General features: G+C 35.2%; 8 protein-coding genes across 12 annotated transcripts; 1 reads left to right on the top strand and 7 right to left on the bottom strand.

The window, feature by feature from the left end:
* Positions 1-26,332: 26,332 nt before the first annotated feature.
* On the bottom strand, positions 26,333-35,328 carry LOC108994417. Its single transcript, XM_018969625.1, has 4 exons — positions 33,703-35,328; positions 27,689-27,835; positions 27,234-27,350; positions 26,333-27,123 (listed from the first exon to the last, which is right to left on the bottom strand). The coding sequence occupies exons 1-4, from the start codon at positions 35,197-35,199 to the stop codon at positions 26,512-26,514; spliced, it is 2,373 nt and encodes a 790-aa protein (XP_018825170.1). The 5' UTR covers positions 35,200-35,328; the 3' UTR covers positions 26,333-26,511.
* Positions 35,329-57,207: 21,879 nt separating this feature from the next.
* Positions 57,208-58,415, bottom strand: LOC108994301 (ethylene-responsive transcription factor ERF038-like). Its single transcript, XM_018969441.2, has one exon. It carries the CDS (start codon positions 58,323-58,325, stop codon positions 57,576-57,578), a length of 750 nt encoding a protein of 249 aa, XP_018824986.1. The 5' UTR covers positions 58,326-58,415; the 3' UTR covers positions 57,208-57,575.
* A 5,220-nt stretch (positions 58,416-63,635) lies between these two features.
* LOC108994365 (peroxisomal acyl-coenzyme A oxidase 1) lies at positions 63,636-73,200 on the bottom strand. The gene is made up of 14 exons (XM_018969530.2): positions 72,788-73,200; positions 72,441-72,549; positions 72,220-72,281; positions 71,819-72,028; positions 71,453-71,540; positions 71,211-71,373; positions 69,033-69,231; positions 68,428-68,625; positions 67,404-67,535; positions 65,866-65,986; positions 65,285-65,395; positions 64,920-64,989; positions 64,303-64,486; positions 63,636-64,198 (listed from the first exon to the last, which is right to left on the bottom strand). Exons 1-14 carry the CDS (start codon positions 72,923-72,925, stop codon positions 63,989-63,991), a joined length of 1,995 nt encoding a protein of 664 aa, XP_018825075.1. The 5' UTR covers positions 72,926-73,200; the 3' UTR covers positions 63,636-63,988.
* A 3,210-nt stretch (positions 73,201-76,410) lies between these two features.
* On the bottom strand, positions 76,411-80,426 carry LOC108994398 (transcription factor KUA1-like). Of its 2 annotated transcripts, none has more exons than XM_018969593.2 (3): positions 79,931-80,426; positions 77,663-77,871; positions 76,411-77,129 (listed from the first exon to the last, which is right to left on the bottom strand). In XM_018969593.2, the coding sequence occupies exons 1-3, from the start codon at positions 80,217-80,219 to the stop codon at positions 76,620-76,622; spliced, it is 1,008 nt and encodes a 335-aa protein (XP_018825138.1). In that variant the 5' UTR covers positions 80,220-80,426; the 3' UTR covers positions 76,411-76,619. The 2 variants fall into 2 exon arrangements, with proteins under 2 accessions (XP_018825138.1, XP_018825139.1); XM_018969594.2 differs by having other exon boundaries at positions 76,411-77,075.
* Positions 80,427-83,540: 3,114 nt separating this feature from the next.
* On the bottom strand, positions 83,541-89,041 carry LOC108994351 (2-oxoglutarate-Fe(II) type oxidoreductase hxnY-like). The gene is made up of 11 exons (XM_018969505.2): positions 88,818-89,041; positions 88,298-88,490; positions 86,367-86,447; positions 86,175-86,226; positions 85,900-86,021; positions 85,667-85,767; positions 85,519-85,577; positions 85,263-85,319; positions 85,064-85,109; positions 84,227-84,306; positions 83,541-83,734 (listed from the first exon to the last, which is right to left on the bottom strand). Exons 1-11 carry the CDS (start codon positions 88,893-88,895, stop codon positions 83,671-83,673), a joined length of 933 nt encoding a protein of 310 aa, XP_018825050.1. The 5' UTR covers positions 88,896-89,041; the 3' UTR covers positions 83,541-83,670.
* A 2,565-nt stretch (positions 89,042-91,606) lies between these two features.
* On the bottom strand, positions 91,607-94,650 carry LOC108994314. Of its 2 annotated transcripts, XM_035694148.1 has the most exons (5): positions 94,595-94,650; positions 94,319-94,440; positions 93,799-93,882; positions 93,589-93,692; positions 93,366-93,433 (listed from the first exon to the last, which is right to left on the bottom strand). In XM_035694148.1, exons 1-4 carry the CDS (start codon positions 94,618-94,620, stop codon positions 93,622-93,624), a joined length of 303 nt encoding a protein of 100 aa, XP_035550041.1. In that variant the 5' UTR covers positions 94,621-94,650; the 3' UTR covers positions 93,366-93,433; positions 93,589-93,621. The 2 variants fall into 2 exon arrangements, 1 of the variants encoding a protein (XP_035550041.1); XR_004802427.1 differs by lacking the exons at positions 93,589-93,692; positions 93,799-93,882; positions 94,319-94,440; positions 94,595-94,650 and adding exons at positions 91,607-91,707; positions 91,803-91,929; positions 92,284-92,363 and having other exon boundaries at positions 93,377-93,426.
* A 563-nt stretch (positions 94,651-95,213) lies between these two features.
* LOC108994350 (E3 ubiquitin-protein ligase HOS1-like) lies at positions 95,214-104,954 on the bottom strand. Its single transcript, XM_018969503.2, has 10 exons — positions 104,641-104,954; positions 103,307-103,697; positions 102,896-103,030; positions 102,602-102,777; positions 101,734-102,138; positions 101,478-101,636; positions 98,521-99,024; positions 97,494-97,631; positions 95,958-96,658; positions 95,214-95,810 (listed from the first exon to the last, which is right to left on the bottom strand). The coding sequence occupies exons 1-10, from the start codon at positions 104,731-104,733 to the stop codon at positions 95,636-95,638; spliced, it is 2,877 nt and encodes a 958-aa protein (XP_018825048.1). The 5' UTR covers positions 104,734-104,954; the 3' UTR covers positions 95,214-95,635.
* A 5,996-nt stretch (positions 104,955-110,950) lies between these two features.
* On the top strand, positions 110,951-113,142 carry LOC108994431. Of its 3 annotated transcripts, XM_018969648.2 has the most exons (4): positions 110,951-111,965; positions 112,086-112,157; positions 112,317-112,362; positions 112,712-113,140. In XM_018969648.2, the coding sequence occupies exons 1-3, from the start codon at positions 111,279-111,281 to the stop codon at positions 112,320-112,322; spliced, it is 765 nt and encodes a 254-aa protein (XP_018825193.1). In that variant the 5' UTR covers positions 110,951-111,278; the 3' UTR covers positions 112,323-112,362; positions 112,712-113,140. The 3 variants fall into 3 exon arrangements, with proteins under 3 accessions (XP_018825193.1, XP_035550040.1, XP_018825194.1); XM_035694147.1 differs by lacking the exon at positions 112,317-112,362 and having other exon boundaries at positions 110,952-111,965; positions 112,712-113,142; XM_018969649.2 differs by lacking the exons at positions 112,317-112,362; positions 112,712-113,140 and adding an exon at positions 112,236-112,278 and having other exon boundaries at positions 110,953-111,965.
* Positions 113,143-144,179: the final 31,037 nt, after the last annotated feature.

Raw genomic sequence — 144,179 nt, 5'->3', positions numbered from 1 at the left:
ACCGTCTCTATTTGACATGTACGAGCCTAATCAATTTTTTTTTTAAATTTTTTAAATTTACAATAATATTTTTTTTAAAATAGTATTTTTTTTTATTTAATAAAAGATTTGTACATGCAGTCTTTATTTGAAGACTGTTAATAAAATTTCTCTTAATATTATACATTTCGTATAATTTGGATGGACATGAGCTCTATATCCCAAGGCTTGAGACCAAACTCAAAATAGTTTAATGTTGATATAAAGTTGGTTTACAAGTTTGATGATGTCAAGATTTTATGTACAATTGGACTTTTTACTCCTTATAGATGTAAGATTGCAATCAAAAGACTGAAACAATATTTTTATTTACCAACGACTTCGTAATCATTATTTTCTCACCATCCTTTATATCATATTAGATTATAGGATAACAAGTAACTGATGATAAATAATAATCATTTGACGCCAATGCCGAAGGATGGGACGATGATAGATAAAAAAAAAAAGTGATGAATACCACTTCTCTTAAAACAATACAATATTGTAAAACAAAAATCTTCATATTAAATACAAACTAAAATCATGCACAACTTTCTTGTACATATCAATCAATAGAGTAGAGTTTTTTCATTGACATTGGTAAAATAGACATGGGCACCTATTATCTTAGGAGACTTTTAACTTGTAGGGGGCTTGAGCAACCACCTTAACTGCCTCTCCTTTCAAGGCGCTGTGTCGAGTAATGCTATTCATCATATCAATTTTTATCATTCTCTCATTATTCTATAATGTATTATTAAATGATTAAAAATTATTTATTATATTTCACTTATGAACCTATCATCTAATCTAATGTCATGAAATGATGAGAGGATGATGAAAAAATAAAAGATAAATATATTTTTTTCTTTTGAAAAATAAGCTTTTCTCCAAATTAGATTAGAGAATGTTTCCTTCGATGCATTTATAAATATCATAAATGTCCATTAAACATCTCATCAGCATATTATAAAAAATTAATTTAAAAAGTTGACACGTGTCTATTCATAAAAAATAAATAGAAATATTACAGCTACAAAGTGATTATACCAAAATAATTAAACAAATTGATGTAGCCTAATGTAATTTATCAAATTGTAAAGTTACTTTTATTATAAAACATATTTAACAGATCACATGAAGCCATGTGATATGTTGTTTTTTTGCTATTGTTGACTTAAAAAGAAATATTCAAAATAGAGAAATGATATTTGTAATCGTGGAGTACGTTAACGACGCACAATCCTTTAAAAAAAGTGAATAAATACGAGACCCACATGAAAAGAACTAAACTTTTTAAAAGTAGACCTATTTTTTTCAAAAAGATTGGAGGGAGCTTGTGTACTCTATAATTGTATCTAATATTACTCTTGTTACTATGCTAGAGAAGTGATAAATCACCTTTTTTATTTTACTATATAGTGTCTATATAATTAAGAGTAATGCTAGATACAATTATGAGTTATATAAATGTTATAATTTTTTTTTTAAAAAAGAGTAGGATCTATTATTAAAAATTAATTTTTTCATATAAAACAAATATCTACCAATTTTTTTAAAAATAATGCACGACTGACGTATTAATTGCAAATATCATTTCTATAATATAAAAAGTGGGAGGATCATCATGAATACCGTTCGCTACAAAAATCATATATATATTTTCTCTGTTCTTTGGACAGAATCATGGCTTATCCCAACAAAAAATCTACTCAACCTCTTACTATTCATACAACCTCCACACTCCACATTATTTTTTTTTTTTATTTTTTTTTCTTTTATTAAATATTTATTATATAAATAATGAATAAATAATTTAAAATAATTTAAAAAGAATAAACTCAAAAAAAAATTTAAAAAAAAATATTAAAAATTTAAAAAAGTGTGGAGTGTGGAGTGTGGTGGAGGTTGTGTAGCAAAGCTCTATCCCAGATCACTCACTAAATGGGGAAAAAGTGCACAAGCTTTGTGGCCAAAAGCAAGCAAGCAAACGAGGTGGTGGAAAAGGAGCATTTGGCATTTGCAATCTACGCTTTTCGTTCATCAGTGCTGCTGGTTCCTGTTTGGGTTTTGGGTTCCCACCAGATCCGTTGATTTTTAAAATGGAAAAATATTTGCATCAGCCCCACACCAGCACACACTCAACCTATTGAGTGTAAAAAAAAAAAAAGTGATGTGAAGTGTGTGCTGGTGTGGGGCTGATGCATAGCATTTCCCTTTTAAAATACCACTTCCCTCTCTACCACTACGAGACAAATAGAGGTAAAAACACACAATTGGGCTGCATGTGACTCACGTTTAATTGAAGTGTAATCCTACTTACTATCATAGAATGTCCAAGTCTCGTCTATCCATTTAAAAAAAATAGAATTTATTATTAAAAATTAATTTTTTTTGTATAAATTCTATATTTACCTATTTTTTAAAGAAAATATGTGAGACTTACACATTTTAAGACTATAAATATTATTTCTCAACAATCAATAAATCACTATACAAACCATTTATTGAGATCTATATGTTAAGAGTTAGGAAAATTCTATATACCACACAATTATCTCATTTTCTTCACATTATATAAGATGATACATATTTATTATCATTTGATGATTCTTTGTTAGATAATTCTTTATCATCTAATAATGATAAATGTGATACATTTTATATAGTAAAATAAAAATAAGATGATACTATAGTATATATCATTACTTTAATCTCGTCATCTATTACGAGTCATCTTTATGGTAAGATATCAATAGAGGGGAGCTGGCTACAAGGGTATATAGGACATTAGCAGTTGTCCTAGGCACCTAAAGAGCAAGGCCCTAAAGATATAAATGCCTTGATATATTTTGAAAATAAAATATACATGGCATAAATCTTCTACAACAATTGATGATAGATAGTATTGGTGAAGAATGGAAAATGGATATTCAATCAATTCATGCGCTTAATAAAATAGAAATTATGGGAGTGTCACTTACCTACTCCGTAGCTTGAGATATAAATTGTAATTTGTCGTCGTGTTTCGCACGCCTTTGAATCAGACTTCGACAACTTAGATTTTCATAAAAGGGCTTGCAAAAGATATGGAGGGAGACAACTAGGAGAGTGCGACCTTGGGATCGGGGAGTCTCCGATGTTCAAGTTAGTAAATTTACTTGGAAGTTTATAAATAAATGAAAGAGTCTAGAGATCAGAGAGCTTTCTCATACCTAGGGCTTTCTATTTATGTCATGGGTCTGGGGAGGCGAAGATCGTGTTTGTCTCCACGGAGTTCTTACGGATGATGAGAAAATAAATTATGAATAAATTTTTTCTTTTGAAAAATAAGTTTTCCTCCAAATTAGATTAGAGAAGGTTTCCGTCGATGCATTTATAAATATCATTAACGTCCATTAAACATATCATAAGCACATTAAAAAAAATTAATTTAAAAAGTTGACACGTGTCTATTCATAAAAAATAAAAATAAATACTCTAACCATAAAGTGATTACACAAAATTAATTAGACAAATTGATGTAACTTAATGTAGTTTGTCAGATTATAAAATTACTTTTATTATAAAGCAGATCTAACGGATCATATGAAACTATGTGATATATTATGTTTTTGCTATTGTTGACTTAAAAAGAAATATTCAATATAAAGAAATGATATTTACAGTCGTAAAGTGTGCAAGCGCTACGCAATACTTTTGAAAAAAGTAAATAAATAGGGATCCGCATAAAAGAACTAACATTTTAATAGTATCACTCTTTTTTAAAAAGATTGTACGAAATTTTCATACTCCACGACTACATCTAATATTACTCTTCAAAATAATAATCTAGAGCGAACTTGTTAGGAAAAAAAAAGTAATGAAAACAACAGTTAGAAAGTTGCAAGGCAATTTGTTACTGTGCTGGAGAAGTGATAAATCACCTTTTTTATTTTCATTTTTCTTTTACTATATAGTGTCCATACAATTAAGAATAATATTAGATATAATTTTTCTTTTTTATTTTCATTTTTCTTTTAAAAAAGAGTAGGATTCATTATTAAAAATTAATTTTTTTACATAGATCAAATATCTACTAATTTTTTTAAAAATAATGCGCGACAGACGTATTCATTGCAAATATCATTTCTATAATATAAAAAGTGGGAGGATCATCATGAATACCGTTCGATACAAAAATCATATATATCTTTTCTCTGCTCTTTGGGCAGAATCATGGCTTATCCCAGATCACTCACTAAATGGGGAAAAAGCGCACAAGCTTTGCGGCCAAAAGCAAGCAAGCAAGCGAGGTGGTGGAAAAGGAGCATTTGGCATTTGCAATCTACGCTTTTCGTTCATTAGTGCTGCTGGTTCCTGTTTGGATTTTGGGTTCCCACCAGATCCTTTGATTTTTAAAAGAAAAAATTTATATAATTTTTTACTATTTATATAATCTCCACACATCACACTTTTTTTAATTTTTATTATTTTTTTCTTTTATCAAAAATTTAATATATGAATAATGAATAGAAGAATTAAATTAGTTTAAAAAGAATAAACTCAAAAAAAAAAAAATAAAAAAATATGATGTGTAGAAATTGAAGAGATTGAAAGCATTGCTCACTTACGCTTAATTGAAGTGTAATACTACGTAGTACAATCATAGTATGTCCAAGTCTAATCAATTCATTTAAAAAAAATAGAATTTATTATTAAAAATTAATTAATTTTTATGTAAATTCTATATTTACCTATTTTTTAAAGAAAATATGTGAGATTTATACATTCTAAGACTACAAATATTATTTCTCAACGATCAATAAATCACTATACACACCATTTATTGAGATCTATATGTTAAGAGTTAGGAAAATTCTATATACCACGCTACCATCTCATTTTCTTCATACTATATAAGATGATACATATTTATTATCATTTGATGATTCTTTGTTAGATGATTCTTTATCATCCAATAGTAATAAATGTGAGACATCTTATATAGTAAAATAAAAATAAGATTATAGTGTGGTCTGGGTCAAACAAGTAATACTTGGATCAAGGCTCGGGCAGGAAGTCTGGATCAGGCCATACTGACGAGATAGAAGATATAGGCAAAACTTGAGAATGAAGGAACACGGCATACATCACCAGAAGGAAGGGACCCGGGACAGAAACCATGTCGCATTTAATGCAGCCCAAAGCAGAAACCATGCAAGAGTAGAAACCATGTTGCATTTAATGCGGCCCAGAGCAGAAGGTGTGCCGCATTCAATGCGACCCACGGCTCGAGCAACGCATAGCAAGCCTGGGCTCTTCACGGCTCGGCAAGGTGACGACGCAAGAGCAGCTTGGTGAATCAACAGTGTAAACGTATTATCCCCTGCTATACAACACCCCACTATGGTGGGGACCTAGTCGGTAACTATAAATAGGATACTACCAGCAGCGGACAAGGTAATCATCTTTAATCAGTCAATCTATCGCTATCATCATCATCACTATTTTATCTTCTTTTTCACCATACTGACTTAAGCATCGTAGGATTAACAGATGTCGAGGTCCCTCCCCCCGTAGCAGTTACTGTGCAGGTGATCGCTCGTATACCGGAGGTGTGAAGTTGCCCAGGCCCGTGAAACACAACATCAACAGTTGTGCCGTCTGTGGGATAGCTGCCCTGGGTCGTTTCATTGCAAAATCAACCGACCGGTGCCATCCTTTCTTCAAGATCCTGCGACAGGTACAAGAATGGAATGAAGATTGCGGAAGGGCCTTTAGCGAGCTAAAAGAATAATTGGCTCATCCACCTTTCCTCAGCCAAACCACGCCAGGAGAAGACCTGACTGTCTACCTGGCCTTATCGCCCAATGCGGTGTCCTCTGTGTTGACCTGAGTAAAAGAAGGAGTTCAACGCTCGGTTTATTATGTAAGCAGAGCCTTCTGAGGGGCAGAAGCTAGATACCCCCGAACGAAAATGTTAGCATTCGCATTAATGATTACTGCCAGACGGTTAAGTCCCTACTTTCAAGCTCACCAAATAAAAGTCCAAACTGATATTCCCTTGGGAAAATTATTGCAGAAACTGGATACTTCTGGTCAGATGACTAACTCGGCAATCGAGCTAAGCGAATTTGAGATCGAGTATTTTCCACACACCGCAATAAAGGGGCAAGTGTTAGCAGATTTTGTAGCTGAGTTCTCGAATTTTCCAGAGGAATTGGCCCTTACTCCTCATGGCAAGCAGTGGCAAGTCTATGTCGACGGCTCATCCTGTAGGTCCGGGGGAGGAGTAGGCGTCGATATAATAACAGACTCAGGAGAAAAACTTGATTACGCACTCAAGCTTGGATTCAAAGTCACCAATAATGAAGCCGAGTATGAAGCACTCTTGTCAGGTCTAACAATTGCCAGATCTTTGGATGCAACTAAAGTTAAAGTAAAAGCTGACTCTTAGATAATGGTGGAATAGGTAACTGAAAAATTCCTCACGAAATGAGAAAATCTAAAAAAATATCTCCAATGGGTAGGAGAGGAGCAGGATCTCTTATAATACTCCACCATCCATTAGATTCCAAGAGTAGAGAACCAATAAGCAGATCGACTAACCAAGACTACCTCAGGGCAAGAAGAATTCCCACTCCGAGATCACGTTGTAATTCGAACTATTGATGTGGCAGCAGTAGGAATTCGGGTGTCAACTATTGAAGTCCTATAACCCCCAGAATGGGCCACGGACATCTTAAAATTTTTGCAAGGGGAATCCTTTCGGATGACCGGGAAAAGGCCCAAAAAATTAAGAACCGAGCAGCTCGATTCACTTTGGTAGAGGGAGTTCTATACAAAAGATGCTATGCCGAGCCCCTATTAAGATGTATTTCCTCCGAACAAGCTCAGTACGTGCTAGCAGAAATACATGAAGGAATTTGTGGGAATCATGCGAGTGGAAGGGCATTAGCAGCGCGAACCACTCGGGCAGGATACTATTGGCCTAACGCTCACATGGATGCAGACGAATTTGCCCGAAAATGTCTCAAATGCCAAGAGAACGCCCCTATTCCTCATTGCCCACCCCTGGGCGCCGAAAAAATCACTTCTGTCACCGGCCTGTGGTCCTTTGCGCAATGGGGATTGGATCTTATCGGCCCCCTCCCTGCAGGCAAAGGAGGAGTGAAATTTGTCATGGTGGCAGTAGACTATTTCACGAAATGGGTGGAAGCACAGGCTCTAGCAACAATTACGGCACGGACAATAATAAATTTCCTCTGGAAATCTATAGTTTGCCGCTTCGGAATCCCTCAGAGCTCATTTCGGACAATGGAAGACAATTCGACTGTTCTCATTATCGAGAGTGGTGCTCGGAGCTCAAAATCAAGACTAAGTACTTTTCACTAGGACATCCTCAAGCCAACGGGCAAGAGGAAGCGACTAACAAAACATTACTTAACATTCTAAAGAAGAAACTGGGAGGCCATAAGGGGGAATGTGCTAAAGAACTTCTTAGTACATTGTGGGCATACCAAACCTCAGTAAGAACCCCAACAGGGGAAACACCCTTCTCCCTTGTCTATGGAATGGAAGCCATGATCCCGGCTGAAGTGGCCATACCCACATACCTAGTGCAACATTATGATCCAGATCGTAGCGACGAACTATTGAAAAAGAGCTTGGGCTTTTTGGAAGAAATGAGGGAGGAAGCCGTGAGCCGAGCGGCAGCCAACAAGCTGAGAGTTCAGCAGCATTTTAACAAATGGGTTCGGCCTCGCAATTTCAAAGTAGGGGATGTGATTTTCAAACAAACCGGGGTTACTACTCAGGATGAAGGCAAACTAGGGTCCAAGTTGGAAGGACCGTATCTGGTAACAACAAGAGGAAGACCTGGTTCGTACCGACTTAAAGACCACAAAGGATACGAGTTGCTGCACCCCTGGAAAGCCGAACACCTAAGGAAGTACTTTGTATGAAAAATCCAACCCAGACTTGCTAACAGCTAAGAGTACTCGGACAATGTAAGGGTATGATTAATTGAAATTTTATGGACTAATTTCGAGTGTTGCATTATTTTGTCTCCTGTCAAACAGCCTAAATCAAATAAAACCCAGTCTCTAGATTGGCCACGAAGTATAAAGCACGAGAATCGAGCCACGAGCTCTGACCTGCTAACAACTATTCTCAAAGCAGTCTAAATGACTTACCGAGCTTCATGCAAAATGTGAAATGTGTTGGTGAGGGAGCAGGGCTCTCGGGCTTTGCCAACCTATAAGTGTCAATCCACGAAGTATAAAGCACAAGACCCGAGCCACGAGCTCTGACCTGCTAACAACTATTCTCAATGTAGTCTAAATAACTTGTCGAGTTTCATGCAAAATGTGAAATGCATTGGTGAGGGAGCAAGGCCCTCGGGCTTTACTAACCTATAAGTGTCAATCCACGAAGTATAAAGGACAGGAACCGAGCCACAAGCTCTGACCTGCTAACAGCTATTCTCAACGCAATCTAAATGATTTGCCGAGCTTCGTGCAAAATGTGAAATGCGTTGGTGAGGCAGCAAGGCCCTCGGGCTCTGCCAACCTATAAGTGCCAATCCACGAAGTATAAAGCACAAGAACCGAGCCACAAGCTTTGACCTACTAACAGCTATTCTCAAAGCAGTTTAAATGACTTGTCGAGATTCATGCAAAATGTGAAATGCGTCGGTGAGGGAGCAGGGCCCTCGGGCTCTGCCAACCTATAAGTGCCAATCCACGAAGTATAAAGCATAGGAACTGAGCCATGAGTTCTGACCTGCTAGCAGCTATTTTCAACGTAGTCTAAATGACTTGCCGAGCTTCGTGCAAGGATGCAGAAGCAAACAAAAAAGGTACACAAAATTATTTTATATAGAAACCAGGCCTTCATAGGATGCAAGTTCGGTCACCCAATTAAACGAAGCAAGAGTTAAACGACAGCTCGGAAGAAACTTCACATCGGCAGGGCGACAAGAAGAATATCGCGTCAACAAAAGCGGAATAAAAGCCAAAGGTCATGCAAACAGATGTACAAAAACAACAAAGTCCTTTTATTTCCTGAACAGGGTTACAAACAGGGCGACAAGAAGAATATCACGTCAACAAAAGCAGAGCCAAAGGTCGTGCAAACAGATGTACAAAAACAACAAAGTCCTTTTATTTCTCGAACAGGGTTACAAACAGGGCGACAAGAAGAATATCGCATCAACAAAAGCGGAATAAAAGCCAAAGGTCGGGCAAACAGATGTACAAAAACAACAAAATCCTTTTATTTCCCAAATAGGATAACAAACAGAGGTACATGAAGAATATTATATTGGCAAAAGCTACAAAAAATGAAAAGTAAATCTCATCCGGATAAGAATAAGGTGATCGGCAGTACAATATCTCCATCAAAGAAGAAGCCATCCAGTAGAATCCCGCTCTGACCAGACAAGGTGAAGAGCTCAGCAGTAACACCATGGCCAGACGGAATAGGGAGATTGGCAGAGTGACTTCCCCCCCAAGAAGACGAATGCCTTGTCGGTCCGGGTTCGTCTAAGCAGAACTAAAATGCTCAACAGCAAAGTTGCATCTCCCCTAAAGGGACGCTTATCTTTCTTTCTCGGGGGAAGGGAATCCAGCGGCACCCTACCCAGGATCTCCAAAAGGCGAATTGGGATTCAAGGCTGGGCAGGGGGAAGGGGCATCCTTACAAACAAAGGGTCAGTAGGGAGAAAGAGAAATCAACTCTAAAGATTTTATTGCCCCTTTGAACCATCTGTTCCTGCCCTCCTCAACCGTGGCTGCCGCACCACCGCCTTGATCGAGCACCGTACATAACTCGTAGGACGCAAGTTCTGATGCATTGCTTACGGAAGTTGACCCCTATAAACAAGGGGGCAAGAACAAGCGATGTGTCATAAGCAAAAGGGCAAGGACAAGACATATGTAAAACTTGTTTCTTCTTCGAAACTCAAACTGCCATAACCAGCGACGGCCTGAGCACCAAAGAAGAAAGCATCGCCCCTCGTAAAACACGAGAGAAAAGAAGCGAGCCATAGAAGGTTGCCAAGCTTGGGAGGAAGAAAAGAGATACGAGGTGGGGTGAGTTTCCCAGGAAAAGGGAAGGGACCCTTTTATAGGTGAGAGTGACGCTTAATGTCCCCGAGGTACAACAACTCCTGGGACCTCCTTGGGCAACCATGTGTCCCTAAAGCCTCCCGGGTCGCCCACGTGTCCCCCATGGGAAAGCGTAGGCCCTTGAGATTCAAGAATACGGGAAATCCCAACCGGCGCATTACGCAGAGTTAAGAGAGCAGTTAATGAAAAGATTAATTACGGGAAATCCCAACCGCCGTATTGCGCAGAGTTCGAAGAGCAATTAATGAGGAGATTAGTTATGAAAAACCCCAATTGGCGCATTACGCAGAGTTCAGAGAGCAGTTAATGAGGAGATTAATTACAGGAAATCCCAACTGGCGCATTACGCAGAGTTCGGAAAGCAGTTAGTGAGGATATTAATTACAGGAAATCTCAACTGGCACATTACGTAGAGTTTGGAGAGCATTTAATGAGAAGATTAATTACGGAAAATCCCAATTGGCGCATTACATGAAGTTCATAGAGCAGTTAATAAGAAGGCTAAATGCGAAGCTTCAACCAACGTGTTGCGCAAGGCACGTGGTGAAATTAAAAGCTGGCACGGCTGTGCCAACAGGAGTGGAACAACATTCGAATCTAACAAGAAACGAATAGACGTCAGTAAAAGTAGCATCAGGATAAACATGAATGTAACAGTAGCGCCGTCTCAACAGTAAGTTAAGACGCCCACATCCGTAAAAGTGGCACCGCATGGTAAACGCCTAAACACAGGCTCGACAAGTAAGAGAACTACATAATACAATAGGTCCAAGAATGAAGAAAGTAGAACGCGAATTGTCATTATGCATCTGCACGTGCATGAAAACTCAACAAGAATTTAGTCTGATTTGTAGAATTTCCATTCGCCGAGCACCACAACACGAGAATCTGCTATGTACCAACAAAGATAACTATGTGTTAGATGCCCTAACAAAGGCTCAGCAAGTAAAAGACTACGGGATACAGCGAGCGAGAAAGAGGAAAAATCAAAAGTTTCAAATCAACCGAGCCCAGACAAAACCTGAGGTATATTATTTTGTGCGAATTATCAAAATTTCATCAAAAGCTAAATACAGGTCTGCGCGGACATGAGGACTTGGCAGGAATTCGGATTGGTGCGGAGAATAGCCACTTGGCAAGCACCCCTACAAAGAACCTGCTCGGTACACGACAAAGATTGCTGCACGGTGAACGCCTAAGCACAGGCTCGACAAGTAAAGGACTACAGAATACAACAACAACAAAATGAGGAAAAATCAAAGGCCTAGAAACAGTCCAATCCAGACAAACCAGAGGTATATTACTTTGTCTAAGTTATCAAAGTTATGAAACCCCATGCAGGCTTAGAAATAGCAATGGTAGCGCACAAGCTGCTGGCATACATCCATACGAATATAAAGACTCTACCAGGGACTGGGTCGGTAAGAGAGGCCGCCACGCGACATTCACTCTTACCAAGGTACCCGCTCGGTACCCATCTACAGGAAAGGGGCCTCGCACGCCACTCTTCTAGCATTGAATCTCCATCAACGATGAATGAAGTTAAACAGTTAAATAAAGAAGAAAGGCTAGCAAATACAATAGGCTATACATAAACAAACAGAAGATATATGTCAAGTCAAAGTGGATCATTTTCATGGCTATTGTCAATATTACAAAGAAAAAGAAGACCAACAAATAGATGCAAGCGACATCAAGAGAAACTGGGAACTAAGAGGGGTGCCACGGAAGGCTAAGGGCCTGTCCTCTACTCCCCACATAAGCATTTTCTCATAAGTATTCATATTCGGTGAGATCTTTCGAAGATTCAGAGTATGAAGATTGGTCTTGGGGTTCTGAAGAAGAATTTCTTGAAGACGCTCGAGACCTTCTTTATACCCATTAATCAAGGCTTTGTCGCGAAGGCCGGGAGCCTTTCGGATTTGGGACTCTTGCAGGTTTGCGCGGTCTTGAGCTGCCTTCAAAGAAGACTCCATGTGGGAGACTGAGGTGTGGGCTAGACCCTTCGTTATGTCTCCCTATTTGGCTATTCCCATGTACCTATGGAACATACGAACTCAAATCTGGGTAACGCGCTTATTCTCGCTCGCCAGTGCCTCGATTGTTTCCTCATTTTGCCTTAGCACTTCATGAGCAAACTACAGCTTGCGCTCTAGCTCGGCTAAACGTTCTTTCACATTTGCCAATGCTCCAACGATTTCTTCACTCTACTTCAGCGCTTGCCGAGCGAACTCAAGTTCGCGCTCAATTCTCAGAGCCTCAGAGCAGACATTGTCTAGCTTGGCAAAAAGGGAGATTATGCTTGAAGAGCATCAAGGTCTCTCTGTGCAGATACAAAATCATCAGCTATTACAGACATCTTAGTTTGGAGTATGTCTATCTCCACGTCCTTCAGTTGGAGTTCCTTATCCTTAACCCCTAGCTCCATGGCCACTGCCTTCAGCAACTTTTCTGTCTTCTTAGCCTCTTTCCACTAGTCACGAATCTTCTGGTGGCAGAGCGCGTTATACCCTATCAAGCACTCATTCTCCACCTCAAGAGCGCGCATATCACGCATCAACTTCTCCCTTTGAAGGTTCAGCAACTTGTTTAACGCCCTCCCAGCTCTGAAATCTTCTTCAAGAGCCTCTTGCTCTTGAGAAACCAAATCGGCTAGCTGGTCTGCAGCGTGTGAAATCAACAGCAACCAAGGTCATTAGCAAAGTATCAAAAACCGAAATGGCAATGTAGGAAGGGTACTGATGTTGGTGAAAATAGGCCTGAACCTCTAAGCATGGGCTTTGAAAGATTCCACCCGGGCCTTCCTATAGCCCGACCCGGGACCCTGTGAACTCCTTGGCCCAGAAGGTGGAGGTGGCTCGGCAAGCACCAACAGCAGAACAACCTCAACGTGTATGAGAGGTGGACTAGTTTCTTCCTCATGCAGAGAAGAAACTTCAACAGGAGGATGAATTGGGAACCTGGCAGCCCCTCAGCTTGGGCCGAACTCCGGCCTTGAGCAACTCCAGAGCAGGCAGCCATTAGGGGGGGAGGGTTGTAGGCAGGGGAAGAATCGTCCTCCGTCTCCACTATCACAAAGTCTTCTTGAGGAAGAGGAGGAGACTCAGCCTGAAGGACATGGCTTTCCTAAGACAAATAATTGTCTCGGCATAAGGAAAAATAACGAATGATGAATATAGGAAGAAAAACAAAGAAGAACAGATACCTGAGCAACGCCCACCGAAGGGGAAGATTCTGGGATTGTTGAGGGACCTGGCTAGACGGCCTGTCCCAACACTGGTGAGAACACTGGAACTTCAGGGGGAATGGGTTCCGCAACCCCTCGAGATGTGGCTCCATAGTCTCCATCAGATTGGCAACCCCCATGGAGCGCGGCCCCACAGTCTCAGAAAAGTTTAACCCCTCGCCCGACAAAAGGTACCTCTGTCTCTAAAGGTAGGACGACAGGAATGGGGATTGAAAGACCACCAGGGTGAGCTAGGCCATAGGGCTCCGAGGGTTGAACAAGGGAGTTGGTGAAACACTCCTCAAAGGATGCCTCAAACTCGGCAAGCATTTCTTCAAAGCGAGGTGGTCGCCTGTGTAGGGGGGACTTCCTCCTCAAGGAGAGCCTCCTCGAAGGAAGGAAAGCACCTGTCGCCTACCCCAGACCCCGAGACATTGGGTCTTCAAAGGCCGAAGCAAAAAGAAAGACAACGACATCTTCTGTTCCTTCTTCCCTTGCAAGGCCTACAAAACAAGGCTCAACGCCATCATCCTCTACTCAAATGAGTTTAACAAAGGGAATGAGCTTAGAAGTCTCAAAGAGTTACCTCCAGGAAGGTTGATATCTGGAACGATTAGGTGGGAACTCTTTACAGCTCAGTGAGTATTGCCCTCCGATGGGGCTCCCTGGGAGCTATCCTTGGAGCGACTCGGTGGGAGCTACTCTTCGGAGCAGCTCGGTGGAAGACACCCTCTGGAGCCACTTGGTGAGAGCCACTCTCTGGAGCGACTCGACCAGAACCGCCCTCAGAGGCGACTTGTTGAGAGTCCCTCTTCTTCTTACAAGGGGCGTCTGGCTTGGCGGGACACGGCAAAGTGGCTGGAATCTCTTTGGTAGGAATTGACTGGGTGGGAGCATATGTCCCTTCCTCTGTGAGGGACCGCTTGGTGCGGTTACCTTTGAGAAGGGAAGCTGCGCGGCGTTTCTCTCTTTTTGGAGAGAGTGGACCCGATAAGAAGTCACCACCTAACATGTGATTGCGGTGCGGGAGAACTAGATAGTGACGAATGTAGTCGTCATTTAATAACGCAATTGTTTCGGCTAGGTCGGGGTGAGCCATCACCCATGATATTCCATAGGCAACTCTAAATTCCTCCCTCTTTGATAACGTAATTGCAAGGGATTTAGTGGTTGGAACCTTACCCCAAACGGATCGAACTGGGAACTCATTGTATTCGATCTCCCCCTCAGGGCATTCCTAGCTAGAGCCTCTCACTAAAAAGAATCGCCGGCGCCATTCCTTTATCGAAGAATAACGTCTCTCCAAATTAGTGAAGCACCTTTCGGTAGAATAGGACTGGAAGCCACAACAGTTCCCATCAAGCCGATTGATTCGGTACACACTCAAAAATTCCCGAGCAGTTAGGTCTGGGTAATCCTCTGACCTGCTCAAAACGATTCGAAAGGCCACACAACTTGCTAGAACCAAATGCCAAGCGTTTGGGTTGAGTTGCGCAGAAGCAAGTTTCAAGAAGTCCAAGATGTCGCTCACTGGACGGCAGAATGGCAAGCGCAACCCAATAGAAAACATGTGAGTATAGAGGGCCACCTTCGTTGACAGACCCTGCTCATCCACCATTGTGACACGAGGTTGGGGAATTTCTAGGGCAATCTCAGCAGGATTGAAAAACTCTCGACAAAACGATCGGAGTTCGTTGTTAGTCATGGATGACGTCCAGTGTGATCCATCATAATAGTTGAAATGGGCTTCGCTCGCTTTTTGCTTAGTCATGGTGAGAGTAGATGAGAGAATGGGGAAAACTCTTAAGGCTTCAGAAAGATGAAAGAAGAAGTGCAATATGAAGACGAAAGGGAAGAAAGAGGAGAAGGAATGAGAAAGAAGAAATAAATAGGGACAATATAACGAAACGACGACATGAAATTTGAAGAGACACCTCGGCTGCAGGCATATGGCGTGACGTTTGCCTACCGCACGTGTGTGCTGAACAAACCAACCCCCGGCGAGATTGGCACGTCATAAAGCAACATTAATTAATAAGACTGGCATAAATGATTAAGGAGAGATCGGTTAGCCTCAACAATGGCATAAAACACGAAATGAAAGAAGTAGAATCTTGGAATTTCCAGCTCACAAGTGTGCTAAAAATTAACGGGGTACTATGAAGGGATAAAATCCCTTATGTTGGGCCCAAATAATGGGCCCAGGTCACGATCAAGATATATGGTCTGGGTTGGATTGGGCTGGAGGCAAGGCCCAGCCATATCACCTGGTCTGGATCAAACAGTAATACCTAGATCAAGGCTCAGGCAGGAAGTTCGGGTTGAGCCATACTGAGGTGACAAAAGATGTAAACAAAACTTGAGAATGAAGAAACACGGCATACATCACCAGATAGAAGGGACTCGGGACAGAAACCATGCCGTATTTAATATGGTCTAGAGTAGAAACCATGCCGCATTCAATGCGGCCCAGAGAAGAAACTTTGCTGCATTCAATGCGGCCCAGAGCAGAAGATGTGCCGCATTCAATGCGACCTAGGGCTCGAGCAACGCACAACAAGCCTAGGCTCTTTATGACTCGGCAAGGTGACAACGCAAGAGCAGCTCGGTGAATCAACAATGTAAACGTATTATCCCCTGCTATGTAACACCCCACTATGGTGGGGACCTGGTCGGTAACTATAAATAGGATACTACCAGCAGCGGACAAGGTAATCATCTTTAATCAGTCAATCTATCGATATCATCTTCATTATTGTTTTATCATCTTCTTCACCATACTGACTTAAGCATCGGAGGATCAACGAACGCCGATGTCCCTCCTCCCGTAGTAATTACTGTGCAGGTGATCGCTCGTATACCGGGAGTGTGAAGTTGCCCAGACCCACAAAACACAACATCAACAATATCCATCCACAAAGGATTATTCAAAATGGTACCAAATCGCAGCTAAAAGTATTGGAGTCAAATCAAGGTAAAGATGATGATCCTCGATCGCATGAATTCGTGAATGTTAGTTAGGCATGCATTCTGTCTCTCCGGCGCTAATTCTCAGCTTTTCTCTTAGCTTCCATTGCTGTGGCTGATCACCATTATAAAAACATGGAAAACTCTGTTAAGCAGCCTGTCTTAGTTTCCTACGCCGCACACCTAATGTAATAAATCTGGTCTAAAACTATGTCACAGTTCGAAGGTCAATTTCCTTTCCTTTCTTTTTTGCTGATGCTTCTTTCTGTCTCTCTCAATTTCAAAACCCCATCTCATCCAATGCTCTCTCTCTCTTTTCCGTTGTAAAGAAGTTGAAAAAGTAATATTAGATATAATCATAGAATACGTAAGCGTCGCACACTCATTTTTAAAAAAAAAACTAAAATCAACTATTAATATGAGTAGGGTGTAAAGGTTTTATAAACCATCGTAACTAATCTGGGTGGTGATCCTTTGTATTTATAATAGTGTTTTGATATACACGTTGCAAGATTAAAATCAAATACAAATTAGTCTAATATTCTATATACATCTGTTGCCTATAATCGAAGGATTCTATCTTGATCTTCTTTGGGGTAAATCTTTCCATCTTCATCTTGATCTTGATCTTGAGAGGATATGGGAGATCTTTCTGTAACCGTAACATAGGGGATCTTAATCTAGTACATAATCTGATAACTAAATATCAAGAAATTCAAAGAAAATGGTAAAAATCTAATTGGGGGAATAGTTGAGTTGACGCTCGTACGGTACAAAAAGACTTGTAGGGCTGCACGCACATCCAAATGAAATCACATGCATACCCTTTAGTTACGACAAGGAATCGGAGATGGTCCAGATGACTATTAGATGCATCCAAATTTGAAATATGGTTTGTAATGTATGCATTACGACCTTTAGTTAGAGGTTTCCAATATATTTAATGCGCCTTGCTTTGATTCTTTCGAGAATCGCACCAAACAAAGATTTTGTGTTTTCCTTTAAAAACAATGTCGCCGCAGCTTACGCCTGTAACCCATTCATTCAATTAATAATGGCTAAAACGTGCACTTGGAGGCATTCAGCCCAGCCGGAAACAATTGTATATTTTAAGACATACTATTCATCGTACCATTTGTTTTTTCTAATCACGTTTTAAGTAATTATACTCCTATACAATTATTTAAAATATATCACATAACAGTCCAAAAAAATATGTATATATATATATATCACAAAAGATTCTGAACAAAAAAATCTACAATAAAAAATAACTTTGCTCATAGGTATCAATGTCAACTAATTAACAACTAACCCGTGACCTCGCATTAAAAAGAAACACTTAGGATGCGTTCGGTTGTTAGTTGAATTCGGTTTAAATTTAGATATATTCTAACATCTAAACACTCAACTCTCAAATTATTAAACTCATCTGAATTTAAAACATCTTTACATGTGGAACCCACAACCTTTTTAAACTTTCTATAAATATATCTAAACTCATTTTAACATCCAAACACATATAAACTCATTTTAGGTGGGCCACATATAACTCACTCTATCATCTCAACTCACTATTATTTATAGAGAACTCAACTCAACTCAACTTAGTTCAATATCCAAACGCAGCCTTAATTGCAACTTTCTTGAAATTAGGTGTGAAAGACATTGGCACCGATCACGCAAATAGACAGCTCATTGACAATGCACAAGTAACTTTGAAAAGTTAGAAGTTATGGTACCAACCTGGAACCAGCAATGGGCATAGTTCAGTGTCCCTTTGTTTAAGACATTGGAAGCTTATGGGAGGGGCAGAAGAACCATTTCTACTGAACAACATAAACTGATAATATATTGGAGATGATATTTAGGCCCCTGGGCATCAAGCCCATCTCTAAAGGCCAAGCCTATCCATACATTCCAAAAGGCATGTCGAAGGCCTTCATCAAAGGTTCCCTCAGACAAAAGTCCCGCAGCTCAAGGAGAGACATCTCTGGTTCTGCAGGGATAAGATCCTCGAGTGGATCCTAGTGTAATGAGAGACATCTTTTCCGGTTAATAGGGGATAATGAGAGACAAGCAGAAGAGGCCATGGACCAAGGTGAATGATCCTCAGACCACATTCTTCTATAAATAGATCAATAAAGGTAACGAACAAAGGTAGACTCTTATCACACACTTTGACATTTATATTGTTACCGACTTAAGCATTGGAGTTTATGCAGGGCACAGAGCACTTCCTATTCTGTGACCATAGGACCTTCGTATGGTCGGTGGAGTAAAACACGTCCTCATTAGTGGCTCCGTCTGTGGGATCCTTATAGACTTCAACGTGATTTTCATGTGCCAATTGTCACACGATCACAAGCCAACCAAGATCCAGGACAGAGCATGACAAAAGCAAAAGAAAGGTTAGCAAAAGCAGAGGAAAGACTGAGACAAGTCATGGCCATTGTGGAACAATTGCAGAAAGATAACGAGGAACTAAGAAGACAAAAGGACAACCCCTCAACCCAAAACAGACAGCCTGAAGGTGATGCACATAGCACAGAGAAGTCAGTGGCGGAGAGGTAGAGAAGAAAAAGATGCACGACGAAGTACGCAGTTTGGTAGAAAAGGAAATGGCGAAGAGGATGGGCGGCACCTTTTTAGTGGAGCAACTCCTTACCCGCACAGACCTCCCTTACAGTGCAGAGGTCATGGCGGTCCCCCTACCAGATCGATTCAAGGTGCTGCAGATTGATCTATACGATGGGTCTAAAGATCCCGTTGATCACTTGGAGAACTTCAAGGCACACATGACCCTCCACTGCTTTTCAGGGGCGATAGCTTGTCATGCTTTCCCGCTAACGCTGAAGGGAATAATGCAGGAATGGTTCGAGACACTTCGCCCCGGGTCAATCAGTAGCTTTGAAGAGCTTGCTAAGCAATTTTTTATGCAATTTATGGCAAGCAGGAGACGCCAATGGCAAGTGGCGGATGTGTGTAGACTTCACTGACCTTAACAAAGCCTGTCCCAAAGATAGTTTTCCACTTCCCCGAATTGACATCATTGTAGACACCACAACCGGACACAAATTTTTGAACTTTATAAATGCTTACTCCAGATACAACCAAATCAGGATGAACAAGACAGACGAGGAAAATATGACATTCATAACAGACAGGGGACTTTACTACTATCGGGTGATGCCTTTCGAATTAAAGAACGCCAGGACAACATACCAAAGGTTAGTTAACTGGATGTTTAAGCACCAGATTCGGAAAACTATGGAAGTTTATGTAGACAACTTATTGGTAGAAAGTAAAGAGGCTGATCAGCACTGACAGACCTTGAGGAGACTTTTCCGATATTACGAAAGTACAAGATGAAGCTGAACCCAGGTAAGTGCATGTCCAAGGTGAGCTCAGGTAAGTTCTTGGGATTCATAGTCTCACAAAGGGGGATAGAGGCCAACACTGAAAAAATAGAAGCCATTTTGAGGATGGCGCCGCCTCGAACCATCAACGACACTCAGCGTCTAGCAGGAAGAGTAGCGGCCTTGAGTAGGTTCGTATCGCGATCAACAGATAGGTGCCTTCCATTTTTTCAAGTTTCAAAGTAAGTGCACCCTTAGAATGAGGAGTGCGACCGAGCGTTTGAAGCATTGAAAAAATAATTGGCTAGCCCTCCCCTGCTAAAACAGCCCAACCAAGGAGATATTATGTACATATATTTGGTAGTATCCCCCCAAGCAGTGTCAGCCGCCTTAGTGAAAGAGGAAGAAAGGACTCAGGCACCTGTGTACTACATGAGCCGCGCTTTGCAGGGCGCCAAAGTTAGATACCTGCAAATAGAGATGCTAGCATTCGCATTAATAGTAGCCGCCAGAAAACTGCAACCGTACTTCCAAACCACCCCATAAAAGTTTTAACAGAAAACCCTCTTCGAAGGGTATTACAGAAGCAAGACTCATCCAAGAGCCTTGTTGCAGGTCAATTGAACTCAGTGAATTCGAAATCAGCTATGTGCCCCGGAACGCAATTAAAGGTCAAGCCCTCGCAGATTTCGTCGCTAAATTCAACGGCTTCCTTGTAGAAATCGTGGCACTCTGTCTAGGTAAACCTTGGACTGCCTTTGTCGATGGGTCGGCATGTCGAATAGGGGGTGGTATAGGAGTACACATCATCACGAAAGAAAAACAGGAACATTATTATATGGCAACGCTCACCTTCAAGACTACCAATAATGAGGCAAAATACGATGCCTTAATAGCGGGGTTATCTGCCACCAAGGCATTAGGCACCAAACAGGTAGAAGTGAAAGCAGACTCCCAGATAGTGGTGAACCAGGTCACGGGGGCCTATGCCACTCAAAGAGAAAAACTCAAGAAATACCATGAGCAGGTACTGGCACTTGCACTTCACAACTAGTTCGAATATTTCTCTATAATGCAGATTCTAAAGGCGAACAATGTAGTGGCAAATAAGCTAGCAAAGGCAGCGTCGACCAATGATGAGGTAGAGTTGCCCTGGGAAGTTCAGAGGAGGCTAATCGAAATACCAGCCATTGGGGTCGAAGTAGCAAAGATAGGGTCCGGAACACCAAAGTGAGCCGTTGAAGTAGAAGATTACCTGGAGACGGGAAAGCTTTCCCAAGGAAAAGAGGCAGCAAGAAAGGTAAACAGGGAGGCGACAAGATTTGTCAAGATCAACGAGGTCCTATACAAAAAGGGATTCGTAACGCCCTTATTAAGGTGCATCTCACCTAAAGAAGCACGATATGTACTTGCAAAAATACATGAAGGTGTTTGTGGTAATCAATCCAGCGGGAAAGCATTAGTGAAGAAGGCTCTGAGGATTGGGTATTACTAGTCCAACGCCCTTAGGGATACCAAATAGTTTGCCAAGAGATGCACCCAGTGCCAAGCATATGCCCCAGTTCCGTATGGCCCACCAGAAAGATTATCTTTTGTCGTCTCCCCATTGGGCGACTTCTCCCCATGGCCCTTTACCCAATGGGGAGCCGACTTGGTCGGACCATTCCCACCTGAGAAGGGCAGAGTAAAACACATGAAAGTAGCAGTTGATTACTTTACAAAGTGGGCAGAAGCAGAAGCCCTAGCTACCATAACGGCTAAAGTCGGGACAAGGATTTTGTGGAAGAACATCATGTGCAGATTCGGAATTTCGAGCGCTTAGACAACGGGAAGCAGTTCGAGTCCGAGCATTATAGAGCGTGGTGTCAGGAGCTCAGGATAGAGGTAAAGTATTCATCACCAGGCCACCCACATGCAAACAGACAAAAATAATCGACAAACAAATCTATACTCAGGATCTTAAAGAAGAAATTAGGAAACCAGAAGGGCGATTGGGCAGAAGAGTTAACAGGAGTTTTGTGGGCTTACAAAACCTCGGTGAAAACCCCTACGGGAGAAATGCCTTTCGCTCTGGCATACGGAAGCGAAATGGTCGCACCAGCTGAAATCAGTTTGCCAACTTACCAGGCCAACCACCTCGATCAAGCAAAGAACGACCGGGCTCTTACCGAACAGTTAGACCTCCTTGAAGAAGTTAGAGAAGAAGCAAATATCCAAAACATCCTCAGTAAAAGAAAAGTTAAACAATACTTCAATAAACGAATCAAGCCGAGGTCATTCAAAGTCGGCGACCTGGTCTTAAGAGAGGCGGGGGTCACTATCCAAGATGAATGGAAGTTCGGTCCACGGTGGGAAAGGCCCTACATAGTGACCACCACCGGCCGCCTAGGGTCATATGGACTAAAAGACAGCGAGGGAAGAGAATTGCAACACCCCTATAACGCCGAGCATCTGAAAAGGTTCTATCCTTAAGAAACTCCATTTCTTTATGCATTACTTACTTGTATCAGAAATTGCTTCTTCCTTTTATGAGTATTGTTGAGATTCAAGAAAATAGAAGTGGATACACATTCTCCAAAATTAGCCACAAAAGGGCTTCAACGGGCACCGAGGTCAAAAGACCCGCAACCCCACTCCAAAATTAGCCACAAAAGGGCTTCAACGCGCGTCGACGTTAAAAGACCCGCGACCCCTCTCCAAAATTAGCCACAAAGGGTTTCAACAAGCACCAAGGTCAAAAGACCCGCGACCCCTCTCCAAAATTAGCTACAAAGGGCTTCAATGGACGTCGAGGTCAAAAGACTCGTGACCCCTTTCCAAATTAGCCCCAAAGAGCTTCAACGGGGGCCGAGGTCAAAAGACCCACGACCCCTCTCCAAAATTAGCCATTAAAGGTTTCAACGGGCACTGAGGTCAAAAGACTCGCGACCCCTCTCCAAATTAGCCATAAAAGGCTTCAACGGGCGCAGAGGTCGAAAGACTCGCGACCCCTCTCTAAATTAGCCACCATAAGCAAGTCACACACTCGCAGGGCAACTCAACGAGCGTAGAGGTCACAAGGCTCACGACCCCGCGTAGTACAACCATAAAGCCTCAGTTCACAAGTTTACCCGTGAATAAAGATAGGCCCATGGACGTGAGAGATTAAATAATGGAAAACTCCACAAAAGAAAAAAAGCCAAAAACATAAACAGGAATAAGGCAGCATGAACCAATAGATCAAAATGTTCGAAGAAGGTACATAATGTACACATGCCCAAAAACAGGGGACTGACAATTAAACATTTAATAAATATAAAAATACAATTGTCACTATTGAGGTGGAGGACGAGGAAAGACATCCGACATTACGTCTCGACCCATAGAATCTGCATACTGGCAAGCGGCGGCATCAGGCAAGAAGTTCCCGAAGTTTATACTCCTCAAGTCGATCTAAGGGTTGGCCAGCAGGTGAATCTTTCAGGTGCGCCAGCCCTACGCCGTATCCATACCCAAAAGCTCTATCTCGGACAACTCAAGCAGTGGCTAGCTGAGGATGCAGTCATACAATTTCATTGTTAACAACAGTCAGCTAGGACTCCAACCTGGCACAGAGCTCCCACAGCTCACTTAACTCTCTAGCCAACCTGGCCATAGTGTCAACTTGGCGGTCTTGATGGGCATCAAGCTCTGCGCGATCCTTTTTGTACTGGTCAAAAGCCGCCTCCGCCTGAACCAATGTACCTTGCAGCTTGTTGATCTTGATATCTTTCTCATGGCACTCCTTCTAGAACACCGACTTCTTTTGGGCCAAAGCAACGGCTACCTCCTGCGACTTCCTCACAACATCAACCCAGGAGCGCTCAGAGGAGTCCAACGCCTCCTGAAGGAGCCGGACCTCAGCCTGAGTTGCAGCCCTCTCCAGCTCAGCCGCATGCAGAGCAAAGCTGTCCCGGGCGTGGAGACCTTCAACATGGAGAAGTTCGAATCGAAGGCTAGACAACTCATTGCGGAGAGAGTCAAGTTCAGCCTCCAAGGATTAGACTTGACCATCAACCTGCTCTAGGCAACATCGTAAGTGGTCTCTCTCACCCTTAAGTAGGCTATTTTCTTACTTGGCAAAAAAGGAAAACTTCTGTCTCTCGAAGACTTCCTCCTCCAAGTTGGTCCTCTCCTCCACAGTCCAAGATGCTAAGGCTCCTGTGTTCTGCACAAGCACGATGAAGTTAGGATCCAATACATGCCAAAGAAAGCAAACACAAAAAAAAAGGGAAAAAGAGCCCTACTGGAGCCAACAGCCTTCTCGGGCGCCCGATCATCTCTACAATAGCTTCTGAAGGAGGCAAAGAAGTTTGAGGGCCTGCATCCTCCTCCCGGACAACATCTTCCATTAAACTAGCCTCAACCTGTGCTGGGCACCACAAAATAAGGTCTGAAGCGGCCGCCACCTCTAGCATAGGCGCAGGCATGTCACTTTCAGCACAAGCGCCAAGTGTCTCACTAACGAGCTCGTCTTGGAGTGGGTTTGCTCGCCCGCCAACACAATCTCCACCTGCGTCCCTGCCTCAACAACCCCCACTTGATCTACGAACGGAGCCTCGTCACCTAAGTTAAGGACATGCAGGGAAGGGGGGGACAAATCTTAGCCTAGCAATGCCACCTTCAGCTTCGGGCACGGCGTTATCAACCAAAGGGGGAGGGGTATCAAGTGCTTCTTCCCTAGACACTCCCAAGGAGGCAACGTACATGTCATTCAAGTCACTCCCGCCACCAGACGCGGGATCAACAACAGGGACTGAGGGGAACTCAAAAGATACGCCCACAGAATCATTTACCCGAGGGGAGCTCGTGATCATAGACCAGTGAAAGGTCCTCAAGGGTTTGTTTCATCAGAGAGCCCAGGTCATCAAGACCCGGGCTTACTAACGGGGAAGTCTTGGCGAGGGACGTCACCTGCGCGGCCTAACCAGAAACGACAACGCAATTTCTTCAGGGAGTCAGTAATTTTTCTAGGTGTCGCCCCCTCAGTGCAAGAGCGCTTCCTTTTTGGTCCCCTAGTCTAGGGAGCACTCTACTTCATCGGAGGAGAAACAGGATTAAGCTTCGCGCCCCTCAAGTGGGCGCGATTGGGCATTGTCAAAAACCTTTCGATACTGAGATCAGAAAGGTCTTTTGACCACAGGCTGTCACAGTTGTGGTCCTTCGCCCATTCGCGAACAAGGTTCACGCAATCTTGTTGACTGCTAGTTAGCACCAGTGACAGATGCTTATCCTCCAGGACACGCTCTCAATTAGTAGTAATGCGCTAATCCTTTATTAGCATCTCATTAACAGGATATTTCCAACCATTACCAGAAATTAAGAAACACTTACTCGTCCACTATTTGGCATTGGAATAGCGTCCTTCAAAGGCCGCCAGGCATTGCCCGCACACATGAAAGTTGCAAATATTCCCCAGCAATGACACCATCCCGTAGAAAGAAAGTAATTCCTTCGCTGTGAGGTCTGGGTACCTCTCTCCAAGGGGCTGTAAAGTGCGGCAGAAGACAACGCAGGCGCACATTAGCATGCGCTAGGCTTTACTGTGAAACTGGGCAGGAGCAAGCTTCAGAAAATGAAGGACATCACGCACTGAGCGGATGAAGGGAAAACTGGGCCCATTGGTTAGGTCGTCTACATTTAGGACCGAACGCCATGAATACCCATTGAAGGAAGTGGGTTCACAGGAGAGAGAAGATTCAGGCTTTTGACTAGAGGGTATTTTGACAAAATCACGACTAACCATGGAGAAATACTTTGGAAAAAGAAACAGGGAAAAACAAAGGGAAATGGAGCAGAGTAAAGGGAAATCCAAAGAAGGAGAAGAAACAGAGAATGGAGAGGAAGAGGAAAATGCGAAAAGGTAGAAGAAAGATGGAAGGGCAAAGGAAAGTAACCAAAGAAGTTACGAGAAACAAATGGCGCATGAAGCATGCGAGACAGGAAATCATGAGGGTCTTTGGGAATCCAAAGGGTTGGCTGCGCCGGCAATTACACTTCTTTTTGAAAATCATAAAATTAGCGAGAACAGTTATATTTGACGTCACTTGGCTTAAACTACGGCCAAAAGAGGAAAAGGCACGTGTAAACTCTTACAAACTAGCAAGGCAAGCAATAAATATTTTTGAATGATTAATTTCCCATGAGGTGCCTCAAAGCGAATTAGCAGAGTAACTGGACGTGATATTTAGGCCTTTGGGCTTCAAGCCCATCTTTAAAGGCCAAGCCCATCCATACGTTCTAGAAGGCTTGTCGAAGGCCTTCATCAAAGGTTCCCTCAGACAAAAGGCCTGCAACTCGAGGAGAGACATCCCTGTTTCTGCGGGGATAAAATCCTTGAGTGGATCCCAGTGTTACGGGAGACATCTTTTCCGATTAATAGGGGATAATGGGAGAGACAAGCAGAAGAGGCCATGGACCAAGGTGAATGGCCAAGGCACAGAACGCTGCCTATTATGTGACCACAAGACCTCCTTACGGTCGGTGGTGTGAAACACATTCTCAACATATATGATCTACACTAATGACCGCACAATAGAAAGAAAATTAACAGCAGCATCAGAAAGAAAAATAATAATAATAAAGGAATATAAGTTCAGAAATAAAAGCAAGGCATTGAAGGTAGTTACTGTAGGCCAAGAACACATAGAACATAGCCTGTAGATTTTTTCACTCTGCACATCTCATACAAAATTACAAAGGGATGAGAGAGAAGTACCTTGCGAGAAAAAGAAACTCTACAATTTTCATTCCATATATTTTTATACCTTTTCCATTCTGCATTTTTGTTGTTCTGTTCTCATCTACACTATACCCTATGAGACGGTCCAAAAACTTTCTTCAGTACGCTAAATACAGCACACAAAAGCAAAACCATCATAATCTTTTTTGAGGCTAACATCCTAAGGTTCACCCTCAGACCATGTTTCCTCATTAGACTCACCACCGATGAACCCAAAACGAGAAGCCTAGACCCAATAGCACACGCCACAGTTTTCATCGTCTCTGTTGGCCCGCACACATTGCCCATATCGCTTGACACCTCGACATAAGACCACGCGGAGCTCTCCTGGCTGCTCACTGCTTGGTTCAGTCCAAGACTGTCATTTAGCCAAGCAGAAAACCTGACCAGCAGTTTTGCTAGCCATGCAACCTCATCGTCAGAGATTGGGCGCTTCATCCAGTCACCCTTGTATTTGATTTCTGATAATGCGTGGTTTCCCTCTCTTCTGGGCTTGAATTTGTCATCACGGGAATTTGAATACCGATTCGCTTCTGGGGAAAATGACAGCGTCCTAACAGCATGCCCACCAAACAAGCAGCTCACCCGTTCTTTCAATGAATCTATGCACTTCAGGTTGTCAGCAAGGTTATCACCGGAAATTGCTTGTAACTCAGCTTCTGCTCTCAGTATAAACAGCTGCAAATAAAATCATGAAAAATTCGATGAGATCTTCTAGTGTAGATAGTTAATGATTATTGTAGCAATTACTAGGATTAAACACACATGGCAATAATAAACTGTAGAACCTGAAGTAGGTGTTGGCCACCATCTTCCCCATCACAGAAGAGACGTAAATCTTTATTCCAGTTCTCATGCAGGAAAGATCCATCAGTATCACTCTCGCACAAGCCATCCTCCCAGTCCTAGTGTAATTATTAGATTACACCAAAAATAATCATTAGGGTAAGATATAATGGTACACAATGATGAACTATTGCCCCTCTGCAGACTCATCATGGTTCATAGAAGACATCAAACATCATCACATGATGAACTGTATGACTTTTTATTGGTTTTCAGAGGGATGAAGATTTCCATTTGAAGTAAGATCAACTTTCAGTTACAAGAATGGTGGCCGTATGAATACTTGAACAAAAAGAATGGAGGCAGTATAAATGTTTGAGAGCTCTTTTGTTAACCTGAAACGCTAATCAAAATGGCATAGCAAAGGCATTAGCATAAAGGAGGGAGGTGAATCTACCTGCAACTGTTCACGAATTGAAGGAACAAATCTGTATAAGCTATTAAGCACTGATTTGCCTGATCCAGCTTGTTTTAAATGGAAAACAGTATCCATATTCTTTATGAGGTCAGCTAGCTCTTTAGATGATGCCAGTATGTTTAAAACCTGTAAAAAAGGCAGATGATAAAGAAAACTTTAGAAGCAAATATATATATATTTTTTTATAAGTGTATAGAAGCAAATATTATCCAAAGATATAACTAAAAAAGTGTCCACCATTTAAACAGGGTTAACTACTCGTCCTCGAGTTTTTACCCTTTGTCAAAAAACTCCCAAGTTTTCAAAAATGCAGAAAGTGACCCATTGAGCTTTCAATTTTTCAAAACAATCCTATTTGCCGTTAAAAATAATTAGCAAAGCTTGCAACAAGCGGAAAGCCATAGAGGGCTTAAAGATGGACACATGTATCGTTATAGCCATGTCAGTGGATATTTAACAATATTCACAAAGGATCAATTTAGCAATTAACCCTTTGAATAATTGAAAAACCATGCAGTGATTGTCACATTAATGCAAAAAGGATTATAAATTGGAGTTAGTGCAAAAATGCTTAGTTCTAATATGATACTTTACTGAAAAAGATTTAATATACTTTTAGAAACAAATGTATATGGACAGTTTTCTTGACAAGCAGGTCTTTGGGGTAATGTTCACATCGTCGCTGTGTAAAATGATCATTCATTGTATTATGTGGTGTTTGTGGATGGAGAGAAATGGTAGGTGCTTTGGAGATAAGGAGTGTTCCTAGGATGAGTTGAAGAGATTATTTTTTAACACAATTTTCCTCGGCTTTGGTCATTGTTTGTAATGGGGACGGTTTTCATAATTTGCTTGTATCCATCACTAGTGCTTGGTGGTTATTGGGTGTATTCTGTGTATGCTTCATGTGTACTTGGGCTATGCCTTTTACTATCAATAAAGTTTTACTAATCAAAAACAAAGTTTGGGCAGTATCTTCCAGCATTTTTTTTTTTTTGATAAGTAAAACAAGAATTTATTAATATACCAAATGTCGAATACAGAGAAAGTATCTTCCAGCATTAACATCACGAACAACACAGCAATCTTCATTAAGGACTAAAAAGCACCCCCTTCTCATCTCTCCTCTTTGTCCCCCCCACTCTTTTGCTTCTCTTGGGTTGATGCCCATCTTTTGATGAAGGAAACTACTAGTTCTGATGTTCCTTGCCCACCAACTGCCGAGCACCTACCTAATCGGACATTAAAACATAATTTCTATATAGTGGTTCTAATTCAATCAATTTCCTGCGATTCCCCCTATGGCTTCCAAGTCTCCTTGCGGTTGCAATGGGCATCTCTCCAAGCAGCCCATATACCCCACTGTTTAAAAAACCTATTGATTCCGGTGACCATTTTCTTCGACTTCAGACAAGAAAATCATTGAACTGAACCAAGTTAAATTTCATTTCATTTCTTTTTTTTTTTTTTTTTTTTTTTTTTTTTTTTTTTTTATCTTTTATCTTTTTTAGATACTGTATTGACTTCCCACCATCTCCTTTTGCAATTTTGTTTGTTTTTAATACAATTTCATCTTCTCCCCAAACCAAATAAAATAAACTACCATTTCTCTTTTGGTAAGTAAATAAAATATACTTATAAATAAATAAATAAATAAAATAAACCATCATTAACAACACTGACAAAACAAGCATATCTTATGGTTAAAACCAAACTATTTAAGGCCATAAACATCATTTTCAAGTCATACCTATATGCATTTGTGTCTTTAAATGTTTTACTGAAACTGTTTGCCACCACCCAAACTCTGAAGCAAGGATCTGGGAACTCAGTATTGCACCTTCTTAGATAGGGAACAGACGGTGGTAGACAGCCTAGAATTTCAGAACATAAAAAGCATGTTCTTCTCAAGTGATTGTGAAGACATAACACTAAGATAGGAAAGAGGAAACTTTTTTACAGCAAGATGGTTTCGATAAGTCTTACAAGAACCCTCAAGACTCGAAAGTATCAGTGCACAATAAAACCATGGTCAATAAATCATTTATTAAAATAAACGTGTAGGAATGAATACACTTTAATTCTCCTTTTCTTTCCAAACAAATAACAGAAGCAAAAGTAATTAACACTCCTTTTGCCCGAGAATTTTCAAATGCATGTTACTAGGTAATGTTCAGCACTCTAACTTTGTACAAAATTGGATTTATACAAGTCAATCTGAACTCCTTTTATTCTAAAACACCAAGGTCCAATACTAATCAAATTCAAGTATCAGATAATCCTACTTATCAAAAAAAAGTATCAGATAATCCTTAATCATGGAAAGATGTTGGTTGGTCAAGGCTGGACTAAACCAATAACTACTTGGGGTTTAAAAAACGTTAACATAGATGGAATGGGTTTCTAAGCATTCTCTTAGGAGAGAACAGGAACCGACAGAACCGGCCACAAGATTCTAGAACCGGCTGGAACCAGCCGCTGGATTCTAGAACCAGCCAAAACCAGTGGAGAACCGGTCGGTCAGCGGTCCAAAGCAACATAAATCGACATTGGTTGGTTTGTGTTCAAACCAATTATATATATTTATAATTTATTTTATTTTATTCTTATTTAAAACGACACCGTTTTATTATTATGTGTTAGCAAAAAAATAATAACAAAAATGAAGCTATTTGGTTTGATAAAACAAATGGTGTCGTTTTGGGTTAGGGCTTGGCTAAAGCCTTAACCCGAGTACCCTCCCTCCCTTTCGTCTTCATTTCTCCTCCTCTCCTCACCATCACACAGTCTCTCTCTCATCTCTCATCTCTCATCTCTCAGACCTCTCGCCATCAACTCTCCCCTTTGGCCTCCATTCAGTACAGCAGCCAGTTGTTCCCTCCCTTCCTTCCTCCCTTCCTCCCTCCCTCCTTTCACCTTCATTTATCCTTCGCTCCTCACCGTCGCACGGTCTCTCTCTTATCTCTCAGACCTCTCGCCATCCCTCCCTTCCTCCCTCCCTCCTTTCACCTTCATTTCTCCTCCTCTCCTCACCATCACTCAGTCTCTCTCTCATGTCTCAGACCTCTCACCATCAACTCTCCCTTTGGCCTCCATTCGGTACAGCAGCCCTCCCCTCCCTCCCTCGTGCGTCCTGTCATCAGCAGCTTAGCGTTGCCCATCGATTTACCCATAACCGATAATATGGAGGATCGGTTTCCCTTAATAAATTAATTTTGATCTATATGTTTCCTATTATTTGATGTCTAACTTGTTTATCTGTGTATATATAGGCATTTTGAAATTTTTGGAGCAAATTGTTGGTACCTTGAACAGTAACCCGAGATCAATTTCCCATTGTGAGTGAGCTATATGTTTGGTTTAGTTTACTTTTTAGAATGAAAAAATTAGAAATTAAATTATTGCCCATTGAATATGTTGTGACATATTTTGATGTAAATTGTGAAAAGTTGAGTGAACTAGAATCTACATTTTAGAGTCTTAAACTTGTCATGCTTGCCATGTTGCAAACTAGTTGTTGTGTAATTGTGATTTCCTGTTTTGCATGGAAAAATTTAGAAATTAGATTATTGTTCATTGAATGAAGTTGTGACAATGTTTTGATGATGTGTGTGCTCCTACGCTATAGGATTAAATAAATTTAAGAGGTGTGCAGAAAAATAAAAATAAAAATTGATTGTAAGAAAATGTTCTCTCTTGTTGTACCAACTCAATTGAACTCAAGATACATGATGTTGGAGACAACTGAGAAGTTTGAGAAGGCTTTTAGGCGGATAGAAAGTGAGGATTACAAATTCTTCTCTTACTTTATTGATGGACGCATGGGGCCTCCTAGACCTGAGGAGTGGGAGACAATGCAGGTGCTTGTAAGGTTTTTAGAAATCTTTTATGACGCATCTGACTAGGAGATTTTCTGGATCTTTGTATGTCATGACTAGAACCAATTTTCAAAAGATTTGTCAACTCCAAAAAAATGTTGATTAGGCTGTTCCAAAGTGATAATCATTGTTTGATGAGCATGGCCACAAGCATGAGAAGGAAATATAATAAATATTGAACGTTATTAGATAAGCTGAATTTGTTGATGTTGATTGCAGTTGTGCTTGATCCACGTAACAAGTTAGGACTTCTTAGTTTCCACTTGAAATTTATAATGAGACTCAGGCTAAAGAGTTGGTGTCAAGTGAGAGATAGTTATTAGTGGATTTGTATGAGTATAATGCGACATTTAATTCTACCACCACAAGCCGAGAACATAAGCCCCCTCCAACATCTACAATCATAGATGATGGTTATGGTGATAATGAGACACGATGGTATGATGAGTGATATCAAGCATCATCCACCTTGGAATCTCCTATTGCCAAAACAGAGGTGGATCAGTATTTATTATATTGTTGAGACCTGGATCCCCTCTTTTAACTTGTTGATTTGGTGGAAACTTAATGAGGCTAATCATCCTATACTTGCAAGGATTGCACAAGACTTGTTGGCCATGTATGTTTTCACGGTTGCATCCAAGTCACCATTTAGGAAAGTCGTGTGCTTGATCCTTTTCAGAGTTCATTGGCTCCAACAACTGTTGATGCCCTTATTTGTGCTCAAAATTTGGTTGAAACATCCGTGAACACCAATTGATATTCGAGAATCCATGGATAATATGGAGAGCTTCTTGATGGAATCAAGTAATGTTTTGATATTCATTCAATATTCATTGCTTTTATAATTTAATTTTAGTGTTTTCATCATAAAAATTCACAATATTTGATTTTTTATTCTTATCTATGTTTCTATGTAGAGTTGAGCGCACAACCAACTGTCATAACCATTGAATATTGAAGCATCAAATATGAAGAATCAAGTATATTTATTTACTTTATGTTTTATAATTGTAAAACTTTATTTAGTAATATTTATATGGTGCATTGGTGCTTAAGACAATTTGGTTTGTATTTGTAATGTGTATTAGACATCTAAGAGAGTTGTTTTTACTTTTCTTTTTTTTTTTTAATTATCTAGTATGTACTTGCTATTTCTAATTTTTTATTAACCAAACATTAAAAACATAGTTAAAAAATTATAAAGAAACTTAAACATTCTAGACAGATTATTAACCAAAATAATCTAGACAGATTAAAAAAAGCCCAAATTGATGGGCCAACAACTGAACCGACTGGAACCGGTCTAGCTGGTTTTCTCTCCCTCTATCAGTTGGTTCAGTCGGTTTCATATACGTATGAAACCAGCCGTTTCAGTTTTGGTTTGGGGCTGAAACTGACTGGCCAATTCAGTTTTTCACCCCTAGATTCTCTAAAGCTAAAAGATAGTGAACCCCAACTGTTAGCCCATAACACGGTTTAGTTTCAAGAGGAAACTTGAAGTAGCCATAACTTCAAACTCATTATAAACTTCTTTTTTTTTTTTTTTTTTTATAAGTAAAACTCATTATAAACTTTACTTACCTCTACATAACTAAAGGGTAGTAATAAAAGATAGTGAACCCCCTACCCAATTTTTTTTTTTTATCGGTACACCCTACCCAATTATCAACATTTCTTACTTAGAAAAACAGGTTTCGTCATTCACCAATCTGAGTCAAAAATATGGCAGGCCTTCTTCTCATCAAAGAAATATCCAAATAAGTAGTCATATAGGCATGGAACACTCACAACAAAGTTTATGTTACAGCAAGGTAAACTAAAGCGCTAGAGTTTTCTCAATTCAGCTTGAATAATACATCAATGTAGATAAGCTAAGTGATGATAAACCAAACTAGACTGTTCACCCAACAAAATGCAGTTCCATTGCAAGGCATAGAACTTGTCAAAACTGAAGTACTCCAATGATTATAATGAACTAAGACACCATGAGAAGAAAATTGATGAGTGTGTATGTATGTGTGTGTGTGTGTGTGTGTTATGTATGTATATAATGCAAGCAAATTTCATGTACACGGATAAAAGCTAGCCAAAACTTGTAATCAAGAAACGAACCTTGGATACCATCCTGACTATAATTTCAACGTCAGTGTGAAGAAACTTGTGCGCAAACCCGATGAAATGCATAACCAATGAACTGTAATACAGGTAATTAGACAACACATAACCCTGCCAAACAGGGTTATATCCATATTCACGAAGATTCTGAGAATTCTCCTTTCTATCACTCTTACTAGAACCATCAACTACCGCGTTCAGCGCTGCAAAATCATCCCAGCTGATAGACCAAGGCTCCAAATAACTAATCCAAACATCAAACACCTCTGAGGCATTCTTGATTGACGTTCCCAAGGGGCAAAACAAGAACGTCCTCAGTATAAACCGGTATAGCGGCCTTTGAATCCAAGCGTTCCACGATCTGGAAGGATGAACGGGAGCAGGCACACCCCTTGACTTCACAGCATCAAATGAACCCGAATTGGATACCCTCCGCCTCGGACTTGCACAGCATTCACCCCCACTCTCTTCCGAGAAGGTTCCAGAGCTCAAACTCAAGTACTTGACGAACAACTTCACCACGTCCCCCAAGCCTGACGACGGCGGTGGGATATCCCCCGAGACCGACCGAAATGGAAATGATACGCCAAACGACTTCAACACGTTTACAGGTAACGGCGAGAAGTCGTTGTCCACTAACCAAAAATGGATAAAAGCATTCACAACAAGCTCCGCGCGCATCGTAACCGATCCATCATACTCGGACGCATAGTGAAGCAACGAGCTCCGGTACGGTTGATGAACAGTCAAATCGTGACTGGGCACAAACTCGCGAAGATACGCGTAGAGAAGGCGAATGTAGAGGCTGCACTCGATTCTTTGTTCATTTACGCGCTTGGAATTGGACAGTCCGGGGATCGAGGAAGTCCAATTCTCTAACCTGAATTTTCTAGCTCTTTTAATGGAAACGGAATCGACATTATCGGAATTGGATTTGCAAACCGGATAATAAGCGAACCAGAAGAGGTAGTATTCGAATACATTAAGTTGGACTTGATGAGCGGACGGTTTTGTTGGATCTTCTTTGAGTTTGCCGGAGAACAAATGGCAGAGATTGGAGAGGGTTCGGGCGTCATTGGAGGTAGAGAGGGCGAGTCGGGCCCAGTGGGGAAGGCGTTCAACGGGGAAGACGTACTTGACGAGGGATAGGCGATCGACGGCGGAAATGGAGCGGAGGAGAACGCCGGAGGGTGAGAGTAGGGAGAAAATGGCGTTGGAGGCGGAATCGTTGGCGTTAGTGTCGATCCAGGCGGAAGATGGAGGGGGGCAAGATCTGGAAGGATCGGGGGGAAGGCCGAAGAAGAGTTTGCAGATGAGGGTTGGAAAGGCGAGGGAGAAGAAGTGCCGGGACTGGTCGGGTGAGTGCGAGAGCAGGAAGGACTCGATGGAGGCGCAGGTGGAGGATATTTGGGACGGCGAGGCGGCGAGTATGGCAGCGGCGAGGTCTTCGGATTTGGAATGGGAATCGACGGTGAACGAGTGGGGGAGCATCATAAGGCTCGGCTGGGGTCGACAGCAGAGTAGCGAGGACGAACTGGAGCTAGGGTTTTTATCTGAGCGAGGGAGCGAGAGAGAGAGAGAGAGAGAGAGAGAGAGGTTTTTCGAGAGAAGGTTTTAAAAGACGGTGCTTGAGGCAAATGGCGCCTTTTTATGAGGGAAGAGATGATGGGTGTGTGTATACGTGGCGACAGAATGGGAGACCTTGCAGTTTCCAAATTCCGGAATCAAATTGTTTAAATATTCAGTGCGTTTCGATTATAAGTTAAAAATAATTTTAAATGAATTAAATAAAATATTATTTTTAATATTATTATTTTTAATTTTAAAAAAATTGAATTATTTATTATATTTTATGTGAGAATTTAAAAAAATTATAATAATGAATTAAGATGAATTGAGGTGAGTTTTAAATTTAAATAAATCCTGATTTTTTATTCTCTATTTTGGCGCATAATTTTATTAAAAATTTGAATAAATTTGAATTTACATGAAAAAATTTACAAAAAAATTAAGTATGAATTTTATTTAAAAAAAAAAAAAAGCACAATTACAAGCACAAGATTTGATCATCCACCAGCAACCATTACGCTTTACGCACCTTAGAGCCCGAAGATTTCTATGTAAAAATGTTTTTTTTAAAACATTTTTTCAACCTTTTATTTAAAAAGAAATGAGCAATATTATATACAATCTTCATTTAGAGACTACAATACAAATTTAAATAATTTTATCTTTAAAATTTTTTAAAATTATAAAATTATTCTTCATAAAATGATGATCTTTCTTATTTAATAAAAACCCTACACATACAGTCTTAAAATAAAAATTACAAATAGAATTTCTCATTTAAAAATTGCTGAGCAAACCGATGGTTTGCAAATAAGTTGTTTTTTTTAATATTTAAAAATTCCTTCAGTGCGGCAATTCGGTCACGAATCACGATAGCATGATCCTATTAGGCTATGTTTAATTGTTAAATTTCTTTCAATTCATCCCAAACCAATTACTGATAAGGCTTATATTTTTTTAATTTTTTATAAAAACTAACTCATATCAATTTATTTTATAAATTTAAACATATATTTCAATTTATTTATATTTTAAATATATTAATTGAACCATAAAATACTATTATTTATAAATTATTTAAAATCACCTTAACATCTAAATGCAACCTTAATTTTAAGGTTTTGTTTGGTTACTTAACTAAATTGAGTTCAGCTGAGTTCAATTTAATTTTAAACTGAGTCTAACATCCAAATACTCAACTCTCAAATTATTAAATTCATTCCAATTTAAAATTTTTTTACACATGAGACTCATAACTTTTTCCAACTTAAAATATATTTATATGAGAAACTCATAATCTTTTTTAATTTTCTTTAAAAGAACTAAATTTATCTTAATATTTAAATATATTTTAAATTCAATTTAAATAAATCTCACATAATTTTTTTTATTACTCAATTTATTACTATTCATAAAAAATACAATTTAACGTTCAAATGCAGCTTAAATCCAATGAATGAGCAAATATGGAGAGGCAAGAGGCACTTACGTGGGCTTTTTGGGTTTGGTTCATCAAAACAATAATTACTATATTCGTTCAGCTTCTTGTCAGTGTGGGCTGGGTTCTCCTCCTAATTTTGAACAGACCAATATACTACAAGGCCTTTAGCTGTGTTCCAAGTGGACTAGACCAGTTCTAACTTCCTTGAAGCAGGGCCGGTCCGGTTTCAACAGAAATTACAAATCTTGACAAAACCCAAAAATAATAATAAAAAATATATATACAAAGCACGTATAAATATTTTAGGGGATTTGAAGTTGGAACTAAAAGAATGACTGTATATGTTAAAGTAATTTTTTAAATATATTCCAATTCTTAAATATTCTTAATAATTAATTAATTAACCTCAAGAAAGCATCATTTATGTTGGGTGGTAACTTCTCTCTAATTTGTAAGGTTAAAAACTAACACCACACTGACAACTTTTGGAGAGGTTCAGAATCGGCGGAACCAACCGATTAGGGGGGAGAAAACCGATAGCTTCGGTGTCAGCGTGAGCCAATGTGGTTCGTCAGTCTATCTTCGGTGTCACTGTGATGGAGGGGAGCGGTGAGTTGTGCTATTGGTGGGAAGAAGCAGACCTGCAAAGGCAAGAAGTAAAGGGAAGTAGAAGACGGGAAAAGAAGAAGAAGGGGGTTTATTACTTCAGGTCGAAACAGCGCCGTTTGGCACCCTTTTTTTTTTATAAAATTCATAACTAAAATGACATTGTTTAAATTACTTAAATGAAACGACGTCGTTTTATGTACATATAATAATATATATATAATCGGCCAATTTGGCAGTTTGGGTTTGGTTCAGACCGAAACCGAACCAGCCGACGTCGATTTCTTTAATTTTATATCGCCAGCCGATCGGTTCTTTGTCGGTTTCGACCAATTACGGACTCCAGCGGCTAGTCCCGTCGATTTCTATATAGCCCTACTAATTTGTGTTTGAGAGAGAGAGAGCTAAAAACCAATCTGGCTTGCTGGAAATTGTTTCTTCCATATACTCCTGTGGTCCATAATTTGATTATGTTGTAGAGGATATATAATATGCATGGTGGTCCTGCTTTGGTTGATGTAGCACCATGCATGGCTTGTGGTCCACAATTTGACTATGCTGTAGGGGACATATAATATGTATGGTGGTCCTGTTTTGGTTGATGTAGCACCATGCATGGCCCATGCATGCTGTCTAAGTTTGTGGGATAATTGATGTTTTAAAAATATTGTATCCATAATTTAAGAGTTTAAATTTTGAATTATGATACCGTATTTTAATTAAGGTGCGGTTTGAATAATGAGATAAAATGAGATAATTTTAAATAAAAGTTAAAAAAAATATTGTTTGAATATTATTTTTTAATACTATTATTATTTTGTAATTTGAAAACAATGATAAAAAAATTATTAATTATTATTGGAGTGTTGTTCACATGTGAGACGAAGTGTTAGAATAATAATTATTAATTACGATCATTTTAATATTTTCTGAAGTCGCATCAAATGATCAAAAAATAGTAACTGGATGTACATGTGGAAAGTAGGGCAGGAACAGGATGAGTAGCATTCATGTTGAATGGCAACATCATTTGCATGGGGGGAGGGGGCATAAGTTAATATAACAGTTATATAACAGTCTTAATATAACAGCAATCGAGGACAAGAATGCAATCAAGTTATATATATATATATATATATATATATATACACTAATAAGGGTGGTACGTGCATGATACGTATGTCCTTTGCACATAGCATTCAATTAGTGGAAAAAAAAAATATTAAAAAGTAAAATCTTTTCACATAAATAGATTATAATAATAATTCATCTAAAAAAAGTGTAAAAATTAAGAATTTTTTTTAAATAATAAAACATCATCATCTCATAACAACATGTATTAAAAAGAGTAAAAAAAACTCTTCAAAGGCAGATTGTGAAAAACATATATAAGGTAAAAGATTTTTTAAGTTAACAAAATGGTTTTGTTATAGTTTGAGAGAAATATATACTTGAAACTTATGTTGTTGATTAAATCATTGGATGAATGGACATGACGTTAAATCTCTTATGCAGTTGTTTTTACATGAAATTATATATAGCATGCGTCTCAATATTTTTTACAAATATGATAAATCTTCTTACATAAAATAAATTTAGAATTTTAGAAAATCTTGGAGAAAAATATTTCTATCTCAAGTATTTATTTTAAATCTAGCGATAACTTTTAAATTAAGCAAGTGTTTGAAAATCTTCCAAATATTTTAAAACTCCAAACTAAATGGGATATTTGTAGTGTTAATGAACCAATTATATTTTTCAGATATGACTCTTTAAATTTTAGAACGTGAACGTAATATATTTTTAAAATTTTATTTTGTTTAAATAATTTTATTTTTCTTTTATTTTACGCTTATTAAACTACTTGAGTTGTTTTATTCATCATTTATATATCACATATATTTGTTATGACAAAAAGGAAATAAAATTAAAAGAGATGTGGTGTGTGGTATAGGGTATGATAAATAAAAAAATTTAAAATTAATATTATAAAGCTTTTAACTTTCGATGTTGTATCATTCGGGACTTTGATCATTACTTCTAGGGGTGGGCAGCGGGGCCCCGTTCCCCGCTGACCCGCCCCCGCACATGCGGGGAGGGGATCCGGCCCGCTAAAGCGGGGTGCGGGGGGCCCCGCCCGCACCCCATGGATGATGCGGAGGCGGGGGACGGATGGGGCGAGGCCCCGCCCCGCTTGAGTTATATATATATATATAATATAATTAAAATTATATATATATAAAAAAAAAAACAAATAAGTAGAGTGAAACGGCACCGTTTTGGTCTGGTAAGTGCCGCCACTCAACTAATAGTGAAACGGCGCCGTTTCACTATTAGTTAAGGTCCCCCCCCTTCCCCGCGTCTGCTTCCCATTTCTGCATTTCACTCTCCTTCTCGAACTCTCCTCTCTCACTCTCCGTTCTCACTCTCTGTCTTTGAGTCTCTCGCCAATCTCTCACACTCACTCTCTCTGACTCAGTCTCGCACTCGCATCCACAAGCCCCTCTCTCTCTCAGTCGAATCTCCGACTCGCACGAGCAGCACCACCGCTGCCACGTCTCCGTCTCCGTCTCTCACTGGGATTTCGCCGCCACTCAAAGGTAAGAAATCCGAAACCCATTCTTTTTTTTTTTTTGTTTTGGATTGGAGATTGGAGGAAGGTTGGGTTGAATCGGAGATGGAGGATGGGAAATTTGTGAATTTGTGTGTTGTGGAGAATTTTGTTTGTGTGTTTGATTCGTCTGTTTCTTTGTACTTGTTTGTTTGTTTTTGTTTGTAGATTGGAACCCTAAATCAATTTAGGGTTCCAATCCGAAATTTGTGCTTCAAATTTAGGGGTTTCAATCGAAACCCCTAAATTTTAGGGTTTCGGATTGAACCCCTAAATTGATTTAGGGGTTCAATCCGAAACCCTAAATTGAGTTAGGGGTTTCAATTGAAACCCCTTAATTTTCAATTTAGGGGTTTCAATTGAAACCCCTAACTCAATTTTGGGGTTTCAATTGAAACCCCCTCAATTTAGGGTTTCGGATTGAACCCCTAAATTGATTTAGGGGTTCAATCCGAAACCCTAAATTGCCTAAGGGGTTTCAATTGAAACCCCTTAATTTTCAATTTTGGGGTTTCAATTGAAACCCCCTCAATTTAGGGGTTTCAATTGAAACCCCCCTCAAGTTTAGGCCTTAATTGAGGGGGTTTCAATCCGAAACCCCAAATCAGTTTGGGGTTTCAATTGAAACCCCTAACTCAATTTAGGGGTTTCAATCCGAAACCCCAAATCAGTTTGGGGTTTCAATTGAAACCCCTAACTCAATTTAGGGGTTTCAATTGAAACCCCTAAAATTGAGGGGGTTTGAAACCCCTAACTCAATTTAGGGGTTTGAATTGAAACCCCCTCAAGTTGAGGGGTTTCGGATTGAACCCCTAAAATTGAGGGGGTTTCAATCCGAAACCCCAAATCAGTTTGGGGTTTCAATTGAAACCCCTAACTCAATTTAGGGGTTTCTATTGAAACCCCTAAAATTGAGGGGGTTGGTTTCAATCCGAAACCCCAATTTCAGTTTGGGGTTTCAATTGAAACCCCTAACTCAATTTAGGGGTTTGAATTGAAACCCCCTCAAAACCCCTAACTCAATTTAGGGGTTTGAATTGAAACCCCCCCAAGTTTGGGGTTTCAATTGAAACCCCTAACTCAATTTAGGGATTTATGTTTGGAATTATGTCGTACGTGATTGATAAGTGCATGTTTGGAATTATGTCGTATGTTGATTGATTTTTTTATTTTTTGTTGTGTTGTGGAATCAGGAATGTCTTCTCAAAGAGAGTTCACTGATAGCTCTCACACCCCTACCAGTACCCCTGCCCCTACCAGTACCCCTGACCCAGAACCTAACCCTACTCCAACCCCTGGGAGTGGGAATACACCTTGCCCCGCCCCTAAGCCCACACAAAGTAAGAAACCTGTTTCCGTAGTTTGGTCTCATTTTACCAAACTAGAGGGTGGTGACCCCAATAACCCACAAGCTAAATGTAATTATTGTGGGAAAATATATGGATGTCACTATAGGAAACATGGTACATCCCAGTTAAAGGTCCATTTAGAGGAACAATGCAAGAAGAGTCCAATATTAAGATCCTTAGTGGAGAAGGGTCAATCAAGACTAGAAATTGGACTGAAAAAAATGGCGGATGGGAGTAGTGGGGGTTCAACATTGAAGGGGTTCACAAAGTATAATGTTGATGAGTGTAGAAGGAAGTTAGCTCGTATGGTTGTCATAGACGAGCTACCTTTTCAGTTTGTGGATGGGAGAGGGTTCCAAGACTTTGTCCAAGAATTGGAACCTAGATTTATGCTTCCTTCTCGCCACACTGTGGCAAAGGATATTAAAAAGATGTACTAGAAAGATAAAGATGTTTTGAGGGGCCAATTGGCGGGTTTGGTAGTTTGTCTCACTACCGATACTTGGACTTCAGTCCAAAATTTTAATTATATGTCTTTGACTGTCCATTTCATTGATTCTGACTGGATTCTCCATAAAAAGATTATCAAGTTTTGTCAAATAACTTATCACAAGGGTGAGACAATTGGGAAGGCCTTAGAGGCCTCAATCAAGGAGTGGGGGTTGAGTAGGGTTTTGACAGTTTCGGTTGACAATGCCTCGTCTAATGATGTCGCCTTGGGATATCTGAAAACTTATCTTAAAGAGACAAATAAGACATTCTTGGGTGGTGAATATTTGCATGTTAGATGTTCTGCACATATCTTGAATCTAATTGTGACTGAGGGGTTAAAAGATGTTGATAACTCGGTTGCACGAGTTAGATTGGCTGTGAAATTTGTGAGGTCTTCTCCTTCTAGATTGGAGAAATTCAAAATTGCTGCGAAGAGTGTGGGCATAGCATCAAAGAGGGGTCTTTGTACTGACGTTCCCACCAGATGGAACTCAACCTTCTTGATGTTGGAGGCGGCCCAAGAATATAAAAAAGCCTTTCAATTATTGGGTGATGAAGACATTCAATATGTCAAATACTTTGATGAGCACGAGAGTTTAGGATTGCCTAATGATGATGATTGGGAGGTAGTTGCTACATTTGTTAATTTTCTCAGGCTGTTTTATGAAGTCACGTTGAAGTTATCTGCTTCTTTGCACCCTACATGCTATGAATTTTGTCAACAAATATGTAGGGTGAAAGAAGAATTAGACGACATGTGTAGGGGTTCCAATCTAAGGATGAGGGGGATGGCATTGACCATGAGGGTCAAATTTGACAAGTATTGGGGAGATTTGACTAGACTCAATATTTTGTTATATGTGGCTACTATTCTTGATCCCCGTCTAAAAATTTCTGGCATGTTATATGGTTTGGGACTTGCGTATGATCAGGCTTGGACTGATCTTATTAGTGAGATGGCCCGCGATACCCTTCATAGATTTTATGATGAGTTTAATGCAATTAAGGGTGGTACTACATCTACTACACCTACACATATCCCAACACCTCCTCCAGACACCGGGGCAACAAAGAAGCGTAGATTGGCATGGACGAAAACCCTCGCATATAATCCCACACTAGTCCATCAATCTACGGAGGTGGTTTCAGAGTTAGACAGTTATTTGTCAGCGGATCTTATTCAAGATGATGATGATTTTGACATTTTAGGATGGTGGAAGGTAGCATCAAAGAAATATCTCATCCTTTCTGAGATTGCCCGTTGTATATTGGCCATCCCTATTAGCACCGTTGCCTCGGAGTCTGCCTTTAGTACCGGAGGGCGCATATTAGATCCTTTCCGTAGTTCATTGTCTCCTACAACTGTGGAGGCATTGATATGCACACAGAGTTGGACGATGGGAAATGATATTTATGTTCCGGATGTGTTAGATTTTAAAGAGACCGACGAAGAGGGTGGTGATCAGTCTGGATCTGGACCATCTGGTAATTATTGTTTTTATTTTATTATTTTGATTTATTTATATTCATTTCAATTTCATCAGTATTTATTTATATTCATTTCAATTTCATCAGTATTAATTTTAGTATTGATTGTTGTAGCAACACATGAGACGACTCAGACGATGTTTACCTCCACTGCTATATGAACATGTGCTCAAGGCTCAAGCCTCAAGACTACCCATCCGGCAGCCCCAAATGTCACAGTCAAAGACCCAAACCGCTCGCATCTTTTTTTTTATTATTAATTTCGTAGATTTTTGAATTTTGAATTAGTCTATCAGATGTATGTATTATATATTTTATTTGTAATTTTATAATGTTGATACAATGTCCCTTGGACACTTTTATTTGTAATTTTGTAATTGTTTAGACAGTTAGACTTTCCATTTTATTTTTGTAATAGCTTAGTTATTATTATTATTTATTAGTTTATTAGGTAGTAAACTTGTAGTCTATACTCTATAGTAGTATTTCATTAGTCTTAATTATATAAAATTGTGTTTTTTTTTTTTTTTAACTCTTCTTTTTTAAAAAATGCAAAATATATTTTTATGGGCCTAAAATGGCCCAGAAGCTGTTTCTGGGCCATTTTCGGCCCATTACAGCGTTTTCTGGGCCAAAAAAGGCCCAGAAACCGCTTTTGGGCCAAAAAAAGGCCCAGAAACCGCTTCTGGAGTAGTGCTGCGGGGGTGCGGACGGAGGACCCCCTCCGCCCGCACCCCGTCAACCGGGACGGGGTCCCCCGCCCCCGCACTCCGGGGGCGGGGGGCGGATGAATATATTCACCCCCCGCCCATGCGGGGGCGGGGTGGGGGCTACCCCGCCCCGTATGGGGCGGGTAGCACCCCTAATTACTTCATGAGTCGTGTAACATAAGACATTTGATCGATAAGGTCAAATAAACTTTTATTTTTCCTATTTTTTTTTTTTTTACTCTTAAACATTATTTTTAAAAAAATTACAATATCATTAAAAAATACTTACTTAATCATTATTAAAAAAAATAACAAACATTAGAAATGCTCAGATCCAAAATGGGTACTCCAAACATTTCTCTAACTTCATAGCTCAAAGAAAGGACACGTGGATAGTTGCAAACCAATTTTGTTTTCTTCTTTTCTTCTCTCTCTCTCTCTCTCTCTCTCTCTCTCTCTCTCTCTCTCTCTCTCCTTCCCCTTCTTCCACTCCCACATCGAAATTCTCTCTTCCCTTCGTGAATCACCACCGTCTATGTCTTCAAGCTCAAGTTTTTTTTTCCTTCTCCCTCTCTCTCTCTCCCCTTCCCCTTATTCCACACCATGAAAGTTCATCGCATCCTCCACCATCTCCGACGACTTCGAAACAACCTAGAGTAAGCATTTTCCTTTATCTTCTCTCTCACTTTTTTTTCCACAAAATTTCATCCATTTTCTTCTCTTTCTCTTTATGTTTTTAGGTCTAAGCTATGTGAAGAAATCTCTGGAAAATTGTGATATTGTAAAGTTTCGGACTGAACACAAAGTTTGAAAAGTTTGCATTTTTCGACAATTTCTGAAAAAATTTACTTTTTTTCTATTAGTCTTTAGTCTTTAATGGTTTTTTGGTCCATCTAAAAATCAAATGAAGGGCATCTTCTTCTACCTCATCTGAAAATCACAGAAAACGATGTGCACTCTCAATAGAAATGACGCAATATGCCTGCGGTTATAGCCCACCGACATGGTTTCTGCTGTTGATCTCACAGATCTCCTTACCCTCTTGTTTGTTCTAAAACTTTTCAGTGAGATAGAATTTTGGATTTTTTTGGATTAATTGGCAATCTGATTTAAGTGTCGTTTCATTTATTTGGGAGTTGATTCTCTTGTATACAACTTGTGTACGTTGGCGTTGCCTAGATTTCTACGAAGAAAGTTCTAATAAAAAAATATGGGGGTTGATGTAAAACAAACTAGAACAAAAAATTGAGTAGAGAGAGAGACAGAACTTTCAGACTAATCCGTAAAAGAGGCGACACTACATGAAGGATAAAATTGGAAAGCAAAGAGATAAGTCGGTGAAATGAAAAAAAAACAAAGAGAAAGGGAATTTCTTGAGAAAATACGGGGCAAAATTAGAAAAAAAAAAATGATGGTTGAAAAAACATTGTTCATTAATAAGGGGCAAAAACATAATAATACAAAGTCAAACATGGGCATCAGTAGAACAAAAATGTCAAATAACACATGAATAAGTGGCAAAATAATAAAGATTACTCGCAGAAAGTAAAATACAAGAATCAGGATAAAATAGTAATAATAACCACCTACAAAGGGGTAGAAATGGAAAATAAAGTGCCAAGCAAAGGTTACTGTTCATTCATGTTCACTTAAAGGCCAGATACTTTTATAATATAAGAGAGAGATAGATATATATATATATATATATATATCCTAACATATCACCTAATTCTTTCTTTTTCTTTTAGGAGAAAATGATGGTTTTATATATAAAATATTTTTACAAAAGTAAAGTCTACAAATTAATGCAGTTTCTTCATGTGTTATATCATATTATAAAATTTGTTTCACTGTGTAGTAGATTCACACGTTACATCTAATCACATCAATTTATAAACTAACCCTTCTTATTTTTACACTTAATTCTCGTGTATAAATTGAAATTCAATTACATTTGGCTTTGAAGTTCCGTCCAATAATATAGAAGTGTTATAGTTACAAATTAGAGATCTTATAAGACTAAATTCATAAACTGATATAACGTAGTATGATACGTTAAATTTATTTTATAATAAAAATAATTTTACAATTTAATATACCACATAAATTTATTTGTATAAGATTTCTTTGTACCTAAAATATTTTTTATAACAAAAATGCTAGAGTCACCGAATTAATGTTGGGTTCCGGTAATTTTTTTTTATTTAGTAATTAAGAAAGTGTTTTTTAATGATGTTGTGAATTAAAAAAAAAATTAAGAATAGAAAAAAATAAAAAATATTTATTGTTCTTATCGGACGCATTTCGTGCAATAAATAAAACTACTTTATCTCCTCACTTTGATCGGTCTATTTGATTGCTGATCAATTTTTTTTTTTTACTTAGGAGATATTTGAGAAATGAGTTGAAATGGGTTGAGATGGCTTGTGAATAGTAGAATAAAAGTTGAATTATTTATTATATTTAGTGTAAAAATTTGAAAAAATTGTTTTGAGATTTGAAAAAATTGAATTGTTTATTATATTTTGTATGAAAATTTGATAAAGTTATAATGATGAGATGAGATGAGTTGAAGTGGATTTTGACTCCAAACCTCTCCTTAGTAATTTTAAATATATTGATGTATTTTTTTATTTTTTAAAAATATTTAAATGTATTAAAAAACTATTAAAAAAAATTACTAGACAGTACGCTAAGCGATAAAAAGGGAGCGGCATAATAACCCCACTACTCTTCGTGCAATATCTTCGATGGATGTAGTACTGTTCATGTTTTCATAATGAGTAATATTATATACAGTCATGGAATGAGTAAATGCCGTGCAGTTACTTTGAAAAAAAATAAAATTTATTCATAAAAAATTAATTTCTTTTCATGTGAATTCTATATTTATTTCTATTTTTCAAAACCATTATATAATATTTATATATTCACAATTATATATAATATTATTTTTTTATAATATAGGTGCAGGCCGATTAGGTCTACGTACGTTTGGGTAGTATTCAATTTTCAAGTACTGGCACGTCCTTCGTCGTTCATGCATCTGATCTCTCTTTCTTTGTCGTTTATTTTCCCTTTCTATTTCTAGACAAGTATTTCCTCCTTTTTCTCTATAGATAGTACGCACGTACTAATATTTCTTTTCAATTAATTGTCGTACGTGCCTTTCACTTTTCAGAAAATAAAGCATTCACTGAGATCTTAACAAACTGAGAATTGCTATTCATAAGTTCATACACCACACATTAAAATCTTTTTATTTTTTTTAAATTTTTTTAAAATTTTTTTGATTTTATTATTCTTAAAATAATTGAATTATTCTACTCATAATCTATATACCACACATTTGATAAGAGAATAAAATTAAAAAAATCATAAAAAAATTGGTGTGTGATGTATGAGGCTTATGAATAGAGTTTTTCTAACAAAAAAGCGATAATGATGGTAATGGACCTATTCCCCATGTTTTTGCACACGCCTTATCTCTACCACTAGATAAGAGGACAGTATCTACCTCAAACACATTAATCTTGCATTATTCAACATATATATATATATATATATATATATATATATATACTGATAAGTGAGATGATACCTATACCTATTCTAAACTGTTTACATGATAAGATTTAATTTATAAAAAATATATATATTTTTTTAATATTTATATAAATCAAATCATGTCATATTAGCCGTATGCATATATGTCGTCCACACTAACTTATAAAAAATTATGTGTGTATGCGCTCGTGTTGATTTATTGGTGAAGTAAAGGTTCAAATGTTCTTTAATTATTTTTGTAATAGAGACTCCAATTATATGGATGTGTGATCCAGCTTTCTACAATATATGGTGGGAGTTTTCTTTAAAGGAATATTGCTTTATTCCTACTAGCTACTAACCTTTGTCTAAAACAATGATAAAGTTGCCATCTTATGCACGATTCACGTGTAGGACTTTAGTGTTATATATATATACATATATACACACGCGCGCACACTAGCCGTGGTTAAACGTGTAAAGTACGATTGTCACATTTGCCTAATTGAAAGAAAAAATAAAATGGGACTCTTTAATTGTTAGTTCAGAATCACTAAGATTGAAAGAGTACATAACATTAATTGATTATAAATAGTCTAATGCATAAGAGCATAAAACTTAATATAAGCAAGCATCTATGAATTTTCATCTTTTTCTGCTTTAATAAGAAGAGTTTGTTCAAATCGCAATATCTCCAAACATTTCTTTTGGGTTGATCATCTGTACGTGAAAAATTAATCACGATCACATGTTAAAGCTCTGCATGGAAGTTTTAGCTCTACAAATTAACTATATTTGACGGTAGAGATCAATGCATGCATGTCATGTTACTCAACCATGTAGAAGATGTAGTTATCTCGTATGAAACAAATCCACTCTCCATGTTCCTGCTCTCCTTTTGTTTTTTTAGTTAATTAAGAATATTATAAGATTTAAATTATGTTAAAAACTATAATTATTTATATGGTTTTACTTTCTTAAAAATATTTAGCAAAATTTCATCATTTAATTATGTAACAAAATTACTGTTCATTCATGTTCATAATTTCTTATGAGATTTAAATTATATTGAAAACTCTAATTAATTAGATGGTTTTATTCTCTTAAAAATGTTTAACAAAACTTCATCATTTATTTAATGATGAAATATTAGTATTTTATAAATTAAAGTTGATTTTTAAGTGTATGATATAATATTTATATTTTAATTATCTATTTTAAGTTAATTTAAATCAATGTTTAAACCTACACCGTTGGATCAAATCTAGAGATTCAAGATGAAGGGTTTAGCTTTAAAACTTCAAACATACTATTTTTCCCTCACTTTTCATTTCTCTCTCTCTCCTTCCCGTCGCATGTCTTCCTTCTCTTTCACCCGATCTCCTCCCTCAAGCAATCCAATGCCGCCGTACGCCACCCTTTGGCGTAACCAACCACCTCACTGGCTTCCCCTCACCCCGGCGACCAAACCCCACCGTCGAAGCCCCTTGGCAATTCCTCCCTCAGCCGCACGTTAGTAACCCGAAATGGATCTCGATGTATGGGTTCTTCACCCTTGCACCACCGCGGCTCAATTCCAGCTCGACCAAGTTCCCCTCACGCTGTGGACCACTTTCATGGAACCCACCATCTGTAGCTCCACCCTAGCCCCACGCACGCAGCCCCTCTACATGCACAGGTTTCTCCCCGTAGTGCTCCACTAGCCACCCCCACGCCCCCGCACCACCACCAGCAGCTTCATCCTTCGCCGACGACCCCTCCCCTTCCTCATTGCCTCCAGCCGAAGTCCTAGCTCCTCCCATGCCCTCTCTCTTCACGGGATCTCAAATCCACCAATTAATTCACTACAAGAGAAATGGGTATTTGTGACCATCTTTTTGTAACGAAAATGACTATTTATGATGAAAACATACTCATTTTAGCTGAAAATAGTCATTTCACTGGAAGTAACTGGTTGCAAATATGCAGTTTTCTTATAGGTAGGACCACCACAACACTGTCGTATGCCGCCTCTAGCAGCCACGACGCAACTCCATTGCTCTGTGGTGCGGTGATTTTGTGATGATTGGTGAGATATTGTTGTGAGGATGTATAGAGGGATATAAGTGGAAGCAGAAAAGTGACTATTCATTATTGTTCATTAAGTGATAGACGCTTTTAAGTATAAGGAGAGATATATATATATATATATATATATATATTACTAATTTTTTTTAAATAAGGAAATATTTTATGCATGCATCGATCATGCATTGTTGGTATATATGGGTCCACTTGAATATGTATATATTTGAAAAAAAAAATTGTAACAATTATTAGGGAATTAATTATTAAGCTCGATGTTATTATAATTGGGTTTAGTGTTGTTAATTAATTAAGAAAAATATTACCTCCACAAAAAGATCTCATGCACAAACTGATATTAATTCATATAATACGTTAGATATACTTTATAATAAAAATAATTTTACAATCTAACCTACTACATCAAGTCATGTTAATTTGTAAATTTACTTTTACAAGATCTATTTGTGATTAAAATATTTCTCATTAATTATAAGGCTCAATTTTCATGTGTATGCTTGTATACATGTATATATATATATATATATATATATTCTATTATAAAAGAGGCTATCGGTTTATGAACAGTAGAGTTTATCCAAATTTCGTTTTCCAATTTTTCTTCCCTCTTCATTTCTGATTTTCCCCTTTTTTCCTTTTTTATTCACAAATTTACATTTTTGTCCTTTATTTTATTGGAGAATTTACATATTTGCCCTGTTTGGTTGGTTGTAGCTTGTCGTCTATTCGTTTATGAACATTTGTTTTCTCCAAGTTTTGTTTCTATTTCTGTCCCTTTGCATTTCTCGTTTTCCTCTTTTGTCCTTCTGATTGATTTTGTTCACTTCACGTGTTTATATTTTTACCCATATTTGACCGGTGAAATCTGTTTTAGGTCTTTTTAGACCACACATAGAAACCACTCTCTATCATTCTCGCTCTCTCTTCCTCCCCGAATTCTCTCTTTCAACTGATACTTGCTTTCTTTTCTCTCTCTCTGCCTCACAGCGCTTGTCGCCATCAGCAGTCATGGAGCACCCCAGATAACAGCTCTCTATGGATCTCTCCTACGTTTCCCTCTCGCAGCCACCGTGTAGTCACCTTAAGGAAGACCCATTGAGTTGCCAACCACCGTATGCAGTAGATCCAACCTCTGGTTTCACCTCGGATCACCACAGAAAGTGTCGGCATCATCCACACAGCAAGCTTCACCTTGAGATCCAGCTCCCAACGCCCTTCTCTCTCGCTCTCTATTTCTCTGTTTCTCCCATTTCTCAGCTGCCACCAACCACCAAGGATAGTCTAAACCTCACGGTCGGCCACCACTTATCTTATGAGTTCTACATTCCTCATCCTCCACTCTCTAGCACCTTATCCTCTTCCTTTTCACAGTCAATTCAGGCCTCGGATGGAACTAGTTCAAGGTACCCTATTTGCGCCATTCAATTTAAACCCGCAATATGTATGTACTATTTCATTAAATTTTCTTCTTTTTAAGGTTTAATTAGAGTTATTCTTTTTAATTTTTTCAAGTTGGGGAGTGTTTTGGGTTATTGTTTTGTTTGGAGTAAATTTGATTTTCGAGGAGACACTGTGAATGTTTGCTTTATTTTGATCGATTTGAGAATGAAGAAAAAGATGGGAAAAGGAATTTGGGGGCTTGTGAATTCTGTTGGCTTTTTTTCTAAGAGAAATTATTTTATACAATTTGGCTGTGTGTTTGTCTATGGTGAATATGAGCTATTGTTTTGTTGGATACGCAATAGTTAACGACTAAAAATATTGCATGTATTGTTCTTAGGGAGGATGTGAAGCATTAGGGATATTGGTGTTTATGTTACTTCTTACCTGAGAAAAGCAAGAACTTTATAAGATGAAGCTAATTCCAATATAAAACCATTGATTCTTTTTGGTGACTTCTTGGTGTAAGAAGGTTGACAATTCAATTCTGAAAAGCAATAAGAAATGAAACCATAAAACCAATAAAATTTATCTTTCCTCGTCAGCTGCCAAGTGGTGGGTTTTGTGGTGAGGGAGGTTGTTCCATAGTTTTGTCTAAAATTCATACACTTTTGTGGTCTGGTAGTTGTTTTAGGCTTGTTTGAAATTGAGATGCTCTCTTTGGTCTTGCTTTTTAGGCAAACTACTTAATCAGAGGCACCATCTTCTTCTTCATCATCTTCTGCTCCTACTGCTACTCCTTCATCAACATTATCAACGTCACTTGCCACACAAAGTCGCAATGTTATTTTTGTGAGCCACAGGCAGGGAAGTATTGAACTACGACATCTTATGACATTACAATGAATTATATGCTCCCATTCTGTTTAATTTTTTTTTAGCAACGAGTATGCATGATTGCCCTTGGGGCTTACAATATACAGTTATCGCTTATGCCTCCGTTAGTTGTGTAAACTTTAGCATTTAAGTGCTTGCATCTTTCTTTGCACATGCCTTTCCCTATGTATACATCTAAATCTGTTTGTAATGGTAGATGTGTCATAATAGTGTCGTTGCATGTGCTGGACTTGTTTATAAAATATTATATGAAACAAATTTTGGATTCTATTTTTCTATTAATATTATAGATGTTGCAAGATATTTGTTAGTGTAATATTCATGTTGTAATGGGTCTTATTATGACTTTAGTTGATATCAATGCAAAATGGTAAGAAAATTATCTTTGATTATGTTTATTTAACAAAAATGATAGACCTACTACTTGTTAACAATTTGTTTACAACTATGAATTAAAATAATATATCTTTTAAAATTTAAGTTTGACTTTTATTTTGATTTGATTTTTTAAATATTTTTAAAAAATACTATTTTATTAAGAATTGTAAATTAATTGTGATTTGGTTGTAAGCGTATCACTACTCTTAATTTAATACTATAAAGTAAAAATTATTGCTGGACTATGTTGCACCAAAGTGAATGATTGAAGGAAATACTTCATTGCACACTGTATTTCTTAGTTTTGGAATAGAAACATAGGTTTTCTCTAAACTGGACTCAAGGAAAAGAACTTCTATCAACATTCATAAGTTGATGAGACTAATATATTTCCATAGTGAGAAAAATTTGACAGTTGGACCAGTTTGATTCTATGTAGATTGTAGTTCAAAGTATTAGGAAATAGGAAACAAATATAAGGTTGGATAAACTATTGCTTATTAAACAATTTAGAATCTTTATAATGTACTATACTATTCAGGACGGTGCAATCTAGCTTAACTAGTAATAATTTTTGGTGTTGTGGCTGGGAAGTAGATTTTGGGTTTAAATGTTTCGGCGCAAATCAATCCTAGGATTGCTTTTCTATTGCTTAAAAATCAATCCACTACATGTAGGTAATTATGAATTAACCTATCTGTTGTGACTGGGATAATTACTTGGAGATTAAAGTTCAGCTTTAAAACTAGGTAGGTTGTTAAGAGTATTAGCCTCCAGATTTTTGGCAATTGACCCTTTTATTTTGTTAGATGCATAATGATCATCTTAATGTAATTCATGAAAACAATCCCATAGGGACTTGCTTTATATGGTTACAAGTTTAAGATGGTTATCCAGACTCTAAACAATTGTTGAATATTTTGTCCAATGTAACATTTTATTTAATTCCCAGATTTTTAATTGGTTCCTACTTGACAAATGTGGCATCATATTGGCATAAAGTCTCATCTTAGGTTCACAAGAGATGACAACACATAGTGGTGTCACGAAATGGGAAATATACTGGTGCAGAGTACCCACTTTTTATTGTGGAAAAAGAATGCTAAAGATTGATTGTTAAAAAATAAATATTATACCCAATACAACCTTCTATCTCACACTTTATTTTTGTTGTCTTTGATCCTCTCTTAGATGTCCACATCAGTGTATAGTAATATCAATTTTTCGAGAATCCATTGGAGTTTGAGCAATTCATGGGTCCCTAGATTCAAGAGTATCCTTATTATCAAATTTATAAAGTCAAAGATCTGCATTGTGCTTGATTATCTTTTGGAATCAATCTCTCCCTTATTTATTTTGTTTCCTGTTTATTTTATTCAGTAGGCATTTTCTTATCATTCTAGGATCACTTTTCTGTTGCTTAAGGGCCAGTCCACTACATAAGGTAATTATGAATTATAAGTTTCATTTTGTATTAAGCCAGTATGTTGCTGATCATTTTATAATAAGTATGTTCAGATGAATCTGTACAGATTATGTGTTTGATGTTGTGTTAGGTTTAGACAGCATATAGATGGAGTCAATTTGGCTAATCCTAACATGCTTATTGTGTGGTTTAATCAAAGATGGAGTTAGCTTCGCTGATCCAATAAGTTCAACATAACAACATCAATAGATGTTTTACAATAAGTTTAATCATAGTCATATATTGTTTTAAACTTACAATTGTGTGCCTTACATACTGTTGGTTATAATAACTATGGATGGTGTTGCATTAAATAGTTTGACCAATCCACTGTTCAACTATAGATGGTGTTTTGTTAAACTTGTGTTAAATATACCTTTAGAATATAGATGGTGTTGTGTTGACTTTGTGATGGGCATGCTTCTATTAACTTTGCACGGATGGAATCAGTTTGGATTGTGTATAACATCTTTCTGAATTGTGAAGAGTAGATATAAAAAAACAGATGAATGTTCCCACTATGCTTTCCTAGAGAACACTCTCGCAGTCAATAGAGGGCAGACTTGATCTTTGTGGCATATATTTTGAGTCACATTTTTTGGAAATGTGTGTTCAAAATCAAGTGCTAAAGAACCCCCAAAAACAGAAACCCAAAATTACAAGATTTAGAATTGTGTGGTTGGTAGCAAAAATTATGAATAATGACAGCAGGTTCTTATATATCAACCTCTTCTTGCTACATAGCCTTAATGTGGTAGCATTAAGAGACCATAGATATAAGAAAAAAACCAACTCACAGCCAGTTTAGATAAGAAATATCTACATGTAGCTAACCTCTAAATTTGTTTCTCGGCATTTCTCATTTATTATGCTCTTAATGTGTTTTACCTTCATCTTTTAAGGTATGAAGAGATTATATTATTCGTCTTTTTTTTTTAGAAATCTAAAAAAGTAATAATGATAGTTAAATTTATGGGATACCAAAATCATATAGACTGGATTATTATCATAACGATACATAAGTGGTTTCCTCGTTAACTTATGTGCAGGTGATAACTGTGGTGTCTTCACAAGTGCTTTTTATCAGCAGCGTAACAGTCAAAACTACTAGTTGTCGTATGTATTTGTGTTTCGCTACTATCATTATTCTGTGCTCTTTCTTTAATTGACCAACAAATAAACTATGGCCTACTTGATTACCTTCCTATGATGATTTCTATGATGTTCTTGTTGCACGTGGCACCCCAGCGTATATGAATTGGTTGTTCATTAGAAATAGCTAATGGTGGCTATGTGTTGGCCCATCAGGCTGATTGTCTGTAAACTAAATCTAGATATAGTTGTTCTATTTTGGTTTGGAAATGTTTATCACCAACTGAAGTAACGAAGAAATCCATATATATTTTACAACAATTTGTTTTTCTTTCAACCAGGCAATATGCGAACCTAGCAAACGTGCCTCACACGCTGCCCCACTATTAATATATATATATATATATATATATATATGTTTGTGTGTGTGTGTAAAGATCCAAGGTTTAAGCTTGAAGGAACGATTAATTTCTGTACTAGTTTTATAGCCTCCATCAAAGCAGTAAAAATTGCAAACTAGTGATCATGCATGCTGTCCAAGCAGAGGCTCAAGATCATCGATCCCTAGAGGCCCTCGAGGGTATAATATTGCTCAACAAATTATGATCCTTCATTTGAAAATGAAAGATCCTGAAATTACCAATAATTATTCTAATATTTATTCCCTTAAAAATTGAAACTAAAAGTAAAAATAAAAAAATATTTTTAAAATATAGTCACATTTTTCTTAGAAAAAATAATTATATATGACGAATTATTTGCTATTAAAATAAAATGAAGTTAAATTTTCAATCCTCAAGACATGACCCGAAACCATAGGTATAATGACCTAAATTGAATGTAATAAACTCTATGATCGGACGTACATGCATGCATTTGCGAACATAAGATGCCCCATCACATCACGTCCTTGCCATGCACAGTGCTCAATATCTCTGTCATACGTGTTATGTGTATTAGAATCCTTATTATTCATGAACAAGTCATTCTCACATTCCCAAACATTAATTAATGTCCTAATTTCGTAATCATGTCAAGAGCATATGGTCCACAATCTTTGTAATCTAGCGCGACTAGCTTTCAATTTACTGCATACATGCGCGCGCGCGCACATGCATTTCGGCTTCATTTTTAAATCTCTTGATTCCAAATAATTATGTCCTTAGACAGAACAAAATAGAACAATTCAAGGTCCAAAATAGGGCAGATGTACATGGAGCCTAATCTGAAACCCAATAGTATTAGCAAGTTTACACAACTAAGCCCTTTTAGACAGTGAGATGAGATGAAATGATATGGTTTTATATAAAAGTTAAAAGTTAAATAAAATATTAAAAAAATTAAATTGTTTATTATATTTTTTATAAAAATTTATAAAAATTATAATAATAATATAAGATAAAATAAAACAATTTATGTATCTAAACGGACCTAAGTCATGATTAGTCAATAACCAGTCAAGCCCAAGTCGATAATTTCTTTCTCAAAACACTATATATAATTTCTTCTCACTTTATCTCATTTTTACATTAATCCATGAAAAATGCACAGGAGGTGGAGGATATCATGCATGATTCATTGTCTGTATGTTGAAAGATGCAATTACAAAGGAGTCGTGACCAACCAGGCAACACTGACTATTTCAAATTGTAAACCCAAAGGCAGGCATGACTTTAGATAGCAATTCACCAAACTAAAACCTACAGATTTTTAAAACACTCTCACAAAGTGCTCAAAGCTTTTAAAAAAAAAAAAAAAAAGGACAGTACCCCAATGGACCAATAGACCTAGCTTTGGGACTTCTCCCTCAATGGTACACATCTCTTATTAATTTGATCTCCTCTTTTTTCTTTGTTCTCTCATCTTTCTTTTTTTATTCTTTGTTAGAAAGGTTGTGTGGTCGCCAAAATCTTTTAGATCAATTGGTAACATTTTAATTTTTCACTAAGAGAACCAATTAATGATCGAATCCCTCCTCCCCATGCATAAAAGAAAAAAAAAAAGTTGTGGTCTGTCACCATTGTCTACCATTGCACCCATGTGCCTCACCAACAGACCCTTTTCCTGTTGATTCACTCCCCCATACCAATATATCTATTTTCCACTATCATGTGAGGCTCACGCATCATCATACACTTGCTAACAACTATTTGACTCCAATTTCCCATTTGAGATGCATATCTCACTCGAATAATATTACATACAGTCGTGATGTACGTAAATACCGTATAGTCATTTTAAAAAAGAGTGAGATCTATTATTAAAAAATTATTATTTTTTATGTGAATTCTGTATTTATTCATTTTTTAAAAGTAATTGCACAATTTTTACATACTCATAACTACAACTATCATTTCTCATCTCGCCCTACACGGCTTATATAATCTTCAATTGTCTATGTGGCAACCTTTTTCTTTTATTGACCAAGAAAACAGGAGAGGGGATCATTATTTGACTCTTATTTCCAATTTATCTTCTTTTTTCATTGTATCTACATTCTTGTTAATATGTTGAGGCCTCCACCCATCTTCCTAATTATGTCACCTCAATGACCTTATGTAATTCTTTTCCAAGCATATTATATTGACAATATAATATTCTAACAAGACCTGTACGTAGATTGAAACTTGAAACTTCCATCTCGCTCTGTCACTATCCAAAATTTGTAGAATCACAACATGATTATTGACCAAAATCATCAAACCTTGGACACGATTTGAAGCAAAGCAAGCACGGGAAGCATGTAATTGTGTGCTCTCATCTAGTAGTATCCCCATAGAAAGGGCTCCTCAATCCGGAGACAAGTATCTACTGACTCAGTTCCGACGAGCTGCCATGGCGTTGACGAGTAACATGAGAACCCGTCTATACGATTAGTCACATCGAGCATGAGATCGGGAAGATCGAAAAAGGGGTCTTCGTTAACATTTAACGGCGAAGTTGACGAGTCTTGGGTGTCCTGGAACGCCATGGTTGAACTTGGGGAATAGGAGTGGCTCAGCTCGGCTTCAGCTTCAGCTTCATGGCTTTTGGGGAAGTTCATGGCTGCTGCTTTGACTGCAGCAGCTTGAATATCCTTGGGAGATGAACTAGCTGGTCGGGGAAGTTCAGGAGCCAGCTCAGGGAAATTCAGATAAGCCAAATTTCCTTTGATTGTAAGAGCCGCTACATCATGAGCTCGTGCGGCCATTTCTGCTGTAGGAAATGTCCCTAGCCAAATTCTTGACTTCTTCCTCGGTTCCCTGATTTCTGATACCCATTTCCCCCATTGACGTTTTCTTACTCCTCTGTAAGTTGGGTGTTTCCCATCATCCCCACTCTCTATCTTTTCCTGATGATCACTTCCATGAACATCTTTTGCTCCCTGAATTCTCTTACAGCTTTTTCGAGCAGTGAGTTCTGTTGCAATATTTGTTGGAGAAGAATAGGAGGGGGTAATGGAGGAGGTGTTTGAAGAGTAAGATGTAGAGGATGTTTGAGCATTAAAATCTAAAGCTCTAGGCTCTTCCATGCAGAAGGAAGGAGGCTAGCTAGCTAGAAGCTCAGCTTTTGGGGGTAGGAGAAAATGTGGTAGGCAGAAGAGTATAATAGAGCTTGGGGAGCTTCTGATTTCATGATATATAAGTCTTTCACATAGAACAATAATGATAAAGGACTCTTTAAAGACATGGGGCCAATGCATAAAAAGGGTAGAAGTCTTGGGTTATTTTCTAAGTCCTAGATGATGGCGTAAAATTTGTCTGTATCTTTTAGTACTGTCCCTTTAATTTGTTTGTTGGCCTCTTGATCTCACCCTCCAATTTATGTATAAAAAGAGACTCGTGAAAAATGAGTAAGGTATTTTTATATTTCAAAAGGTCTCCATATTCTCTTTTGGAATATAATATGGTCGAGAAAAGTTGGGAAAATTATATCCTTCACGTACCATAAAAAATAAGAGAAAAGATATTTATAATTTTGTAACCGCTGCGTAATCATTTTAAAAAAAAATGAATAAGACATGGAACTCACTTGAAAAAAATTAATTTTTTTATAGTAGATCTCACTCTTTTTCAAAGTGATTACGTAGCGTTTATGCACTTCACAATTATATATAGAATTGCTCCAACAATAATGCTCATTATCTTTCAGTAAATTAGTAGTTAATTTGAGTCATGAAATTGACATTACTGTGGCCATTATAGGTAGCATATATATGTATAATATGCGGCCTGATTCTTCCTCGCTACAAAGAGCCAGTACAGCATTTTTCATGCTTTCTTACCTTTTTCTGATCACTACTATTTTCTCAGTACTGTTGGCATTTCATGCTTTCTAATTAGTACTACTTTTCTTCTTTTTTCCTTAATTTGTTGGGGCCCAGAAGAGTACTGGAGATCTCTTACGTACCCTACGAAGATCCATATTAATCTTCACGTACCCACCACTTTGGGGACAAAATTATACACAAAGTTAATCCTTACTCATTTTGCAATATGATTGTCTTGCATGAATAGTGTCGCGCACACGTATAACTTTGATCTGTACAACTCTTTTTACGGTCATGTTTTAAATAGAGATAATTATTATCGAATAATATTGTGTTAATTTTGAAATCCAAATAGAAAAATTTTAAGTCCTGTTTGGATGCTAAAATGAGTTAAGTTCTTTATGAATAGTAGTGAGTCGAGATAGTGAAGTGGGTTTTGTAGAGTCCACCTAATATGAGTTTATATTTATTTGGTGTAAATAAGTTTATGAGAAATTGAAAAGGATTATGGGTCTCACGTATAAAGATGTGTTGAGTTGAAAAATGTTGTAGATTCTAGATGTAAATAAGTTTCGAATTGAGATAAGTTTAGTGATTTAAAAATTAAATATTTGGATGTTAGATTCAGTTTAGAATTAAATTGATCTAGATCTAAGTTGATCTCAGTTCGATCTAAGTTACAAATAAACCCTTAGTATTTTTTATGAAGGAGTACTATCATGTTGATTGGGTTGGTTGTTAAATTAGAGGATGAAAATCATGATTATTCATCATCCTGCATGTGTATATATATATATATATATATTTATATTTATATAGTACCCCATGATATCTCTCGAATGCAGAATGAGCCAATATGAATAATTAATTTATAAGATTCTTTCGACAATAATATGCACCCATGCACATCCACATGCATGATATGTAATGAATCCACCCTTTAATATCTAGGGTTCTAGGGCCCATATACGTAACATATCATATCATGGAAATGGAAATGGAGGGAAATGAAACGTCAGAATCCGATGAATATTCTACGTAGAATTAATATATGTAGATGGATTAGGTATTTAGAATTTTTGCATGAGCTATAAAGACTTTGTCTTGTGGGGGTAGCCAGCTACCCGGGTAGGGGCATAGGTGTCCGTTCTCAAGGTTTTGTCATGTGGGGGCTACCTAGCTTGCTAGATAGTTACTTTATCTCTACAAATACAACTACTATATATATATATATATATATATATATATATATATACATAAAAGAGTAGTGCTAACCCGAAAATCTATCAAAAGGTAAAACGTGTTTTTTTATTTTATGTATTTTTTTAATTATCATAAATATTTTTTAAAAAAATAAAAAAATTCATTATATCATTAAAAAATACTTATTTACTCACTAAAAAAAAACTTTTAGGACATAAATTCGGGATCCAAATTCGGATCCCAAAACATTTCTCATACATATAAATATATATATATATATATATATATATATATGGAACAAAACATTCTCACGTGTTTGGACAACGAGAAAAATGAATGAAGGAAAATTCCAGGAAAATGCTACGTACGTACGACATTAATATTCCTGTTGTTCCCAGCTTACGGCCCTCCCTTGTCAGGTACTATTTGCATCGATCATATTATAATATTATATATATATATATATATGGACGTTTTGGTGTATGTATCGTCCATATTATAAATACAGATGGCAGGCCAGCTCTATCTAGCAAATTAATGATCGATTTTATCGTGAAGATGTTAGATATGTGGAGGAAAATAGTTCAGTGGGAGTGAGTTTGGTCCTACTAACTTCTGTACAGATGATTATGATATTAAAATCTATCAAAATGTACTTGCACTTATTTCCTTTAGTTTAATGTTAGGGTGGTGCTACAGCCCCCGCTGGGAGCTCCCGCTGGGGCTGTAGTATTATTTAATATATATTTTATTTAAATAATTTTTATATAAATTTTTTAATATTTAAAAATATTTAAAAAAAATAAAATAAAAATAAAATATTATTAAAAAAATATTTTTTTAATCTAAAAGTAAAAAATATATATTAAAAAATATTTTCTTAATCACGAAGTGAAATAAAAAATTATAAAATATTTTTTTATAATTTTTTATTTCATTTCATGATTAAGAAAATATTTTTTAATAATATTATGATTTTTTTAAAAATATTTAAAATAGTTATATTACAGCCTCCGTTGGGGGCTCCCGTTGAGCTTAACATGTATTTTTTTATGTGTAATTTTTTAATTTATTTTTTATATAGATTTTTTTTACACTTATAAATATTTTTAAAAAATAAAATAAATTTAAAATATCATTAAAAAACACTTCCTTAATCAGAAAGTAAAAAAAAAAATCATTAAAAAACACTTCCTTAATCAGAAAGTAAAAAAAAAAAAATCATTAAAAAACACTTCGTTAATCATAAAGTAAAAAAAAAATCATTAAAAAACAATTCTTTAATCAGAAAGTAAAAAACAATTCATTAAAAAATACTTCCTTAATGAGAGTAAAAAAAAAAACACTTCATTAATCAGAAAGTAAAATACAAATCATTAAATATTAATTTTTATTCTACTTCATAATTAAGAAAATATTTTTAAATAATATTATAATTTTTATTTTATTTTTTAAAATATTTAAAATTATTAAAAATATTTATATAAAAATAAATTTAAAAAAAATATATAAAAAAGATGCTACATGCCCCAGCGGGAGCCCCCAGCGGGGCATGTAGCATTTTCCTTAATGTTAATAGGAGTTTCATTCACATTTTTAAATAGGATAAATACAATTCCCACCAACCTTTCTAGGGCAATAAGTAATTAGTAGTTATACCCATTACATGTAAGAAGACAGACATATATATATATATAAATATATATATTTATATATTGAAAAGTTAAAACCAAGGTGAAAAAATAAATTAATGGGTTATATACGATCTTAAGGTATGCAAGTAGTCTTGCACATTTCCTTTGAAAAAAATAGAGCATACTATTAAAAAAATACTTTTTCATGTGCGTCGACTTAGATTTATCTAATTTTTTCTAAAGAATTTCAAAATGAGCGTGTATTATGAAACTTGCATATTCTAAGACTGTAAATATTATTTTTAAAGTAAAAAAAAAAATTGATACCACTCACTATCACAGCATCTGCTAGCAATCTAACAATCAAAAGCAGGAAACACCTAGACATATAAAAACAAAATTGTACAAAAACAATAATTTGCATCTCAAATAAGGCAAACCAGATCTGTCAAGCATTAGTTTCCCTTTGAGCTCGATCCCTTGGCAACTCATTGAAGACCTGAAAACCTTTGGTAACTCCACTTGCTGCAGTACCCTGCTTAATTAATTAGTAAGAGAATCAACAATCTGATTTGCCTCACAGTGCACATTGCTTATATGTGTGTATATATATACAAACATACTTCTAGTTTAGCAAAATAATTTATCCTTTCGTTGTTAACCAAAGGTTGATCAAAACTAATTTTAACGGTACCGTTCAAATGTTGTTACTCCTTGAGCCAATATTCACTCCCACACTCCACATATAATAATTTTTTTATATGTCAGACTCATCACCTTCAATCTCTTTCACTCTCTCTCATCAAGCTCTCTTTGATCTCTTCGACCTCTCTCTCTCCCCTCAAGCTCTCTCTCTTCGACCTCTCTCCTCAAGCTCTTTCTCATGGAACCCACACTCTCTCTCATTGACCTCTCTCTCTCCTCAAGCTCTCTCTCATCGTGCTTCCTTCGAGCGGGACTGAGATGGAGGGGTTGGGGCAAGAACTGGTTCATTTGTTAGTGAATCCGGTTTGACACATAAAGTGTGGGATGTGGAGTAATAAATAGTGACTGATAGATAGATTTAATTCTATATATATCAAGCAATGACTAATGAATAAGTCTCTTACCCCTGAACCAGTTTAGCCACTTCTATAGAATCGGACTTGATCTCAATGTTTCACAACTGTAAATTGAGACAAAATTTGAGACCATTCACTATTGGATGATTGGGGATGTTAATTTGGAAATGATTTTCTCTCTTCCCATATCATTTTATCTCATATCATTTCATTATATTTCTTTCTCAAACATTTAAACACGAACATTTTTTCAAAATTTCAAATAAAATTTATAATAATAATAATTCAATTTTTTTTAAATTCTAAAAGAAAAATTATATTAAAAAAATTATATTCTAACAATATTTTAATTTTATAATATTTTTATTCTAACAATATTTTAATTTTATAATATTTTAATTTTATTCACCATAATTTTTATACACCACATTTTTTTCTCTTACCAAATATGTGACATATAGATGAGTAAACAAATTCAATAAATTTAAGAATAATAAAAGAAAATAAATTTATTTAAAAAAAAAAATAGTGTATAGAGATAATGAATATCATCGCTAACTCGGGCATGTCAAACTTTGCAGCTGGGGGTTAATAGTGTGGCTTAAAGACCTAACTCGTGTCAAGTAACCTTTCATAACGATAAAATTGTAATATCATGAATTTCAAATAAATTAAGGTTCTAATGCAAATCTAGATTGAGAAGGCATAAAAAGTGTACCCAGAACCTGAATCAACCATAAACAGAAGGGTCAACAAATACTGTGGGCGTGAAGCCATGAAAGGTGATTTTACACTGCATCCACTATCATTATGCAGAGTCTTTTTTTCCCCTTTCTTTTGGGGCCAAATCATTTAAGAGTATTGCCCCTTAATGGTGATTTTGCCCGAAATCGTATCTGTCTTTATTTACTGCAAACTATCCTCTTCTGGTGGTGATCATCCTAGTAGTTTTATTAACAATAATAAAACCCATAAGTATATGTTCAAGTAAGTGTATGGAAACATCTGCATAACTGCCATATATTCTTCAAAGCCTTGCATTATGGAGTTGTTGCTTCAGCAGAGGTCGAATATATTCACCGTAGCCATCAGGCACAACTGAGTCATTCAAAGGATCCTTCCATGCCTCCTCGTAGAGTTTTGGATACACATTACCATCATATCTCCCAAGAACTGACCCAAGATAATGGTCAGTGTAATTAAATGCATCAACAAGGGCGATTGCATTAGGACGGACCTAAGAATCCACAAATCAAATTAGTAATTAGAAGACAGCGGCTCCTTTTTTTTTTTTTTTTGGCATGAGCAAGCAACAGAGAGGAAAACTTGTTTGGGACAAACCTGGGAATATAGAGATCTTAGCTGATCATTCGCAAGTGAAGCTTGCTTGGGAGTGATGCAGCCAGTTGAGAGAAAATCACCTACATGTTTGTGAAGAATAAATAAGGCATATATGTTGCAGAGGATCTCCAACTGCTCCTTCACCCCCTTCCCAGGTATGTCTTGTTGCAGTTTCTCAATGAACCTGCAGTGGAATATAGAAAAGAATCAAATTGAAATTTGCTTTAGTATTCACTGCTATTTTTCTACCATGAGAAATGAGATTAGCAGAAAACAAAGATTTTTCTTTTTATCGTCTCTTTTAAGCAGGTTGGTACATCATAGTGCAGAGTGCTGCTGTCTTTCACTGAAAAGGCAGGGGGGCATAAAATCTTTCATTCCATCTAAGTTCTCAATGAATAAAATAGAGTATATCTTGTCATGTTATGGTGCAGCTGCATATAACTGGGGATGGTCGGAGGCTGTTGAAGGGTACATGTTATTACCTGAAGGGTCCATCAATTGTGTCAAAAGGATTTCGTGATTGAATCATACACGATGTTCAATGTGAGAGGCACCACCAAGGAGCCAAGTCCAATAAAATATTTAATTGCTAGGATAATGTGGAAGAAACTTACTTAGAAACAACAATCAATTGGCAATGAGCAACTGCTGCCTCAACCAAGTCAGCTGAAAGTTCCAAAAAGCCTGAAGCAATTAAAAGAGTAAGCAGAAACACATTAGCTTATGAAGATTTTATACTTTGAGAAACTCTGAATTTAAGAAGCCAGAAGGAGCCATAGTTCCACATTTTGAAGTATGGCAGAAAAACACATGCAAAAGTTCAAACCACCTAGGCTATATTTTATACAATGAGATGCTGATGTTTAAAGCAATCAGATTATGTTGGCCACAAAAGATATATCTCGTCAAAATAACAAAGTAGAGAGACAGAGAGAGATGCATCTAGAATATAATTGAAGGAAGGCAGAATTAGGCATACCCTCTTCCGGATTTGCAAACTTGGCAAGGTTTTGAGCTCGGGCAACAGACATTCTTGCGGACCTAGCTTCAAATGCTTCTAGTATTACACTAGGCTTTAACCAATCATCAGCTGCAGGCCATTAAAAGGAACACAAATTACCAATTTATGCAGAGCTAGAACTAGCATCAGAAAGGGGCTCAGAAGTAATGCAAAGGATGCGAGTTTAGAGATCATGAACCACTGCCTTGACACAGTTAGAAAGAATGAGCACCTCCCACAATAGATGTTTCAAAGCAGTCTGATTAATGAATTGCTCTACCATTAAAAGGAGAACCACCTATGAGACTGGACCAATTATTTGGTACTATTTTTTTATTTGTCATTTTTAATTCTGAGTTGTATCTGATATTTTGGTATGTTTGTTAGAGGCCCCACCCCGTCCTGATGTATTTCTCTTTTGTCAAATATATATATATATATATATATATATAAATAGAGAGAGAGAGAGAGAAGCTTAGTAATGAAACACACATGCACATCAAACCTACCATACCTACTATAATAGAAAGTTTGATACAGTAGCATGAAAAGAACATTACCTTTTTGAACAGTAGAGCGACATTGCATCAAGTGTTCAACTCTCCCCATATAAGCTGTTGTCCCAACAGGCTGCTTCCCAGACCCCAGCTGAGAAACAGTCTTCATAAGAAATCTTGCAACCTACAATAGGAGTTTTTTAGTAGAATGTCAGCACATTTCGGTTGAATCTTGAAGAAAACATCTACATAGGTCTGACAAGGACCGACCTAGAGAGACCCCCAGTAACCTACCTAACAAATGCTGTGCATCAGCGGTAGGTTGGTCTACAAATATAAACAGCATTTTTTGTCTTAACGTAGTAAATGCTGTGCATCAGATCAACCAAAGATGAAAAACTCCAGGTTTGAGCAGATACTGACCTAAGACTACCACTTTTAGCTATTCTCACACAGTGGGACAGACATTGCACTGATCAGGGCAGGGTAAGGGGAAAAATTGTCATTTAGATGGGTTATGAAAGCTAATCTCTTAAGGTTGAACAAAGAAGATGGTAGTCATCACACAGCTGCAATAGGAAATTGAATAGAAAAGTGATCCGACAACCAATACTCTACCATCAGCTGTGGCAAGTGGCAAAACTCTCATGCTCTTTATACTTTATGGCTCCTTTTTGGGTACTTTTGTAGGTACAAAGGAATATGGAACCAAAACACACCATAGAATCACTCAATTCCATTAGATGAAAAGTATTACTTTATCTAATTGGTCGAGATGGCAGTACTGAATCTGTAATTAGGATATGCCTTTAGCCTTTTTTTAATAAATCTTCAATTACTTGTCAAAAAAAGATGGAAGTATTGAAACCCCATGTGCAGCAAATATCTTTCAGGTCTGAATAAATAATGATACACTTACAACCTTTTTTCACAACTCTTTTTCACAACTTTGTTCTAACTTGGGGGGGGATGTAAAATTTGAAACTTCAATAAAAAAAAGTATTTTGATGAATTGGTACTATCACATTAGTTAGTTGTAAAATGGGTTGCAAATAGTTTTATGAATATAATTATTCGGTAAGAATAAGAGCATAAACTTATAACAAGATGGCTCTTAGATAAAGTTCTAAGAATTTATCCACATGTAAAAGGCAATGAATCTAGCTGAGTTTAACAAAGTGCAAACTAAGAGTCAGGAACTTCATATCCCCAACTAAAGTCCATAAGCTGAAGAAGGCCAACCAAATTGTCTTCTGCATGGTTTCATTATGCTTGTATAAAACAAAAGGCCAGCGCACTTGAAAAACTAAATTAACCAAGAAAATAAGAAAACATCAATTACATCCAGGAGCTCTCTATAAACAAGAATTCATCATTAACCATTCTCACTAATGATATCCTGGGTATTCCTCAGTTTGCAAGTATTACCTACTACTGCAATATTTTTTTATAAGTAGCCTTGCAATATTTTTTTTATAAGTAGCCTTGCAATATTCAAAGCCTAAGCTTCTTCACCGCAAAAACAAACCAATCAATGACCCGTAATTGCATACATATTTATGATACAATAGCCAAAATGAGAGAGATTCAGCTTCACAAACCTGTAAAAGCAGAACAATGTTGTCTCCTTCATATGTGCAGGCAGGAACGTAAACTGAAAATAACTCAGGTAGCCCACTGCTACATAAGTAACCATGGCCACCACACAATTTCCGACATTCTTCAATTCCATCCTGAAACCATAGTCGAGATGAAAAATCATAAGGATGTAATACCTAATCATGCATCTGATTAACAAGAATTTTGAAATATAATGCTGTCACATCTTAATAAAATGCATGTGCCTAGTTCTTGAAGGCATTCCAAAAAGGATGCATATTCAAAACACTTTGAGCCATACTAAATGATCCAATTTCTCCAATTTAATTCAGTAAAAAAAATCCAACCAACAGAAAATGAATAAGAACTGCAAGTATGCTCTGCATTGCAAATTGAACAAGGATTCTAAGGTATTTTGAGTGCTGCTGAGCTGGCAAAGTACAATCGTTATCGCATGCCACACCATGTATATTCATATGTCATCCAGAATCTGACTTTAGAATTTCAGTGTGAAGCACTACGTGCAGATTTAAATGCATTACAAATAATGGTCTTCAGTCTGTAAAATTATGACTTGGGTTTACTTATAAAAAAAAAATTATGATTTGGGTGGGGACTTGGTTTTCTAGATAGTGGGTACTTCAATGCTTTCGGCTTTTTAAAGCTAAGGTTGATAATTTCTTCTTTTGTCATCGGATTCCAGTTTTGCACTAAGATTCAGGGGGGAATATGTCTCATCAGCTTTCTCTCAGTTTACAGCCACTCATGGAAGATTTGGCTCATCAAATATGTAGTACATAGGTTTGGCTTAAAAGAATAAGTGCCAAGTGTGACCTCAACTCCACCATCCCAATTTCAGTTTAGTTCAGTAGGACTCCTTAACTCCATTGTTCACTGCAAGAGTCTGTGTTTGTGTGTGAGAGAGACAGAGACAGAGACAGAGACAGAGACAGATTTAATCAAAACTGGACAGTGATTGATATATTTAAGATAAGCAAGGTGCAGGGATCAGTACTAGTCACGTACAGCAGTTGCAGTTGTAGTCAAAGACTTCAAACCCGCAGTGCATGCATGAGCCTCAGGTAATGTCGAGAAATCACTGGCTTGCAATCTTTGGGTCACATCCGTATACAGCCATTTTAACCACTCACCAACAAACCTGAAAGCATAAGCAGAAGCCAGCAAAGGGAAGAGTCTGCTTTGCTGAGTTTTGTAATCAATCACCTGAAGGCAAATGTGGCAAAGGCATAAGAGACGTTCATTCAATAAAAACTGAATTTTTGGTAAAAGTTAAGTATATCCTGGCCATTCCATCATCATCCTGAGTGGTCATAAATGCTACCTAAATACAGGATCAGCAGGGAGTCGTCCAATCATGAATGTTGCACAATCTAGATTGATATAATGTTCAGAGGGAAAAAAAAAACATATAGCAAGAACACCCTACTAATGATCATAAAATTTACTAAAATTCCTAACCAGGGATCATCCGGCTAAGAGATAAAACTGTAAACGCCAGATTACCAACAACCTATACGAAGTGCAAGTTACCTCAGCACATATTTTATCAATAGCATGTCCCATTCGGTAAGAATGCTAATATTTTTAAAACAGAAAAAGGTTTACCATACCTGGGTCTCAACACCACCATTCTGCGAACCAAATTGCCTACGAACAGCACTATACCTAGTAGCAATACAAACTGCCCGCGATAAAGCACAGGAAGCATCAGCTACAATTGTTTGTCTTACATAGACCATGGTACCATAAACAAGCTGCCGTGGAACATTGGATTGCACAAATTTTCCTTCCCTAGTAACCTGTGAAACCCTGGCACATTTGAACAAGCTTCAGAACAGCTCTCAAATCTTTTGTTTAAAAAAAAAAAAAAAAAGCCCTCCCATCTGTCCATGCAAATGACAAGAAATCTGTGAAGTACAAACTTTTATTACATTGTAGAAAATGGGATCTGAGGGGAAGGCCACTCATTTTCAAGTTATTCTACACAAAGACAACCATGGCACTCCAGGATAGGGGGCTTTAATGCTATCATAAGACATGATGAGTGAGTAGGGGCGGTTGAAATAGTGGCTAAGCTGGATGGACTCTCTCGATGTTTAGTCCATTTATTTTTTAAACAAGTTCAAGATTCTTTGTGAGCTGCTTTATTAATTTTTTCTTTTCTCATAATAATCAATAAATTATATTTCTTTTTGTGAATTTATGTTAATCATTAACTAGTTGATAATCTTTAAGATTATAAACCATTCAAATTAGTTAGATGAACTAAACTTTCTTCATGATTTTTTTAATGACATGTAACCTCACCATGGCAGGGGCCTTCCAACCTGCCCCTGGGGAATAAACCCCTGATACATGATCCCACTCACTAAAATCGTGTATCGGGTAATCTAAGGGAACTCCTGCTGTGGAATCAAATCTATAATGTCTGAGTCTATAACTCATCTCAAATCCACCTTATGACCACTAGACTGCACCGTGATGAGTTAATTGTGAGATTTAAATTTTATAAAATCAGACTCACCAATATTGTATATGTAACAAATCATATAAGTTTTAGATCACGGAATAGACAATGTATGGTATATCTTATGACATTATCTATCAATTTAGATAATTCCATTTCAAATCTATAACAATATATTTTATATTCTGCAATATAAACAGATACACAAACACACTCATACATAGATACCCAATATAAGTAGATAAAATTGTTTAAATGAGTTAGATAAACTCATGTTCACAAGGATTCAAGTTGCCTCTATCACATTAGAAAGATGAATTATTCTCATCTTTTAAATGCTTAGAATATTCTCAGAACTAATTTGTCAATGCTAAAAAATTCAAGTTATGCTAGCTCATCTTTTAAGTGCTTTTCTAGTAGATTTTGGTTCCAAATCAATTATTTAATTAAACAAATCCAGCCCAAAGTCGAATTTCTATGAACCGGGCTCGAAATGTTCATGATTCATGAACAAATCAATTTGTATACACCCTAATTCCCACTGTAACTCTGGTGCACATAAATCAAGCACTTCATTTTGTAGTACTAAGATTAGGACGGCGAATAAGTTCTGATGATGATAATATTATAAGTAATATAAGTGGTGTGTCAAACACACAGACTTATATGTAGCAAAACTCATATATAATATTATAAGATAAGAGTTTAACTTTAAACAAGAGTCCGACTTTTTATAACGAGCAAGCCATATGCATTGCACGAAGAGTTTCTTTTCTAAATGAAAGTTTGACCATTAGTATATTAATGCCGACGACAACTATGATAAAACATGTATTAATCAGCTTAAAAAATAGATAATATATATTAATTAATCAGAACATACCGTACTACCCTAGCTACTAGTTATTTGCTTGTTTGCCAAACTAAACATCCTTAGCAATATGTCTACAATATTAATTTGATCGAATTAGGTGACATGAATTCATGACAGCTAGCTAGCTGAAGATGGTATTTTTTTTCATTATATATATATATACACACGTATATTATATCCCACCTTGTCAACTATATTTTCTTCCTGCCTCTCTAGCTGAAATTAGATAACAATTCACAGCTGAACATACCATACATGCCTCACCCACTACTGAATATCCTCATTTTATAATCTTGGTGATGAAAACTAAAGGGGTTGAGTTGGCAACAATGAACATGCTAACAGCTGCCAACCAGGAGGGCTCTTTAGAATATTTGTTCAAGAAAAAAAATTTACTTAAAGCAATTGAGAGAGAGAGAGAGAGAGGTATGTATAAAACAAAGAAACCTCATCAACATTTGATCCCTTGGGATGCGAACATGATCAAGTCTTAAGACACCATTGTCCATGGTGTTATATGCTCCACTTCCAAATTTCATTCCAATATCACCAACAGTTATTCCAGGAAGAGGTAAGTGATCATCCAAACTCCGCAGCTGGACAATAAAACCTACAAATGGGATTTATTGTAGTTATTACAGAACTGGAAATTTTATATGCTATCAGTTTTGGACGGGTTTTGTGGTTACCATGCACACCGTAGTCCTGGCCAGCAGTAATAAGACGTGCATACACTAGAGCATGTGTGGAAACTTTACCCAATCCACCAGGCCACCACTATTCACAAAAAAGATGGACATAATAAGAAATTTTTCTAGGAAGTTCAGACAAGGGGACAAAAAGAACACGTGTTTTTTAAGTACCCTTTCAAAGCACAATGCACATAGAAGACGGATAGATAAACAGATAAAGACCCTCACTGGATTATGCTTAAAAGTACTATTATAGAAGGAAATTAAGATGGACTCAAGGAGCAGCTCTATGCTATGTGATTTTTGTTACAAATATTCCATGGAAAAAAAAAAATCAGGTAGCTCATTGTACATTCTACTCACCTTACTTGAAGTCAATGTAGGACTATGAATAATGAACTCATCCGTTTGGGGATCGAATGTCGCAGTTGTTTCAAGCCCTTGAACGTTGGACCCATGACCAAGTTCAGTTTGTGCATAGCAACCAATTATTTGCATCTTGTATGCCAACGGCAACCACTTCTGTTGCTGTTCCTCAGTTCCTTGCCCCTTAATAGCTGGTACAAACATGCCCTGTAGAGAAATATATAAAGAAAGGATATATTGGAAGCAAAACCTGTGTAATATAATCTTAGAAGCAAACCTGACTAGGCTTAGGTACACACCGTACATACAAAGTTCTAAGAGCTAAAATTACAACCAACTTGACCGTGTCAGTGATTTCTTTTTCCACGTATATCATCAAGACAAGGAATAGAGCATACCCAGTGAAGATCCGTAAAAGCGGGTTCATCCACATAAAACCTTAACTTAGATGCCTCTTCCTCTGTAATGATAAACTTCCCAATGTGAATTACACAAGGAAAATGAAAATCCATAAAGATATTCGATCATGGTCAAATGTAGAAAATGATTTTCAAAAAATAAAAAATAAAGAACCGAAGGAAAATAACGTAACAAAGGAGAAATCAGGTGGGGGACATACCAGAAAGACGAAGCTCAATGATCCGTTTCCATGCATACGTCGCTTTTCTCAACGTGTTTTTAAATAAATCCTTTCTACTTAGCATAGCCCTGTTATCTTTTCGAAAGGCCTAAAAGGAGAAAAAATATCAAATTAAACTTTTTACAAATCAAAGGATTTCAAACATATTGGAGTTCACAAAATTAAGGATTGATTTCTCTACCAAATCAGAAGAACAAGCCAATAAATTTACAAATTGACAGAAGAAAACAAAAGATCAAACTTCTTGACCGTTTCCTAGATTGTCTAGAGGTACAGAGCCAAATTGGGCGAAGAGAAGAAAAAAACACTGGAAGTAGAAAAATGACCGGATCGCTGGCGACGAGGCGAGAAATACGATCGGAGAGCTCCAAGGTGTGGCGAGAACCGGCCCAGACGACCTTCATCTCCTCCACATCGAAACAAGCCTTGCTCCTCTCGGTCGCCAGATGATCAACACCCGCCATTTCGAAACAGCTCAAAATTCACACAGAAACAAACACAAAAGTAAACCCAAAACCTAATCTTTAAGAGCAATTTCAGCTATGAAACTCAGAGAACGTCTTCGTCTTCGATAGCTTTTAAGTATTAGGTGGATCTGTAAATTCAGTAAATATATATGGACCTGTCGCTACGATGGTTTTGTCGCTACGATCGGTTTCTGACTAAAAAAAGGGCCAAGAGCCTTCGGATCGCTATGGGAATCAAAGAAATCTTCCTCCCCATTAAAAAAAATAAAATAAAATTAGGATAAGGACCTGTCGCTACGATGGCTTTGTCCATCATTCATCGTGTTTCCCGATAAAAATAAATCATAAATAATACTTATTTTTCACGTGACATATTTAATAATAATAAAAAATATTAACTCACCGACATTCATGTCCACATAATATTGGAAAAAAAATACTTTTGATTAAAAAAGAAAAGTTCTGTCTAAAAATATTTTCGTGAAAGTAAATTATAAATTGATATAATTTTATATACTATATTAAATTTATATTATAATAAAATTAATTTTATAATATAATGTATCATATTAAATTATAAAAAAAAATTAATTTATTTGTGGTTAGAATATTTTTCATGTTAAATTTATAAAAATAAAGTGTTAAATGTAATATGCTAAATTCTTTTTTTTAATTATTAAGTTTAATAAAAATAATATTTTCTTATTTTATTTGAAATTTTTATAATTTTAAAAATAAAATGTTAAATGTACTTAAAAAAATTTATAAAAAATTTACTTCTCTATATATTAATTATTAATATAGACTATAGTTATACTTATATTAATATAGTTATACTAAATCACTAAAATTCTTATAAAAAAATATTAAAATTAATACTAATATATAGTTATACTAATTGTCTAATATTAATATTATTATATAGTCTAATATATTATATAGTCATAGTTAATATTATATAATATAATTTTTCTAAAAAGTTATTAAAATAAATTTTGTAAATAAAATTATAAATATATGTAATATTATTTATTTTAAAATTATTTTATGTTTTTTATTATTTTTATGATAAAGTGACCCATGTGACGTTTTGTGTCGACTTGACACTTTGTTGACTTTTGTCATTATAAAAGAATAATGATGGATTATTATTTTTTTATTTAATTTTTTAATTTTTTAATTTTATTTAATGATTAAGGAAATATGTATTAGTAAATATATATATTTTTTAATTTTTTTTAATGATTAAAAATACATAAAAGAAAATAAAAAATAAAAATAAAAATACTTTAAAATAAAAATATCTTTTAATAATAAATAGATAATAATAAGATATAAGCCTATCACGCTAGCCGGTAGCCACATTGGACAAAAAGTCTGAAAATTTTCACACAGAAATAAATGAGCTTTACAACATAAAATTGTAAAGAATTCGAGTGGATTTGCGCATGCCACATCTTACATACTTTTGAAGAAGTTTGAAACAGACCCAACTACCATTAATTAAAATCTAGCTCACCTACTACTACTACTACTACTAATAATAATAAAGTTTTGAGCCCATCTCGTTTGTCAAGTGAGTACCAGTAGACTCAATAAAATTATATTTTATCTAAAATTTAATTAGATTGTATAAAAATTTATTATAATAGACTCAATAAAATTACAATATTAAATCTAAATTATTGGCTAAATATTATTTTAACATAAAAAATTTCATCTTTTATGTGCTATTCGTTTCGTATGAGTTCACAATTCTAAAAAATTTATCTCCGTCTCAAAAGCACGAAGTCCTTAAATCTTAAACTCAACCATAAAAAGCGATCAGTTTCTATTAGTCATCATTTTAATGAAGTGACATCATCTTGTTGGAGTGCTTCAAGTTCTAATTTTATAATATTATTGTTAGTTGATGTCAATTTTTTCTTTTAAAATCTAATATCAACGTTAGAAAATTAATGTTAATATTTTTAATAACAAATAAATATTCAAATTATAATTAGAATTAAAATAAATAAAAATGTCAAAATTAATATTTTAATAGAATAAAAATAGATTTAGAGAGTCTGTTATTTGATATTATTAAAAAGTGATTAACTAAATTTATAAAAATATATTATTTAATTAAATTTTATTGAATCGACTAATAATACTCTTAACAAGCTTGCAAAATGGGCAAAATATTAATAAAAAAAATTATTGAGCATTCGCGGTGGGCTCGGTTTGCCTTTGCTTGGCTATATTTTAGCCAGTTCCCTTAAAAAACAGTCTACAACGAACTAGTAGTTAAATAACAGTAAGAGCTATTTTCGGAGGTCAAATCTGTTGAGCCAAATACGCTGGCCATTCAAATTTTCTGCTTATTTTATTTATTTCGTACCTTTCTAAGCTCTCCTTGGTGGAACTGGAGCTCTCTAGGGACTTTATATTCTGTTGTTATTAGAGAAAAACACATTAATGGAAAAATTATCATATTACATTTACTTGGTGTATGTCTGCGAAAAGTACTATGTTGAATTATCATATTACATTTACGTTTATAAGTAGTTATGTTGAATTAAAAATATATTTATTAAAAATTATCATGTTTTTTTACGTGCATCCGTTTTTTAAATGATTAGTTTAAATAAATTTTCCAACTATCATAAGAATAAAAATTGTAAAGAAAGAATAGAAATAACTATTTAAATGGAATAGAGATACTAGTAGGTTGGAGAGGTTTGGATTCAAAAATGAGTTGAGATGGGTTGAGATGGTTTGTGAATAATAGAATAAAAGTTGAATTATTTATTATATTTAGTGTGAAAATTTGAAAAAATTGTTTTGAAATTTAAAAAAGTTGAATTGTTTATTATACTTTGTGTAGAAATTTAAGAAAGTTATAATGATGAGATGAGATGAATTAAAGTAAATTTTGAAGCCAAACGTCTCCTTAGTGAGATGAGAATTTTTTATTTTAGATGAAACTTTAAAATATTATTTTTTAATATTATTATTATTTTGAGATTTGAAAAAATTGAATTGTTTATTATATTTTGTGTGAAAATTTAAAAAAATTGTAATGATAAGATGAGATAAGATGAGAATTTTATAGCTCATCCCACTTGCCAAACCTACCTGAGAGTTTATTATTTGGTGTTGTTGAAAAGTGTAGCTAGTTCACTTCTATGCTCTTACAAGTTTGTTTATTAATACACTCAATATACAATTGATCAGTTAGCATAATAAAAGATTTGAGATTTCAAATTATTTTTAAATGTAACGAATTTATCTTTAAGTAATATATTTCCATAATGATCTATAAAATACACAACTCTTCATAAAATTAACGAGCAAAATAATATTTCTTCTTGAAGGTGGAACTGGAAGTGACTTGGACCACAAAGTGCTCAAACTCTTTTAAAAGAAATATATATATATATATATATATATATATGTTATTTTAGGTTTTTTGAGTGAGGATCATTTCATGTTTTTGAAAAGGAGATAATTCTTCTAAATTCTTTTAGAGCTAACAAAAAAAGTAAGTTAATTAGCATACATACAACAACCTTATTAAGGTGATCCCAGGAGCAAAAATAACTAAAAATACCAAACTACACATTATTAGTCTTGTACTAACAGTACCTTGTGGAGCCAACCCAGCATTGAGCAAACATTAGAATCTGGAACTCAGAAAAGCTACTGCTCATCAAACTGCATGGATAGGGCTGCTGCTTGAATTAATGCTTGAACTGCCAGAGCCCGGATTTGCATGAAAAGCAGACTGCCTAGAGGACCCTTCGACCAGTTTCAGTGAAAGAGAGGATGAACCAGCAGGACCAATAGATTCTCCTAAGCTCAGTTTCGACATGCCAACAAGCTCGTCTACATTGATTGGGCTCTTTGAATGTACTGCGGTTGGCTTGAGAACCTCATGTGTCTCTTTCTTAGTTTCCTCTGTGGTGTATCCCGACCAAAATGGTAAGGAAAATGGGAAGATTGGTGAGAAATAAGCAGGATATACCACTGGGTAGGAAGGTTGTGAGCTATCTGGCTTAGGAGGAACAGAATCTCCATCAGTGGAGTTGATTGACTCCATTGATTCACATTCTTCGTCCAAAGCAGGAGTGGTAGGCAATGGAGGATTGCACTGTGTTTCATCAGCCTGTGATTGGTTGGCAGATAAGAAGTCGTGAGGTACCATCTGAGTTTCAACTGACTGGAGAAATATTAATGGCAAACATATAAGATAGCGGAAGAAGGGGGAAGAAAAGAACTACTTCTAAACACTTACTAAGTTTTCATGCATCCACGAGCAAAATTTGGGGAAGGCAATAGTTGTCTCCAGTTACTGTAAAATAGGACAATCGAACAAAAACTTGACTAGAGAACCACAATTTTGACAAGTCTTAACAACAAAATTATCCCATAGTCAGAGGAAAAGGGTAGACTTCTCCCAATCAGGAGTGGAACCATTTAAAACTGACCCATTCCTGTAATATGCATGACCGTGCTGTTTTGGTTCTCTATTTCAATGCATGAAGGTTGCAAAAACCCAATCAAAATTATATGCCAGTAACAAATGACAGACCATATCAGACAATGTTGCTTCAGGCATATAGAAGCTTCATGCAATTCTTTTTTTTTCCCTCTTATTCTCCTTCTACTTATTTTTTCATATTGATTGTGTCTGTGTGCGAAGTGAGTATGGTAAATGAGCTCATTACATCTACTGAAAAGAAAGGTACTAACTTCATCTGCTATAATATCAAACAGGCTGGAACGTCTCTTTCGCCTGGATACATTTGTTTGCCTGATGAAATATTTTTGAGCATGGCTGGCCACCTGAGTAGGTGTCCTTGATACAACATAATTGCGAGATATTCCACGCCAATCGCCTTTGCCAAGCTTCTGCAGTCCGAGTAAAAACATCCTATGTTCCTCTTCAGTCCATGGAATGCCTGCAGAACCACCAATCATTAGCCATTTCAGAGACAAACAGGGCATGAATGGTACAATTACCCATAGATATAAGATTAAAGGAATCAAATAAGGTCACAGTTCAATAACATGTAAGCTTCTTTTACACTGTATTTTAATGTCTTATAGATGTCATGAATATACAGATAATATTTATTGAATCATTAACTGAAAAGTATTATGCCTCCTTCCTTATATTTAAAGAACTGGATTTCTCCTTTCCGCTCTTCTCACTAACAATTCGAACTTTTTTTTTTATATAAGTAAAAATATTATATATATCAAAAGGAGAAACCAAGTACATTGAATATATACAAGAAAACACCTTGCCCAAAATGATCCAAAAAGCCCCTAAAGACCCAAAAAGCTCGTGAAAAAAAAAAACCCAAAATACACCAAACCCAACCCCGACCCCATGTTTCCTGTAGAACTAAAACTCTACCCAAAAACCCAAACTCACCCCTTGATTCCCGTCTTCACAATTCGAACTTCAGACACATAATTGCTTTAACCATATAAAGAGCAATCAATTAAGTTCAAGCCAGCCTTTTGAAAGAATTAATATGAGGCTTCAAAGCTTTCCCCAGCAAGTTGGCATTTGTTGTACTGCATCTTTGCAAAAAGCAGTAACTTTATCTGGAGAGACAGACATATCACAATGATTTAATAACCCATATACTCCAAATAACTCTTGTACAGTACGGCTAACTAAATTTTGACACATCTAAACCATCCAATTTTAGGAGACACATCTAAACCACACATATACTCCAAGTAACCTAATCTTTTTCAACTTCCAAAAATGCCCAAACCCAAACAGCAAATTCATTCAATAATACAAACCCTTTGGTAGGGCTCACCCTTGAAAACCAGTTTGTAATGGGTGGGTGCCCAAGAACTTATATAAATGTAATTAACCTTACACTTAAGCTATGTGAGACCCTTGGATTGTAGCATGCCGCTGCGTTCTGAAACTAATGTTCACGTTGGCTCACTCTATCGTTACTGATCCAATGGTAGCTTTTCTTTCTCTTTGGAGACTCTACTCACATACTGTTATTCAACAACTTGGCATTTTTTGCTTACACGTTTCCAAGACATTTTAATCTAGCCTCTAAGTTGGAGTTGCCCCCTTCGAGATCTAGCCACAAACCCACAACTCATTTGATTCTGTACTCAATAAGTTATACCCAATCCCATACTCAATGTGGTAGTTGGCTCCAATACCAAAATATACAAACCCTTCAGTAGCACCACTCTTGAAAACCGACTTGCAAGGAGATGGTGCCCAATAGCTTAATATAAAGATGGTTAAATTTTCACTTAAACTATGTGCGACACTTGGATTGTAACATTTACATTGGACATTCCAAACTTAAAGAAACAAATCGTCAAAACTACTCTAGTTAGGACAAAGTAGAAGAAAAAAAAGAGTTACAAAAAATGTGTTGTATGTTAATTAAGCAGCACCCTTAACGCGAGCAAGATTTTCAAATCTTTCTTCAGAACAATTTGTGTTTCGCTACCTCTTATATTGAAATTTTTATAACAGAGAAAACTAGGAGATAAAAAAGGTGTTTTTCCCTGCCTCTTGATAGGGCTTTGAAAAAGTAACTTCATGGCCTTGTGCTACACTGGAGTGCTTCCCTAAACTCCATAGCTTCCAAAAGTGAACTAAACTTTAACACGGCATTTTTTTACCACATATTTAAAATTATTGTAAATAGAAGCTCAGATCATATGAGTTATGACCAAAGCTCGGATCATATGCTTTTCTTTTCCAGTTTATGATCACTGGCCATTATACTCAATTCAAATTCTAGAACTAAAGAAAACCGAACTACCAGGGTTTGGCTTTTCTTTTAAAAAAAAACACCATACCCAATCCACCAGTGTCACAGCACAACCTTATCGGCAATTATTTTCTCACAGCGGCTAACCACAACCACGCAAAAACCATAACTTGGATAAAAACATTAAGAAATAAATTCCATAATATTCAATGAAATTAAAAGCAAATAAAATTAAAAAATCCAAAACCTTTCTTTCTTTCGCGGCAGCTCGAGGACGAGCCCGGCACGAAGTCCTCGGAGGCGTACCCGTCCGCGGCGGCATCGTGGTCCGGAGTCTCGCAAGGTGATCCCGGAGTGTTTGACCCTGCATGGTTGATGCCCGAACCCAACCCGGCATAGTGACTCAGATTTCCCATGCTGGCGCTCTTCCGGATAGACCCGTCGGTCAACCGCACCCCGAACAGCTTGACCCCGCGGTTCGGGCACGTCCGGGAGTTGTGCCCATTGTGGCTGCAATGAGAACACTTTCGAGTCATAGCGACTTGAATCGGATCAGGCTGGATGATGTGGTTGGGTTAGGATAGGAAACTCGGAACGGATGCCTGCGGCGAGGATACGATTCGGATCCAACGGGATCCGAAATAAATGATCCGAGAGAGCCAGCGGTTGGAGCTTCGGACCCTCCTTGTTTTTTAGCGTTACTACCTTTGTGCGAACTTCGCAGACGAGAGAGAAGAAAATGGAACGCTATCCATATGTGTATATATATGTATATAATCGCGTCTCCGTAAAAAGCCCTTTTTTTTTTTTTTTTTTAAATAGAAAATCTCGTGGTCGGGAGATTTTATTCTCTGCTATCTCTAATAATAGAAACAATAAATATCGTCATGAATTAAAACATGTTTTTTTTTTTTACGAGTTGAGAATATTCTCTTTAAAACAATAAAAAAAAAAAACTTATGATTTTTTCACGAATCTAATTTAGCATTGTTGTATATCTTATATCAAATGTAAAATGATTTCTACAGATGTCATGAGGCCCGTTTGGATACAGATATTCTCTGATATCTCTAATATACTTGTTTGGATATAAATATATATTAATAATATGTCTGTTTCATCTCAACTCATCTCATCTCATTTAATTTTAACTAATAATTTCATTACTATTTACAATCTCATCTCATCTTATTATCCAAACGAGTGTAAAGCATACTTCTTTTAAAAATTTGAATAAATTTGATATTATCATAAAAGATTTATTTTTTAATAATAGACTTTATTGTTTAATATCGTACCTAATATTACTAAAACAAATATAGATATTAAATGAGTAGTATAAAAAAAATAATGATATTGATATAATTATTTTATAATTAATTTTAAATAATTAACAAAAATAACAAATGAAAATCTTGACAAATTAGAAGCTTTGGACTTCCTTATATCCCAGGAAAAATAACCAAGTCTTCCTGTTACCTCCATCCTTTTACATGCCAATCACTTTTTTCATCTATCTGACTCTCAGTCCACCTTTTCCCTTACTAAACACAAACAATTATCTCAAATGAACACCAAAAACACATTTTAAAGTGCTACAATCCAAAACACTTTCAAAAAATATCTCTCCCATATCCTTGCAAAAAATATAAAATAGTGTTACATATACTTATAATTTTGGATACAAGACTCATTTCATCAATAAATGTGCAGATAGGAGTGATGTGAAAGCCGAGTAGAGCATATTCTGTGAGAATCTAAAGCTGAGATATTTTCTTCGTTAAAATATGATTAATGTGCTGTATTATAGCTTTTTGATAATGTAATGTAGAATAAAATATGATTTTTTAAAGAGAAAATTATAATATATTCCTTTAAATTAACAATATGATGATCATTTTTTTTTTCTATAATTAACTCACTTCATGACATATTTTTATTTTGTATTTAATGGTTAAAGGGTAAATCGTAATTTTATTGTTTCAACTGCGGAATAAAGTGACAATTTTAGTAGTTTGGAGAGGTGGTAAATATTGATTTGAAGGAAATGAAATATGATTCACCAGCTCTCACGTCGCTTTACAATGTTGTCTCAACAAGTCCACATGCAGGGCCGATAATATTGACCAAAGTGCAGCTTTCATTTGATTTGTAACGGCGAATGGGAATAGAAATCGTGAGTTGAACAGTTGTCCTCAAGTCGTCGTTATATTATTCAACAAACAGGTGCTTTATATATACGTGTCTCGATCATATTCAAAGTCGTCTCTATGTTCTTTCGAGTATTTTGATAGAGCTATCTTTAATTATCTAGGGTGAAGAATGAATGAATTTTTCTTTAAGAACATACTCATTGATCCAAACACAGTATTACACAAAGTGAATCAAATGCTGATAGATATTTCTATTTTAGAATCAAGAGAGATTACCCAGACATCACCTACAAACACAAAGAGAGTTACATGAGAGAGTCCACCTCAAGGTTCTTGTAAGATCAACTGAGATGTGATAGTTGATATAAGTCAGTGTAAAACAGAGATATGTGTAGCTGTTAGAGACAATGAAGGAAATTTTTTGGCTATTTTGAGGAAGAAACAAGCTTCTTTTCCTGATCCACTTCTATAAGAGCCATCAGCTGCTCTCACAGCAGTCAATTTTGGTATTGAGCAAGATAGTCTTAGAAGGAGACTCTCAAAAAGTGGTTAATAAAGTCTATCAGAGAAGTCAAAATGACAGTTATTTTAGAATGCTCATTTTAGATATTCAAGCTTCTATGGCTAAATATGTACACTGTCAATTTAGGCACATACATCGTGAAGGCAATTCCGTTGCCCACAACCTAGGAAATGATGCCTTATTTGTAACAGACTGTATAGTTCATATGGAGGATCCTCCTAAAGTACTGATGTAGCAGACTTCCGCATCGGCACTGTGTTAAGTGTATGAATAAACAAATTTACAAGTTTTTTTTTTTTTTTTTGTTATATGTAAACCATTTACGTGCTTCTATGCATTTACAATACTAAAATTTAGCTTAAAACTTTCAATTTCCATCCCTAAAACTTTAGATTGTGAACAATTGTGGCCCCCTTCTCTGAAATTATGAACATGTTGTCCCTAAAAATGGACAGCACCATCCGTTTATTGTTTATGACGTTATTAGTTTTTATTAACAGCTTTATTATCTTTAATGCTTTGCATTATATATTGTTTAACCTTACCTTTATGGGTGACTTAAAGATCTAACAATGTGGGCATATTGCATCCTATATGCTACTAAACTAGATTATGATCCTAAGGCCTTGCGAAGAGAATGATGAAATGAAGATGATGCAGCCATCTATCTGATAAAACTGGCCTTCAGAATTGAAGCTTGTGCATCCATTTCCAACTTCCAAGGTCTCAGTTGATTGCTGGAAACAAGCTAATTACACTTCAAGATCTAATAAATCAAATACTTTTGAGAATTTAAAATTTTTGAAAGATTGACTCAACAATCAGCATCTGCAGGTCTCTTTTCTCACATCATAGCAGTGAGATTTCTAGTGCAAGTAACTCTTAAAAAGGGAAAATTCTTAGCCGGGATGTTCATTTTGATGAGTCAAGAATGCTAGACAAGACTTTGGAGACTAACAGGGGGTGTCAAAATGAGGTGGGGCATCTTGGTGTAACCCAAATGCATATGATAGTCGAATGGAATCCAATAGGTACATGCAGCCACAGAGTACTGGAGGTGGTTTTGGTCCATATGGCTCCTCTGGGTATAGCACACCCGGCTATGGGTATGGTCCTCCTAATCATGGTATTAGTTATGGTGGTTATGCTGGTGCCAATACTGAACAGAGATTAACTGAGAGTTAGGAAAAAAAAGTCCCAAGTTGCAATTATTTTATTTATATTTGTGTTCAAATTGTACCAGGTACACAGACATCTTTCACTTCAGCAACTTCAGATCTTTTAAGTTCACCCATGCCTTTGAACTCCACCCTACGAGACGTATGTAAGAGTGAGCTTCTCTTTCAGGTAGTCGCCACTACGAATTGGGGGATATCTGCAATCACAATCAATAAACACAATGTTTATAAAAGAATGCACGAAGACTATTAGTTTCAATTAGAAGTAGAGAAGACAAGCTAAAGAAACCTGAACATTGAGGAAATCTCAGACATATTTTCGGTCCCCATAAATACAAAATTACAGAACAAAAAACGTGAGATAAATCTGTAAAGACGCACAAACACATTCACACACTTGCACACGAAAGTGCAGAGTCTACTTGCCTAACAAGCATATAAAAAACTAGCAAACCTTACAAATGTTTGCAGTCTTCCATGGAAAATTAGAAAAAGACAAAAATTTGAAGGCATGGAAAGCATGAATCTGTTGTAGGTCAGACCAGTGATGCATAGTACTGAGCAAACTCTCAAATAGAGAAAACTAAAGCATTGCATTGCTACTTACTGGGTGAAATGTCCAACCATGCACACGTGTTTGTGTGCGTGCACAGAGGACAATGAAAAAGTGGCAATCAGTTATATCGTACCTTGGTGGAGATGATGCGCTGCAACAACTTTCCAGGCACTCCACAAGACAGTCTTGGTTGGGATCTAAGAAGAAAGCTGCCTGCAACATTGACGTTTTCAATCTAAAATTTCTGACTGGTAACATGGAATCCCTGAAGAAGAACTACATACACCAGAAACTATGACATATATGGCCGTCACAAGCCACCATCAAAACATAAGTGAGCATTCGTGGCAGATGGCATAAGAAACACTTCTATAGCATTTGAAACATGCACACTTTTTTGCATGTTAACATAATAAAAATGCGGTATTGTTTGCTGTAATGGATTCCCTTCTCATAGACTCCTTACAGTCTTGAGACATTACGAAATGATAACAATTTTTTTTTTCATATAATGAAGATGTCTAGACTCTAGAGCATATTATATAAATAATTTTCTCATGCACACAAGATGCACGAAAATTATTTAAGTCCCTTGCAATATGAGTTTATTATGGAATAAAAACTTTCAAGAATAGCAGTGAAATATTTGAAAACTAACACTTTTGCATAGAAGTTCAGCTGAATCAGATTAAACTAGCATAAACCCAATACTTTATAAGCCTTTACTGGCCATGATTTGCCCATTTCAGATTTTTTCAATTATTTTTCCAGATAATATACTCCACAGAACCATCCAATTAGATCAAACAAATACATTTTTCAATGTGAACTATACTCCTGAACAGTAATAAATTTGAACACAATGCACACAAACGGCAAATCACACTATGCTCTTTAAGTTATAATTCCTGACTATTGTGTTTATAATTGCACAAAGATGGCAAAAAAAGGTAGACAGAAGGAGCATTACAGAATAGCGTTCCTTTCCAGCTGGCATCACTCTGTGCAGCGTTGACCTACAACAAAGAGAGGGTCGGGGAAGGGAGGCAGGAGGACCTGTTCAATATCTTTATTGATTTCAGGAAAAGATATGAAAGTTCCATTTTAGAAACATTCATTGGTTCTCTTGGAAGAAATATGAATCGCAAGTTAACAGAATGATAAACTACCGGAATAAACAATTAGTCCACCTCTCCATCATGTCCCCAATATTCACAATTAAGGCCCTGCAAATTTAAGAACAAAAATTTCTCAAGGGGACAAAGTAAGATTATAATCAGCCTTGTTTTGTTAGGAATTTTATTTTTGTCCAAAGAATGTAACACCTCCACTCTACAAGGTTACACTTTTGCTGAATTCAAAGCGACTCAAGATCCTTACATAAGAACACTTCCTTTAGATAAAAACTAGCAATCATGTACTCACCCATCTAAATGAAGTACATCCTCCCAAACTCGTGGTTGCTTGGATTTTTCCCGGCAGACCTGTTGGCATAAAAACCAAGAGATTTTACAACAATGAAAGTGTATAGGAATTAGAGCTGGACACTGCAGCTGATTAACAATAAACATGCCTGAAGCCCTGGAACACCATCGGTTGCAAGAAGAGTGATCATTCCATAATCTGAATGAGCAGAGGCACCATAAATTTCTTCATTAAGAGATCCCATGTCACCTGAAATAAAGATTATAGGGCATATGGTAAACGAGATACATGGGGCTTGGATGGTTGAATAAAATAGTACCAAGATAACAAAAAAATGGAGTAATTAAGCAGATAATAAATATTGAAATCATGTTCGTAAACCTGGATAGTGCAGAAGGCGAAGAAATGGCATTGGTTTATCCAAGGCCCCCACTTTTTCAAAAAAGTCCTCATCTAAGTTCAAAGCCAGAGCAATCAGAGAAACTAATCTTTTTCCAGCCAACCTGAAGCAGCAAATCCAAAACTAAACAAAGTAGTACCCATATTCAAAAATTTATCATTGTCAAAGTACAATAGTCGATGGTTAATTTCTAGTCTCATTTGTTATACAGAAACAGCAGCACAGCAATCACCATCGGGGAAACGTTAAAACTTACAGGAGCTTCCTATGGAATCTCTCCATTGTATGTCTCCAAGAAGGCAGAACGTCTAGAATTTCCTTGGCAGGATAACAAACAGACAAATTCTATATTAATAATTGTAAATAGTAATTCATATCCAAATAATCGTACCCAAAATACCATAGTTAACACTAGAAAGCAAATAACAACAAACCTTAACTACAATACCTTGTGAAGGCCATTGATTTAAAACAACTGGAGTCGTAATGTCTTCTAAAGGGCCAATATAAAAACCCTCTTTGGAGTCGCCTGTTTGGAAATAGTTCGAAGCCTATTATTTTCTACCTCCTTTCTTTTTCTTCCATTAAGTAAAATAAAAAATCACAAAACAAAACAGAAAGAGATAGAATTTCTTGTACATGACGTTAATCATTCTTCCTTAAGTCCAACCAACGAATCAATGCTTCAAATTCACAAAAAAATAATAAAAATGAAAAGATGGGAGCAAATAATAAAAAGATCAAATAAGCTTTTAGCTGACATACAGTTATAATCTTGCTCTTTCACTAGTAAACACCACAAAGATCCTAACAGTGCGGCATGTACCATCAATGTAACACCCAACTCCCCAGGTTTAAGAATAAAATCACTTTTAGAAATTTTCGGAACAGCTGAAGTGCTACTAGCGAACTTGATTTAAAAATATTTTCTTTTATTCTGAAAAAAATGCCAAATACAAATATTTCTTATAATAAATAGAATTGTTTTGAATTAAAATACTGAAATCATAAATGAGAGTGCGCAGAATCATTTATTAAAATTTATCAAAATCATAACTTAAAATCTCTATACATGATCGTCACTCCTCCCCGAACTAAGTCCAGTCCTGCAGCTCTACCTTAATAAATATTCTGACCTATGGTGGTTTAAAAATATAAAAACAAACTAAAATGAGTCTATGACTGATCATGCTGAGCTTAAAATTATGACTGATCATATTGATGCTTATGATATGCATGACTGATTTATCTGAATTAACTAACTGGTTTGATTTTATCTTACTAATCTGCCTAGCCAACACATTTAACCATATGTGCGAGATTGTGCACTGGTCCAACGTCTCGTGGCCGCAAGGGGAGTCACTGATAGTATTTTGGCATACTATGGTGGACCACGCTGAGTCTGTAGTTTGCACATCCATCTTGAAACTGCATTGGTTCCATGCATCTAAATGACCTTTTGATTAAACTGTTCTAATCTTATATTGTACTTGATCTTAATATAGATTACGTGTCTTATGCAACGTGAGATGCATAATACATACATAACTATAATATGCAGAATGAAACATGATGCATGACGTACTTACAAATATCATGATATGCGTGGTACATAAATACTAGTTTCCAAATAAATGACTTTAATAATAATATATATAACTAGCTGACGTATATTAATCCTAATTTATGATCAAGATATGTGTAGTGTTGCTTTCTAAAATTTCCAACACAAAATGATGACGATGTGATGGAGGGACGACGGTGCGATGGAGGGACGATGGTGATTGTGATTAGGAGGAGGAAGAGATGATAGTAGCCTTTCCGTGTTTCATGGTGGGCGAGATGAGGCTACAACATGCTGAAAGTAAAAAGAGAGCTAAAAACAAAAAATCTAGTCTTGAAGAGGTAGGTGTACATACTATGCATGAGACTATTTATAGGATGGTATGGGTTGAGTTTAGGAATTTAAGGTGAAGATGATTCTAAAATTGTAATCCTAATGTGTTTGAAATTAAAAACATACTCTAGTAGTTCATTTAATGTAGAATTGAGAGTGATTGAGATTGTGTAGAGAAAGTCAATCACTGATGATTTTAAATTGAAATAAATTTATAATAGTCGATTTTTAAATTCTAAAAGTAGTCTAACTCGTTCAATAAATTATAATTGGAGTTTAACTTAGTTATTGAGCCTAACTAAAACTTCTAATCAATTTTAATAATTTATCGCTCGTGAACTTATCTAATATAATACATTAAATCTAATTTATGCATAATAAAAATTATCAATATTTCGAATTTAGAATTATTTGGCCAAATAGTTAGAAATGACCGCATTAAACACGTAGAACATTAGAATAGAATGATAGAATCTCTCAACCTTTGGAGGACGAAGTAGGATCGAGGTTTTCGGCGTACAGCGGCGTGTAACCTCTATGTTCCTTGCGACCCAGTTTCATCTTTTCCTCCGAAGGCAACGAGAAGAACTTCTTGCTCTCTTCAAATACCCTGTCAAGCAACTCTTTCTCTAACCCAGCATTGACAAGGTAGAAGAACCCATACTCTATGCATGCCTATTACAAAAATTTGCTTTAGAGGATTTGAAAGAAAGCATTTCTTATACATAAAAACAACATCTTTTAGATATTTCTACGATTGTTTAAAATTTTCATTAAGGCAAAAGGAAGAAGCAACAAATTTGTTAATGCAATTGACGATGAGAAAGACGTAATTTTTTTCTTCAACTGCTTCCCTTAAAAGAGTGATTTTGATTTCTGAAAACCTTCTTGGACATTGAGCTAAAAGGGTATAATTGTATCCTAATATAAGTTCAGGATTTGGTAGGGATCACAGAAGAAGAACAAGAAGAAGAAGCGAGATGAAGAAGTATAAGTAGGAACCTGACGGATTGAAGCAGCGGTAGAGAATCGAGCCGGTGCGGACAGGTCAATGACTGGGAGTTGCAGAGCTGCTGCCATCTCCTTCCAACTCTTCACGGATCAACTTCCCAAGCCTTTGAATAAAATAAGAGTGTTAACAAGATGGGTGAGAGAAGCAGAGGGTGGAAAAGGAGTACGGCAAGAACTGGGACCATGCTACACTCCCCGCTCCCAGCCACCGCTGGGAGCTACCGTTAGTTGTAGAATTTTATTTTGCGATAATGCATTTTATGTTTTTTTTTTTTAATTTTATTGTTTTTTACATGAATTTTTTAATATTTTTTAAAAAATAAAAAAATTCACAATATTATTAAAAAACATTTACTTAATTATGAAGTGAAGAAAATAAAAAATTATCAGCGGGAGGATAGCATTTCTCTTTTATTATTATTTTTTATATGTATTTTTTTAATATTTTTTAAAAATTAAAAAATATTATAATATTATTAAAAAATATTTTCTTAATTATTAAATTAAAAAATTAAAAAATATAGAGTGAAATGTAAATTTAAGTGGGAAGAATAGTATTATTTTTTTTAATATTTTATTTTAATAGGACGTGGCAGCAGTGGTACATAAAATATGATTCCTCAGCTCTCATCTGGCTTTACAATGTCATCTCGATTCTCAACAAGTCCAGTTTTTTTTTTTTTTGTTTGGCAATATATAAATATAAAAAAAAATGGTATAAAGGCTTTATATAAAGCCCGTTTATCAAATAATCAATAATTTTAAGAATAATTGAGGTGGGTCCAAATTGGAGTCGACAAAAAAATTTGAATGTTTGACAAAAGTGTCGCGAAGGATTAGAGTATTGGCCTTGGTTCTATTAATGTTATTTTTAAAATTTAATAAAAATTACATAATTTTTATAAATTCAAAATTTCTCTAATTATAATTTCATATTAAATTAATTATTAAATTCATCAAAATAATAATATAATATTATTTTTTTAATAAAAATATTTCTATTTATTTTTTCATATTTTATAATTACATTAATCATATATTAATTAATAATTAATTTGATTCTTACATTATTATTACAAGACGGTTAGAAATTAAACGTGAATAAAAAAGATATTTGGAGATTAAAAGTGAATAAAAAATAGATTTGATGAGTGAATAGTAGCCATTCAAATTTAAAGAAACTCATCCATTTACTATAGCTCAAAACTTCACACTTATCCCTTTGACTAATCCAATATAGTTCTATTTTGATGAAATTCATCATATTTTACATTTAACTAAGCTTTTAATGAAGCCAATACCAATGCTTAAGGCATGGTGTGCAAATAAGAGTTAGACTCGAAGCCCTTACCCCTGTATATATGTAGTTTTTATTTGATTTGTAAACACAAATTTGAATAAAAATTGTGAGATGAATAATTTCACATGCTTATTTCTCTTTATTTTTTTAGAAATATTACTGTATCTCCTAATTTATACGATTCACTTTATCTTCTTGATATGGCTTATTACAAAAATAAAAAACACAAACATAAAAAAAAAATAGAGGAAATTTAGGATTTTAGGCTCTGTTTGATAATGAGATAAGATGAGATAGTTTTAAATAAAAGTTAAAAGTTAAATAAAATATTATTAGAATATTATTTTTTAATGAGATAGAATCGTTTCTGTATCCAAATGGAGCCTTAATCTTCTTTTTATATTTTTTGACGATATTTTGTTTTGAATATATTTTTAAAAAAAAATTAAGTTTTTTAGTAAGCCACATGGCACGCCAAGGGAGCAAAATGAGTGATATAAATTAAAAAACATAATAACGTAACTTTTTTTTTTTATTCTGCTACCAATATATGTACATATTATTTATTATGAGACGACTTCTATTTATTGTATCAATAAACAAACTTACAAGTATTTTTTTTAGTTATATGTAAACTATTTACGTGCTTCTATGCATTTCCAATACTGAAATTTAGCTTAACACGTTTCAATTTCCATCCCTAAAACTTCAGATTGTGACCAATTTTGGCCCCCCTTCTCTGAAATTATGAACATGTTGTCCCTAAAAATGGACAGCACCATCCGTTTCAATGTTTATGAAGTTATTAATTTTTGTTAACAGCTTTATTATCTTCATTGCTTTGTATTATATATTTTTTAACCTTACATTTATGGGCGCCTTAAAGATCTAACAATGTGGGCATATTGCATCCTATATGCTGCTAAACCAGATTATGATCCTTTGGCCTTGCGAAGAGAATGATGAAATGAAGATAATGCGCAGCCATCTATCTGATAAAACTGATCTTCAGAACCGAAACTTGTGCATCCAATTCTAACTTCCAAGGTCTTTGCTGGAAACAAGCTAATAACACTTCAAGATCTAATAACCCAAATACTTTGAGAATGGCTTTAATATTTTTGAGAGATTGACTCAACAATCAGCATCTCCAGGTCTCTTTTCTCACATCATAGCAGTGAAATTTCTAGTGCAAGTAACTTTTAGGCTGCGTTTAGATATTGAGCTGAGTCGAGTTCTTTTTTAATAATAGTGAGTTGAGATAGTGGAGTAAGTTTTGTGGAGCCTACTTAAGATGAGTTTTGATGTGTTTTGATGTTAAAATGAGTTTAGATATATTTATGGAAATTTGAAAAAGGTTGTGGATCCCGCGTGTAAAGATGCGTTGAATTGAAAAATGTTGTGGGTCCTACATGTAAATAGGTTTTGAGTTGAGATGAGTTTAGTGATTTAAGAGTTGAGTGTTTGGATATTAGCCTTAGCTTAAAATTAAACTGAACTGAATTAATCTCAGTACAGTCCAACAACCAAACAGACCTTTTTGAAAGAGAATGCATGCCATCACATGATCATAATTTAAACCTACAACACAGAGAAAATAACTGAGTTAGGAAAAAAAGTCCAAGTTGCAATTATTTCATTCATATTTTTGTTTAAATTGTACCAGGTACACATACATCTTTCACTTCAGCAACTTCAAATCTTCTAAGTTCACCCATGTCTTTGAACTCTACCCTACGAGGAGTATAAAAGCCTGAGCTTCTCTTCTAGGTAGTCGCCACTACGAATTGGGGGATATCTGATCTGCATCCACAACCAATAAACACCATGTTTACAAAGGAATGCACGGAGACTATTAGTTTCAATTAGAAGTAAGAAGACAACATGAAGAAACTTTGTGAGGATATCTCAAACATATTCTCGGTCTCCATAAATGAAAAATTACAAAAAAAAAAAAGAGTAAAAGACAAAAATTTGGAGGAATGGAACTCATGAATCTGTTGTAGATCATACTAGCGATGCATAGTACTGAGCAAACTCTCAAATAGAGAAAACTAAAGCTTTGCATTGCTACTTACAGGATCAAATGTCCAACAGGCACGTGTTTGTGTGCTTGTACAGAGGAAAATGAAAAAGTGGCAACCAGTTATATCATACCTTGGGGCAGATGAAGCACTGCAACAACTTTTCAGGCACTCTACAAGACAGTCTGGGTTGGGATTTAAGAAAAAAGCTGCCTGCAACATTGACGTTTTCAATCTAAAAGTTCTGACTAGTAACATGGAATCCTGAAGAAGAACTACATACACCAGAAACTATGACATATATGGTCGTCACAAGCCACCATCAAAACATAAGTGAGCATACATGGCAGATGGCATAAGAAAGTGAAACACTCATCTATAGCATTTGAAACATGCACGCTTTTTTGCATATTAACATAAGAAAAATTCAGTATCTTTTGCAGTAATGGATTCCCTTCTCCTAGACTCCATTTTACATAATGCATTATAGTCTTGAGACGTTATGAAACGATAACAAAACATTTCTTCATATAATGAAGATTTATAGAGCATATAAATAATTTTCTCATGCTCACAAGATGTATGAAAATTATTTAAGTTCCATGCTATATGAGTTTATTATGGAATCAAACCATTCAAGAATAGCAGTGAAATATTTAAGAAGGAGCACCGTTTGCATAGAAGTTCAGCTGAATTAGATTAAACTAGCATAAACCCAATACTTTATAAACCTTTACTGGCCATGATTTGCCCATTTCAGATTTTGTTGATTATTTGTCCAGATAATATACTCCACAGAACCATCCAATTAGATCAAACAGATGCATTTTTCTTTAATCCACTAGGTTCTAAAACATAATATTTTTTCAATGCGAACTATACTCCTGAACTTTAATAAATTTGAACATAATGCACATAAAGGGAAAACCTCACTATACTCTTTGAGCTATAATTTCTGACTTTTGAGTTTATAATTGCACAAAGATGACAAAAAAAAAGGTACGCCGAAGGAGCTAATTGATTACAGAATAGCGTTCCTTTCTAGTTGGCATCACTCTGTGCAGAGTTGACCTACAACAAAAAGAGAGGGTCGGGGAAGGGAAGGGGGAGGACCTGTTCAATATCTTTATTGATTTCAGGAAAAGATATGAAAGTTCCATTCTAGAAACATTCACGGGTTCTCTTAGAAGAAATATGAATAGCAAGTTAACAGAATGATAAACTACCCGAATAAACAATTAATCCACCTCTCCATCATGTCCCAAATATTCACAATAAAAGCCCTGCAAATTTAAGAACACAAATTTCTCAAGGGGGGCAAAGTAAGATAATAATCAGTCTAGTTTTATTAGCAATTTTGTTTTTGTCCAAAGAATGTTACATCTCCACTCTGCAAAGCTACTTTTTAGCTGAATTCTAAGGGACTCAAGATCCTTACATGAAAACACTTCCTTTAGATAAAAACTAGCAATCATGTACTCGCCCATCTACATGAAGTACGTCCTCCCAAACTCGTGGTTGCTTGGATTTTTCCCGGCAGACCTGTTGGCATAAAAACCAAGACATTTTACAACTATGAAGGTGAAAAGGAATTAGAGCTGGACATTGCAGCTGATTAACAATAAACAAGCCTGAAGCCCTAGAACACCATCTGTTGCCAGAAGAGTGATCATTCCATAATCTAAATGAGCATAGGCACCATAAATTTCTTCATTAAAAGATCCCATGTCACCTGAAATAAAAATTATAGAGCATATGGTAAGCGAGATATATGGGGCTTGGATGACTGGTTTGAAATACTGATAAGCACAGGTGAGCCAGTAACCATATGTACTTGCCTTCATTTGGTAGGCTATGCTACATAATGCTTAGTGGATATAGGGATTAATTAGGCTAGGTATGTACCTTTATAACTTCAGGTATAGCCTACAACCCAGTTTAAGGTGCTGCTAAGCTAAATCTGACTTGGAAAAGAATTACAAAGTAAATATACATGCAACGCATATTAACTAAGGAATGCAACGTACAGATTCTTATCAATATACATGCACAAGTCTCCCTCCCCCAAAAACGGATAACAGGATAGTGCCAAGATAAAAAAAATAAAAATAAAAATAAAAAATGGAGCAATTAAGCTGATAATAAATATTGAAATCGTGTTCGTAAACCTGGATAGTGCAGAAGGCGAAGAAATGGCATTGGTTTATCCAAGGCCCCCACTTTTTCAAAAAAGTCCTCATCTAAGTTCAAAGCCAGAGCAATCAGAGAACCTAATCTTTTTCCAGCCAACCTGAAGCAGCAAATCCAAAACTAAACAAAGTAGTACCCATATTCAAAAATTTTATCATTGTCAAAGTACAATAGTCGATGGTTAATTTCTAGTCTCATTTGTTATACAGAAACAAAAGCACAGCAATCACCGTCGGGGTAATGTTAAAACTTACAGGAGCTTCCTATGGAAGCTTTCCATTGTACGTCTCCAAGAAGGTAGAACGTCTAAAGGGCCAATAAAAAAACTCTCTTTGGAGTCGCCTGTTCGGAAATAATTCAAACATATTATTTATATCTTTGAAGCAGTCTTTAATAAAATAAAAGTAGTGCATTTTTGTTAATAAAACTTGAAACAATCTTATTATTCTTCTCATCCTAAATCAAGTTTGTTATGTAACACATTTTAAACAATTTTATACGTTCATTATTTAGATAAACAGTGACATAAAATGTAACACTATCACATTAACAAATGTAATTAAAGATGATAAATTTAACATGAAGAGCTACTATTTATAAAATTGGAGGCTCATAATTTATTTTTTTAACTACTTTACAACTTCAATTTAATAATACCTTATATAGACAATCATTAAAAATAGTATCATAATAATGTCTCCAAAAAAAATTAACAAACCGGAATTTTTTTTTTTTTACTTGTGCTAGGCTGCCGCCCAGCAATGACCGTTAGGCATTCTGTCTAACACAAATTTGTCTTTTTATTTTTTTTACTTTTTCTTTTCATTTTTTAACATATTTAAATATTTTAAAAAAATAAAATAAATACATCAATACACTAAAAGTCACTTTCTTAATCATTAAATTAAAAAAAAAAAATTAAATACATGAGCGGTAGAAGTGAGGGAGTAAACTTAGACGGCATACTAACATTTCTCCTCAACAAAATACAAGAATTGTTCCTAACCCTGCACAGATTGTTCTCCCTAAAAAGCTATTCGCCGATCGTTAGCCAAATGATCCGGTCAAAGCGTGTATCTCCTTGCTGAATTTGGCGGTACAATTGTATACCAGTAATATTTTAACTTGTTAGCCTCCCCATCCATGGAAACTGCAGAACTCAAGCAGCACGACCCTTTTACTTGAAAGGCAAACTATGTCTGCAGCATTGCAGGTTTGCTTTTTCCCAGACCAAACTGAGGAGCCACCATGAAAGGACAAGGATGTCAAGGTTACAGAATAGGCAGATGCAATCTTCACCTCTTGGTAAGTCTGCTTCTCCGACTTCTTCTTGCGGGAGTCGTTTGATAAGCCATCCCCATACTTCCCCCTTGACTCTGCTCCTCTTCCTCGTCGCTGGTTTCATCTGATCTCCATCTTTGTCCACCGCTCATATTCCTGTCCGCAGCAGCAAAACTCTTTTCTCCATGACTGAAATTTAGGAGCTCATGTAAATAACATTATAACAGTGGGGCTGAAATTCGGAGAACATAAAGAAAAACTCTGTATCTGCAATTAGTATGAGCAACAAAATAGGATAACAGACCGAAATAGTAGGATTAGGAGAGCGATTTTTACCTCCGAGAGATGTCCATTTGATCATCTGAAGAGACCGCATTCCAAAGTCTATAATCTCTATCAGATTGGATTCTTTTACCAGACAAATTTGTGTTTAAGCCCCCTGCAGAATCTTTAAACAAGCTATGGTTGCTGCCAGGTGTGCCCTTTCGATTAGAGCTAACCCTGTAAGTATTTTGGAATTGGTAAATAAAACCATTGTGTTCCATTTCTGGCGAGGCGTCTTGGAGATTGCCAAAATAAGCCTTGTTAATTTCTCTCAATGGCGACACATTCATGGGACTAACTCGAAGAGTTTCAGGAGTGACTGTGACATCCAATTCGGAGTCTTTGTTGGTGCTACCTATAGGTCTTAATCCCCTTCCGTGTAGAATTGATGGGGTATCATGCTTGACAAGTTCAGAGTAATGATTGTTGACAGACCCATGTAGTCTTGTTGGAGTTATGACAGACCCATGTAGTCTTGTTGGAGTTACAAAAGCAGATGGCCTCAAGGGAGGATTCATACGATCCATCCCGCGACAAAGAGAAGAATCGGTAAATGAGGGAATCAAAATACTGGTTGATGTTGGCTCTTGTACCTCAGTAATATCAGATTTTGCTGGCACTTTAACTTCTTCACCAGAACTAACAGTCTCAGGCAATTTTCCAGACTTCACTAGTTGCCTCTGGACTTCTGGCAGCAACTCCATGCATCTATCCTGTTTATAGAAGCAATCCAACCAAATCAAAAGTTCACTTTAATTAAATATCTTACCTCGAACAATATCACTTACAGAAGAGAATAATAGATGTGGAACATAGTCATCCTAGGTCTTCTAGATGCATGAAACAGGGTTATGCTTATGCATGATTTACACTACTGCCAAATAGTTAATCGGCAAGAAACTATGCAAGGTCATACGTTGACTATGCAAAATCCTAATATAGCAACATTAGCAATATGTAAACAGATCATAAAATCTTGTTTTCTACAAATTCCAGCCTTGTTTCACATTACTAACATGAATGCAAGACTTCAAAGCATTGTTTAAACATTCATGCATCAAAAATTCAATCAACATTACCTTCATTACCTTAAGCATGCTTTTTACAGGAGAAATTAACCTATTCCTATTGCTGGCAGATTATTCTGAAAGCTAAACAGCACTCCTTGACAGATCATGGTTCATCTATTTGTTGCAATTCTAAACTCTAAACAACAAGTTTGTACTTATATAAGGGAGGATACTTAACTTTGATAAAGAGCTCTTAGTCAAATCTACTAACTTATTATGTTTTTCTCCCTCTTTGTATCGGGTTGCTAATCATTTAGAGAAATTACAACGAGATTTTTTATAAGAATTTTAGACGAGTCTAGATAGTTACTTAACATCTAAACTTGAATGTTGATGAAATAACACTAAACTCGAATAACATCTAGATGGTTATTCGACCACCTTTGACCATTGTTTTGATCATTTCATTTTCAACCTAAAGTAGCTTTGCAATGTTCTTAATCCGAGTAGTTACGCCTAAAAAGTTGATGCAACTTACAATTAATCTTCCTCTCCAGTCCATTGCTGATCTCATTCTAGCCAAAACTTCTTCACCAACAGAATTGTTTGAAATGAACTCCTGCTCCAGAGTCTTAAGTTTAAGATCAACTAGGTATGCTTCAGTATATCGGTAGCGCTGAAATGATAAAAATAAAAAATAAAAAAACAAAATTTGTAAGTCAGATATCCTTCCAACTCATTTTAACAAAATCAAGCAGTAATTCATTCTAAAATAATGTCATTTTGTTTCAAGAAGTAAAAACAGAAAGCTTCAAGCAAAATAAAAAGTTCACAAATCATCCAGAGTCCAATTGGATATATAGATAACATCAGGCAGTAAATTCACAGTAACAATTAGATATGAAGATATCTTAACCTTGGGCAGTAAAACGGTCTTTCTCAAAAATAACAAAAACACAATGAAAGTAAAACAGTAAGGATTTCCACAATAGAGCCTTATCCCCACCAATTAGGTTAGGCACAAGTTATTTTATTAATGACAACATATAGGCTTTCAGAAACCAGAAATTAATTTTAGAGCACAAAGAAGATTTAATAATATATCTTTCATTCATATCCATTTATCTTTAAATTGCACCTCTTTCTGCAGGCAGTCCAACAATGGCTATAATCTTTCCTTCTTGAGGATGCCTCATGTCTTCCTTTTCATCAATCTTCACTCTTCTTACGTTATCATGCAATAATGATCAAATTTGAATTTTACTTTAAAATTTTTTAAAGATATAATTTGTAAATTCTTTTTAAAAGTGGTAATATTTTTTTTTCTTTTTGGTCTTTCCACTGAATAAATGAGATTACATAAATGAATAACAAATGAAGCAAAAATGGAGTTCTTGAGCTTCCACATGATATCTCTAATTGAAGGATATTGTGTAGTCTATTCAAACAAATTAGTGAGGTCACCTACTAAAAAGATAGTGCTAGACGTTTAATTCAATTTACTCAATTTCAGGTCAAACTTAAAATCTTGTCAACGCAAACTGGTACAAAAATCTTTTCTATACCTGAAGATAGTATACAACAAGAAGATTTCCAGTAGTTATTGAAGTGTCTTCAATAGTAAAATCCAACAGGCACTTGTGGATATGTTTCTCCTCATCAGAATTCCATGGCAACTCTATCATTCGATCTACCAAGTTCCTTCGAATACAAAGGCAACAGATTTCAGTTACCAATATCTCCACCCATTTCTCCCAATTCCTGAATTCACCTTCAATATTATCAGAAGCATTCCCAGAAGGTACATGCTTCGACTTCTTCTCCTTGACTTTGGTGCAGAGCATTCTCTGGTGTGTAAATGCTTCAGTCAGAAGTCCACACTCCACCCTCACCCGAACAGCGGTGACAGCCTCGCTAAGTGAAACCGGTTTCATCTGAAATCCACCATCACACCCAGACCAGCGTAAAACCATCAGAGCCGCATCCGGATTATTTCTTTCTAAGAATACTTGTGCAATCTTAGGATGAGTAGTGGGGCCCGAGATCTCTGGAATAAGGCGACAAGCTTCCTAGGCAATAGGATTTTGTAAATATAATTAGCAATCAAAAGGTAGAGAGCATAAAAAACACGTACATATTGTCATCTCCCACAATGAAAGGCACCTGCATTTCACACGAGATTTCAAACCACTAAAACATCTTGGCAATAGTGTTTTAATAGTGTTATTAGAATCTCACCTGCTGTAACTTTAAAATATAGCTATTAAAGTATGAACAAAAGCAAGATAACATACTACAAGAAATTAGGAGTGGAATAAAGATCCCAGTATGAAATCGTTCGAGTTAGACTAGCAGCACTATCAACCCAAAGCAGACTAGAACACAAATCTAATTCAGAACTTCGTAGAAATGCATCTTATTCCCAATTATCTATTTTGCTACGTACAGGTCATTTCCAGCTATCTTATTGTTATGCTGGGTTTTTAGATTATTACGTTGCAAGTCCCCCATTCCAACTCAAACTCTCTTAAGAGAAAAACAAGTTGGGGAATTCCCCTTCATAGACAATCGATTGAGATATATTTAAGTGCCACTTCTAAAAGTGCAAGGGCAGGGTTAAGTGGGGGGCCATGGACCCCAACAGAACCCAAAATTTTGAGAATAATATTTTTTTTTGATAAGTAATAATCTTTATTGATGTGAATGAAATTAGGCAATGCCCAAGTACACAGGAAATATACTAAGAGAGGCACCTAATTACATTCTAGTAGACTAGAAAGAAGATAAAAACTCATGAACATTCCCCCCCTTCAATACAATAGCAGAAAACCACTGGAAAATAGAGAATACAAAAAAGTTCCAGATTTCCCCCATTGCACGCTCCTTGTTATTAAAACATCTGTCATTCCTTTCTAACCATAAACACCACATTAAGCACAAAGGAATCATCCGCCACACGGCTGCTAATTGGGCACTACTATGAGACCTATTCCAGCATGCTAATAGGTCCACCACACTCTTGGGCATAGCCCAACTTAGCCCAGCTCTACTAAGAATACCAGCCCAACGCTCCCCAGCCACCTCACAATGTAAGAGCAAGTGATCTACCGATTCTCCACTTTTTTTACACATGTAGCACCACTCCATGATCACCATACCTCGTTTTCTTAAATTGTCAACCGTCAATATCTTCCCATGAGCAGCTGTCCAAGTAAAAAAAGCAACTTTAGAAGGCACTAACACCTTCCATATTCTCTTCCATGGAAAGAAAGTGGGCTGTAGGACTATCAAAACCTTATAGAAAGATTTAACAGTAAACTTCTCTTTTCTCGTGTGAGTCCACAACATACGGTCTCCCCCATTGGCCCCTAGCTTTGCTGAAAATAAGTAACTGTAAAAATCTGCCAGCTCTTCTAATTCCCAGTCCTGAGCATTTCTTGTAAAAGTGACATTCCAAGTGACCGTCCCATTGGCACGACAAAGAACTTCTGAAACTAGGGCTTCCTGATTTCCAGCCAAATTAAAAGCAACTGGGAAAGCCAGACAAAGAGGACTCACCCCACTCCATACATCGAACCAAAAGCGGGTACGTGTTCCATCACCCACCTCAAACTTAAGATGTTTTTCAAAGGTATTCCACCCCTTCCTTATGAATTTCCACAGACTTACTCCGTAAGACCCCCTACCCTCCTTAGAGCACCATCCCCCCCACTCACAACCATACTTATGATCAATAACCTCTCTCCACAGCGAATTCCCTTCCTTATGATACCTCCACAACCACTTCCCTAAGAGTGCCTTGTTGAAAACACAAGTTTCGTACCCCTAGCCCCCCATTCGCCAATGGACAGCTCACCATTTGCCAACTCACAAGGTGAAATTTGGATTCCTCCTCCATACCACCCCACAAAAAAGCTCTAAACAACTTTTCTATCCGGTTTGCCACACCCACCGGTAATGGAAATAGAGAAAGATAGTAAGTAGGAAGGTTGGAAAGAGTGTTTTTGATAAGGGTTAATCTCCCCCCTCTCGATAGATATAGCCGTTTCCATCCTGAAAGTCGTTGCTCAACCTTCTCTACCACCCCATCCCAAATGCTCTTTGCTTTGAAAGACGCCCCTAAGGGGAGTCCAAGATATTTCATAGGGAGATAGGCAATTTTGAGAATAATATAACTCCTTCAAAACTTAACTTCGTCAATTACCCCACCATAGGGGACCCTTTCATTGCTCAGATTCATCCCTGAAAGAGTGCCACACCCTAATCATATACAAAATCAATCACATCCTAAAACCATCTCATCACACAGATAAAAGTACTAATGACAAAATTAATGAACACAATTTGAATTATCAAATTCATTATGCTGCAAAATTTGAAAATGAGGTTTGACTGTAGATATAAATCATTTAATAATATAGCTAATGCCTTTTATTGCGTTCATTTTATTTAACAAAAAATAATGCAGCTAATGCCTTGACAGAAAGCAAATGATCAATCAAACTCATCTTCAAAATGTTACCTGCAGAGCCTCATCTGTGTGGTCATCCAACAGATAAAAAATCAAAGATTCCAGTAATGAGTGCCTGGTAATACTAAAAGTGGCAGCAAAATCTTCCACAAAGTGTCTCCATGTTTCATCAGGCATCTCCCAATGTCTATCAAATAGATAATAGAGAAGCTGCAATATATTAAGGGAACAAAAGGATTCTGTACCCTTACAATTTTGTACAATCAACAGAATCACGCATTATACATGCAAGTAAGAGAAAGGATACAATCGCTTGCTTTGCAACCACCAAGTCAGAACTTCCACATAAAAAGAGTATATCAACTGCAGTTCGAAGATTTTCGAAAGGGTAGCAACCAGCCACTCCCCCTATCTTGCACTGGAGAATAGACAAAACTCCACTTTTCAGCAATGATGCAGCTTCTAATTCCCCTGCTGTTTCCTCTGTATTTCCCTGCTCAGTATCAAGATTCAGCAAGGCATCTTCAATGAACAAGGAACCATCCTGTCTAGAGGGCTCTGCAGAGTAATTTACTGCATCAGGCCATGAACGCTTAATTGCAGCTGATTTCCGTTCATCCACAAGCAAACGCCATGACATGAAATTAGTATATCGAGATCTCACATTCTCCAGAAATTGATGTCTTATGCACCACATCATTATCTCCATATGCTGAAAATTAAATACCAGTATAAAAAGAAAAAATCGATCATGGGCAGATATAGAGAAATTGTAATCAGCAGTTTAATTGAAGAAGCCCAACTAGACTGTTTATAAGAAGTACTGGTGTGATATAGAAATATCAGAGAAAAGTAGAAGCAGCAGTCCAGGCACAAAAAAAATATGTGGACCTAGTTACAATGTGTGCCATACACAAGAACAATAATCTATAACTATCCAATCCCATCAGCTTTGACTTCTACCTTGACTCACTTTTCAATATTGGCATATGAAGACTAGCCAATAAATTATTAATTCATAGACTCCAAAATCAACGCTGCATATCAAACCTAGATAAAATAGTTTTTTTGTTAGGAATAAATCTGTTATCACTATCATAACAAAGACAACAGGCGTCTTAAAACCAAAATGTAAATGTAGATATATGTGAGTAAAAGTAAATCTCAATCAAAACCTGCTTTGTCTTTAATATGCTCTCTTGAAGGTGGTGCAAGTCATGAAGCTGTGCTGAAAGAGTACCCTTAAAAGATGACTCCAGAACTTCAAGCACATTACATATGCCAGTCAGCTGTACAGAAAACTTAAGTAGCAAACTCAACCTAGATCTCATACCTTCCACTTCAATATTATCTAATGATAAATGTTAAGAAGTGCATGCAGCCATGCATTTTAAATTATGGAAAGCATGCAACTGCAGAAAAGAACCATAGGCTCCAAAAAACAAAATATGCTAAAGCATTAAGGATACAAATTTCTTGAAGTACTGTTGTGATGTTTTTGAAAGTCCTCTTGCACCAATCCTTGACAACCACTTCATCCAACAAGAAAGCAATGACAGGATCACTAGACACGGCACTTTCATCCATACAAACATCTGTTACGTCTGTGAACTGTGTTAAGAAATGTGAACTTTCAACAGAACAACAGTACAATGTTACGAAATTACACCTGCTTGTAGCCTATCAAGGAGAATATTTAACATCAACTTATCCGTCTACATTTTTTCTCCTTGTTCAAATTCTCCAGTAAAGAAAATAGGGGCAAAAACGGATTACTATATTCTAGGGAGTTACTATTGTATAAGCCCCAGAAAACCCCCAACCCCCCACCCACCAAAAAGAAAAAGAGTTAAAGATATTAATCTTGCTATGAAGGATACAATGGCAAATCAAAGAAACTAAGTTATTCTCCAGGGCAACATCAAACAAAGAATAGAGACGTTGGACATCAGCAGTTAGTTGCTTGTCCCCATCTTCCATCTCTTGAAATCTCTCATCAGCTCTTTTGGAGATGAGGCCAGCTTGTATGCACTCATAGTAAAGGCGGAGCCGCAGTCTATTACCATTCTTTGGCAGTGGGATTCTACATATGGGGCAAAGATCACACCTTTGACTACACTCTTCACATAAAGAGGCATGTCCACAGGAGATCAAAGTATTGTGTACGTAGCGTCCACAGCTTCTCAAGTCTCTAGTTGCCCGACAATGTTCAACTTTTGCTTCATCACACAACTCAAACAGGTCAATGGATGCCAAGTGTTCCAATGCTTCCTGAAATTGAAATAAGAAGCTATGTATAGTTTCTCATGAATTAATCGCATTACAAAAGGCGTACTTTTTTTTTGGAAGTAGCAGCACGTTATGTTATGGTCCATTCTATACAATGGAAACATGAAATAGTAAACTGTTAATGTGATACCCATCTTACTGCTACTACTTATGAATGGGAACATTTCAGAGCCAGATTTTTTTTAAAAGTATAATTTATTAATAACCGCAAAAGACAGGTAAAAACCGCCAATTGGTCTTCATACAAGAACATTTCAACCACTATTGACGTATGTTGCAAACAAACATATAAGAACCATGTGAGCGAAACTTCGTTTGTTTTCACAAACGATCTCATCTCATCTCATCTAATCTTTACAACTTTTGCAAACTTCCACAATTCAACTTTTTCAAATCTCAAAAAAAAAAATTATATTCTAACAATATATTTTTTTTATAAGAATATATTCTTATAATATTTTATTCAACTCTCATCTCATCTGCGTAATCAAACAAGGCCTAAAGAACTGAAAAATGCCAGACTACTAAACTCTAGAATTTTCAACCGCCAACTGATCTCCATGGCGTAATGCACACGAAAACCCAAAAGTTTCAGCTAAGTTTTTCGTTAGTCTATGCTATGTAGGTAACAACCCAAAAGGGTACGAATTTATATACTTAAGCCGAAATCATTGTTTTACGTTGGACAAAAGCACCACTAATCACCAGTGAGCTAACCCATTCTGCTGCTCTTTTCAATATAATTGATTCTAAAACCCATCAAAACAAGAACAACTTCTACTGCTTTTTCTACAACAAAAAGAAAATAGCGAGAAAAAGAGAAGCAAATAAAGAAAAGCAGCAAAGAATTCCCATAAAGACAAGCAGCTAGAATATTAGGATGTGGATCTATATAAGCATGTATAGGGTCAAACAGAATGAGTACCCGAACAGCTCGGCTATGGTAGTTCGGTTGCGGAGGAGAAGCCGATCTTGTGGCGGCTGAAAGTGCAGTTGGACCGTTGGGTCTCCGGTCCATTTCTCGGAGAGTGTCGAGAGCTGATTGTTCCAAAACCCCAAATGAGTAAAGAAACCGAGAGGAGAACTTTAGGGCTTAGTGAAGGACGTCATTGGTGCTCACATGAACTTCTCAGAGAGAGAGATTTGAAAAGAGAGAGCGAGAAATATTTTCTAGGGCTTGGCCCCTTGGGTCCTTGTTTCAGGTTCCAAATTCAAGTCCGGGAGCCATTTTGCAGTAATTTTGCATCGCATACATCCACGTTCATGGCTGCAAGTTGGACGGCTGAATTTTAGGGATGACCCTGACGAGCTGGTATGTTGGGCCAATCCAGCCCAACCCACTTTGATTGTCTTTGGACCTTAATCAAAATCCTTTCTATTTCTTTTCTTTTCTTTTTCCATATCTATAGTTAACCATTGGCCTAAATACAAGAAACATCTCTAAAATTTGGTTAATTTTAGTTATGAAAAATTGTATTCTCAAGTTGAAAAATACTTATATGATATAATTTAATTTAAGATATAAATTTTAACATTAAAATTATATAAATTAAATATTATGACTTCCAGTATGAAAATACTAATATGAAAATAGAATAATTCCGATTTATTTTTAACAATATAATTTAGCTATGAATATTTCAATATTGACTACCTAATATTCTTAAAAGGGTAATGATATCTTTACAGCTCATTTACTACTGGTTTACTATTCAACTATTTATTTTCCCTTTTACTCTTTGAATCTGAATTAAAAATCTCATAATATGACATTCTTGTAAAATTTAGAAGAAGATAAATTTAACCAATTAACATAATCATGTAAATTAATTTAAAATAAATTCAATTTTATAAAAATTGACTTCCAAAATTGAATACATTTCAAAAGAAAGTCAATTTTTATAAAATTGAATTTATTTTGAATTAATTTATATGATTATGTTTGTTGATTGAATTTTTTTTTTTAATTTTGCAAGAAAATCATATTCTGAAATTTTTAATTTAGATTCAAATAGTAAAAAAAAATATCTGAATAGTAAAATAATAATAAAGAAAGTGTAAGGGTATCATTATCATTCTTAAAATTAACACGTTTATTTTCAAGTTACATAATGAAGTAAGAAATATAAATAAAACTAAAATAAAAACATACATTCATGAAGAGGGGAAGAAATATTTTTCTTTCTTATATAGTGTTTTGATCTAAAGAGGTTAGAACCCCTCCATGATATATCATATAGCAATTTTTCATAAGCCTTTGCTTTGTTTTTATGTATTTTTTAATCATGTTTACAGCCATTAAAAGATGAGGAAAAGGAATTGGTTGCGTGCAAGCAATGCAATCTTGGTTATTGAGGACCGGTTTGGATTCAAATATGCGAGCTAAACCGGGTTATCCACTGCCATTTGTCGCACACGCATCCCATCAAGATCTTCCTGTCTCCAACTTCACCCACGACCCTCCGCCGTGTGAGGGCGGGCCACTCATGGAGCCCAAGGAGTTGATGGGAAACATAATACAATCATGTGGGAGATGTCAAACCTTCTCGGAGTAGGGTCACCCATGGAGGTGCCATCAACAAAAAGAGATTTCAATATTAATTTGATAAATATTTTAGTCATAAAAATATTATATAAAAATAAATTTACAATTTACAAATTATAAATTTTATTTTATTATAAAGTAAAGATAACGGAATTCATGAAATCACATCAATTTATAAATTTAATTTTATGTAATCTCTACCTATATATTTTCAGGAACGCTAATCCAAGTCACATCACAAGATTTCTCATGTTTACTGTGAAATTTTTTCTTGAAAAATAAAAATAAAATATATATATATATATGGTGATAGTGATTTCTCATAAAATTGATAAATATTGAGTAGAATGAGGTTGTTTAAATAAAAATATTTTGAGATGCTTTATATTGTAATTTGTGAAATTGGTTATTAAAAAGTTATTTTAACACAAATAATTATTTATTAAAAACAAAAATATGGGATATCAGGTAAATACAATAAAAAGTAGTAGCTGATTAAAAAGTCCATAAATTTCTGTACAAATATATCATATCAGTAAGAGACTTACAATTATATCATGTAAAACAAACCTTGTCATATCGGCAATGTAAAAAGCGTAACGGTACACATATAACACTTTTACTAATTATTTATATAATTATATTTTAAATTTAAAGTGTTTATGTAAAAAGATGTTATTTTTATAAGTTATTTTACAAAAATACTCATAATTTGTAACATAATTATGTTAAAGATTGTGAACACTTAGGGGAAGTTAAAATTGTGAGTTGTGTTGATATGAGATGGGATGAGAGTTGAAAATTGAATAAAATATTATTAGAAAATAGTTTTTAATTTTATTATTATTTTAAATTTAAAAATTTTGAATTGTTTAGTACATATTTAAGATTGCGGTGAGAAATATAACTTATAATTTAGGGCTTATGGCTTAAATGATAAGTAATACTATTAAAAAGTTATTTATTATTTGGTAACCAGGTGTTTAAAGCACTTTCAAACATGATACATTTATTTAGAAACAAATTAAAAAAAGTATTTTTTGATATAGAAATGACAATTATTTAATTTTTTAAAAATTATGAAAATATTTTTAAAAGTTTAAAAGTTGTAATTATCTTAAATTTTAACGGATATTTTCGCCCATTAATAATCTTTTTATAACTCGAATTATATTCTGCATTATCCAAAAAAATACGACTAAGGAAAATCACTAAAATGTAATTTCTCTCAAATGTATTTTTAGCTAATTTGAGATTAAAATTTATTTTAATATGTAACACTAAAATAATATAATTAGGTTACTTAAACACTGTTTAAGACTTTATCACAATCTCAAACAAAAACTTATTATATTTTATTTAAAAATTTAAAAAAATTATAGTAAAATGAGATGAATTAAAATCAATTAATTATCCAGACAAAGCCTAAAAAAGATTGCATGCATATAAATATAATATTTATTTATAAATATAATATTTTGAAAATAAATTATCAAAATGGCTTCAAAGACCTCAAATTCGACGCAACGCGCCACGCTCTCTACACCCTGCACTGCCTTATTAGTACGATGCAATTCAACCGCATTTACCATCAAACCCACGTTTCTCACCAAATCATACAAAAAAGTCAAACAATCTCTTTGTCGTTTGGATTTAAGGATAAATTAGGTTTGTTTGTATTCACACTTTATTTTAATTTATTTTATTATTATTTAATAATTTTAATTCATAAATTTTATTATTTTTACAATTCATTTCATTACTATTTATTATTCATTTTAATTTATCTTTGAATCCAAATGACATTTAAGATGATTTTAAATTAATTAAATAAAGTATTATTTTTAATAATATTATTATTTTAAAATTTTAAAAAATTTTAAAAAATTTAAATTATTTATTATATTTTATATATAAATTAAAAAAAAATTATAATGGTGAATTTTAAATCCGAACGGCCGTAATCGGTAATCTTACGCTTCATACCACCGTGTTGATTTCATCATCTGGGACCCACGTCGCCTCCTCGGCAGTAAGCCATTAAAAAGTAATTTCATCTGTACTTGGGAATTTCAAACCAATATTTAGAGAATGTACCGAATTTTAAACTGTTATCAATTAAATTATTTTTTATATAAATACTTTATCCTTAAAAAACATTCATAAAAGTAATTTTCTGATTTAATATAATTTGTCAAATTATTTTTATTATAAAATAAATTTAACATATCAACTAAAATTACTCTAATTTATACAATTATTTTTATGAAAAATTCTTCGTAGATATAACATTTCTCAATATTTAATAAAAACTGCACACTCACTTCTCATATTATGATGTTATAATTAATTCGATCGCAATACATATTAAAAATATATAGTTAGTTTTTAAAGAATTTTATTATATACACTCATTTTTATGTACTCTTTGAAGACTATAATGTTATTGGTCAAAAAAATTATTTTATATTAAAAAATAATGTGACTAATCACATTAATAAAATATATAAGAAATACACAAAAATAACTGTATATAGAGTGTTTGATTTTTAAAGGGTTGCATATTAAAATATTTTCTCTAGTTCCACCAAATTACTCCACGAATCTTAAATTTCGACATTTACGTTTGGATGTTGAACTGAGTTGAATTGAGATGTTAAAATATTATTTATTATTATTATTATTATTTTGAGATTTGAAAAAGTTAAATTATTTATTATATTTTATATTAAAATTTGAATAAATTATAATGATTAGTTGAAATGAGTTAGGATTAATTAGGATTCCAAACGAAGCTTAATCATTCCATAATACCTTCTTTAGACTTAGTAATGAAATCCTTATCACACGGCATATAAGTCACGCAGTCACTAATAACAAATGCATCACGCGCCACAACGAACATAAATTATAAAAAATAAAATAAAATAACTTAAAAATTTTATTTTAATTAAAAAATTTATTATTTTTAATTTAAACGAATTATTTCTTAAGTTTTATTTTCCTTTTATTTGAACACTTAATTTTAACTCTAATGTATGCTCCCTTGGTTTAGATCTCCTACCAAATAATAGCAACATCTCTCTATTTCATGTGTGAATTGAGTTTTTCCATGCAAATGTATGCTCTTGATTATAGAAAGAGTAATGTTCTAAGATATGTAAATCTCTTAAAAGATATTTTGAAAAAGATGAGTCCGATTATAAAAAACGAGTCTTTTCAAGTAAATTTCACATTTTATTTTAAAATAACTTGAACGAAAATTGCATATTTTAGATATAAACGAATCATTACTCTTATGGATAGTGAAGATAAAGAGGTCAGAGGAAGTCTCTTTGAGAAACATAAATGGGAAGATGGATTGGTTTGGATTCAGATATGAGTTGAGATGGATTGAGATGATTTGTGAATAATAAAATAAAAATTAAATTATTTGTTATATTTTGTGTAGAAATTTAGAAAAATTGTTTTGAAATTTAAAAAAGTTGAATTATTTATTATATTTTGTGTGAGAATTTAAAAAAATTGTAATGATGAGATGAAATGAATTAAGATTAGTTGAGATGAGTTACGAATACAAACGAGACTATAAAATAGAAGTAAGATATGTTTGGAGATGTTAACTTCTTGAGATTCTACAATCATGGAGAAACTTTTGTATGCATTTTGTTGGGAGCATATTGATTTTTATTATAAATTTTTTTGGATATGAGTTTGTTCTGTAAATGGAAAATCTGGATTCGAAATTTCCTACCTCCGTTGTATAAAAAAAAATATATATATATATTTTAAACAATTTTATATGTTAATTATTTGATGAAAATTCACTTAAAATGTAATGTATCGAACTGATACATTGAAAATGACGGAAGAACAATATTTTTCTTCTATTTGAAGTAGTTAGGCCGTGAAAGCTTGGTTGCCAACTTGGGAAGATATTCTGTTGTGTTTTTTCATGTTTGTAGAAGTATTGTGCTTCATTAATGGCTCGTTTCGATATAGAAATCATCTTATAATTATAAATTTTTTAAATTTTTATATAAATTATAATAAAAAATTTAATTTTTTTAAATTTTAAAATAATAATAATATTAAAAAATAATATTTTATTTAATTTATATAAAATCATCTCATCTTATTTCACTCTTCAAACGAGCTGTAAATTCTTCTCGAATTTTTAAAATTCTTCTAATGTCTTAGTTTTGTTTAGTTTTTTCTAAAAAGAATGATCAATTTAGTTTTACAATTATTTTTCACTTTTTAAATAAAGAGAATTTTATAAAACGAAGAGGTTTTTTTTTTTTTTTTTTAAATGATGATACTTCTCATAACTATTTTATAAATTATAAAAATATCTTAAACTTACGATCGAGTGGTAAAAATATTGTGCATGAATTTTTTTCAAATAAATTAATGCTAATAAATAGTGGGAAATTATGTTTGAAAATGATCAGATGGAATTTTTTTTTTTTTAAAAAAGCAATATTCTCTAAAAACAATTCAAGCTCAAAAAAAAAAAAAAAAACCCTAGGAAGAGTCTGAAGACCATGGCGTGGACATTTTCAGGGCTGGTCAGTGGTCCACGCAGAAGGACATGGAGGGAAATACAGAAAGAAAGCCGGGACGGAGTGGGTAAAATGGTAGTGAAATCGTAGACATAGAATGTAACCAACTCTCCCTGTCTCCCTTTCCCCCTCTTTGTTATACGCAGGTACCGGCCACAGCTATTATACATACTCTCTCTCTCTCTCTCTCTCTCTCTAGCGAACGTCTTCGTCTCCACCATACCACCTCCACCTGTGTCTGTGTGGTGCCTTAGGGTTTTCTCTTCCTTTTCCTCGAGGAACACCTTGAAATATATGTTGATGTTCGTGGCTTAAGCCTCAAGAGTTTCACAGAAAAAGTTACGCAGGGAGGAAGGGAAGGGATCGAGTTATACATATATATATATCGAAATTATTGCACGAAGTATATATATATATAGACAGATATTGGACGGAAGGCTTTGTTATATGTAAATGGCCACGGCACCGGTGAAGTCTCAGCCGCTCCACAACTTCTCCCTCCCATTCTTGAAATGGGGAGGCAAGAGCCACACCAACTCCACCACCCGCTGCCGCCGTCCCCTCTCCCCGGCTTCATCAGAGCCCGACTCCGACTATCACGACTTCGACCCGTCCACTCGCTTCGGATCCCGCTCATCGCGCAACCGATTCGGCTTCTCTCCTTGCTCCCTCACCGACAGGTCTCAGAAGCCGGACCGAGTAGAGAGCGGCGCAGAAGGCGATGGCGACTTCAGGCAGAGGAAGATGGAACCTGCAGAGGAGGAGGAGGAGGAGGAGGAGAAAGCTGAAACCGAAGCCGAAGCCGCTGTCGAGGAAGCTGCGCAGAAGCCGTGGAACTTGAGGCCGAGGAAGGCTGTTCAGAGGAGCGCGATGATGGAGCTGCCTGCGGAGAATACGGGGAGTGCGGTGCTTGCGATTCCCGCGGCTCAGCAGCAACAGAGCGAGAACACGCAGCCGAAGTCGCTGCGGCTGCGGGGTATGGTGGCGGAATCACAGAGCATGGAGAAGAAGAAGGAAAAGAGGAGATTCTGGATCGCGCTATCCAAGGATGAGATCGAGGAGGACATTTTTGTCATGACTGGGTACAGGCCAGCTCGCCGGCCCAGGAAGCGACCCAAGAATGTCCAGAAGCAGCTCGACGTAAAACTCTCTCTCTCTCTCTCTCTCCACACACACACACACATATCTCTCACTGTTTGATTCCTGTTGATGGCCTTGGGTTTTGGTGTGGTGGCTGATAAATTCATGTTTTTTTTCCAGAGTGTTTTCCCTGGGCTGTGGTTGGTGGGGACAACAGCTGATTCTTATCGGGTGACTGAAGCTCCGGCGAAGGTTACCAGTTTACCATCAAATTGTCTTTGTTGATTTTTGTGATTCAAAGCTAAAAATTTATTTTCTTCCTTATTGCAGAGGTAGATATGCTTTGCTCATGCCTACCTTTGTTGATTTTTGTGATTCAAAGCTAAAAATTTCTCGTCTTCCTTATTGCAGAGGTAGATATGCTTTGCTCATGCCTACTTAAATTTATGATACACAGGTCAGAATCTCTGTCTCTGTCTCTGTCTCTCTCTCTCTCTCTCTGTCTCTCTCTGTCTCTCTCTCTCTCTCTGTGTGTTATGGCAGAGGTAGATGTGCTCCGCTTCATGTTTCCTTTAATTCCTTTTACCCCTGACTCTGCTTGCTTCAATTCCGGATACAAAGGTCTAGACCTTCTGTGTCCCCGCGCGCGTGCCTGTGCCTGTGCCTGTGCCTGAAAGTTTTGTTTTTCCAATCTGTTCTTGAAATTTCTGGGTTTTATTAATGTATTTACTCATTCTTAAATTCTTGTTCATTATATACTTATATGTTTCGAAAGGAAGCTAATAGTTTGATGATGGGCTTTGCAGAGGTAGATGATCACAGGAAATCGTGATTTTGTGAAAAGCTTGGAAGGTTAGGGACATTTCTTCTGCAAAATATAGTACTGATTGGAGGTATAATGCAGCTGCATTTTGTAAAAAAGAGGAAATCAAGTTATCAATGGAAAGAAGAAAATGAAAAAGAAAAAAGAACAGAGAGATCTGATTTCTTTGCGTTCCATTTATTTTATCATTTTGTGTTGCGCACTTTGCAGGGGTCTAGTTTAGCTGGTTTTTACATGTGCTAAGTGGTTTTAGCTATAGCCTTGAACATATGGTGGAATGAATATGGATATTTTTAATGTGTATCTCTTTCCCTTTTTAGAGCGTTATCGATCATGTAGAAATGTTGCAAAACCATTACTTGATACAATATTTTTGGGCACTGCTTTCTCCCTTGGTTCAAAGAGCTATTCCCCTTTAATTGAGCTTCATCAAGGGGAAACCTTGATGAGGTTGAACGTTTATATGTTAACTACAAGCACCTCTGTATGTTCACATTCTGAATTGCTGGTACCTTGAATGCCTTCTTGAAAAAAAAGAAAAAGGAGAGGCGATCTTGGTGATTCACCAAGTAGGGAACCTTTGACAATAAGTCAGTTAATGGGGAAAGGGTAACAAAGCTCCCACTATTTTTCTGGAACAATCTTAGCATCAATGGTGGGATACGTGCTTACCTAAATCTATTGCCCTTACCCTCTAAATGTAGGAGGTTCCCCATGTGGGTGAATATTGTCATGAACACCCGTCTTGCCAGGATTTGTCTAGATTGGTGGGGGAATGATCACTTCCTTTGTCTTTTGTGGGATTTACTTTGGCACTCAATCCTTTCAATATTGGCACGCCAAGGATGTGCCCACATTACCCTGTACGCCATCACAGTTTATTTTCTATGGGAGCTGTATAGGTTGCGCTTAGCCCTTGTTTGGACCCGAGCTTTCTTGGTTGGGCCTATAAGGTGGTAGTTGGTGTGCCGTATTCTAAACAAGCAGATAGCTTATAATATTAACAAGTTAAACATTTCAGTCATGTAATGGGTTTTAAATTTCTGATGTTCAGGGGTGCTGGCAGATTCTTGTAGTTTACACATTCTTGTTTTAGTTTCCAGTCGGTATAATAATGTGGACGGCACCTTGCAGAGTTGTGGTTCTGATAAACCTTCTTGGGATGTTTAGTAGATTTGAGGAATCTTGATGTGCTCCATGATTAGGATCTTGGTAATCCAACTAAAGCAATTAATTAAGAAAAGTGTAAAGTAAATTAATTCCAGAACATAACCCCTGAAGCCCTTGAAGATTGTGCATGTGTTTCTTTTCCACATTATAATTTTGCCATGCAGGTTGCCATCTAGCTTATGTGAGTCTGTGGTGGTAAAATTTGAGATAGGACTTGAGTTCCCTTCTTTGCATCACCATTTTCATTGATTTTCTTCCTGGCTCACTCCTTTGAAAAGGGAGAGGTGGGAAGTCATTCAAATGCAAACTACTGTCTCTGTACCGACTTTCTTGGCTATACCCAGTTCAGAATATTCATGAGTGAATATGACCCCATGTATCCCATGTTGAACTGTTTCTGCCTTTGAGTTTGCTTTATTGTTGAACTAACATATGTGCCATACGGAATGTATGTATCGTGATGACAAAATGTAGATTGCTTCTGGCTTCGCAGTGATTAGTGCATAAATGGTGGAATAGGTAATTTCATCAACCTGAATTGCGGCATGCAGAAATTTCATGTCCTTTTTTCTTTCTCCAATCTTGGTGATAAATTGGGATGTTGGGGAGAGAGGTTCCCCAAAATGGTGAGATGGCATAAGAAGATGATTTAACATCTGAAAATCCTAAACCTCTCACTCCTCTAATGGTATTGCTGGGGATAATCATGGCTCTCAAAATGTTTGAATCCTCTTGGTTGCAAAAAATTCTTAGGGGCCATGGGATTCTCCCCTTGAATTACCCGCTGTGCACTTGCGGGACACTCCTTGCCGAGGGCCTGTGCACCCCTAAGATTAGTCAAGACGCTGTTCTCAAACACCTAGTGCCAATAAAAAAAATCATTGCTCTCAAAGTTATGCTCTTTTCACCTATTTTATTATTAACCAATTTTGTATTAGTGCCTAGTATTTGATTTGATGCCATGCCACATTTTGAGGGAACGTTGATGATTTGATGTAATGTGGTTCTTTTTGTGACATGAAGGGCGGCCATGGAGCCTAATCCTAACCTAGGCAAACGCAAAGCCCTTTGGGGGTTCATATGTGTTTGCGATGGCATATGAGAGTGAGATTAGACACAGCCATTTTTACTTGGTGCCTCATTTTTTTCCTCCAGCACAGATATTCCATGCAAGCACAATTGGATCTATTCTTCTTAGGTCAATAGTCTTGTCTCTCTCTCTCTCTCTGTTTTTTCCTCCTCTCTGAGGCCTGTGAAGTGTTTGTGAAATCTTGTCAAGGACAGAGAAATAGTTACATTCTCATATATATGTAATTGTGCCTGTTTACTAAAATGGTTTATGGTGATCGAGAAGGCAAGTATAAGAATAGTAATCTAGTAATTCTATGAGCTAGCTAATAATACATAATATATTCAACAAGCAGACAGTCCTGTTGTTATCCCTGCGATGATAAATTTTGTATCGTTGTATTACTCTCTCTCTCTCTCTCTCTCTCTCTCTATTTGATAAGGTTGCTGTGGAACCTAATTACTCAATGCTATTATATTGTATCATAATTGTAAAGAAAAAAAAAATCTTTACTGCAATATGTGGATCATGTGGATATGTTCTACAGAAAGTAGAAGACAGCAAGAATTATGGAAGTTTCTTTGAGATTTATTCAGCACAAAGAAGGTGCATGATCTTGAAGCTCCTGCTTTTGGTAATTTAAGATCTGATGGTTAAACTATCTACTTTGTGCTTATTTGTTTTGTTTCAATGCGGAGAGTAAATTAAACTTGAAGTTCCACTCCCCATTCTTTTTATGAGTTCGACATCAAATGGCATTTATCCAAAAGCCTCTTCATGATTCCTGGCTTGGTGGTCCTTTGTTGAAATTCAACAAACAGAATGGCAAAAATTATGACCATGACCATCTAAAAAACAATGCTGTCACCTTTGCTGTTGTTTATTTCTCTGTATGTATGACCGCTTTAGTTGTTGATTCATCTGCATTCATCAATAGAAGTGAAAGGATCTAGAGACTATTGCTATATTGTGATTGTGGAATCAATTGTCATCTACATAATCATTATTTCTTGATTACCACAAAGTTCCAAATCTCATCCTGATTGGTCCTTGATGAATTGGGGCAAGCAATTTGATCCCCTACTTGAGTCAGTCTCTCATATATCAGGTTATGAACACATGTAACATATTGCTGTAGGGCTGAAACGTCGACCTTCATGTTAATTCTTTCTTTCCCAGTTATGGCATTCTTGGTGTTGTATGTATGATCTCTGTTGTTTATTTATGTCTCAAGGTGTTACGGTTCTATATGATTGTTGGACCTTATGATCTCTCATAGAGCTTACCGTACTGTTTTGGGTCATGGTATCTATCAGGGTTGACTTTATGCATCACGGATTTTTCATTCCTGGATAGTGAAAATATTTCATTTTATCTCATCATTATAACTTTTTTTAAATTCTCACACAAAATATAATAAATAATTCAACTTTTTTTAAATCTCAAAACAATAATAATATTAAAAAATAATATTCTAATAATATTTTATTCAACTTTCATATAAAATTATTTCATATCATCTCACTATCCAAATATTATCATAATCATTTAATTACTTTTAGGCGGCCTGTTGTTTAGACTATTCCATATCACTACAAAGGCTCGAATGGTTAAGTTATTATTTGATAGTTTCATAGTTGCCCTGTAGGGGATTATAATGCAAACCAATGATTTAAAATTGACAAACTAACATGTCCAGATGTAATACATCATATTTACTTACACTAAAAAAACTATACTATCTAGAAAAATTCTATTTATAAGCCGTTCTGGATAATACAACTAGTAAAATACTTATATGATATAATTTGATTTAGAAAAAAAATTTTAAAATTTGAATATTACAAATCAAATCTTACCATTTATGTGATGTGAATTGTGTGTTCTATACACCAGCTTGAAAATAGAATAACTCTACTATCTAACGTATCATATCAAGCAATACTAGTTTTTAAATTTATTTTTTTGTAATATTTATTTTTTAAATTTATTTGGTTAAATGAGTAGAAGGCCTTTCGTGGCGATTTAAGTTTGAGCCTTTAAGGGGCAGGGACTCAACTCAAGAGGCATGCAAACCACCCATTTTTAGAACTAAATTACTCAACTATAATATAATTTCCTAGTAGTTTAGGAGTAATATTACAATATTAAGGGCATACAAATCTTGCTTGCACGTAAGTTTTAGGAATGATACCAACTCTATGGAGGCTGCAAGGAATTAATGACTTCTTTTGTTCGACTCATGTTGCTCCGTATATTCCATCATGATGTCTTGAGCAGGTGATGATTATGATCAATCTTTTTAAAAATGCACTAGGTGGTCCAAGTCAACATTGTCCAAATTTCAAAATACCGGATGATTTGTTAGACTATAGAGTCATTGACCACCCATTGTATTATAGCCTCAAAAACTACATATTAATCGGGAAGAGATCGTCATGAACTCCTATAATCATTAACTTATTAAGAGTTGGTTTCGTTATACAAAATTAAATTATCTCATCTTATTTTATTTTATTTTATAAAATTATTATAATTTTTCTAAACTCCAACACAAAGTATAATAAATAATTTAACGTTTTCAAATCTCAAAATAAAAATTATATTATACTAATATTTTATTTAATTTTTAATAAAATATTTCATCTCATCTTATTTATCTGAAGACTTTAGGGTACGTTTGGATAGTGAGAATACTTGAGAAGTATTGAGAATATTTATAAATAGTTATGAGTAGAGATTTGAGTGAATTTGTGGGTCCCATTGAGAGTATTTTGAATTGTTTGGATGTGTGAAGTATATTGAGTTGTTGACTTTTGGATAGGTAATTGAAAAAGATGTGGATCCCATAAATATTATAGTGATTTTATTATAGTGATTTTTTAATATTAACAAATATTATAGTGATTTTATTTTGTTTTTATATATAGTAATGATAAATATTATAATGATTTTATTTTTAATTTATAAATAATAGTGATAAATATTATAATGATTTTATTTTCATATATATAATAGTGATAAATATTATAATGATTTTATTTTCATATATATAATAGTGATAAATATTATAATGATTTTATTTTCATATATATAATAGTGATAAATATTATAGTAATGTTATTTTTTATTTAAATATTATAGTGATTTTATTTTTTATTTATATATAATAGTGATAAATATTATAGTCATTTTATTTTATATTTATATTTAATAGTGATAAATATTGTAGTGATTTTATTTTTATTTATATTTAATAGTGATAAATATTGTAGTGATTTTATTTTTTATTTATATATAATAATGATAAATATTATTGATTTTATTTTTTATTTATATATAATAGTGATAAATATTATAGTGATTTCATTTTTATTTATATTTAATAGTGATAAATATTGTAGTGATTTTATTTTTTATTTATATATAATAGTGATAAATATTGTAGTGATTTTATTTTTTATTTATATTTAATAGTGACCAATATTATTGATTTTAATTTTAATTTATATATAATAGTGATAAATATTATTGATTTTATTTTTTATTTATATATAATAGTGATAAATATTATAGTGATTTTATTTTTTATTTATATTTAATAGTGATAAATATTATATTGATTTTATTTTTATTTATATATAATAGTAATAAATATTATAGAATGTTTGTGAATAGTTATGAGTAGAGATTGAAGTGGGTTTGTGGATCTCATTGAGAGTATTTTAAATTTTTTAACATGTAAAATATTTCTAATAGTACGATAATACTTAAAAAATACTAAGATATATTGACTACCCAAACGCAACCTTAATTGATATTTCCCATTGTTCTTTTGAAAATTGTTCAAAAGCTACATCATCACGCTAGAGACAGTTTTTTATTTTTTGGTGATAGTTATCTGTTTAGAGCAAAGTGAAGGTTTATTTTCTTTATATTCATTATTGTTGTAAAGTCGAAATCATCTATCATCTTATCCGTGCATATAACTGGAAGATAGGAAAAAATAAACAATAATTATTTTGCATTATAGTTAATTTTTTCATCTGTTAAGCATTGTCATTGGTTTATGTATATGCAAATACAAACACATAATTACATAACTAGACCATTCAATTGACTATATTGGATTATGCATATGTAAATATTTTCATAGTTATGAATAGTGCTAATACATTTTTGCAGATGCACTTTTCACTCTACAAATACTATTTTATTAATTTTTTCTCTTTTCCACACACACACTCTCTCTCTCTCTCCCCACCAACAAGATTAATTTTGTCTCTCTCCGCCTACTCTCCTTCAGAGATCTTATGTAGTAGGTGCTAAATGTAAAATATATAAAAAATAATAATGCTAGGCAAAAAATTAATAATAATAATTAGATTATTTTGGCTCAAATATGTATAATTCAATGTGAGAGCTTTTATTGAATGACAAATACAATTTATAAAGAGAAGCGCTTCATATCGGTTCGTCTGTTAATCCTACAAAAACAGCCCTCCATTTAACTTAAGATACGTAAGAAAAACACTGAAAGAGAAATACGCTAGACCATAGATAATCAAGCTAGCCCATTTCTCATTTGCACTGTCTAAGACACGAGCCCCATTTGCATTTGTTCTTTTTCCCTCTTCTACCAAAGCCCCCAACCCCAAAAATTCCCCTACCCAACCTGTGCGATGGAGATTGACTAAGAGCTGCAACGAAGCTTGACTTCACGGTGCGGCAGGAACTCGACCCTGAGCGTGTGTCTCATGGTGCAATATTTCTCACGGTGCGGCAGGTCCTCCCCTTTTCTTCTTCCCTCTTCCACCAAAGCCTCATCCCCAGAAACTCCCTTACCCAACCCATGCGACGGAGATCCACTGTTTGCGCCCCTACCATCGATTCAGTTCCAAATTCGGCGATCGAACACCTTCTCTTCCTTTATACCAACGATTCTTCATTTTTTTCTTTTTATACCAAACTTCTTTGGTTTGTTCAATCCATTTTTGTAAGCTTTTATCTCAAACGATTCGATTATTCACAACAACAAGAACGAAAAATTTTCTTAAAATCAAATACATTTGACAAATTGTGGTTTGAGGAGAAGGGTCAACATCGATGGACTGGTGGATTCAGTGGTTCTGGATTTCTTTCAGGTTGAGCTTCGACAAAGGGGGTGCGATTTGCAATTCGTGGGGAGTTCTCCTTCGGGTTGAGATTCGACGAAGCCAACGCGATTCGTGGAGAGTTCTTTCGGGTTGAGATTCGATGAAGGGGGTGCGAGGGGAGTTCCTTCGAGTTGAAATCGCGCAGAAGAGAGATTGCCCTTTTCTGATGTTTGCTGGTTTAGGATAAGTGTGGTGGAAGTCATACGTGTAACTATGTGATTGGCAGACTGTTATTTGGCTAATAACAATCGGACCGGTCCTTAGAGCATTCTTAATGGATTAGCTAAAAGCTAAATCCATTGAAGATTTAGCTATTAAACCATAAAATGTGATCACATTAGAATAGCTAAATTCCAAATAATTAGAATTTAGCTAAAGTCACTTCTAAAATAATTTCCAAATTTGAAATGAATTGTTCATTCATCAAATACATTTTATATCAATTATTTTTCACTCACTTTTTTTCCATCAACTTCTTTCTCTCTTCCCTCTCAAAAACCAGACGCCCTTCCCACCAAAACCCGAGTATCTTGTCTTCGACCAGAGAGACCCCCCACCGCATCACCACCCCACGTCTCTTTGGCAACAACGGCACCGCATCACCGCGCCATTGCACCACCACACTCCTACTCTCGTCGGAAACATCCAAAACCCCCCATTTCTCTCGCCGATCTGCTTCTCCGAAGCTTAGGTGGTGGACATGAGGAAGGCAGCACCCCGTTTGATGAGGATCCTTTCTTCACCACCCTCTTACAAAGTGGTGGACATGAGGAAGGCAACATCCCGTTCAATAGTATAGATGATAATGTTTTGGTCCAAGCTTTACATTCACGCTCAGGTAAAAGAATGGGCACCCTCTAAAAAAACTCTTCGAGGTGTGTCTTTCACTGTGGAGGAGGACACCCTCCTTGTTTCAGCTTGGCTAAACATTACTATTGATGCTTTACACGAAACTGACCAAAAACATACTCAAATGTGGGAGAGAATAGGTCAATATTATAATCAATATAAAAAACCAAACAACCAATTTCGTTTTGATGGCTCATTGACCAATCGATGACAATGTATCAAAAAATGTACAAATAAATTTTGTGCTGCTGTTGCCCAAGTAGAGTCACTACATCCTAGTGGTGCCACAGAGCAGGACAAGGTAATAATTTAGGTCTCGTTTGTTTTCAGAGATGAGATGAGATGAGATAAGATGAGTTGAGATTAAAGTTAAAAAGTTGAATAAAATATTATTAGAATATATTTTTTAATATTATTGTTGTTTTGGGATTTGAAAAAGTTGAATTGTTTATTTTATTTTGTGTGGGGATTTGAGAAAGTTGTAATGATGAGATGAGATGAGATGAGATGTTTTTTAGTGCTGGACATTTTTTTTTTCTCTAACATAATCACTTGGCTCATTTAAGCTTGAGAAGGCAAAAATATTGTTTAAGGAGAGTGAGAGGGCAAAGTATACCATGGAACATTGTTGGTGTCTATTACGATACCAACTAAAATGGCAACAACATATGTCAATGATGAACACGAGGAGGAAACCACTTGGGAGACGTCCAACCAGTAATGCCTCAACCTCGCTAGCAAATGACACTCCTGATGACAACGTCGAGATCATTTATGAAAGACCGCTAGACAAGAAGAGTGAGAAAGAGGAAGTCTAGAAAAGCTGAAGATGCTGAGTTTAATAAAACTTTAAGTCGCATGACTGAGGATAGAACTATGTGTATGGTGGAGAGGAGAGAAGCGGTCATCAAGGCCGAAAGAGATCGGATGTCATTACTTGCACTTAAGAAGAAGAAGGTTGATATAGAGATCATGAAATTAGATCTAGATGGTATGAATGCAATGCAATATGACTACTTTCAAACACTTCAAAAGGAAGTTTATGAAGAAATGAAGAATAGATCTACATCTACATCCACATCTATATCTCCCTCCACACCTTTTGGAGGAAAGTAACTCATGTTGTTGGTGTCTTTTCTTTTTTGTGCTGATTTTAGTGTAAATGCAGAACAATGTAGTAGACCTTATTGTACTGATTTTAGGCTGTCTAGTCACATATGTTGAAAATATATGTGATTGGGCCGTCACATAGTAGATGACTCTTTTGTGGATCTATTTTGTGGAAGTAAGACGTAGATGTATTTTGTAGAAATACAAAGTCCTACCAATTTATTTTGTGGATGTAAGACCTGAATGTATTTTATGGAAATACAAAGCTATATTTTGTGGATGTTGTTGTGGATGAAGCTGTATTTAATATTTGAAATTGTTTTGTGCATCAACCAGATAGAGAGATCTTCTATAGTTCTTTGCTCGAAATGAATAACCATTATTTGTTAAAAATAGTTGTACAAACCTGAAAAGAAAAAAAATATGATAGAATTGGATTGATTTGTAATTAAGATATTTATATAGAATTTTAAATAAGTTTAATTAGACGTTTGTGGTAATAACATTAAATGATAATTGAAAAAATATAATTTTTTTAACCCATAATTTAATTATAATATGATGATTACTAATTAATATATAATATTATGAATAGTAAAATATGATAAAATAAAATAAATTAATAATTAAAAAAATTAAATATTTTTGAAATTATTAATTACTCATTATTATATAATGAATAAATAGATAATTTAATATAGAGACTTGATGTGAATAATTAAAATCAAATTTATCTTATATTATTTTATTATTATATAATTAAAAAATAACTATTCCAATATAAAATCTTAAGTGATTGAAATAGTCAAAAATTAAATTTTTATTCCATTCATAAAAAAAATCTCATCTATAAAATATGTGATTTTACATTCGCACGTAGATAAATCAATACCAACTCTCTTAAATGCCAGCTTATAGTCGTCAACGGCTGATTTGTGATGATGTTATAGATTAGACGGTTTGACTTATACACAACTTTTTTTTCCGATGGAAAATGATAGGTAGATCACCAAAGCGTACGTATCATTTGTACCGATAGTATTTTTTTAGCATATGTATTTTTTATTTTTTTGTATTATATTTTTTTTAAATACAAAAAAATGCATTGAAACAAGAAATATTGAGAGAATTATGATTAAAAAGATAATAAATAAATTTTTTGTTTATATAAGGTGTAAGAGTATATTTTGCATTTCTAATATCTTAAATGAGTTGGCATCCTTTATATATATTTAGGGTTTATGGTCCTAAGACTAGTGTACCAATGGAGGGATTTATTTATTCTATAAGGTCTGGTATGTAGGAGATCACGGATTTAGGCTGCATTTGGATGTTAAATTGAATTGAGTTAAATTGAGATGATAACATATTGTTAGTATATTATTTTTTAATATTATTATTATTTTAAGATTTAAAAAAATTAAATTATTTATTATATTTTATATTAAAATTTAAAAAAATTGTAATGATAAATTAAAATAGGTTTAAGAACTAAACGAAGCCTTAATTTTCATTGGTGCCATATTTAAGATCAGGATGTGGCTTTTGTTCACTATTTCTCATTAGCTGAAAAATGATGAAAATTTGAAAATACAAATTTATTATAACCCTGTTTTAAATGAGAAATGATACGGTTGAGACTTGACGTTAGATATAATGTGTACAAGTGTTACTTAGTTTCTTGGGTCCAATAGTTTATTCCATTTTCTTTCAAAGCTTACTTAACCTACGGTCGTAAAAACTTATGAGTGATAGGGTTACTATTAATTTATTACTCATAGTTCATTTCAAATTTTTTATTTTTTTATCATTTTCTTTTAAGTATTTTTTTAACATCATTAACCATTAAAAAAAAATTAAAAATATATATATAATTTTACTAATAGTCACTTCTTTAACAAAAGTTCATTTCAAATTCGATGTTGTCAGTGAAACAAAGCCAAGAATTGTCATTTAAACAAAAGTTCAAACAAGAACCTTAGAAAAAAAATAAAAACGGAATGCTGTTACGAAAGCTTTTAACTTCGAGCTCATGAAAAATAAAACTTCATAAGATCACACAAGCAATCAACAAAGACCATATTGACAGTTCAACCCACATTCAAATAATACTTAGGCTTCATTTGGATGCTGAAAGCAGTTCAGATTAGTTCTTTTTTAAACTTCGTCTGCCATCCAAATGTACTTTTAAGCCGAGTTTCAAACCGTAACTCATTTCTACACTGTAGATGAAAGTGACATTTTCCTCTTCTTTGAAAGCGACAATAATCAAAGAATACAGACACTATTCACAATTCAAAAAAAAAAACCGTATGGCAATTTTCCATGCCCTGCATGGTCAAGGCTGGCGGCATTGGCTACAGTGCCAATGGAGCCAAATTAAAAACCGGAGTTTCTTGGCGCCAGATACGTGCAGTATTCCATTTTTACTGTAACATAAACAGTATAAAATATTGCTAGGTCCCATTTATTTTATAACTTTTCATAAAAATATATCTAAAATCATCTTAACATCTAAACATATTTTAAACTCACTTTAAGTGGACCATACTAAACTCATTTAACAATCTCAACTCATTACTATTCATAAAAAACTCAACTCATCTCAACTCCTCTCAACATCCAAACGCAACCTTAAGAAAGTCAAGTTTATTTCGCTTTGAAGAAGATAACAATTCCAAAAAATTCGGTCTGAGTTCCAGCCCGAATTTGAAATTCAGATTTTCAGGACAGAATCTGGATGAACAATCCTATTCAAAAGTAAGTGCTTATAGACGACGGACATGATCCAAATGTGGTGGGTTGTTCTAGTGAGTTCCTCCTGCCAAATATTGCAAAAGGGTAAGAGTGTTATTATTGTGGTCAACTTTCAAACCAAAGGAAAAAAAGAAAAAAAAATAATTAAAACTATATCTATCTTTTAAAATAAGCAATAAAAAAAAAGTAGTCTCATTCGCTTCAACATTCTCTGTATTATTTAATTTTCTTAAATATATTGATTAGGAACGGTCAACAATGGAATACCGTGATATACTTTTGACCAAAATTATATATTTTTCAATGGGCATGACTATTGTTATTACAAAAATGTTATGTAAAGTCATTTTTATATATTTTTTATGTACTACATTAATGTGATTAGCTACATCATATTTTTTAATATAAAATAATTATTTCGGTCAATCATATTAGTGGAGTATATAAAGAATACTCAAAAGTAATTATATGTAGCAGAACTCTGACTGTATGCAGCAGAACTCTTATTATTATTATTATTATTATTAAAGTTGTCTCTGGATAGTGACTATCATTACATTTCCCGCATGAAAAAAAAAATACAACTTTGGACTAATAGTGCAAGCTAGGAAAAGCTTCACATTGACAAAATGAATTTGGGCCTGCTAGTTTTGCTATTGGGTTGAAAAGTCATTGTCGCCCAAGTTTCCACAAGTTCGACTGAAATGGGCCAAAACAGTGCAAAATGTAATTTTGGCATATGGATTGGGCCATGATAATGGGTCGGGAAGGGAAAATCCAATTAAAGTAACATTTTGGGCTGGCCCAAAACGAATGGAGGATTGCAGAAAAGCATTTACTTTTGTTATTGAGCCCAATGCTGCGGTATGAAATCCCCCTTCTCACTTGCATGTTAGTTTTAACCAGTTAGGCCCGTTTGGGTGCTAAGGTCATTTCACATCATCTAAAATAGTTTCGTCCAGATAGATATGCTCTACATTCAAACAAACTCGACTTATTTAATCTGAAATAACCTCACTTTTTTATCTTAACTCAACATTATTCGTTGATGGGACTTTTATTATTATTTCATCACTACAACAACAAACTAATTATTGATGAGATTCATTATTTTTTCAACTTTTCATAAAAAACTTAGAAAAAAGATATTTGCAGTCATGAATTGTGCGACCGCCGCGTAATTATTTTGAAAAAAATTAATAAAACATGGGACCCACGTGAAAAAACATTAATTTTTTTTCAAATCGATTACGCCACGTTTACGCACTTCTTGGTTGTATATAGAATTACTCAAAAAGTTAAACTTATTTCTGAAAGCTTAAAAGTGATTCTATAATGAGGAATAAACACTTTAAAAACAGAATCGACAAGTTTAATGCCAAGAAACAGTACTTCCAGTCATTGATGATCCTCACTGGTGTTTGGCACTTCCAAACTCTACTCTACTCTATTTAGATTAGGGGTGTAAACTCAAACCGAAAAACCGGTCCGGACCAGACTGAACTGGACAACCGGTCCAGTCCGGAACCGGTTTTTAAAATGTAAAAACCAGCCGATTTGGAATTTTTTGGCCCGGACCGGACCGGTTGATTAAAAAAAATAAAAAATAAAATTTTTATATATAAGTTTTATACAAAATATTTTTTATATATTAAATATTAATATATATAAGTTTTATATATAATGTATAATTATAAATTTTTATGTGAAATTTTATATATAATATATATTCATATATGAAATAATTTCTTATTATAATTTATAAATTATTACATAAAATGTTAATACTAAATCACTAAAAGTTTATAATTAATACTAATATATAACTTATAACTATATCAATAATCTAATATTAATACTATTATATAGTCGAATATATTAAGAAAAGTATAAAACAATTTTTTTTTAAATCAAAAATTATTTTTTTATAAACAAATTTTTAATGACAAATTGTAAAACTTACATTTTAAAAAAATTGAAAAACCGGGCCGGACCAGATTGGAAACCGGTAAAACTGAAAGTACCAGTTTATGAGGATAACCGATGCGTAATCGGTTTTGAAAAATACAAAACCGGTACATACCAGTTTGGTCCTAGATTTTATTCAAAACCGGACCGAACCGGACCGGTTACACCCATAATTTAGATGGTATAAGACTAAAGGGGATTGAGTGAGTGAGTGAGTCTGGGGACCAAACATAGTATTTATAGCCGAAGTCTCCATTAAGCTTCGATGCTACGTGTCCCACGTGCTCAGTTTATCATGGGATCAGTTTATACGTTCTATGAACGTGATGAATAAGTTAGAGTGGACCACTTCAGGGCTCCTAAACTTAAGGAAGCTAGAGACTCGTTCTCACGAATGGCCTCCGTGAGAAACGGTCAACATTCTCCCACTTGGTGCACACTTCTAATATAATATTTCATCTTAAACTCATTGATAATCTGCATTTAAATAATAAATACATGAATCATGACAATAGCTTCTCTAATAACGAGCATTACCTTCCATGTATTATCATGTATTTATTTCTTAAATATTATAATTTATGTGACAACAATTTCTTAATGAATAAACCCTATATTTATTCTTAGTCCAACACAGATGAATTTTCTCAAAATTAAATTAAGGTGCACATCAATATGAGAAAAAAAATTCAAAATATTTAAGAATTTCATTAAAATAACATTGTTCATACAATGAAAAATTACATAATGGAACCAAGTCTCATATGCACTACATGATCTTTGAATTTCAACAGTGGCATGCCTTTAGTTAAAGGATCAACGATCATTAGTTCAGTACTGACGTGCTCAATGACCACTTTCTTTTCTTTAACACGTTCTCTTATGTCTAAATATTTAATGTCGATGTGTTTACTTCGACTCTCACTTTTGTTGTTCTTATCCATAAAAAAGCAGTTGAATTGTCACAATACATTCTCAATGGCTTAGAGATAGAATCCATAATTCTAAACCCAGAAATGAAACTCTTAAGCCATACATCACGTGAAGTAGCCTCAAAATAAGAGATGAACTCGGCTTCCATAGTGGAAGTGACAGTCAATGTCTACTTGGCACTCCTCCATGATACAGCTCCACCGGCCATAAAAAAAATGTATCCTGATGTTGATTTGCGTGAATCAATACAGCCAGCAAAGTCAGAATCTGAGTAGCCAATTGCTTCCAGATTGTCTGTCCGTCTATACATAAGCATGTATTCTTTGGTTCCTTGAAGGTACCTCATTACTTTATTTGCAGCTTTCCAGTGGTTTAAACCTCGATCACTCTAATATCGTCCCAACATTCCCACAACAAATGCAATGTCAGGTCTTGTACAGACCTGAACATACATTAGACTTCCGACAACATAAGCATATGAAATGTTTTTCATTTGTTCCCTTTCAATGTCATTCTTTGCATTGGTTCAAATTGAACTTATCATCCTTCACAATGAGAGCTACAGTTAGTAAACAATCATTCATCTGGAATCTCTCTAAAATTTTATTAATATAAATTTCCTGAGACAGACCCAAGATACCTCGAAATCTATCTCTATGGATCTTAATGCCAATGACATAAGATGTCTCACCCATATCCTTCATATCAAAATTTTTAGAGAAGAATTGTTTCATCTCATGCGGCAAACCCTTGTCATTGGTTGCTAGCAAAATGTCATCCACATATGAAACAAGAAAACATATTTTACTCCCACTAACCTTCTGGTATATACATTGATCCATAACGTTTTCTACAAAATCGAATGAATAAATTACATTATGGAATTTCAAATACCATTGACAAGATGCTTGTTTTAAACCGTATATGGATTTCTTGAGCTTGCAAACCAATTGCTCACCATCACTATAGGGGAAACCTTCAGACAGTTTCATGTAAACCTCCTCTTCTATATCTCTATTAAGAAATGTTGTTTTCACATCTATTTGTTGCAACTCTAGGTCAAAATAGGTTACTAATGCCAAAATAACACGCAATGAATCTTTCTTAGATACAGGAGAGAAAGTCTCATTGTTTTTAATTCAAGTAGATTTAATAATTTTTTATGATAGAATTTTATCAAATTATTTACTTAATTCATAATTCTAAGGGTATATTATGATTATAATTTGATATATATTCTACCTTATATTAAACTTTTTGATAAAACTATCAAATCATTTACTAAATTCATAATTCATGTGGGTAAGTTATGAATAACTTGATATTTTATCTTAATTAATAATATAAATATAATAAAATTTATTATGGGATAAAATTTATTATATTAAGTATAATTAATTATAATTAATATCTAATATTCTTTATGTGATCCTAATCAATAATATATAATTTTATTTAATTAAAGATGTTGTGGCTATTCTTTACTTAATTAAAATTATATGGATCACTAGATATTAAATTACATAAGACTAGCTTAATATTATGAATTACATAATTTTAACTAATACCAACATTATTATGCACAAATATTCTCATAATATAAGCATAAATATTGCACAATCAAAACTATAATATTATGCATAACATTTAATTACATACCTTTAACTATATATTCATAAAAAAATTGCATATATTAATATAGAGCAAATCTAATTAATTCATGCAAACAAAATACGAGCATAATAAATAAATTTGCACAATAATTATCTAAATTGCATATAATTAAATCAAATAAAAATTATAAGCACAAAGTTCGTGGACCCATAAGCCCACTTTACAAACCATCTATAAAAGTGGAAAAAAAAAGATTTTTTTTTTTTAAAACTGACCCATATAAACGACATGTCATTTTCTATAAAAACGATATGTCATTTTTCTAAAATGGAAAACGACGTGTCTTTTTATCGCTATTCTGAATGAACACTGGCCTAACTAAATGACAATTCGTTTTCAACAAAATTGAAAACTACATGTTATTTATCTTCATACTGAATAAATGGCTCCGAGCTAAACGACATGTCGTTTTCACCAAACTGAAAACGACGTGTCGTTTATCAATACTGAATGGACGACTTCTCCACTAAACGACACATCGTTTTCAATAAAGCTGAAAATTACATATCGTTTTGGTCGTCTTCAACCTCTAGAAAATTCCGCAGATCATGATTTTGGGACCATTTTCACTTTAAAAAACATGTTTTTAATCACATAAAGTTTAGAAAAACTATTTCTACATGATTTCAAATCTTCATTTGAATAAAAAAATCCATAAATCAAAACTTAAAATTTTTCAAAACTTTCGGCCAAATAAACAGAGATGAACAGAGCAACGCTATAAACAGCAGGACAGAGATAAAACGGGACACTGATACCAAATGAAAGCTTAAAAGTGATTCTATAATGCAGAATAAACACTTTAAAAACATAATCGACAAGTTTAATGCCAATAAACAGTACCTCCCGCCATTGATGATCCTCACTGTTTTGCTGCAGTTTCTCACTGGTGTTTGGCACTTCCAAACTCTACTCCACTCTATTTAGATGGTGTAAGACTGAAGGAGATTGAGTGAGTGAGTCTGGAAACCAAACACAGTATTTATAGCCGAAACCTCCATCAAACTTCGGTGCTACGTGTCCCACATGCTCAGTTTTTCATGGGATTAGTTTTCTACGTTCTATGAACATGATGAATAAGTCAGAATAGATCACTTCAAATGCTCCTAAACTTAAGGAAGCTAGAGACTCGTTCTCACGAACGGCCTACGTGAAAAACGGTCAACAATTTCAACATATTTCATACATCCAAATACATCACAATGAGACTTACAAAACCCACTTAAACATATTAACTCATTACTATTCACAGATTAGATACTCACAGCATCCAAACTTTTCAAATCGACATACAAATGGAATAATATTATTTTGCAACTCGTTTTCTTGTAAATGTAAATAAATTATTTATTAAAAAAAAAAAAAGAGTGTCCATCCAATTTGAACTTCAGATTTTGCACGACTGTCTTTTATTTCACTAAGAGAACTGTAAGGATTGTGTTAACATTGTTTCGGATTAACAAAACAGTCTCATTGTTCTTTATGTATACTTTTCTTTAAAAATAATTAAAACGTCGTCGTTATATATATATGTATTATATTCATTTTCGGATCGGAATAACTATACTATTATACAATTTTTTAAATTGGGCTGTGGGTAGATTTGAATACGAAATTTTAAAGTAACGTTGGAACATGAAATTTCGGATCGAATCGGATTAAACCGAAAAATGAAATGAAAAAGCCAATGAAGTTGTCAAACTGTCAGCTGCATGCGTGATGGAATAGGTTTGACATCTAAAGATAAAAAATATATTTAAATATAGTGGAATACACTTGGTGGGTACTACATAATTCCACATATACTACGTGGTATGAACGTGTCATGTTCACATAATTTAAATAAAACAAATTAAAAGCTACACCCTTTCTAAACACTTCATGAGCTTTTTGGATAATGCCACGTCAATAAAATAAACTGTACAGTATATTTAGGACGGCATAATGACATTTCTTTTATTTCAAATATCTCATATTAAATGTTATTGAATAACACTTGATCGAATTTGATCACTCTCAAGTTGATTTATTATTATGAAGAAAAATTATAGAAACCAAATAAATGTAACATATTTTTAATTTGATTAAATATTGGATGTGTAAGCTGTCTTTATCATATAGAAAAATGATATTTATAGTCTGGTGTGCAAGTCACGTATATTTATTTTAAAAAAATGAATAAATCTAAAACTCATATAAAAAAATTATTTTTTTAGTATTAGACTTTATTTTTTTTAAATAAAATACGCGAGACTTACACACTCTAAAAATGTATCTAACATTAGTCTACCAGATAAATCTTGGAAGTAAATTAATGTGTAGAAATTATTTACATCTAAAAGCTTGAATTTAGACCTAAAAAATATCATACCACCGACATTAAAGTTATTACATGAGCCGAATAATTGGTTGAAAATAATTGCAAAATATATAAATATATACACACGTGTATATATATATATCTCTACTATATATATAAGTGCGAATAAACAAGCATGAGTTTTTTTTTTTTTTTTTTTAAGGAAATAGACTCATTTCATTAATGATTCGAAGTTACAATTGTGACTTATAAATACATGAAAAATCTAGACTATAAACCAACTACGCATCAGCTATGAAGTTTCTCCATATATAAATTTCTTTATAGCAAACGTTGTTTTAACTTCATAACAAACTCTCTCTTAACAGATAAATGAGTTTTGTAAAAATAGAACTTAAAAGCCCCTTCTATCATTTCAAGAATGAAGAGTACAGGACACTGCTATGGATACTAAATCTAATGGCTTATTTCTAATTTATTAATAACTAAACTAGCAAGCAGGAGTTGTTAATGAGAGGGTTCCGTAAATCAAATCATTATTATTCAGATGGCCTTTTTTCATGCACTAAAGAAAAAGATGGAATCTTTTTTATATCAAAGTGCTGCTTCTAGCAGCTTTCATCATTTGAAGTATAAAATCTTACTAATTAGATAGCTTTTTTGAATAATTAAAATATCATAATGCTATTATATATATTCCATCTCTGTCTCCCCAATCATACACCAACCAAACCAAACCTAACCTGCTATTTTAATTCCTAAATTAGCCTTCAATTCTGTATGTGGGTATCCCTTCCTCTAAAAAATTGGACGTGGGTATATGGGTCCATGACATAAAAATGTCGTTGCTTTGAGGTTTACAAAATTTAAAAGTCCGTACTTACAGCGCACGTGCATGCCCCCCAGTTGAAGAAGAAAAAGAAGGCAAATCGATTTTCACTGTTTGACCGTTGACCAGATCCAGCCAGCCAAGTAAACTAAAGTGCACGTGCGGCCAGGCAAGCTACACGAGTGCTTTGCTGTCTGTCGGCTAAATGGAAAATGGTGCGCCACGTCGGATCCACATGAGTGTTAATAATACAGGTACAGAGTTTGAAGCGAAGCCCGAGGCCCAAAGAATACTTCCCACCGACTTTGTTCTTAGAGCATTCTCATTGGATTAGCTAAAAGTTAAATTCAATGAGAATTTAGCTATTAGGTAGATAAATTGTTCATATTAAATTAGCTATATTCTAAATATTTAGAATATAGCTACAGTAATATCCAAATTAATTTCTAAATTTGGAACACACTATTCATTCATCAAATCATTTTTATATTATTTCTTTCTCTCTCCTTTTGATATTAATTATTTATCTCTCCATTTTAAATGACAATTGAAAAAATATAATTAGAATACAATTACAAATTAATATATAATATTATAAATAGTAAAATATGATAAAATAAAATAAATTCATAATTAAAAAAATTAAAAAATTTTCAAAATTATTAATTACTCATTACTATATAATGAATAAATAGATAATTCAATTTAGAGATTTGATGTGAATAGTCAAAATTAAATTCATCTTATATTATTTTATTGTCATATAATGAAAAAATGGCTATTCCAATGTGGAGATTTATATAAATGGAATAGCTAAAAGTTAAATTCATCTTATATTCATAAAAAATATACTTTAATTTAGCTATTCCAATGAGAGTGCTCTTAGGCAACGCTTACACCACCCTGGTTGCTTCATCGAATTAATGCATCATTTATGTAATTTTCTTTAAGGTGCCGTTTGTAACTTCATTGAATTCAGTTTGAATCTAATTTTAAGTTTAATTTAATAATATTTAAATAATTTAATCTCAAATTATTAAATTCATTTCTATACAAAATCTTTTTATACATGATTTATAAATTTTTTTAAATTTTCATAAATACATTTAAATTCATCTTAACATCTAAATACCTTTAAATTTATTTTAAATGATCCTATAAAACTCACTACACCATCCCAACTCATTATAATTCATAAAGAATTTAATTCATATTAACTTAGTTCAACATCTAAATTGGACATTATACATATTTAAGTATTCAAATAAAATGATAAATTATATATTGATTAAATAGAGGTAAATATTATTTTAATATAAATATATGGTGTAAGATTTTTATGTAAAATTTTTAAACTAAAAAATATTCATTTGTTTTGTAGAAATTTCTATTACTTATTAATTTTAAATTTTCTTTTAAAAAATTAAAAGATAGTTTATGAATAATATAAAATGACAAGATATTAACCATCAAAATTGAATTGTATATATTTATAACTTCAAAATTAAAGATATAATTTTAATATGTGTAAGTTTTGTATTTTTAAAAAAAATTATTTTATTATTAAAAAAATACATTTTACATGTAAATTTTAGATTTATTTATTTTTTAAAAGAAAGTACAACGTATTTTATAATAATAAATACTATTTTTAAATTCAATATAAATGCTTTGAAAATAATTTACTTTTTTTTTCTTCTTAATTTTGTTTTTTTTTTTTTAAGATTCTTACGGGACATTCAATATCACGTACCGTATTTATTTATTTTTATTTATTTTTAATTTTGTTTTTTTTAATTAATTAAAATTTTTTATTCATCATATATACAATATATATTTAATAAAAATTATATAAAGTTTATTATATTGAATAGAATTTTTCAATATAAATAAGAATAATTTTATATATAATTATAAAATATGTAAATATAACATAATTATTTTGAAAAGAATATAATTTATTATTAAAAGATAATTCTATTTTGAAAAGAATATGATTTATTATTAAAAGAAATTCATATTTTATTTTATTTTATTTTTATTAAAATTACGAAATAAATAAATAATAATTTGGTAACTGAGACATGACTGAGCCAAGCCCAAAGGGATGTCTAATCAGTAGAGGAATTCAGAGCTGAGAGGGTGGGACCCGAAACAACAGGCAATGATGATTGAACTTTGAATACACATTATTGACTATGAGAAAGAATGACGCACTACAGAACAGAGGAGGGGCAACATGGTCATTGTGAAATCGGCAGCCGATAAGACAGCGGCTGCAAGGGTCATGTTCACGTGCACTTCACATGGGAAAGAGGAGGGAACCTTGTACGGGGCAGGAACTAGGAGTAGGGATTAGACTTAGTTGGGCCCCATTATTAGTTGTCGGGTAATATTCAATTTTTATTTAAAAAAAAAAACAAATAATTGAAGATCTATTATTGGGGTTCGTGTGAAGTGGAGATTGAGGGAGGATTACACGTGGGGACAGCTAGCACGCACACGTGGAGACACCTCAATCATGCTTATCCGACATCCTGTCGGTCTCACTCCTCCCCCACCCATTTATCCTAATCTTTTTTTATTAATTAAACACCATTGCCAATTGCCAATAAAATTAAATAAATATTCTAAAATAAATAAATAAATAAACACCCTTAATCGTCCGGGTATCGCTTGATCCACACGCTCTAATATTTATAGATGTCAGATAAAGAGGGGAATTATTGGCTGTAGTAATCCCAATTGAATATGGTGGGACTTACGAGTTGACCCATGACCGTCTCACTATGCTAAGCCAGCTCACGATAATAGTAGTCTCAACGAAACAATGCTTATTTTCACTAGTTACCCACTTAGATTGCGTTTGTATACCGAGATATTCTCATGTATTTAATAAATAATAACAATAAATAATTATAGAATATCAAATAATATTAAAATTAAAATAAATAATAAATAATAATAATATATGTTAAGAATACCTATTAAGCCTGGAGTGACACCTATTTCGAATAATACTACATTTAAGTTCAAAATAGGAAAATCTTATATAAGTTTTTTTTGTAAAAAATTACTCATTAACAAAGAATAATTTTTACACTTCTTTAAGATAAAGTCTATTTTTTTTTTGTAAATATTTGTGCGTAATTTGTCTATTTACAATGTATATAAATTATTTTTTCTGAATATATATTTATATATAAGTGATTTGAAATATATATCTAAGTGAGGAACTATCTTGATAAAAAAAGAAAAGAAAAGAAAAGTGTGGAACCATCTAAAATGACGGTTTTGAACAGTGTGCTTGATTTTTTGCGCTACTGCTACGTGTTGTTGCTTTGAAACGTTTGATCAAAGAGACACCTGCATTCCTCCACCTCAAGATCTTTGGTTTAGAAAAGTTGTAACGGAGTTGAATGGATAGGCTTTGGATAATTCGAGTTGGTGGTAGCTGAAATAGTTGACGATGGGGAGCTAGCTGGAGGTCGCACGTAGGCCCTCCACAGACTAGGTTGTAAGTACTCACGTGTCCGACTTTTTATTGGATAGGATTGAGTTGTAAATTGAGTTGAATTGAAATAAAAATAAATAAAATATTATTTTTTAATATTATTATTATTTTTAAATTAAAAAAAATTAAATTATTTATTATATTTTATATAAAAATTTTAAAAAAATTATAATGATTAAATAAGAAGAAATAATTGAAATTAACTCTAAATGTAAGCCTTGAACGTTTTTGTCAAGTACCTAGAGAACGCACTACAAGAAAACTGTTTATTTGTGGCCATTTAATTCTAGTGAAATGATTATTTACAGTTAAAATGAGTCTGTTTTGATCATAAATAACCCTTTCGTCGTAATTAAATAGTCACAAAAGTCTATTTTTCTTATAGTGAAGATGGCTGGAAAGAGATACGAGCGAGGAAGAAGGTCATATAAGGCTCCTCCCGGCCTCTTCCTCCCTGTAGAAAATGAAGAAGGAAGATCTTAATGTTTTGTTAGATAAAAGCAGTGAAAGTTTTATCAGCCTAATAAATGGTATAGAAAACTGAAAAGTCTTATTACAAGTGTCATAGACTCTTTATAAAAAAAATATAGTTTACTATTAAAAAAAATTATTTTTTCATGCTAGATATTTTATATTTATTTATTTATTTTTTAAAATGAATGCGCAAATATTATAAATATTATATCTCATAATTTTTTATGAAGTGAGAGTACGTCAGATGAAGTCAGATCACAAATTATAATTTAGAATTGAGTTGGTCAATCCTTAATTATTTACTATTAAGTTAACTCCGTACGAGTATATATGTATATAAATAATATTTATAATTATAAAATGTGTAAAAATTATACATTTATTTAAAAAAAATAAGTAAACTTGACACTTATATTAATAAATTAAAATTTTAATGATGAACTTCAATATTTATCAAAAAAATATGTGTGACGTTTATACAATCTATATATGAATATATCTACCATTATATATATATATATATATATATTGTGGGCATCGTGAAAATGTTTAGAAGCACTAGTTTTTAAATAAGAAGTCGAGAGGTCTGCATTTAAATAGTGTTGCTTTTGATTTGGGAGCAGCCATGCACGCACCTTAATCATAAGTTTTGGGTACAAATAATTGCTAGGTCCCTCCTTAACGACATGCATATAGCCAGGTGGCATAGCCTGGCTACTCATCATTAGACCAAAAGTTTTATCATCAATATCGTTACGGAAAGGAATATCAGCCTCTCATTCAATTAATCAAAATGCACTTTCTAGCTCTACGGTTAATTAATCACTTTTTTCTATGGAATTAATTAAAAAATGAGAAAATTTTGAAGAAATACAGAGAACAATGATGCATTAATGCTCAATTGTTCCATTTTTAATGATTTACGAAAGTCATTAATATTTTATTTTCTATCAAGTTTCTTTAAATTAACGTCTCGTTTGGATTTAATAAATTTTTCCAACTTTCATTACAACTCATTTAATTATATTTTATTTAATAATTATAATTTTTTCAAATTTCTAAACAAAATATAATAAACAATTCAATTTTTTAAAATTTTAAAATTAAAATAATATTAAAAAATTATATTCTAATAATTTATTCAACTTTCATCTCATCTCATTTTATCTCAACTCACTATCTAAGCATCTCCTAAATTTAGGATGTATTTACCTCACTATGCCATGTAAACAAATAGAACCCATATTAAAAAATACATTTCTTTTTAGAACAAGTATCATTTTTTTTTCAAAGTGTCTTTGTGTGAGATTTGTACACTTTATGTATGTATATTGTTGAAGATACACAGCCTTAGTCTACAGCTTATCATATGCTTACCATATGTGCATATTTGACTCTTAATTCTAGGCTTAATTCTAGGAATATTTCATTGTATCAATTTCCTCCTACTTGCCATATATTTTGTAATCAGTCTTTATGATTATTTGATTTGTATATTGTAAATGGTTATAAATAGAATATACTTACCACTTTGCAAGTGTGGTGGTTTTCATCAAACACTCTCATGGTATCACGAGCCTCTCTGGTTTAACAGCCACCGCTCCTTTTTTTCTTTTCCATGGCTTCCGAATCCTCAATCAATCTTCTTCCTTTCAATACCTTAATCCACATGATCACTATCAAGCTTTCTTCCTCAAACTACCTTCTATGGAAAAGCCAACTCCTTCCTCTTCTTGAGAGTCAAGAATTGTTGGGCCATGTTGATGGAACCCATCTGCCGCCACCCCGTTTTGAACCTGCCGACTCTAACACGCCCAACAACAAACATCTGGCGTGGAAGGTTGCAGACCAACGTTTACTCAGCCTCTTACTTTCCTCCCTCACCGAAGAAGCCATGGCTGAGGTTGTTGGCCTCTCTACTGCACGTGACGTCTGGCTCACCTTGGAGAACACTTTCAGCCATCGCTCGGAGGCCCGCGAATTACGTCTCAAGGACGATTTACAGTTGATGAAACGCGGCTCCAAACCAGTTGCAGAATACGCCCGTGCCTTCAAGGCCCTGTGTGACCAGCTTCATGCAATCGGACGGTCCGTCGACGACACTGACAAAGTCCACTGGTTCCTCCGCGGCCTCGGCTCCGATTTCTCAAGCTTCTCTACTGCGCAGATGGCTCTCACCCCGCTCCCCTGTTTTGCAGATTTAGTCTCTAAAGCCGAAAGCTTTGAGATATTCCAGCGGTCCCTTGAGCCATCTGCCACCACTACTGCGGCGTTCACCGCCACTAACCATGGCCGCTCAAATCACCATGGTCCTCCCTCTTCAAACCGAAGCAACCAGCGGGGTCGCTCCAGAAATCACGGCAGCAACTCTTCCAACCATGGGCGCTCCACCTCTGGGCAGGGACGTCGCCCGCCTCAGTGCCAAATCTGCCGCACGGAGGGTCACTATGCTGATCGATGCCACCAACGGTATGCACGAAATGATTCCTCCGCTCACCTTGCCGAAGCCTTCAGCACTTCCTGTTCTCTCTCTGGACCCGAAGCATCTGACTGGTATTTGGACACTGGGGCTTCGGCCCATATGACCACCGATCCATCTACTTTGGATCAGTACACTAATTACACGGGTAAGGACTCTGTGATTGTTGGAAACGGTGCATCTCTACCCATTACCCATACTGGTACTCTTTCTCCTGTTCCAAATATTCATTTATTAGATGTTTTAGCTGTCCCTCATCTTACTAAAAATCTTCTTTCAATTAGTAAATTAACGTCTGATTTTCCTCTCTCCGTTACATTTACTAATAATTCTTTTACTGTCCAGAATCGTCAAACAGGAAGGGTGGTTGCGACCGGTAAAAGAGATGGAGGCCTATATGTGCTGGAGCGCGGACATTCTACTTTTATTTCTGTCCTTAAGAATAAATCCTTACATGCTTCATATGATTTATGGCATGCTCGCCTTGGACATGTGAACCATTCTATCATTTCTTTTTTAAATAAAAAAGGGCATCTTTATCTTACATCTTTATTGCCATCTCCCACTTTGTGTGGTACATGTCAACTTGCGAAAAATCACCGTTTGCCTTATTCTCGAAATGAACATCGCTCGTCTCATGTGTTAGATCTTATTCATTGTGACATTTGGGGTCCTTCTCCCATCAAATCCACTTTGGGTTTTGCTTACTATGTTCTTTTCATTGACGATTATTCTCGGTTCACTTGGCTCTATCCTTTAAAATTTAAATCCGATTTTTTTGATATTTTCACTCAATTTCAAAAATTTGTGGAAAATCAACATTAAGCTCGTATCAAGATCTTCCAAAGCGATGGTGGTGCCGAATTTACTAGCAACTGTTTCAAAGCTCACCTACGTAACTGTGGCATCCACCATCAACTTTCTTGTCCATATACACCTGCCCAAAATGGTCGCGCTGAAAGAAAACATCGCCATGTGACAGAGACTGGCTTGGCTCTTCTATTCCACTCTCACCTTTCCCCTCGCTTCTGGGTTGAAGCCTTCAGCACTGCAGCTTACATCATAAACCGGTTGCCCACACCGCTTCTTGGAGGTAAGTCACCATTTGAACTTCTCTATGGCTCTTCTCCAAATTATGAGAATTTTCATCCCTTTGGTTGTCGTGTTTATCCTTGTTTACGTGATTATATGCCTAATAAACTTTCCCCTCGCAGTATTCCTTGCATTTTCTTAGGTTACAGTCCCTCTTATAAAGGGTTTCGTTGCCTTGATCCCATCACCACTAGGCTATATATCACCCGACACGCTCAATTTGATGAAACTCAATTCCCTTCCCTTGACAGCTCCCAAGCCCAACCCCTATCCTCTCTCCATATTTCCAATTTCTTGGAACCATGTCTCCTTCATACCGACTTACCCTCATCTTCCACCACGCCCAGTTCCCAGCACGTTCCCCAATCCAGCCCTTCCCTGTGTGATCTTTGTACTGACCCTGTGGATGAGTCTGTGCAGGCTGTTGATTCCTTTGCAGGTCCCTCCTCGCCGCACCCGGCTTCCCGTCCACCTTCCATTGAGACCACTACTGAGACCATTGCAGGCCTTTCTACTCCAGCATTTCCATTGGCTTCTCATCCTATGCTCACACGAGCTAAAGCTGGGATTTTCAAGACTCGGCATCCGGCGAATCTTGGTGTTTTGGGATCCTCTGGACTTCTTCCTGCTCTTCTTGCCTCTACTGAGCCCAAATGCTTCAAATCTGCTGCCAAGAATCCTGCCTGGCTTGCAGCCATGGATGAAGAAGCACAAGCTTTGCAACAAAATCGCACTTGGGTTTTGGTTCCTCGCCCTCCCAACACCAACATTGTCGGTTCCAAATGGGTATTTCGGACCAAATATCTACCTGATGGATCCATTGAGCGTCTCAAAGCTCGCCTTGTTGCCAAAGTCTATACACAGGTACCTGGTCTCGAGTACACTGACACTTTTAGTCCTGTTATCAAGGCTACCACTGTCCATGTTGTGCTTTCTCTTGCTGTGACCAACAAATGGCCTATTCGGCAACTTGACGTCAAGAACGCCTTCCTCAATGGCACCCTTACTGAACATGTTTATATGGAGCAGCCGCCTGGGTATATTGATCCTTGCTTTCCTCATCATGTCTGTCACTTGAAGAAAGCTCTCTATGGCCTAAAGCAAGCTCATCGTGCCTGGTTTCAGCGATTCAGCTCTTTCCTACTTACACTTGGTTTTTCTTGCAGTCGTGCTGACACCTCTCTCTTTGTCTTTCATCAGCAGTCTGGCATTATCTATTTACTTCTTTATGTTGATGATATTATTATTACTGGCAACAACTCGTCTCTTCTTGACAGCTTTACTCGTAAGCTTCATTCTGAGTTCGCCACCAAAGATTTGGGTTCTCTCAGCTACTTTCTTGGTATTGAAGCTTCACCCACTGCTGATGGTCTCTTTCTCAGTCAGTTGAAATATGCACGGGACATCCTCACTCGAGCTCAGTTACTTGACAGCAAACCTGTTCACACCCTCATGGTTGTTTCTCAACACCTTTCTGCTGATGGTCCTCCTTTTTCGGATCCTACTCTCTACCGCTCTTTTGTTGGTGCCCTTCAATACTTGACCATCACGCGTCCAGATATTGCTCATGCTGTCAAGTCTGTCAGCCAATTTCTGCACGCCCCTACTGCAGATCACTTCCTTGCTGTCAAGCGTATTCTTCGCTATGTCAAGGGTACACTTCACTTTGGTCTTACATTCCATCCGTCTACTGCTCCTAGTACTCTAGTAGCTTACTCGGATGCCGATTGGGTAGGATGTCTAGATACTTGTCGTTCCACCTCAGGCTACTCTATTTATCTTGGCAATAATTTGGTTTCTTGGAGTGCCAAGAAACAACCGACTGTCTCACGCTCCAGCTGTGAATCTGAGTATCGTGCCCTTGCAATGGCTTCAGCCGAACTTCTTTGGCTTACACATCTTCTTCACGATCTCAAGGTTCCACTTCAGCAGCAGCCTCTTCTGTTATGTGACAACAAAAGTGCAATTTTTTTAAGTTCCAATCCCGTTTCTCACAAGCGGGCTAAGCATGTTGAGTTAGACTACCATTTTCTTCGGGAACTTGTTATTGCTGGAAAACTTCGCACGCAGTATGTCCCGTCTCACTTACAGGTTGCTGACATCTTCACCAAAAGTGTCTCTCGTTGTCTTTTTGAATTCTTTCGATCCAAGCTTCACGTCCATTCAAATCTGACGCTCAGCTTGCAGGGGGTGTTGAAGATACACAGCCTTAGTCTACGGCTTATCATATGCTTACCATATGTGCATATTTGACTCTTAATTCTAGGCTTAATTCTAGGAATATTTCATTGTATCAATTTCCTCCTACTTGCCATATATTTTGTAATCAGTCTTTATGATTATTTGATTTGTATATTGTAAATGGTTATAAATAGAATATACTTACCACTTTGCAAGTGTGGTGGTTTTCATCAAACACTCTCATATATAACATCACTCTTTTTTCAAATGAAGATTGTTATCATTCATTCATTAGAAGAATTTATATACATGACCGGATATATTTTGGGATGTCCACATATCAAACATGACATCATAAACCAAAATAATACATTTGAAACTCCACCATGCCAGTATACTATTTTTTTTTGTGATTGGTCTGATCTTTACTATTGTTGATACTCTCTACAGACAAACGTTTAAGAGACAACACTTTCTACCCAAACAGAGACTCAACCTATATAGACAAACGTTTGATAGATGAACTATATATATATTTTTATTTTAATTAACAATAAGGAAAGCAATAAAATAGATGTGAAAAATGACGGATTACAGTTTTGACCAACTCCGGTAGATTTCAGAATTTGTGACTACCTGTGAAGGCAACACGCTTGTCTCTTTTCAGCTACAAAGGTCAATTCTGAAAGGTCTAGTGGTGGCAAGTCCGGTGATCTGACATGTGTATCGAGAAAAGCTGTTAGAATGGGTGGCGCATGAGGACCATGCACAGATGAGGGTGGAGCGCGAGGACCATGCGCGGTAATTTCTGCCTAAACGAAGACTCAACCTCACCATTCTTAGAGATAGATGACTCAACCTATATAGACAAACGTCCGAGAGACAGACTCTTTTTTTTATTTGAATTAACAATAAAGAAAATATTAAGATAGATGCGAAAAAAAATAGATTACAGTTTTGACATACTCTAGTAGATTTTAGAATCTGTGGCTGCCTGTGAAGGCAACACAATTGTCTCTTTTCAACCACAAAGGTTAGATTTGAAAGATCTGGTGGTGGCAAGTTCGGTGATCTAGTACGTGTGTCGAAAAGAGTACTGGAAGGGGTTGTACGTGAGGACCACGTGCAGATATGGGTGGAGCGTGAGAACCATGTGCGGTGACTTCTGCCAAAACAGAGACTCAACATCACCATTCATAGAGAGAAATGATTCAACCTATACAAACAAATGTTCGAGAGACGAACTCTTTTTTATTTTAATTAACAATAAGGAAAGCAGTAAGATATATGCGAAAAAAGACGGATTGCAGTTTTGACCAACTTCGATAGATCTTAGAATCTGTGACTACCTGTGAAGGCATCACATTTATCTTTTTTAGCGACAAATGTTAGATCTGAAAGGTCTGGTAGTGATAAGTCCGGTAATTTGGCACGTGTGTCGAGAAAAGCTGTTGGAAGGGGTGGCGTGTGAGGACCACGCGCAGATGTGGGTGGAGCGTGAGAACCACGTGTGGTGATTTTTGCAAAACAACCACTTTCCTTCGAAAGATTCAATTTTTGAATCTACTTGTGCAACACATATCTCTTGAGTTGTCGAAAAACTGTAGATCTATCTTTTTTCAATCTAAAATAAAGCAAAATAAAACTATGTAAAAGAATCATTGATGGACAATGTGGGTTAATGGAAGAAGGAGAGAGAGGAGGAGGAAGCCGATGCCTCCGACAAAAATTAGATAGAAAATTTTATTCATAAATCTCATACACCCCACATCACATTTTTTGTTATTTTTTTAATTTTGTTTTATTATCAAATGTGTAGTATATAGATAATGAGTAAAAAAAATCAATTGTTTTAAGAAAAATAAAATCAATTTGG

This window comes from Juglans regia, chromosome 9, assembly GCF_001411555.2.
Source record: "Juglans regia cultivar Chandler chromosome 9, Walnut 2.0, whole genome shotgun sequence".
NCBI lineage: Eukaryota > Viridiplantae > Streptophyta > Magnoliopsida > Fagales > Juglandaceae > Juglans > Juglans regia.
The sequence above is the reverse complement of the archived record's forward strand: the minus strand, read 5'-3'. Positions and strand labels throughout refer to the sequence as shown.

Excerpts from the sequence above, each read along its gene's own strand:
- LOC108994417 (XM_018969625.1), bottom strand. The coding sequence starts at position 35,199 with ATGATGCTCCCCCACTCGTTCACCGTCGATTCCCATTCCAAATCCGAA. Across the intron at positions 27,351-27,688 it reads CAATTCGTGAACAGTTGCAG|GACTGGGAGGATGGCTTGTG; the intron begins GTAGATTCACCT and ends TAATTACACTAG. Across the intron at positions 27,124-27,233 it reads GTGGCCAACACCTACTTCAG|CTGTTTATACTGAGAGCAGA; the intron begins GTTCTACAGTTT and ends TTTTATTTGCAG.
- LOC108994301 (XM_018969441.2), bottom strand. The coding sequence starts at position 58,325 with ATGGAAGAGCCTAGAGCTTTAGATTTTAATGCTCAAACATCCTCTACA.
- LOC108994365 (XM_018969530.2), bottom strand. The coding sequence starts at position 72,925 with ATGGCGGGTGTTGATCATCTGGCGACCGAGAGGAGCAAGGCTTGTTTC. Across the intron at positions 72,282-72,440 it reads CATTGAGCTTCGTCTTTCTG|AGGAAGAGGCATCTAAGTTA; the intron begins GTATGTCCCCCA and ends TTATCATTACAG. Across the intron at positions 65,987-67,403 it reads ACATTGTTCTGCTTTTACAG|GTTGCAAGATTTCTTATGAA; the intron begins GTTTGTGAAGCT and ends CTCCTATTGTAG.
- LOC108994398 (XM_018969593.2), bottom strand. The coding sequence starts at position 80,219 with ATGACTCGAAAGTGTTCTCATTGCAGCCACAATGGGCACAACTCCCGG. Across the intron at positions 77,872-79,930 it reads CTGCCGCGAAAGAAAGAAAG|GCATTCCATGGACTGAAGAG; the intron begins GTTTTGGATTTT and ends GTGGTTCTGCAG. Across the intron at positions 77,130-77,662 it reads TTGATATTATAGCAGATGAA|TCAGTTGAAACTCAGATGGT; the intron begins GTTAGTACCTTT and ends ATATTTCTCCAG.
- LOC108994351 (XM_018969505.2), bottom strand. The coding sequence starts at position 88,895 with ATGGCAGCAGCTCTGCAACTCCCAGTCATTGACCTGTCCGCACCGGCT. Across the intron at positions 86,448-88,297 it reads TCCTACTTCGTCCTCCAAAG|GCGACTCCAAAGAGGGTTTT; the intron begins GTTGAGAGATTC and ends ATTTCCAAACAG. Across the intron at positions 86,022-86,174 it reads AGATTCCATAGGAAGCTCCT|GTTGGCTGGAAAAAGATTAG; the intron begins GTAAGTTTTAAC and ends TTGCTGCTTCAG.
- LOC108994314 (XM_035694148.1), bottom strand. The coding sequence starts at position 94,620 with ATGGAAAGCTTCCATAGGAAGCTCCT. Across the intron at positions 94,441-94,594 it reads AGCTTCCATAGGAAGCTCCT|GTTGGCTGGAAAAAGATTAG; the intron begins GTAAGTTTTAAC and ends TTGCTGCTTCAG. Across the intron at positions 93,883-94,318 it reads TCGCCTTCTGCACTATCCAG|GTGACATGGGATCTTTTAAT; the intron begins GTTTACGAACAC and ends TTTTTATTTCAG.
- LOC108994350 (XM_018969503.2), bottom strand. The coding sequence starts at position 104,733 with ATGGACCGGAGACCCAACGGTCCAACTGCACTTTCAGCCGCCACAAGA. Across the intron at positions 103,031-103,306 it reads AGTTTCTTTGATTTGCCATT|ACGTAACAGATGTTTGTATG; the intron begins GTATCCTTCATA and ends CACAGTTCACAG. Across the intron at positions 99,025-101,477 it reads ACACAGATGAGGCTCTGCAG|GAAGCTTGTCGCCTTATTCC; the intron begins GTAACATTTTGA and ends CCTATTGCCTAG.
- LOC108994431 (XM_035694147.1), top strand. The coding sequence starts at position 111,279 with ATGGCCACGGCACCGGTGAAGTCTCAGCCGCTCCACAACTTCTCCCTC. Across the intron at positions 111,966-112,085 it reads ATGTCCAGAAGCAGCTCGAC|AGTGTTTTCCCTGGGCTGTG; the intron begins GTAAAACTCTCT and ends TTTTTTTTCCAG.